Genomic DNA, 144,179 nt, shown 5'->3' on the forward strand with positions numbered 1-144,179 from the left:
CATTGTGTGCCTCCGTATTTCTTCTTTTATTACTAATAGATCCGGCTGTTTGGAAAGACCGGCAAGAAGAGCTGCACTGATAAATGGATGTTTCCTGGACAATGATACTGTGAACAGTCTATATCAGGGGTTCCCAAACCTTAATGAGTCATGGCGCCAAGAGAATCACAATTTTGTTCACAGCAACCCGAGGCCAAAAGTGAACCGATTACCCTGGGGGAGATGTTTCAAGAAATGAAAAGACACTTCTCTTAAAAGAAGAGAAGACTGTGTAGGGCATCTGTGCCTGGAGCAGCAGAAACTTACCAGGCCTAGCATGCAGCATGTCACTCTATGCCACAGGCAGCTAGGAGCTTTTGAGGGGAGGAACGCTGGGTTTGTAATTCTAATTTTGATTGGCTGTTGCAGGTTGAGGCGTGTTGCCAACCTGCATCTAGCTGACAATCTGGAAAGTTCTTTCTCTTTCCAGTTTGATTCGTTGCCCGCCCTAAGTGGGTTGGGTTGTTATATTTGTTGTGTCGGCTTTCTTGGTGGCCGGTTCAGAACGGTTTATTTGGTTAATTTTCATGAATGGTATTGTTGAGGGACAGTTTAGTCACATTTAGGCATGGATATCAGATTGAGAATATGGGCATCACCGGTCCAGGTGGGCCCATATGCCAATTTGTGAAGAACTGTTGTCTCATTTTGATTGGTTATGGGGCAGGTGGCCCATTTTCTATTCCCGCAGGGTTGGAGTGATCAGCTCTGCCCTTGTGAGTTGTATCATGGTTAGGGATAGTGGCAGGAGGTCGATCCCTGACCATGGGGGGCAGTTGGCCCAGTAGTAGAATGTGGTCTTGATTGCATTTTTCAGGTTGGTCAAGGATAGTGGCAGAAGGCCGATCCTTGGTCCTCAAGGCAGGTGGCCCTTGGATATTTTTTGTTTCATATATTTTATTTTTACATTTTTCATATACTTTATTTTTCATATTTTGTTACTTGCAATTTTTAACCGTTCTTTTCCTCACCACCTTAGTGTTGACAGTGTTGGGGTAAGTATTCTACCTTCCCCCCTACCATAACCCTCCATTACTGCATCCTAACCCTAACCTTCCCCCTTAGTGCCTAAAGCTACCCCCTCTTCTTTCCACAGCCTACCCTAACAGACACACCCCGCAGCCAAATCCTAACCTCTCCTGGCAGTACTTACCTTTGGGAACCCGGCTGTCGGTATCCCGGCGTCGGGATGCTAACCTGGTCGGGATTCCAGCATCAGTGTTCTGATGGCTGTCGGGATTCCAGCGTCGGTATTTCAGCTGCCGGTATCACGACAGCCAGGATCCAGAACATATATACCGTTTTATGGAAATAGAATGTGCGGCGACCGCAGGTTGCCACCGAGCCCGCAATGGGCTTCTTGTGCTCGAACACCCCACCGGCATTCCGGTGGCGGGATCCCAGCAGAGGTATTCTGACTGGCGGTCTCCTGAGCACCGGTCACGGATACCCAACCCCATGGAAGGATAATTCTATACTTATGTAGAAGTCCAAGCAGATTGTAGAATGTGCTATAATATCGCCGCTGGGAGTCACCAGAAATATCAGCCATTAGTGTTATGTACTGGGCTAGTTTCTATCTATGTTACTGTCAGAGCTGCACATTGTCTGCTTCTGTTGCAGATAAAAGATGTTCCATAGATAATGTTATTACAAAGTAGAAATGTGTTGTAAAACCGTAACATAGATAGATGGTGGGAGTGTTATCAGATCCGAGAGAGAGATAAAGGTGGGAAGATACCGATAGCAACCAGTCACCTTCTGTCAACTTTCTAGCAAAGCCTGTAAAATGACAGTTAAGCTCATTGGTTGCTATGGGCAACTTCACTTTATCTCTCACCAGGATTTGATAAATCTCCTCCTTAGGGGCTCATTTATCTGTTACGAGGGCCACCAGGTGGTACAAGGTGGCGCTCACATGATTGCATTTGCCCAGCAGTCTTTTAGCTTCACCTTTAGCAGCTGCTTTTCCAGGGAAAATTAGGTCCTCCCCGTACTCATATGCCCACAGGACTTATGTATGGACAAGGCGACTATAGGAAGCTGGCCAAGAGTAAAATACAAGTGCAGAGAGAAGCTCACTGGATACAAACTTGATTTAGATGACCAATTCACAAGCTGAGATTTGTAACAGAATGTATGTGAATGCAACAATGCACAGGATGGTATTAGCAACTAAACACAAACTGTATGTGAATGCAACAATGCAGAGGGTGGTATAAGCAACTAAGCATAAGCAATTAATAACTTAACTTTGAGTCCCTTAAAGAACTTGGCAGAGCAAAGCAAGGTACAGTTAACAAGATAACTTAACTGCAGGAGTCCCCTGGATTTCAAGCAAGGCAAAGCAAGGTAAGGCTGGAACTGCAGCTGTCTGAATGGACTTCCAGACTAGGTCTCACATACACAGTCAGGAGCTCAGGTGACACAGGTAATGTACTCAGGATTCTGGCAGGACAGGGTACACAGGATTCATACAGGACTGGGTATCACAAGTAATATAATAGCACTAACTGCATAGGTTCTAGATACCACCATAGGTCAGGGACCAGAACCAGGTACACACAGGAAAAAGACCCTATCACCGGCGTCAGGTAAAGGGCAAGCTGGGTAATAAAGGGAGAAACGCCCAATCAGAACAGCCAGAAAAACCAAGCCTCCTGATGAGGAGATACAATGCAGCTGGACAGCTAGACACACAGAGGCAACCTACTAATTATACAGCATCTGAGGCTGAACACAGGGATACATGCAGGAATCTAGATGCTTGAGTGCAGTACCCCCCCCCCCCCATCCCCCTCACCTTGATGAGGGGTTAAGAAACCCCTAACTCCAGTGTTAAAAGGAGACTCTTTAAAACCTTTTCAGGAACAGAGCATGGAGTTGTTTATCAGGGACCCAAGTTCTCTCTTCACGACCATAACCTTTCCAATGAACAAGAAAAAGTACTTGGTTTTTAACTTGTTTAAAAACTAAGATCTTGTCTACCACAAACTCTTTGTGACCTTGAATGATAACTGGGGCTGGTCTCCTAGACCGAACACCCTTCAGACGGACCACAGGATTCAAAAGAGAGCAATGGAAAGTATTGTTGATCTTAAGCGAATTAGGCAACTGAAGACGAAAAGCAACAGGGTTAACTTGTTTGACAATTCGTAATTGCCCAATTATCTAACATGTGAGACTGCACAGGCCACACATACAGGAAACAGGCTGCAGTTACACAGACCCGCCAAAGGCGGCCCGCAAATGTGCCCCAAACAAGTACATGAGAAAACCTGGGATGATAACAGAACACAACAAACTCACAACATAAGAACGTAAACAGAATTCAAGCTGCATTCGCAGCTTGTAACAGTGCCCCCCCTCCTTAAATGTGGCCACTGGACACCACAAGACAAACAGAAACATTTTCAGACTAAGACAAGGACAAGGGTGAACGTTTATTTATCTTCTTTTATTTTCCCTGTGGGCATATGGAAACGCTAGGAAGGGTCAGAATCTCCTGCTTGGAGAAAACCTCTGAAAACATGGGACCTGCGATGAATGGTATTACATTATTCTCAGCATCATCACTAAAGTCGGAGTCTGGGTTCAATCCCAAGATTGGTTTTCTATCCTTGGGGGCTGAAATTTCAGAATAAATACTGCAGGCAGAAGGAAAGAAAGCATATCCTGCTGTCAAGGCTATGGCCTGAGGATTTCGGGCTCATTCTGCAGACAGCAAAAGGTTCTCGGCATGTGAAACAGGTAACTTAGAGGAATCCGGAGGGTGTTCTCTGGGACCAAATTCCTTGAAGACTGCATCAGAAAATGCTGGAAAATCCTGAAGTATGGGATTTTCTGCCTTAATGAGTCTACAAGCCCATTTCAAAGGCTTCCCCTTAAAGAAGTAGTTAAGATATAATACAATGTTAGCTGAAGTAATCCCTAGGGAAGGTCTTAATTCCATAATGGTGACAAAGTGATTCACTAGAGCAACAAATTGGGTAAAGTCCCCATCAAAAATTATCAATGTAGATCCATCATCTGCGGAATCCGAGACAAAATCCAATAACGGATCTTCACAAGTAGATGGACTTAAACCCTCCTGTGGAACAGCAGAAAATATAATTCACAGCAGAGGCCATACCACATACAACCTCTTCTGAGTAATCCAACACCCCTCCTGGGGCTATGCTCTTCAAAACCCCTCCTGGGGCTATGGTCTTCGAGACCTCTCCTGGGGATATGGCCTTCGAGACTCCTCCTGGGGATATGGCCTTCGAGACCCCTCATGGGGTTATGGTCTTCGGGACCTTTGCTGAGGCTGTGACCTTCGGAACCTCCGCTAAAGCTGTAGCCTTTGGAACCTCCGGTGAGGCTGTGCTTCTTGAGTCCCCTCCTGGTAAAGCGTCTTCTGGGTCCCCTTCCAGGGCTATGCCTCTCAAGTCCCCTCTTGAAGTGGCTTCTAGAACCCCTCCTGGAATTGGGCCTCTTGAGTGCCTTCCTGGGAATGGAGGTTCAAAGACCCCTTCTGGGGTTGCGCCTCTTGAGTCCCCTCCTGGGAATTTGGCATTAGCGACCCATCGTGGGCTTGGCAGCTCAAGCACCCCTCCTGGGGCTTACAGCTCAGGCACCCCTCCTGGGGTTTTGACACTCGAGAGTCCTAAGTCTTTGGCTATGGCGACCTCTCCTGGCTTTTGGCTATGGCGACCTCTCCTGGTTCTTTGGCTATGGCGACCTGTCCTGGGTCTATGGCTATGATGACCTCTCCTGGGTCTATGGCTATGGCGACCTCTCCGTAATCTAGAACATGAGACTTTCCTCCTGGGGTCGGCATCAGAGACTTCACCTCTGGGGTCGACATATTGGACGCGGCTACTTGACTCTGAACATTGGACGTGGCTCCCGGACTCTAAACATTGGACACTGCTCTTGGACTCTGAACATCGGATTTTGCTTTTGGAATCAAAACATCGAACACCACTATTAAGACTTGACCATCAAATTACAGCAAACAGAAATGAGAAAGCGTTATTCACTTTGGTATTAAAATTATTTTCTTTAATGATATAAAAATACAATGCTATAAATACAAACATATACCGGCCAGTATAACAATTATAAAACAATTGATGACATGATTCCTAAATCATCACACAATACTATATTTCTATTAATCACCCTTAATTAATAACCTATCACTGCTTGTACTGGATGTATTTTCATATGTATTGGTATTGTGCTTTTATCACGATATGCATAAACTAGTCTGCACCTCTAATCAGATAATTAAAAATATATAAGACAATCCAGATAGATTTCACAATGGTTTAATCAATAATTAGTAGGTTAGGCATGCATGCATTCCATTAAAAGACTGAAGAATGGGTTAGTATGTTTCCAGTTCCAACTGCACAATGGGTTAGTTTGTACCCAGTAAGTCCCTTATGCATACATTTGTTGATTAGAGGCAGTGTGCAAAAAAAGAGAGAGATTTCTTCTTTTCATACAGAACCAAAACCTCCAACCACTTTCCTTTTTGTGGGAGGTATAAATCAGAGTTAGTCGACAATGTTAGATCCAGTCCAGAAAGAACTACATTAGGCAAATACTCTCTATTAAGCCACAACCTTTAGCCAGCCACTTCTCACACAGTTAGTTTGGTTAATTAGGTGAGGCACATATAATCAGGTGAATTGTTATAATGTGATGCATTTCCACAAGGACTAGAGCGCGTTTAGCAGAAGCACTCACTAGCAGCTTTATCCTTGATGGCTGTTACAAGAACCAGCCTGATAAATAAAAACATTGCTTCCCCTGTGCACTGGGGTAAGGAGAAAGCAGTTCACCAGCCGGTAATGAGGGTTTGAGAGCCACACGAATGATTGTAGCAGATGATGGAGAGTACTCTCCTGACTCACAACTCCTCTGGTATGCCCACAAACGCGTTTCTCCGCCTCAGGGTCTGTTTCAGCGGCTTCATCAGTGTGTGACCATCAAATGTTTTTTTATTCAGAGGCTGAAACATCGAATTCTGCTTTGGAATCAAAACATCGAATACCCCTCCTGGGACTTGAACATCAAATGTTTTTTTTTCCAGAGGCTGAAACATCGGATTCTACTTTTGGAATAAAAACACTGAATACCCCTCCTGGGATTTGAACATCAAATGTTTTTTTTTGAGGCTGAAACATCGGATTCTGCTCTTTCTGTGTAAAGAGAGGTAACCATCCTTTTCTGATTCCCAAACCTAGAATATGCATTCTAGTGACAGTACCCAAATTCTGAATTGGAATTCTTTTCAGAGCAGGTTCTATGACAAGTTCCTCTGCCACAGTGGAGTCAGGAACAGAATTAGACACTTGATTTGACATGACATGATACATGACAGGAGGCAGAGACTTGTCACCCCTTCTGCAGTATTTATTCTTCTTATTTGTTATGTTTTATTATATCCCTGTCACTGAATTGTTTTTTTTATTTTCTAGGAAAAATACAAGAATGTTTAATATGTATAATTAGGATAGGAGTCTTTATAAGCCATAAATTGGAAGGGAATAACAGAACTTTAACCATAAACGCATCACCGGAAGTACAAAAGAAATCATGAATGCGTTCCAGGATGCGTTCTATGACCGAACTATAATCACTTAATTTATAAGTTGGACTGGTGGGACAATGTATAAAGGACAGACCAGGCATTATGAACTAGAAGTTGTTTTAAAACACTATGGATATTACATGCAGATTGCAGCCGCGGCCAGGAGCGGAAACACGTGTGATCAGAAGTCCGCGAGTGCGTTCCAGGATGCATTCCACGACGGAGGCACGCCGGTTCTTTATGTCTACAAGCGGGACCCCTGTACCTATACAGACCGGAGTAATGACGGTCTGCACATGCTTGACAAGAAAAAGGTCCTCTTTTGGGTTCATACAATATTGTGTATAAGATTCAGAAAAGCCGCAACCGGAAGTCGCGGAATGACAACTTCCGGTAAAGAATAAAAATCTCGGGACTGTGAACGCTTATACATTACAATTTGCTGGAAAACACTTTATTGTTTAGTACTTTATACTTATCAGAATGTATTAATTATTCCAATGTGTTCATTTTATGTGAAATTCTTTTTAATTTCTTGTGACCCTTGACCCGGAAATAATCACAAGAGGGAGCATATAAGGAAGTATACCACACTCCACCCTCACTGCCTGAGGAAGGGATTGCCCCGAAACGCGTTGCAGCAGGAGAGTGGAGTGTCTGTCGCTTGCTTGGGGAAAAGGTGAACCAGACGGGAGTGTGACGTGGACGAGGGAACAAGGTTCCGGAGCCCGGTATCCCACATTTACATCTGAAGTGCCCGTTTTGCACTACTTTCTGGTAATCCTCCACCCATATAAAACCCTGTATTGGGTTATTTTTTAAAGAAATACTACATTGATTGCATGTATGTTCTTCATACTATTTTAGAAATTTGAATTGATGTTATATGAGATATTATTAGAACCTTTTAAATATTAAAATATTAAACATCCCTATACAAATATACTACACTATATGCCATTTCTTGTTTCCTTTGCATATGGAACCTGCTTGAAAACTGTGCGCATTTGTGAAGTATTAAGGGAAGTATCCAGTATTCCCACGTAAAGGGAATTTTATTTGTTTATCACTATTGGAATCAGCTAGAGAATAATACTATTCTCACATTTAGAGTATTGCTCATTAGCGCACCCTATTGTACCTACTTTTGCATGTTCACATTGTCACCCATTCTAAGCTTATGCAATCCACAGTCCTGAATGAAGTGGCCGGAGCCACCACAATATAGGCATAAATTGAAGTTTCTGCAACGCTAATGCTCCTCATCTGAGAACTGGGGCCGTGGGAAACTTCCATACCTTTTCTCCCCCACCAAATAAGAGGATTCTCTCGTTACTATATTTTGAGCAAGAGTCTCTTTATAGTTAGATGAAGTCTCAATAAACTCAGACAGGATGAGAAACATTTTGGTCAGAAGGTTTTTCAGTTGTTTTAAAGACTGATGCAAAACTTCCAGCCGTTCTGGTTTCAAAGCACAGAAAGCAGAGTTCAGAGCTGACAGCAGCGGTGCAAGTGGGCGGGTACGGGTAGGTACGGCGTACCCTTAAGAATTTAGCCCTGTGTACGCCGTACCCACCGCCGCCGGGCTACCGCTCCCTCCCTCCCACCACTGATGCGAGGGGAGGAGAGCACAGCGTGCGCCTCTCTTGCCCCTCAGTGTCTACCTTCATTTCAGCGCCGGCCCGTGAGCCAATCTGAGCTCGCGGACTGGCAGCCAAGGCTCCTGATTGGCTACCGGACCGCCAGTATCTATTGGCTCACGGATCAGTGCCTAATTGAAGGTAGACACCGTGACCCGCACCGCCGCCGGAGACTGAGTGGCAAGAGAGGCGCACGCTGCGCTCTCCTCCCATCACACACAGGAACAGGTAGCAGCAGTGCGGTAAACAGGAGGAAGGAGTGGGTCATGTGTACCTGGCACTGGGGGCATATCTGGCACTGCGGGGACATGTATATCTGGCACTGCGGGGACATGTGTACCTGGCACTGGGGGCATATCTGGCACTGCGGGGACATGTGTACCTGGCACTGGGGGCATATCTGGCACTGCGGGGACATGTGTATCTGGCACTGGGGGCATATCTGGCACTGCGGGGACATGTGTACCTGGCACTGGGGGCATATCTGGCACTGCGGGGACATGTGTATCTGGCACTGGGGGCATATCTGGCACTGCGGGGACATGTGTATCTGGCACTGGGGACTTCTCTGTATCTGGCACTGGGGTCATATCTGGCACTGGGAGCATATCTGGCACTGTGGGGGCATTTCTGTATCTGGCACTGGGGTGTCAAAGTCAGAAAAATATCACGCTACACACTGCCATATATGCACCTCATGCGAGTGCCTGCTGCGAGTGCATGAGCTCTCCCGTGCGTGCGCATACTCGCTGTTGCGTGCACTCGCAGGCGCACGGTATGCGCATTTATGGTAAAGTTTATGTGCGTCTAGCGGGCGACTCAACCGTTACATATTTTAACCATATAATGTATTTTGTAGATTATGGTCCCTTTGATAGAATCTGAAAGTTTAGTTAATGTAGCATGTTCATAGACAAAGAGATCCCTCTTTGTTTGATACGAAGGGTCAGACAGGGGTTATACAGTGGTGTTTAGTATCCATCGGAAGAGTATTTAATTAGCAATATTCCGGTGTTGGTTTGAAGCAGATTAATCGCTCGTGCGAATAGTTATGGACATAAGAAGTTTATGGACATTTGCTATTATTTGCACTTTATTATCCATGCGGCGGGAAACCTAGGCCCTCATTCCGAGTTGTTCGCTCGGAAGTGAATTTTAGCAGCTTTGCACACGCTAAGCCGCCGCCTACTGGGAGTGAATCTTAGCATCTTAAAATTGCGAACGATGTATTCGCAATATTGCGATTACACACCTCGTAGCAGTTTCTGAGTAGCTTCAGACTTACTCGGCATCTGCGATCAGTTCAGTGCTTGTCGTTCCTGGTTTGACGTCACAAACACACCCAGCGTTCGCCCAGACACTCCTCCGTTTCTCCGGCCACTCCTGCGTTTTTTCCGGAAACGGTAGCGTTTTTTCCCACACGCCCATAAAACGGGCTGTTTCCGCCCAGTAACACCCATTTCCTGTCAATCACATTACGATCGCCAGAACGATGAAAAAGCCGTGAGTAAAATTCCTAACTGCATAGCAAATTTACTTGGCGCAGTCGCAGTGCGAACATTGCGCATGCGCATTAAGCGGAAAATCGCTGCGATGCGAAGATTTTTACCGAGCGAACAACTCGGAATGACCCCCCTAGTTTCCCACCCACCTGAGCAGTTGGAAATAGTCACAGCCCACCTGTATGAATCAACCTATGACCTTTTGTTATAATGCGAAGACGAATTCCTGTGTCCAATGAACAATAAGAATATAGGGACCATTGTACTGTATTATGTGTAGGGTATAAAAGGACAAGCCGATCTGGGCCAGCTCTCTATTCTCTTCAACGGTTCTCACCACTGATAATCGGGAGCTGGATATCCAGAGGCGCATGCGATTGTTTCCCTTGAGCGTAAGTTTCTCCGCAACCATATTGCCTTTATTGTTATTGTGAGCCATATCTCTCTCTCTCTCTCTCTTCTCCTCTTTCTCTCTCTTTCTCTTAAGTGTTATTGTACTGCTATTGTATTTCATGTGTAGTTTTCTGGTTAGGTAGTCAATGTTATTTTGGTAGTGTATGACTTGTATTGCATTATTCTTTTGCAAATAGAATGTTCATATAAGGTGTTAGAACCTAATACCGGCATCTGTGTATTTATTATATTTCTAAGTATTCTCAGAGCGTCGGAGACGCTCGTATAGCTTTCAAGTTAATAAGGTTACACTGTGTTACATTTACACCCTATCACTGCACCAAGGTTTATTGCATAAATACATTGTTTATGGTATAGTTATAAAGGTTTAACATTGTGAGCATCAGCGCCGCTTGTGATCTCCTCGTGGTCCCAAGCGTCCGCTACGCTAGTAGCATATCATTACGTTAGTCGGCAGCCTATAGCGTGCCTGCCTGTGATCTCTTGGCCGTGAGCGAACGTGACGCTCGAGCGTCTCGACTACGGCTAAGCGATTGTTACGCAACGTGCGTACCCTTACGGTATACCATACGCCAATAGCGTACTGTGTTCTTTCACCTTTTAGAGGGTATTAAGTAAGATAAATATTAGGCTTTATCAATTGGCGGCTCGTCCGTCCTTCACATATCTGCACTAGGTAATTTCAGCAGACATTATCCATCAGCAAAGGGCGGGAGGTAATATTCCTCGTCGTGCTGACCGGATAAGCGTCTGCTTCGCTTAGTAAAGGGTGCTGAAGGAATCCGGAACCGGAGGTAAGAACAACACACTAGTGTCTTTTAAAACTGTATTTCTGTCTTGCGTACGCACGCACGCATATATCTGCATTTCTTTTCATTCGTGTATTTTCACATATCACTCTCCTGTTTGCCATTTCACAATTGATAACGTGCTAAGAAAGATTTGTTGCTATTAGTAGTTAAAGAGTAAAAGTAATACATTTAAGGGGTAATCTGTAAAGCACGCACACAGCTTTGCCTAAGATACAAGGAAAGACCTGGGTGGTGCTCGGTAGATGATTGAAGACCATCTACATTGATAAACGTGTTAATTGTATTTCTGTGGACATATCTGGCTGGCATACACGTGTTTCTAACAAAAGGGTTAGACTAGTGTACGCAACGTAAAGGCCGACGCACGCAGCGTATATTACGCAACGGAGGGTCTGGGTACGCCCACGTAACTCAAATCACACTATAGTATTATTTTAACAGGCGAAAAGGTGGCAACGCGATAAATAGCGCAAGTCAATTTTAGTGTCCGAAATTTAAACTAATAGATCCTTCTCTAAATTTACGACTCATCTGGTCTAAAGGAAAGAAATTTCTGCGCAGAAATAGAAACAAAAGTAAAGTGTACATGTGGTGAGTGAGTGTTTGTATATATATGTTTTTTACAATTTTTGGGTTGAACCACAAGAAGTCGAGTTCTCGTGAGGTACATACATGTAAGTGACGTGCATGGTGGCTGGGGAGGCATCCCTTGTTAAACATAAATTTGAGCATTAGAGTATAGCAGACCAGGAGGTCTACTGTAGCACAGACCAGGAGGTCCAGAACAGACCAGGAGGTCCAGGTACAGCAGACTAAGAAGTCCGCTATAGAGAAAAGAGCACAACCCAGGGGGTTGGTGCAGTACCCATATAGGCCATTAAAGCTCTGGCTGAAGGAATTCACAGCTGCAATTTTTGATTCCACTGGTCGCTCCGCACATAAGATTAGTTGCTTATGTGCCGAACGATTGTACCGCACGTAATTGTGTGCATTAGTTAGTAATTTGACCCAGTACCATTTGCGTACGCTAGAGGGGTCATAAACGCTATTTGTACACTCTAACGTGATTTGTGTAATTTTTTTTATTTTAAGGGAGGTTCGCTGGTCACTCGGGAACTATCCAACAACCGATACTTGCTGGGGACTGGTAGGTCCAACACGCCCCAGTAAGTAAAGGTTCATAGGGGCCCTAGGTTGGGTACAACAGCTCTGGATACAGTGATTGCAGTACTGGCCAATGTGGGCGAGGAGTGAGTGGAGTACTCGGTAAACTTCGCCGCCGGCCTGCCCCGGACATCTTGGTTTTTGTAAGGGTTCGCTGAAGACCCTGATTTAAAGGTCAGAGGTAGTGAAAGCAACACCTGCAAGTTATGGGGGCCAGTTGTTCAGGTAGGGGGCGATCAACCTCGGTTCGGGTTGACTCAGCACACACACAGGTTTCATGTGATGAATGGGAAAGAATGACTGTACATGACGGGGAGAAGTTCCCAAGAGTAGGCAGCTTTAGCCCAGATGTGTTACAAAACCTAAGGAGAAGGATAAGTCTCATTAAATCAGCAAAGAGACGGATCAAACATTATGACTATTTAAAATTGTGGCAACAGGAAAGTGAAATGCAAAGAAGTTTAACTGACATATCTGACTCTCATCTTGGGAGGAGAGACATGGCAATGGAGAGGATTATGGTTGCGGAGAAAGGCACAATGTTGTACGATAAAAATGCACTTAGTAACTGTATTAAGAATGAAAGTATAAAATGTAATAATGTTTATGAAAATGAAAGTGTAAAAATTACAAATGTTAACCCGTGCAAGTCGCACCCCATGTCAAACTTCCCTCAGGACTACAAGCAAGAAAGCGAGCCCAGCACGATGTCGGCACCTTTACCAGCAGCCATCACACAAGACATCCAGGTGGACACGACCAAATCGGTAAAGGCAATAATCAAACCCCCTAACGGAGGGTCAGGTGAGGTCGTGTCCACAGGTACGTACAATGTTTTATGTCACGCACAAACAAATGTACCCCATATTGTAAGACCAACACAAGGTGATGTAATTGAATTTAGTCCTGTCAGGGTGATCACAGTCCCCAATGGGAAGACTGACGATCAGGAAATCATTCCCGTCGGGGACAGTGCAATGCGCTGTCTCTGGTCCCGGACCGAATTGAGATCAATTATGTCTGAATTTCCTGATCCTAGGAAAAATCTAGTCGCATGTCAAAGGTTCATTAAAGAGCTAGGAAACGCCACAGAACCCACCAACAAAGATTGGCGGACAGTGCTGAGGGCATGTTTGCCCTCCAGTGTTGACCCTGCGAAATGTATTACTGATTGTCAATTAGACACAGAAGTACCTCAAACGGAGGAACACAATCAGGAATGTATTAAGCAGATTAACCGACAGTTGGAAGTATATTTCCCTGCCGTTGTCAAGTGGAATAAAATTTTCTCCATAAGACAAAGCGAAGGGGAAAGTATTTCTAATTATTTCAATCGAGCACTGCAAGTAATGGCTAGAAACACTGGGATCACAGACATCAAAACTAATGCACAGCATAGAGAAATAGCGGTTAAGGTATTAATGAATGGTTTAAAGGAGGTTTTGAGAACAAGGGTACAGACCACCAACCCAAACTGGAGAAATATCTCGGTGGCCGCATTAAGAGAGGCCGCTATTGATCATGATCAGAATATCACCAGATACAGGGAGTCACAAAGTGATAAGTTAATGGCCGCAAGTATACAGGCCCTAACCACAAGACCACTCCAGCATAAGCCCCACACCGCTGCGAGAAATTCAAATGTGGAAGTCTGTTACAATTGTCATAAAAAGGGACACTTTGCAAGAGATTGTAGATCAAGAGAAATACAAAAGTCATATCAACCCCCTAGACAACAACATAACCATGATATCCAAGGAATCAGGGAAGTACAGGGAAAGCGGTTGATGGTGATGAGCATCCAAGCGTTTGAGGAGGCATCAAATCAACCAAAACTTCAGGTCACTGACACTTGGAAGAAGCCCAGGGTTTGTTATCTTTGTAAAAGAGAAGGGCATTATGCCAGTAACTGTAACAGCCCACATAAAGCCAGACCCCCTAGACCACGACATGAAAAACAAAATCGTAATCAGGTACCACATATGTAAAATTTTGAGTTACACCTATAAGTTGCAATCAGGAAAGGTGATCATTAAGACTGATGGTAAGCCTGAGGTTATAGTTAATAAAGTGGGAGGTCATTCCCTGAAGACACAGGAATGACCGGGTGAAACGTTGTAAATGTATCTGTGAAATGTTTTTTTTTTTCTCTCCCCATCTCTGACGATTATTGGTAGGACTCAAACATTGCATATCTACTTGGTCTTTGCAGAAGTCTACCAAACCCCAGCATGACCTACCCACATCAATGTATCCTGGCCAGATACAAAGGGTGAAGTATGGAGGTGCTGGTGGGAGGGACTGCGCAAGGAATCCATTTGGACATGTAGATAGGACAGCCTGATGATGATCTGACAATGTTTTAAAATGTTTGAAAAATGTTTTTTTTCCCTGTTGTTGTTCATTGATGTTTACAATTCCAATTTGAGAATAGTCCTCAAGCGCTACCAACAACCAAACAATCACATTAAAGAAATTGTGTATATATATATATGTGTGTGAGTCTCTCTCAGTCCTCAGGATATTAGGTATAATCCGCCTTGCGGTTCGCACCTCTGGACTGACCTCCTCACAGCGGGGGATGTTCCTTAAAAGGTTTCTTTCTCCACACTTCTTAACACCTCAAGCTTCCTGGGTCTCACCCCTTTTGCATAAAGAGACGCTCACCTTATATATACGCCCTATGTGCCTTGAAAGGTTTCTTTTACTTCACTTCCTCTTTCACATCACCCTCCTTATACATATCACATCAGAGGCTGCTCCCGTCCCATATATAATATGCTCACCTTCAGGCAAGGCCCTATATGCCTTGAAAGGTTTCTTTTCCTCCGTCTGTCCTCTGTGGTTGTCTTTCCACACCTCAAAAGAACCCGTATGCAGTATATCCAATTGTTTAAAAAAGCAAAGTCCAAAGTTGCATAAAAATTATTCAAAAAAAAATTTATTTTCAACAGACCATTCCATAAAACATTAAAATATATCCCCAAATATTAGTGGCCACAGGGTAATCCCACAGTATGCCTCTCGGAACCCGTCAGGGAGTGATATCTTACCCTGAAAAAACGGATTTTGTGGATTCCTCCTGAGAGGGAAAAAACCTTCTATATAAGAAAAAAGTGGGAAACCTTACCACTTGGGGTAGGCACAATCTTTTTAACCCCAAGTGGTAAGGTTTCCCACTTTTTTCTTATATAGAAGGTTTTTTCCCTCTCAGGAGGAATCCACAAAATCCGTTTTTTCAGGGTAAGATATCACTCCCTGACGGGTTCCGAGAGGCATACTGTGGGATTACCCTGTGGCCACTAATATTTGGGGATATATTTTAATGTTTTATGGAATGGTCTGTTGAAAATAAAAATTTTTTTGAATAATTTTTATGCAACTTTGGACTTTGCTTTTTTAAACAATTGGATATACTGCATACGGGTTCTTTTGAGGTGTGGAAAGACAACCACAGAGGACAGACGGAGGAAAAGAAACCTTTCAAGGCATATAGGGCCTTGCCTGAAGGTGAGCATATTATATATGGGACGGGAGCAGCCTCTGATGTGATATGTATAAGGAGGGTGATGTGAAAGAGGAAGTGAAGTAAAAGAAACCTTTCAAGGCACATAGGGCGTATATATAAGGTGAGCGTCTCTTTATGCAAAAGGGGTGAGACCCAGGAAGCTTGAGGTGTTAAGAAGTGTGGAGAAAGAAACCTTTTAAGGAACATCCCCCGCTGTGAGGAGGTCAGTCCAGAGGTGCGAACCGCAAGGCGGATTATACCTAATATCCTGAGGACTGAGAGAGACTCACACACATATATATATATACACAATTTCTTTAATGTGATTGTTTGGTTGTTGGTAGCGCTTGAGGACTATTCTCAAATTGGAATTGTAAATGTATAACTGGATGTGGTGTTTCCCAGAGTTTTAGTACCAAGCAGCTCCATAGGCGCAAGTTATACCTCTCCTTTTTTGTTTATTTGGTTGTTCATTGATGGTTTATGTAATATATATGTATATGAATTGTTCTCTCTCTCTTTTGTTTTTTTTCTTGTTTTCTCTCTTCTCACTCATGTTTTCATGTTTTTAAAGATGGTATGTCACACATCAGTTAGACAAATGGTAATGCAAGATTTTTGCTCCGTACAGAGAGATCGCTGGTTTGGAAGGAATATTGCATCACCGGAATGTTCGTTTGGAAGACTGAGAGACAGCACCTTTGAGATGACAGCAGAACAAGAAGAACAACAAGACTAGAGAACTAAATATCGTAACAAGTTTCTCTCCCCCTCAAACTGTTTTCCTGTACCCCCATTACAAATTTCTCCTTTCTCCTCCTGTAAGATGGACTCGCCTCGAGAGACTGTGAGCCGTGTTTTCATGTTGACCCTGATGTTGACCAGAGCAGTCTGTTTCGGTGAGAGTACCAGTGAGGTCGAGAAAGGATCCAGAATGGATTTCTGATGACAGAGATGGAGGCGTAGATTTCCAATAGCAACACAATCACCAAGCAAAGGCGAGTACCGGAAACGATCTAGCAGCCATGTTATTTGTAAACATTTTGAAGGATTGTTAGCTGAGAAAAGAACTGTATCTGTAGACACTGTGATAGTTGAGGATGGGTGTATCAAGAAATGCCAATCTAGTTTTAATATCCACATGGACCGGCATCCATTGAGTGACTATCACACCTTAGTGGGTAAAGTGTTAAATCAGACAGATTGTTGGGTATGCTCTCAAGTACCTCAAGGCCATAGCAAATCAGGATTAGTGCCCTTCCCTTTAACTATAGGGGAGGTACTTGAGCTAAGTGGTGGGAGGCCGGTGGACAGGAGGTTTAATATCTCCAGTCCTCCTAGTTTGAAGCTCCACCAATATCATGTGGATAGATCCCTAGTATGTTTTAACATTTCCAATCCCCGAAAGCCGGGAAATTGGGAAGTGTCATGGAATAACCAAACCATGACCTTTTCATACAGAGCCGATAGAATGCCAACAGATACAGAACTTATACGCCACATAGCCGGTAGTGGAAAATATTTCCGATATAGGTATACCCTAGGAAGTAGGACCATGAGAGTTGGAGAGGTATCACCAGGATACTGTGCACATATCATACAAACTGATACGTGTATTAAACAGATGGGAGAATTAGGGTTAGGAGAGTTCACATGGAAAATGTGTAATATGGTTATGTCCTACTCCGTCCCATATGTTCTCCCCGATGATGCATATTTCATATGCGGGAGGAAGGCGTATAAGTGGCTTGCCCCAAACTCAGAAGGGTTGTGTTATATTGGAAAGGTACTGCCTGAGGTAATGACTGTATCACATACTAAAATGAAGGATATTCACCGCAGTGCCCAAGCTCCTTATACTCACACTCATTACGAGCACATCGTTTAACGGCACCTGATAGAGAGAACAGAGCATCCGGCCTCTGACCTGATCAGTGAATCCACCGGGATTCAATTCCTAATCGCGTTAGATATCACTCGTACCGCCAGAGGAGTGATAAATTATAAATATATATCTGCGCTTGCAAATTTATTAGACAATATCACTGAAATGTATGATGACACATTCAGGTATACTGGAAGGGAGCTCCAAGCTTATAAAACAGAACTGGTTCAGCATAGGATGATTCTCAATTATCTCACAGCTGTGACGGGTGGGTATTGTGTCACCCTAGCAACTCAGTATGGAATAAAGTGCTGCACGTATATCACAAACAGCACCGAGGACCCGGTCGAGGTCATAGACCAAAAGATGGACGACATTCTCCAATTAAAATGGGAGTTCCGAAGGAAACACAATCTCACCCTGGCCACTGTGGGTAATGAGCTGACCAGTTGGGTGTCATGGTTGAACCCGCGAAATTGGTTCTCTGGTTTAGGAGAATGGACCCAAGGTATTATCATGGATGTAGGAAAATTCCTTTTGTGTGTTCTGGGTGTCATCATATTGGTCGGTCTGATATTTAGATGCGTTCGGGTTTTAACAAAGTGTAAACGTAGCGCCCGAGTGATGAGTTTAAGGAGTGAAGATACTGTAATAACAACGACTGATGTGATTTATGACCCAACGATAGAGACAATGTTGTGATGAAAATGTGATTCCACGGTCCGTTTCTTTCACCTGTTTCTCGGTTTTCTCCAAGGTAAAAAGACCCGCTTAGAAGAGGAATTTGACGACCTTGTATGCAGACAACAGATGGACTAAAGAAGAAGTTTGACAATCTTTTACACAGACAACTGATGGACTATGCCATAGACCCCCATATCCCTAGTACTTTTAATTTTACGCTAGCCCAACACTTTTTGTAAGTCTATGGACATTGATAAAGCTTTGCTTACGTTTATTAGCAAAAGCACAAAGAGACTACAGTCAACATGTACATCAAGACAAGACAAGACAAGACAAGACCTCAATCGGCAAATGTATATTAAACTCACATAGTTTATCAATGCATTTACCATAAGTGTTCTTTATCTTCATCTCTACAACCTTCAGGTAATGACACACATAGTCGATAGGGAATACAGGCACAGATATCAGCACTCACATATTCCCCCCCATTCATGTATCATCAACTAAAATGTGCTCCCCCATTTTGTTGCAACTAAAAGCCGAAAAGAGCTCGGTAAAGTTTGACAGCCCATCCACAGACCCGTACCACGGGATAAGAAGGAATTCAAATGTATACTTCGCCATACCTCGAAGCTTGATTTAAGACACGTACGGCACGATGATACATGACCCCCCAAACATGGATTCATACACACATGCTTCTGCTATCTCATTAGGTCATACCCGTTTCCTACCTTCTCCTCTCCTCCCCTACCCAACCATAGAAATATTTACACATGACATATATATTTTTCTCTTTTTGAAATGTTTTAGAAAGTGGCAGTTATTGGTGACTGCCAAAGGGTGGACTGTCAAAGTCAGAAAAATATCACGCTACACACTGCCATATATGCACCTCATGCGAGTGCCTGCTGCGAGTGCATGAGCTCTCCCGTGCGTGCGCATACTCGCTGTTGCGTGCACTCGCAGGCGCACGGTATGCGCATTTACGGTAAAGTTTATGTGCGTCTAGCGGGCGACTCAACCGTTACATATTTTAACCATATAATGTATTTTGTAGATTATGGTCCCTTTGATAGAATCTGAAAGTTTAGTTAATGTAGCATGTTCATAGACAAAGAGATCCCTCTTTGTTTGATACGAAGGGTCAGACAGGGGTTATACAGTGGTGTTTAGTATCCATCGGAAGAGTATTTAATTAGCAATATTCCGGTGTTGGTTTGAAGCAGATTAATCGCTCATGCGAATAGTTATGGACATAAGAAGTTTATGGACATTTGCTATTATTTGCACTTTATTATCCATGCGGCGGGAAACCTAGTTTCCCACCCACCTGAGCAGTTGGAAATAGTCACAGCCCACCTGTATGAATCAACCTATGACCTTTTGTTATAATGCGAAGACGAATTCCTGTGTCCAATGAACAATAAGAATATAGGGACCATTGTACTGTATTATGTGTAGGGTATAAAAGGACAAGCCGATCTGGGCCAGCTCTCTATTCTCTTCAACGGTTCTCACCACTGATAATCGGGAGCTGGATATCCAGAGGCGCATGCGATTGTTTCCCTTGAGCGTAAGTTTCTCCGCAACCATATTGCCTTTATTGTTATTGTGAGCCATATCTCTCTCTCTCTCTTCTCCTCTTTCTCTCTCTTTCTCTTAAGTGTTATTGTACTGCTATTGTATTTCATGTGTAGTTTTCTGGTTAGGTAGTCAATGTTATTTTGGTAGTGTATGACTTGTATTGTATTATTCTTTTGCAAATAGAACGTTCATATAAGGTGTTAGAACCTAATACCGGCATCTGTGTATTTATTATATTTCTAAGTATTCTCAGAGCGTCGGAGACGCTATTTACACCCTATCACTGCACCAAGGTTTATTGCATAAATACATTGTTTATGGTATAGTTATAAAGGTTTAACATTGTGAGCATCAGCGCCGCTTGTGATCTCCTCGTGGTCCCAAGCGTCCGCTACGCTAGTAGCATATCATTACGTTAGTCGGCAGCCTATAGCGTGCCTGCCTGTGATCTCTTGGCCGTGAGCGAACGTGACGCTCGAGCGTCTCGACTACGGCTAAGCGATTGTTACGCAACGTGCGTACCCTTACGGTATACCATACGCCAATAGCGTACTGTGTTCTTTCACCTTTTAGAGGGTATTAAGTTAAGTAAGATAAATATTAGGCTTTATCAGGGGGCATATCTGGCCCTGGGGGCATTTCTGTATCTGGCACTGGGGGCATATCTGGCACTGCGGGGACATGTGTATCTGGCACTGGGGGCATTTCTGTATCTACCACTGGGGGCATCTCTGTATCTGGCACTGGGGGCATATCTGGCACTGTGTGCATGTCTGGCACTGTGGGGGCATTTCTGTATCTGGAACTGTGGGCATATTAGGCACTGGGGGCATATCTGGCACTGTGGGGCATTTCTCTATCTGGCATTGGGGACATATCTGGCACTGGGGACATATCAGGCACTGTGGGGGCATTTCTGTATCTGGCACTGGGGGGGCAATGTATATCTGACAGTGAGGGCATTTATGTATCTGGCACTGTGAGGCAATGAATATCTGGCACTCTGGGGGCATTTGTGTATCTGGCACTGTTGGGCAATGTGTATCTGGCACTGTGAGGCAATGTGTATCTGGCACTGTGAGGCAATGTATATCTGGCACTGTGGGGCAATGTGTATCTGGCACAGTGAGGCAATGTATATCTGGCACTGTGGGGCAATGTGTATCTGGCACAGTGAGGCAATGTATATCTGGCACTGTGAGGCAATGTGTATCTGGCACAGTGAGGCAATGTATATCTGGCACTGTGGGGCAATGTGTATCTGGCACTGTGGGGCAGTGTATATCTGGCACTGTGAGGCAATGTGTATCTGGCACTGTAGGGCAATGTGTATCTGGCACTGTGGAGCAATGTATATCTGGCACTGTGGGGCAAAGTGTATCTGGCACTCTGGGGTCATATGTGTATCTGACCCTCCTCCCATATGTGTATCACGCCCCCATTTTCTTTGGCCACGCCCCATGTGGCATTTGGCCACACCCATTTTTTGTGCGCGTGCCTTCGACGTTTGCACACAGTGCCTATAAGACATTTTTTCTACTTGAACCACTCGCTAACAGAGAATCTTACAGGGCTTGCATAATCAGGCACAGAAAGATATCAGACTGGACAGACTAAAGGCAGAGAAAGCTGGATTCTCCCAAATTACTACTTCGTTTTTTTATTCTTTTTATTTTTTTTATTTTGTTTTTGGGCGGGTGTAAAATACTTTTACTCACATACAAGGCCATTAACCAGGGCCAGACCAAGGCAAAATTTGCAGGTAAGCAAATATATACTTTGGTGCCCCGGCACGCGCCTGAAAAAATTAAGGGGCCATGGTCTCATGGGAAAAGCCCAGTGTAGTGTCCCTTACACATTATGCCCACCGTAGTAGTGCCCCGTAACATTATGCCCAAGGTAGTAGTGCCCCTTACACAATATGCCCATCATTGTAGTGGCCCATACACATTAATTTGTTTCTAAAATATTACCTAAATGCCCCTGTGCAGCTCCTCAACAAGCCGGCAGTAGTTTTGGCGCCGCCACACCATACCTGGCTGGGCACCGCACCGCACTACAGTAGAGTGAAGTATCTCAAAATAAACTAGCATTCCAACAGCCCTTGCTGTCCTGCAGCAATGGCTTCTGGGAGCGGTAGTTTATTTTGCTTTTGCAGTACTGTGAATAAACGGAAAAGAAACTACCACTCCCAGCAGCCCTTGCAGCAAGGGCTTCTGGGAGCAGTAGTTTATTTTGCTTTTGCAGTACTGTGAATAAATGGAAAAGAAAATACCACTCCCAGCAGCCCTTGCAGCAAGGGCTTCTGGGAGCAGTAGTTTATTTTGCTTTTGCAGTACTGTGAATAAATGGAAAAGAAACTACCACTTGCTGCAAGGGTTTCTGGGAGTGGTAGTTTCTTTTCTGTTTTTCACAGTACTGTAGTGGAATTCGCTACCGGACACGGCGCAGCTGTGCCAACACCGCTGCCTGCTTGGTGAGTCTCCCGGCATAATAGAGGCAGGTTTAACACATGTTGTTGGCGCAGCTAAGTCAGGGTGCCCTCATCTATGCTGAGTCCTACACAGCTGCGTACCCAGCGTATGTGTAAAACCGGCCCTGCCATTAACCAAACTGCACCAATGTACATCTCTTCTCTTATCTCAAAATATCTCCCAACCTGTCCTCTCCGCTCCGCACAAGATTTCCATCTCTTATCTGTTTTGTTCATACGTTTGTAAATCCAGTCATCAGGACACAGAGACATGTGAGTTCACTGCTGTGCTGCTTTATTCCATCACCAACTCCAGGCACACTGCACACTGGACCACCCACTTCCCAGCATCCCCCTGGTCCCAGGGACCATCACTGAAGATTCAGGATTACACAGATTAGTAAGGGAGTGTCTACAAATATTAAGCATTCTAATACACTAACATCACATCCTCTTTTCTTTAAAGATAAGCCCTGTACGCTTCAATGCAACAATTAACAACGTCATATTAAGAACATCGTCTAACACGTTTCAATGAGTCTCTCAGGTCTGCGTATTTCCCTTTTGGGTCTTTCATACACAGTCTGTTTCATCGACCATGCTGGACCTTTCTAGAATCGTGGTTTGTTCACCATTATGAGGATCATCATACATGTCAGATGAAGGGTATTCTTCAGTCATGTTGTCTTCATTATGGTTAGGTTGAGATCTTAAATCCACCCAATTTCTTCTTACTTCCGTTCCACACTCTGTACGTATAGTATAAGATCTTGGTGCTACTTGTGCTTGCACAATACCTTTCTGCACCCAAATACCTTTCTCGTCATCTCTGAGACGGACTTGGTCACCCGATTTTAGATCAGATAAGCTTTTTGCTCGCCTGTCATGGAACAGATTCTGTTTCGCCTGTTGACGTTCCTTAGTCAGTCTGACCAACGCTGAGTTATGTGTATTAAGCAGTTCATCATGTATCGGGAGATTTGCTCTAATCCTCCTTCCCATCAGCATTTGTGCAGGAGAAAGTCCATTCTGTAAAGGTGTACTGCGGTAGATTAAAAGACTTTTGTAGAAATCTTCTTTACCTTCTTGAGCTTTTTTCATGAGACTCTTTACAGTTTTTACTGAACTTTCCACCAACCCATTTGAGCGTGGATAGTGGGGACTTGACGTAGTATGGACAAATTCCCACTCATCAGCAAATTGTCTAAATTCAGCACTGGAAAACTAAGGACCACTTCCATAGTAACACCATGCCTTGCAAAGATTGACTTCATGCAATTGATTACGGCTTTACTAGTAGTTGTATGTAGTATCTTCACCTCAGGGTAGTTAGAGTAATAATCTTCACGCTCTCTACGCTTACATTTTTCTTCTCCTAAGTGGCCTTCATGTATCTTGCACAGCATAGTTTTTCTTAGTCGTGCAGGTATTACAAACCTATTGCCTTTGTAAATAATACCATCGACAACTGTAAGGTCACTGCGGTACATCCAATAATCATGGATAGAGAGTGGGCACGCATGTTTTTCTGCTGGCCAACCTTTCAAAATGATATCTTGCAACACTTTCATTGTGTCATCTGTCTCAGTTTCTTTCCTAATCTGTTCTTGTCTTGCAAGAGACACTGGTAGAGAAGCTACGATCAAATTAACATAGGCTTCTATCTCTTCATCCATCAGACTTTTGGAACCTTCACTTTTGTCCACAGCACAAGAAAGTGTATCAGCAATGTACATGTATTTGCCGGGACAGTACAGCAAGTGTACATCATATTTCTGTAGTCTGATAAGCATTCGTTGAATTCTCATGGGACAGTCATGTAATGATTTAGTCATGATAGCTATCAATGGCTTGTGGTCAGTTTCCACTGTAAATGTTTGACCATACACAAACTGATGAAATCGCTCACATGCATATGTGATCGCTAGAAGTTCTTTTTCTTTCTGAGCATACCTTGTTTCAGCACTTGTCAGTGCTCTTGATGCATAGATTACTGGTTGCCATGTATCCTCATGTATTTGTAACAGCACTGTGCCTAGGCCAAGGTTTGAAGCATCTGCTGAAATTCTTATTCTTTTCGCAGGATCAAAGAATTTTAGCACTGGTTGCTCTGTAATGATCTGTTTCAAGTTTTGCCAACTTTCTTCTTGTTCATGTGACCACATCCACTCGTTATCTTTGTCCAACAACCATCTAAGAGAGGCTGTTCGTTCAGAGAGTTGAGAAATAAACTTTCCTAAGTAAGTAATCATTCCTAGGAATCTTCTGACGTCGTCTTTGTTGTTAGGACGTTCCATGTTCACTATGGCTGAAATTTTCCTTGGTTCTGGTTTTACACATTGATCCGAGACCACGTCGCCCATAAAAGTAAGTGTATTCACGCCAAATTCACATTTGTCCTTGTTTAGCTTTAGATTCACTTTCTTGACAAGTTCCATTACTTGTCTCAATCTAGAATCATGTTCTTCCTTTGTAGATCCCCAGACAATAATGTCATCCATCATTGTTTCAACACCTGGAATATGTTCAAAGATCATGTGTAGCTTTTTGTGATATACTTCTGGAGCAGACAATATTCCATATGGTAGTCGAAGAAATCTGTATCGACCTACTGGTGTATTAAATGTACAATGCTTTGAGCTGGCCTCATCTAGCTTCATTTGCCAGAATCCTGAAGATGCGTCCAATTTACTGAACCATTTTGCTCCCGCAAATTGCGACATGATTTCATCTCTGGTTGGTAGTTTGAAATGTTCTTGTTTAATAGCTTTGTTTAAATCTCTGGGGTCTAGACATATTCTGAGTTGTCCATTTTTCTTTTCAACAATTACTAAGGAGCTTACCCATTCAGTAGGCTCATCAACTTTCTGTATCACACCCAAGGCTTCCATGCGATTTAACTCTTGTTTCAGTTTTTCTCTCAGCGCAAACGGCACTTGCGTGTCTATATTTATGCTCTCCAGGCAAACAACCTAGACCTTCAAACAAGTCTCTGTATTCTGTAAACATCGATTTGCAGTCATCTTCTACTTGTGATGTCACAATAAAAACTTTCTTTAGCAAGCTTAGTTTCTCACAGGAACTTAATCCTAGAATCGGTTGCACATTTTTATCCATAATCAGTAGAGATGTTTTAAACTGTTGTCCCTTATATTTCAGTGTCACTAAGCATGTACCTTTCACAGGAATTTCCTCCCCAGTGTACCCTGTAACTTTCACTTTGGCTGGATGAATTTTAGGTTTTACTCTAAAAGTCTTATAGTCTTGAAATGATATTAAATTCACCTGCGCACCAGTATCAAGCTTAAAGGGAATGACAATCTCATTCACAGTTAAAGGGACAATCCATTCTTTCTTATCTGCACTGCAAAATTCAATGCAATCCACAAAGAATTCATCTGTTTAACAGCATGCACTTTGGTTGTTTTACTTTTAATTTTACAGCATTTGGCAAAGTGATTAAGTCTACCACATTTCATGCAGGTTTTACCATAAGCAGGGCACATTTTAGGATTGTGAGCATTTCCACATCTACTACACATTTCCTTATTAGACTGTGGCTTAGACTGCTTCATTCTTGAGAATGGAGGTTTGCATGGCTCTGTTTTATGCACTACTTGCACATCAGCTTCCTTGTGTAACTTTTTGGCTTGAAATCTAGTTATTTCTGCTGATCTACACATAGTCACTGACTTTTCTAGTGTTAGGTCTTGCTCTCTCAGCAATCTCTCTCTGAGTCCATTATCAGGTATTCCACAGACAATACGATCTCTAATCAGTGAATCCTTTAAATCACCAAACTCACAGGTTTTACTGAGTGATTGCAGCTCTGTAACATACTGATCAAATCCATCTACAGACTTCTGATCACATGTGAAAAACTTATATCTTTCATATGTCACATTTTTCCTTGGCACAAAGTAATCTTCAAACTTTTGAATTATAGAAGATAGCACTATATTCTGCCCCTCATCAAACTGAAAACTATTATAAATGTCCAGCACATCCTCTCCTATCACATGGAGGAAAATGGATGCCTTCGTTTTGTCAGCCTCTGAATCAGCTCCACATGCAGCAAGATAAAATAAGATTTTACTCACCGGTAAATCTATTTCTCGTAGTCCGTAGTGGATGCTGGGAACTCCGAAAGGACCATGGGGATAGCGGCTCTGCAGGAGACTGGGCACAACTAAAGAAAGCTTTAGGTCACCTGGTGTGCACTGGCTCCTCCCACTATGACCCTCCTCCAAGCCTCAGTTAGGACACTGTGCCCGGACGATCTGACATAATAAGGAAGGATTTTGAATCCCGGGTAAGACTCATACCAGCCACACCAATCACACCGTATAACTCGTGATACTATACCCAGTTAACAGTATGAAATACAACTGAGCCTCTCAACAGATGGCTCAACAATAACCCTTTAGTTAACAATAACTATGTACAAGTATTGCAGACAATCCGCACTTGGGATGGGCGCCCAGCATCCACTACGGACTACGAGAAATAGATTTACCGGTGAGTAAAATCTTATTTTCTCTGACGTCCTAGTGGATGCTGGGAACTCCGAAAGGACCATGGGGATTATACCAAAGCTCCCAAACGGGCGGGAGAGTGCAGATGACTCTGCAGCACCGAATGAGAGAACTCCAGGTCCTCCTCAGCCAGGGTATCAATTTTGTAGAATTTTGCAAACGTGTTTGCCCTGACCAAGTTGCAGCTCGGCAAAGTTGGAAAGCCGAGACCCCTCGGGCAGCTGCCCAAGATGAGCCCACCTTCCTTGTGGAATGGGCTTTTACAGATTTTGGCTGCGGTAGTCCAGCCGCAGAATGCGCCAGCTAAATTGTGCTACAAATCCAGCGAGCAATAGTCTGCTTAGAAGCAGGAGCACCCAGTTTGTTGGGTGCATACAGGATAAACAGCGAGTCAGTTCTCCTGACTCTAGCCGTCCTGGAAACATAATTTTTCAAGGCCCTGACTACATCCAGTAACTTGGAATCCTCCAAGTCCCTAGTAGCCGCAGGCACTACAATAGGTTGGTTCAAGTGAAAAGCTGATACCACCTTAGGGAGAAACTGGGGACGAGTCCTCAATTCTGCCCTATCCATATGGAAAATCAGATAAGGACTTTTATATGACAAAGCCGCCAATTCTGATACACGCCTGGCCGAAGCCAAGGCCAATAACATGACCACTTTCCGCGTGAGATATTTTAGATCCACGGTTTCTAGTGGCTCACACCAATGTGATTTTAAGAAACTCAACACCACGTTGAGAACCCAAGGTGCCACTGGAGGCACAACCGGGGGCTGAATATGCAGCACTCCTTTTACAATGTCTGAACTTCAGGTACTGAAGCTAGTTCTTTTTGGAAGAAAATCGACAGAGCCGAGATCTGTATCTTAATGGAGCCTAATTTTAGGCCCATAGACACTCCTGCTTGTAGGAAATGCAGAAATCGACCTAGTTGAAATTCCTCTGTTGGGGCCTTTTTTGGCCTCACACCAAGCAACATATTTCCGCCATATGCGGTGATAATGTTTTGCAGTTACATCTTTCCTGAAACAGCGTAGGAATGACTTCCTCCGGAATGCCCTTTTCCTTTAGGATCCGGCGTTCAACCGCCATGCCGTCAAAACGTAGCCGCGGTAAGTCTTGGAACAGACAGGGCCCCTGCTGCCGCAGGTCCTGTCTGAGCGGCAGAGGCCATGGGTCCTCTGATATAATTTCTTGAAGTTCTGGGTACCAAGCTCTTCTTGGCCAATCCGGAACCACGAGTATCGTTCTTACTCCTCGCCTTCCTATTATTCTCAGTACCTTTGGTATGAGAGGCAGAGGGGGGAACACATAAACCGACTGGTACACCCACGGTGTTACCAGAGCGTCCACAGCTATCGCCTGAGGGTCCCTTGACCTGGCGCAATATCTTTTATAGCTTTTTGTTGAGGTGGGACGCCATCATGTCCACCTGTGGCCTTTCCCAATGGTGTACAATCCTTTGGAAGACTTCTGGATGAAATCCCCACTCTCCCGGGTGGAGGTCGTGTCTGCTGAGAAGATCTGCTTCCCATTCGTCCACTCCGGGAATGAACACTGCTGACAGTGCTAACACATGATTTTCCGCCCATCGGAGAATCCTTGTGGCTTCTGCCATCGCCATCCTGCTTCTTGTGCCGCCCTGTTGGTTTACATGGGCGACTGCCGTGATGTTGTCTGATTGGATCAGTACCGGCTGGTTTTGAAGCAGAGGCCTTGCCTGACTCAGGGCATTGTAAATGGCCCTCAGTTCCAGAATATTTATGTGTAGGGAAGTCACCTGACTTGACCAAAGTCCCTGGAAGTTTCTTCCCTGTGTGACTGCCCCCCAGCCTCAAAGGCTGGCATCCATGGTCCTGTATGCCGAACCTGCGGCCCTCTTGAAGATGGGCACTCTGCAGCCACCACAGTAGAGATACCCTGGTCCTTGAAGACAGGGTTATCAGCCGATGCATCTGAAGATGTGATCCGGACCACTTGTCCAACAGGTCCCACTGAAAAGTTCTTGCATGGAACCTGCCGAATGGGATTGCTTCGTAGGAAGCTACCATTTTTCCCAGGACTCGCGTGCAATGATGCACCGATACCTGTTTTGGCTTCAGGAGGTCTCTGACTAGAGATGACAGCTCCTTGGCTTTCTCCTCCGGGAGAAGCACTTATTTCTGGTCTGTGTCCAGAACCATCCCCAGGAACAGTAGACGTGTCGTAGGAACCAGCTGTGACTTTGGACTGTTTAGAATCCAACCGTGCTGTTGTAGCACTTTCCAAAATAGTGCTACCCCGACTAGCAACTGCTCCTTGGACCTCGCCCTTATAAAGAGATTGTCCAAGTACGGGATAATTAAAACTCCCTTTTTTCGAAGGAGTATCATCATTTCGGCCATTACCTTGGTAAACACCCTCGGTGCCATGTACAGTCCAAACGGCAGTGTCTGGACTTGGTAATGGTAATCCTGTACCACAAATCTGAGGTACTCCTGGCGAGGATGGTAAATGGGGACATGCAGGTAAGCATCCTTGATGTCCCGGGATCCCATGTAATCCCCCTCGTCCAGGCTTGCAATAACCGCCCTGAGCGATTCCATCTTGAACTTGAATTTTTTTATGTATGTGTTCAAGGATTTTAAATATAAAATGGGTCACACCGAACCATGCGGTTTCGGTACCCCAAACCGTGTGGAATAGTAACCCCGTCCTTGTTGAAGTAGGGGCACCTTGAGTATTACCTGCTGGGAATACAGCTTATTAATTGCCTCTAGCGCAGCCTCCCTGCCTGAGGGAGTTGTCGGCAAGGCATATTTGAGGAAACGGCGGGGGGAGACATCTCGAATTCCAGCTTGTACCCCTGAAATACTACTTGAATGAAACAGGGATCCACCTGTGAGCGAGCCCACTGATCGCTGAAAATTTTGAGACGGCCCCCCACCGTACCTGGCTACACCTGTGGAGCCCCCGCGTCATGCTGTGGACTCAGAGGAAGCGAGAGAAGAATTTTGATTCTGGGAACAGGCTGACTGGTGCAGCTTTTTCCCTCTTCCCATGTCTCTGTACAGAAAGGAAGCACCTTTGACCCGCTTGCTTTTCTGAAGCCGAAAGGACTGTACCTGATAATACAGTGCTTTCTTAGTCTGTGAGAAAACCTGAGGTAAAAATATTTCTTCCCAGCTGTTGCTGTGGATACGAGGTCCCAGAGACCATCCCCAAATAATTCCTCACCCTTATAAGGCAGAATCTCTATGCGCCTTTTAAAGTCAGCATCACCTGTCCAGTGACAGGTCTCTAATACCCTCCTGACAGAATGGACATTACATTCATTGACGTCTTTAATATGTTCTCATGTTTGACAGGGTCACCGACCACGCTGCAGCAGCACGATCTGCAGGTCTCAGTCTAGTACCTGAGTGTGTAAATACAGACTTCAGGATAGCCTCCTGCTTTTTATCAACAGGTACCTTCAAAGTGGCCGTTCCTAAAACGGCAGTGCCACCTTTTTTGACAACCGTGTGAGCGCCTTATCCACCCTAGGGGATATCTCCCAGCGTAACTTATCCTCTGGCGGGAAAGGGTACGCCATCAGTAACTTTTTAGAAATTACCAGCTTCTTATCGGGGGGAACCCACGCTTTTCACACACTTCATTCATTCATCTGATGGGGGAACAAAACACTGCCTGCTTTTTCTCCCCAACATAAAAACCCATTTTTAGAGGGTTAATGTCAGAAATGTGTAACACATTTTTTATTGCCGGGATCAAGTCACGGATGTTCCTAGTGGATTGTGTATATGTCTCAACCTTGTCGACACTGGAGTCAGACTCCGTGTCGACATCTGTGTCTGCCATCTGAGTGAGCGGGCGTTTTTGAGCCCCTGATGGCCTTTGAGACGCCTGGGCAGGCGCGGACTGAGAAGCCGGCTGTCCCACAGCTGTTACGTCATCCACCCTTTTATGTAAGGAGTTGACACTGTCGGTTAATACCTTTCACCTAACCATCCACTCTGGTGTCGGCCCCACAGGGGGCGACATCACATTTATCGGCATCTGCTCCGTCACCATATAAGCCTCCTCATTAAACATGTCGACACAGCCGTACCGACACACCGCACACACACAGGGAATGCTCTGACAGAGGACAGGACCCCACAAAGCCCTTTGGGGAGACAGAGAGAGAGTATGCCAGCACACACCAGAGCGCTATATAATGTGGGGATTAACACTATAACTGAGTGAAATTTCCCCAATAGCTGCTTGTATATATAATATTGCGCCTAAATTTAGTGCCCCCCCTCTCTTTTTAACCCTTTGAGCCTGAAAACTACAGGGGAGAGCCTGGGGAGCTTTCTTCCAGCTGCACTGTGAAGAGAAAATGGCGCCAGTGTGTCTGAGGGAGATAGCTCCGCCCCTTTTTCGCTGACTTTTCTCCCGCTTTTTTCTGGATTCTGGCAGGGGTATTTACCACATATATAGCCTCTGGGGCTATATATTGTGGTATTTTTGCCAGCCAAGGTGTTTTTATTGCTGCTCAGGGCGCCCCCCCCCCCAAGCGCCCTGCACCCTCAGTGACCGGAGTGTGAAGTGTGTATGAGGAGCAATGGCGCACAGCTGCAGTGCTGTGCGCTACCTTGGTGAAGACTGATGTCTTCTGCCGCCGATTTTCCGGACCTCTTCTTGCTTCTGGCTCTGTAAGGGGGACGGCGGCGCGGCTCCGGGACCGAACACCAAGGCTGGGCCTGCGGTCGATCCCTCTGGAGCTAATGGTGTCCAGTAGCCTAAGAAGCCCAAGCTGGCTGCAAGCAGGCAGGTTCGCTTCTTCTCCCCTTAGTCCCTCGCTGCAGTGAGCCTGTTGCCAGCAGGTCTCACTGAAAATAAAAAACCTAATTCTATACTTTCTTTCTAGAAGCTCAGGAGAGCCCCTAGTGTGCATCCAACCTCGGCCGGGCACAAAATCTAACTGAGGCTTGGAGGAGGGTCATAGTGGGAGGAGCCAGTGCACACCAGGTGACCTAAAGCTTTCTTTAGTTGTGCCCAGTCTCCTGCGGAGCCGCTATCCCCATGGTCCTTTCGGAGTTCCCAGCATCCACTAGGACGTCAGAGAAATATTAAACCTTTGCTTAAATCTTTTCCAGTTTTCAGACAAGTTACCAGACATCAGCATGCCGGTTGTCTTAGCCAGTTTATCCATGGTTACTCACTGTTTGAAGATAGCAGCACACGGCAGGCTTTGCAGGCACAGAGTATCACAGCCACAGACTTCTGCAAGATTATTTCACACTCTGAGAGCACTAGCAGTCCAAGTTAAACTTCTTCTGACACCATGTTTTGTTCATACGTTTGTAAATCCAGTCATCAGGACACAGAGACATGTGAGTTCTCTGATGTGCTGTTTATTCCATCACCAACTCCAGGCACACTGCACACTGGACCACCCACTTCCCAGCATCCCCCTGGTCCCAGGGACCATCACTGAAGATTCAGGCTTACACAGATTAGTAAGGGAGTGTCTACAAATATTAAGCATTCTAATACACTAACATCACATTATCCACACTCATTACTCGCTCCCATGCACGATTGCAGGACTTTGCAATCTGGAGGACAACTATGCAATAGATAGCACCTATCCTTGTGTATCAATGCTTACAGTGTTTCCCTATATAGTGTAAGCTTGCGAGCAGGGCCCTCCTACCTCTATGACTGTTTGTTATTACCCAGTTTTGTTTTATCATTGTTGTATCCAATTGTAAAGCGCAACGGAATTTGCTGCGCTATATAAGAAACTGTTAATAAATAAAATAAATAATAATTCTGGATATTTATACATCAGGCAGCATCACATCACCTATGGAAACCAATGTGGAATGTGGCTGTGGGCGTGAATGGGGAAATCGCTGCAGGTTTTGGTGATATCTGCTGTGGTCCAGAGCCGGATTAAGACCATGGGGGGCACGGGGCACTTAAGACAGTGGGGCCTCTAATAAAGAGAAGGCAGATGAATTTTTTTTTATATTTATATATATATATACACACACACACACACACACACATATAGCTACTATATATATATATATATATATATATATATATATATAAAAAAAAAAACTCTTTCTGCCTGATTGAAAATAGAGTAATGGGGTAGAGATCACTTTCAATAATTAGGGTCGGCTGCCTTATTACACTAGGTTCCCAGTTATGGGAACCAAAAAACAAATATGTAGTATTAGTGTAATTGGCGCCTGGGGGTTGTTATAACACCCCTATTTTTGTGACAGAATGACCTAATGTCAAATAAAATCTTGTTTAGGAAGACAAACAATATGTTCCAATACGCAAAATTTATTAAAATTTATAAAAGATCATCTGATACTGTATTGATATAACTGTTCATAAAACATTTCAGCCACCACTAACATCCAGTGGTGGTCCACATAAGAGCAGATGTACAAATATTTATTTTGCAAACTCCTCCTTCAAGGACTGTAAGTTGGAGGTCAGATCACAACAAATTCGATAACCCAATGCATTTCGTCTCTCACAGAGACTTCATCAGGGGTACATCTTATTCGAGTAATTAGCCTCAAACAATCAATGGATTCATTTGCTCTGGGATAGTAACATCGGTAAAAAGTGGATCATCCACTATGAGTACATAGCCAATAATGCCTGGCCAATCAGGAGGGATAAAAGTGTGGAAATGATGGAATCAAAAACCCACTGGAGATTCATATAATTCACAACCAATAGTGTGCTGTGCTGTGTGTCCCAGTATCACATGTGTCCCATGAGCTGTGTGTATCATATCACATGTGTGTCCCATGTGATACTGGGGCACACAGCACAGCACACTATTGGTTGTGAATTACTCGAATAAGATGTACCCCTGATGAAGTCTCTGTGAGAGACGAAACGCGCTGGGTTATCGAATTTGTGTGTGTATATATATATATATATATATATATATATATATATATACAGACAGGCAGCTTAGTAAAATTTGCCTCCCCTGCACTCCCGACCCCACTGCAGCGGCGGCCGCGCAGGAAAGACAGCTGAGCTGAGCGACGGCACAGCTGTCCAATAATGTATGAATGAAGCAGCCTGCGTGCCCAGCCAATGACTGAGCGACAGGCTGCTTCATTCATACATTATTGGACAGCTGAGCCGTCGCTCAGCTCAGCTGTCTTGTCTGTGCGGCCTCCGCTGCAGTGGGGACGGGAGCCAGGGAGTGCAGCACCGCAGATCGGATCGTAAGAGAGATCCGATCTGTGGTGTGGCAGGGGAACCTTTTGGAAAGGGTGGCCTGGGGTACGTACCCCCCCCCCCCCCCCTTTAATCCGGCTTTGCTGTGGTCCCTCCTACATACATTCAGGGGATGCTTAATAAAATGTGTGTTTTCAGGAAAAAAGCCATAAATATAATTTGATAAATGGCCCTATAGTGCGGTAAGCCTACTTTAAGGTGAGGTGCTACTCTGTCCCCCACGCGGAATTCCGGCAGACGTGATTTTCAGGGGTCAGTTCTGAAGTCAGAAATTTGGCATTGTGCTGATAGGCATGCTGGGACTTGTAGTTCCAGGATGGCTGGAGAGCCTCCAGCTACAGTGATAGCAGTTAGCGTATGCTAGAGACGGTGCCTGTAATGTCTCAGGCTGAGCAATGATCATTGTTCCTCTTTCTCTAGTAAACAGCAGCTTCACATTTTCCACTGGCAGAGACAGTCAGAGACAGCAGGCAGAGATATGTATTTTCCAGCGCTGAGCGGTCTCGCAGAGAGTGTCACTTCTCAGCTGAGTGCACTCACAGGCGGGAAGAAAGTCAGCACATTCTACATATGACGTGTGACACACTTATATATATGAGGGGAGATGACAGCGCCTGTGACACAGACATGTGTGTGAGACATCTCTGCCTCTTACTGCTCCCCACCTTAGGCACAGGTAAGAGAAGAGGGTGCCCCGGGCTGACAGTGTGCACAGTAGAGTGTGTACCAGGCTGACAGTGTGCACAGTGATGTGTGTACCATGCTTACAGTGTGTACAGTATAGTGTGTACCGGGCTGACAGTGTGCACAGTGATGTGTGTACCGGACAGTGCTCACAGTGTGCACAGTGATGTGTGTCTCGGGATGACAGTGTGCACAGTGATGTGTGTCCAGTGCTGACCGTGTGCACAGTATAGGGTTTCCCGGGCTGACCGTGTGCACAGTATAGTGTGTCCAGTGCTGACAGTGTGCACAGTATAGTGTGTCCAGTGCTGACAGTGTGCACAGTATAGTGTGTCCAGTGCTGACCGTGTGCACAGTAGAGTGTGTCCAGTGCTGACAGTGTGCACAGTATAGTGTGTCCAGTGCTGACAGTGTGCACAGTATAGTGTGTCCAGTGCTGACCGTGTGCACAGTATAGTGTGTCCAGTGCTGACTGTGTGCACAGTATAGTGTGTCCAGTGCTGACAGTGTGCACAGTATAGTGTGTCCAGTGCTGACCGTGTGCACAGTATAGTGTGTCCAGTGCTGACCGTGTGCACAGTATAGTGTGTCCAGTGCTTACAGTGTGCACAGTATAGTTTGTCCAGTGCTGACAGTGTGTACAGTATAGTGTGCCCAGTGCTGACTGTGTGCACAGTATAGTGTGTCCAGTGCTGACAGTGTGCACAGTATAGTGTGTCCAGTGCTGACCGTGTGCACAGTATAGTGTGTCCAGTGCTGACCGTGTGCACAGTATAGTGTGTCCAGTGCTGACAGTGTGCACAGTATAGTTTGTCCAGTGCTGACAGTGTGTACAGTATAGTGTGTCCAGTGCTGACCGTGTGCACAGTATAGTGTGTCCAGTGCTGACCGTGTGCACAGTATAGTGTGTCCAGTGCTGACAGTGTGCACAGTATAGTGTGTCCAGTGCTGACAGTGTGCACAGTATAGTTTGTCCAGTGCTGACCGTGTGTACATTATAGTGTGTCCAGTGCTGACAGTGTGTACAGTATAGTTTGTCCAGTGCTGACAGTGTGTACAGTATAGTGTGTCCAGTGCTGACAGTGTGCACAGTATAGTGTGTCCAGTGCTGACCGTGTGCACAGTATAGTGTGTCCAGTGCTGACAGTGTGCACAGTATAGTGTGTCCAGTGCTGACAGTGTGCACAGTATAGTTTGTCCAGTGCTGACCGTGTGTACATTATAGTGTGTCCAGTGCTGACAGTGTGTACAGTATAGTGTGTCCAGTGCTGACAGTGTGCACAGTATAGTGAGTCCAGTGCTGACAGTGTGTACAGTATAGTGTGTCCAGTGCTGACAGTTTGCCATACTTGCCGACTTTCTGGCTGCTCTCTGACCGTGTGCACAGTATAGTGTGTCCAGTGCTGACTGTGTGCACAGTATAGTGTGTCCAGTGCTGACAGTGTGCACAGTATAGTGTGTCCAGTGCTGACAGTGTGTACAGTATAGTGTGTCCAGTGCTGACCGTGTGCACAGTATAGTGTGTCCAGTGCTGACCGTGTGCACAGTATAGTGTGTCCAGTGCTGACAGTGTGCACAGTATAGTGTGTCCAGTGCTGACAGTGTGCACAGTATAGTTTGTCCAGTGCTGACCGTGTGTACATTATAGTGTGTCCAGTGCTGACAGTGTGTACAGTATAGTTTGTCCAGTGCTGACAGTGTGTACAGTATAGTGTGTCCAGTGCTGACAGTGTGCACAGTATAGTGTGTCCAGTGCTGACCGTGTGCACAGTATAGTGTGTCCAGTGCTGACAGTGTGCACAGTATAGTGTGTCCAGTGCTGACAGTGTGCACAGTATAGTTTGTCCAGTGCTGACCGTGTGTACATTATAGTGTGTCCAGTGCTGACAGTGTGTACAGTATAGTGTGTCCAGTGCTGACAGTGTGCACAGTATAGTGTGTCCAGTGCTGACAGTGTGTACAGTATAGTGTGTCCAGTGCTGACAGTTTGCCATACTTGCCGACTTTCTGGCTGCTCTCTGACCGTGTGCACAGTATAGTGTGTCCAGTGCTGACTGTGTGCACAGTATAGTGTGTCCAGTGCTGACAGTGTGCACAGTATAGTGTGTCCAGTGCTGACCGTGTGCACAGTATAGTGTGTCCAGTGCTGACCGTGTGCACAGTATAGTGTGTCCAGTGCTTACAGTGTGCACAGTATAGTTTGTCCAGTGCTGACAGTGTGTACAGTATAGTGTGTCCAGTGCTGACCATGTGCACAGTATAGTATGTCCAGTGCTGACCGTGTGCACAGTATAGTGTGTCCAGTGCTGACAGTGTGCACAGTATAGTGTTTCCAGTGCTGACAGTGTGCACAGTATAGTTTGTCCAGTGCTGACCGTGTGTACTTTATAGTGTGTCCAGTGCTGACAGTGTGTACAGTATAGTGTGTCCAGTGCTGACAGTGTGCACAGTATAGTGTGTCCAGTGCTGACAGTGTGTACAGTATAGTGTGTCCAGTGCTGACCGTGTGCACAGTATAGTGTGTCCAGTGCTGACCGTGTGCACAGTATAGTGTGTCCAGTGCTGACAGTGTGCATAGTATAGTGTGTCCAGTGCTGACAGTGTGCACAGTATAGTTTGTCCAGTGCTGACCGTGTGTACTTTATAGTGTGTCCAGTGCTGACAGTGTGTACAGTATAGTGTGTCCAGTGCTGACAGTGTGCACAGTATAGTGTGTCCAGTGCTGACAGTGTGTACAGTATAGTGTGTCCAGTGCTGACAGTCTGCCATACTTGCCGACTTTCTGGCTGCTCTCTCCGGGAGAGAGCAGCCAGGTCGGCTCAAGAGGGGGGCGGGCAGTGATGGGGCGTGCAGAGGGGGGCGGGCCAGAGGCGCGACGGGGCGTGGCAGAGGGGGGACGGGGGCGTGGTTGCGGGATCGCGTCATGTAAGCCACGCCCCCGCTGTGTAATGCCGCTATTACCGGCATTATACAGCAGGGGGCGTGACTATGATGACGCGATTCAACAAGAATCGCGTCATCGCCTGCCCGGACCGCCCACTTTACTCGCTAAGTGGGCGGCCGGGCAGTGGGGAACCCCTGAAATCGGGAGACTTGCCTGTTCTTCCGGGGGGCCGGGAGGGTCACCCGATTTTCGGGAGCCTCCCGGCCATTCCGGGAGAGTAGGCAAGTCTGCAGTGTGCATAGTATAGTTTGTCCAGTGCTGACAGTGTGTACAGTACAGTGTGTCCAGTGCTGACAGTGTGCACAGTATAGTGTGTCCAGTGCTGACAGTGTGCATAGTATAGTTTGTCCAGTGCTGACAGTGTGTACAGTATAGTGTGTCCAGTGCTGACAGTGTGTACAGTATAGTGTGTCCAGTGCTGACAGTGTGTACAGTATAGTGTGTCCAGTGCTGACAGTGTGCACAGTATAGTGGGTCCCGGTCTGACAGTGTGCACAGTATAGTGTGTCCCGGTCTGACAGTGTGCACAGTATAGTGTGTCCCGGTCTGACAGTGTGCACAGTATAGTGTGTCCCGGTCTGACAGTGTGCACAGTATAGTGTGTCCCGGTCTGACAGTGTGCACAGTATAGTGTGTCCAGTGCTGACTGTGTGCACAGTATAGTGTGTCCAGTGCTGACAGTGTGTACAGTATAGTGTGTCCAGTACTGACAGTGTGCATGGTGTGCCTAATTCAGTAGGGATCGCTCATGTGATCGTTACTGCAAATATTTGACTATTCTCTCTCTCTCTCTATATATATATACAGGTTGAGTATCCCTTATCCAAAATGCTTGGGACCAGAGGTATTTTGGATATCGGATTTTTCCGTATTTTGGAATAATTGCATACCATAATGAGATATCATGGTGATGGGACCCAAGTATAAGCACAGAATGCATTTATGTTTCATATACACCTTATACACACAGCCTGAAGGTAATTTTAGCCAATATTTTTTATAACTTTGTGCATTAAACAAAGTGTGTCTACTTTCACACAATTCATTTATGTTTCATATACACCTTATACACACAGCCTGAAGGTCATTTAATACAATATTTTTAATAACTTTGTGTATTATACAAAGTTTGTGTACATTGAACCATCAAAAAACAAAGGTTTCACTATCTCAGTCTCACTCAAAAAAGTCCGTATTTCGGAATATTCCGTATTTCGGAATATTTGGATATGGGATACTCAACCTGTATATATATAGATCTATATATATATTCCTTGCTGCCTATGAGCCCTACTTCCCTACTAGTGCTCTGTAATATTATATCATTAGAATCACTGTATATTAGATATCTGTGTGTTAGGAGGAGGAACATATACAGGTATTAGCTATTCAGTATTGTTATGTTCTAATAATGAAGGTGCTATATGTAACTAGGCTACAGTATATATTATATGCTATTCACTTTCACTCACCTAGATCTTTATATTAGTGCATTGTTAATTATCACATACAATCCAATAATATATAATATCTTGTCATACCTAGTATTAATCACCTGAATACATGTAATGACAGATTTGCGTCTAAGTATATTGTACAGCCGCTGCTGTATGATACGATGTCCCCCGTTATAAGAACGTTATTGTCACCTAGCGTCACAGTAGCGTCTGATGGCCTCTGTGGGGGTAATTCCCTTACCTGAGTATGCTGGCTGCACGATGTGCACATATACTGTGTGTCTGTGTGTGAGTTATACCATCTCTCTGTATAAGGAATACACTGTGTGTCTGTGTGTGAGTTATACCATCTCTCTGTATAAGGAATACACTGTGTGTCTGTGTGTGAGTTATACCATCTCTCTGTATAAGGAATACACTGTGTGTCTGTGTGTGAGTTATACCATCTCTCTGTATAAGGAATACACTGTGTGTCTGTGTGTGTGCGTTATACCATCTCTCTGTATAAGGAATACACTGTGTGTCTGTGTGTGTGTGTGTGAGTTATACCATCTCTCTGTATAAGGAATACACTATGTGTCTGTGTGTGAGTTATACCATCTCTCTGTATAAGGAATACACTGTGTGTCTGTGTGTGTGCGTTATACCATCTCTCTGTATAAGGAATACACTGTGTGTCTGTGTGTGAGTTATACCATCTCTCTGTATAAGGAATACACTGTGTGTCTGTGTGTGAGTTATACCATCTCTCTGTATAAGGAATACACTGTATGTCTGTGTGTGTGCGTTATACCATCTCTCTGTATAAGGAATACACTGTGTGTCTGTGTGTGTGAGTTATACCATCTCTCTGTATAAGGAATACACTGTGTGTCTGTGTGTGAGTAATACCATCTCTCTGTATAAGGAATACACTGTGTGTCTGTGTGTGTGTGTGCGTTATACCATCTCTCTGTATAAGGAATACACTGTGTGTCTGTGTGTGTGCGTTATACCATCTCTCTGTATAAGGAATACACTGTGTGTCTGTGTGTGAGTTATACCATCTCTCTGTATAAGGAATACACTGTGTGTCTGTGTGTGAGTTATACCATCTCTCTGTATAAGGAATACACTGTGTGTCTGTGTGTGTGCGTTATACCATCTCTCTGTATAAGGAATACACTGTGTGTCTGTGTGTGTGCGTTATACCATCTCTCTGTATAAGGAACACACTGTGTGTCTGTGTGTGAGTTATACCATCTCTCTGTATAAGGAATACACTGTGTGTCTGTGTGTGTGCGTTATACCATCTCTCTGTATAAGGAATACACTGTGTCTGTGTGCGTGCGTTATACCATCTCTCTGTATAAGGAATACACTGTGTGTCTGTGTGTGTGAGTTATACCATCTCTCTGTATAAGGAATACACTGTGTGTGAGTTATACCATCTCTCTGTATAAGGAATACACTGTGTGTCTGTGTGTGAGTTATACCATCTCTCTGTATAAGGAATACACTGTGTGTCTGTGTGTGTGCGTTATACCATCTCTCTGTATAAGGAATACACTGTGTGTCTGTGTGTGTGCGTTATACCATCTCTCTGTATAAGGAATACACTGTGTGTCTGTGTGTGTGCGTTATACCATCTCTCTGTATAAGGAATACACTGTGTGTCTGTGTGTGTGCGTTATACCATCTCTCTGTATAAGGAATACACTGTGTGTCTGTGTGTGTGCGTTATACCATCTCTCTGTATAAGGAATACACTGTGTGTCTGTGTGTGTGAGTTATACCATCTCTCTGTATAAGGAATACACTGTGTGTCTGTGTGTGAGTTATACCATCTCTCTGTATAAGGAATACACTGTGTGTCTGTGTGTGAGTTATACCATCTCTCTGTATAAGGAATACACTGTGTGTCTGTGTGAGTTATACCATCTCTCTGTATAAGGAATACACTGTGTGTCTGTGTGTGTGCATTATACCATCTCTCTGTATAAGGAATACACTGTGTGTCTGTGTGTGTGCATTATACCATCTCTCTGTATAAGGAATACACTGTGTGTCTGTGTGTGCATTATACCATCTCTCTGTATAAGGAATACACTGTGTGTCTGTGTGTGTGCGTTATACCATCTCTCTGTATAAGGAACACACTGTGTGTCTGTGTGTGAGTTATACCATCTCTCTGTATAAGGAACACACTGTGTGTCTGTGTGTGTGCATTATACCATCTCTCTGTATAAGGAATACACTGTGTGTCTGTGTGTGTGAGTTATACCATCTCTCTGTATAAGGAATACACTGTGTGTCTGTGTGTGTGCGTTATACCATCTCTCTGTATAAGGAATACACTGTGTGTCTGTGTGTGCATTATACCATCTCTCTGTATAAGGAACACACTGTGTGTCTGTGTGTGTGCGTTATACCATCTCTCTGTATAAGGAATACACTGTGTGTCTGTGTGTGTGCGTTATACCATCTCTCTGTATAAGGAATACACTGTGTGTCTGTGTGTGTGCGTTATACCATCTCTCTGTATAAGGAATACACTGTGTGTCTGTGTGTGTGAGTTATACCATCTCTCTGTATAAGGAATACACTGTGTGTCTGTGTGTGAGTTATACCATCTCTCTGTATAAGGAATACACTGTGTGTCTGTGTGTGAGTTATACCATCTCTCTGTATAAGGAACACACTGTGTGTCTGTGTGTGTGCATTATACCATCTCTCTGTATAAGGAATACACTGTGTGTCTGTGTGTGTGCGTTATACCATCTCTCTGTATAAGGAATACACTGTGTGTCTGTGTGTGTGAGTCATACCATCTCTCTGTATAAGGAATACACTGTGTGTCTGTGTGTGCGTTATACCATCTCTCTGTATAAGGAATACACTGTGTGTCTGTGTGTGTGAGTTATACCATCTCTCTGTATAAGGAATACACTGTGTGTCTGTGTGTGTGTTATACCATCTCTCTGTATAAGGAATACACTGTGTGTCTGTGTGTGCATTATACCATCTCTCTGTATAAGGAATACACTGTGTGTCTGTGTGTGTGCGTTATACCATCTCTCTGTATAAGGAATACACTGTGTGTCTGTGTGTGAGTTATACCATCTCTCTGTATAAGGAATACACTGTCTGTCTGTGTGTGTGTGTAAGTTATACCATCTCTCTGTATAAGGAATACACTGTGTGTCTGTGTGTGTGCGTTATACCATCTCTCTGTATAAGGAATACACTGTGTGTCTGTGTGTGAGTTATACCATCTCTCTGTATAAGGAATACACTGTGTGTCTGTGTGTGTGCGTTATACCATCTCTCTGTATAAGGAATACACTGTGTGTCTGTGTGTGAGTTATACCATCTCTCTGTATAAGGAATACACTGTGTGTCTGTGTGTGTGCGTTATACCATCTCTCTGTATAAGGAATACACTGTGTGTCTGTGTGTGTGCGTTATACCATCTCTCTGTATAAGGAATACACTGTGTGTCTGTGTGTGTGCGTTATACCATCTCTCTGTATAAGGAATACACTGTGTGTCTGTGTGTGAGTTATACCATCTCTCTGTATAAGGAATACACTGTGTGTCTGTGTGTGTGAGTTATACCATCTCTCTGTATAAGGAATACACTGTGTGTCTGTGTGTGTGAGTTATACCATCTCTCTGTATAAGGAATACACTGTGTGTCTGTGTGTGTGCGTTATACCATCTCTCTGTATAAGGAATACACTGTGTGTCTGTGTGTGTGAGTTATACCATCTCTCTGTATAAGGAATACACTGTGTGTCTGTGTGTGAGTTATACCATCTCTCTGTATAAGGAATACACTGTGTGTCTGTGTGTGAGTTATACCATCTCTCTGTATAAGGAATACACTGTGTGTCTGTGTGTGTGCGTTATACCATCTCTCTGTATAAGGAATACACTGTGTGTCTGTGTGTGAGTTATACCATCTCTCTGTATAAGGAATACACTGTGTGTCTGTGTGTGTGCGTTATACCATCTCTCTGTATAAGGAATACACTGTGTGTCTGTGTGTGTGCGTTATACCATCTCTCTGTATAAGGAATACACTGTGTGTCTGTGTGTGTGCGTTATACCATCTCTCTGTATAAGGAATACACTGTGTGTCTGTGTGTGAGTTATACCATCTCTCTGTATAAGGAATACACTGTGTGTCTGTGTGTGTGAGTTATACCATCTCTCTGTATAAGGAATACACTGTGTGTCTGTGTGTGTGCGTTATACCATCTCTCTGTATAAGGAATACACTGTGTGTCTGTGTGTGTGAGTTATACCATCTCTCTGTATAAGGAATACACTGTGTGTCTGTGTGTGAGTTATACCATCTCTCTGTATAAGGAATACACTGTGTGTCTGTGTGTGAGTTATACCATCTCTCTGTATAAGGAATACACTGTGTGTCTGTGTGTGTGCGTTATACCATCTATCTGTATAAGGAATACACTGTGTGTCTGTGTGTGAGTTATACCATCTCTCTGTATAAGGAATACACTGTGTGTCTGTGTGTGTGAGTTATACCATCTCTCTGTATAAGGAATACACTGTGTGTCTGTGTGTGTGCGTTATACCATCTCTCTGTATAAGGAATACACTGTGTGTCTGTGTGTGCATTATACCATCTCTCTGTATAAGGAACACACTGTGTGTCTGTGTGTGTGCGTTATACCATCTCTCTGTATAAGGAATACACTGTGTGTCTGTGTGTGTGCGTTATACCATCTCTCTGTATAAGGAATACACTGTGTGTCTGTGTGTGTGCGTTATACCATCTCTCTGTATAAGGAATACACTGTGTGTCTGTGTGTGTGAGTTATACCATCTCTCTGTATAAGGAATACACTGTGTGTCTGTGTGTGAGTTATACCATCTCTCTGTATAAGGAATACACTGTGTGTCTGTGTGTGAGTTATACCATCTCTCTGTATAAGGAACACACTGTGTGTCTGTGTGTGTGCATTATACCATCTCTCTGTATAAGGAATACACTGTGTGTCTGTGTGTGTGCGTTATACCATCTCTCTGTATAAGGAATACACTGTGTGTCTGTGTGTGTGAGTCATACCATCTCTCTGTATAAGGAATACACTGTGTGTCTGTGTGTGCGTTATACCATCTCTCTGTATAAGGAATACACTGTGTGTCTGTGTGTGTGAGTTATACCATCTCTCTGTATAAGGAATACACTGTGTGTCTGTGTGTGTGTTATACCATCTCTCTGTATAAGGAATACACTGTGTGTCTGTGTGTGCATTATACCATCTCTCTGTATAAGGAATACACTGTGTGTCTGTGTGTGTGCGTTATACCATCTCTCTGTATAAGGAATACACTGTGTGTCTGTGTGTGAGTTATACCATCTCTCTGTATAAGGAATACACTGTCTGTCTGTGTGTGTAAGTTATACCATCTCTCTGTATAAGGAATACACTGTGTGTCTGTGTGTGTGCGTTATACCATCTCTCTGTATAAGGAATACACTGTGTGTCTGTGTGTGAGTTATACCATCTCTCTGTATAAGGAATACACTGTGTGTCTGTGTGTGTGCGTTATACCATCTCTCTGTATAAGGAATACACTGTGTGTCTGTGTGTGAGTTATACCATCTCTCTGTATAAGGAATACACTGTGTGTCTGTGTGTGTGCGTTATACCATCTCTCTGTATAAGGAATACACTGTGTGTCTGTGTGTGTGCGTTATACCATCTCTCTGTATAAGGAATACACTGTGTGTCTGTGTGTGTGCGTTATACCATCTCTCTGTATAAGGAATACACTGTGTGTCTGTGTGTGAGTTATACCATCTCTCTGTATAAGGAATACACTGTGTGTCTGTGTGTGTGAGTTATACCATCTCTCTGTATAAGGAATACACTGTGTGTCTGTGTGTGTGAGTTATACCATCTCTCTGTATAAGGAATACACTGTGTGTCTGTGTGTGTGCGTTATACCATCTCTCTATATAAGGAATACACTGTGTGTCTGTGTGTGTGAGTTATACCATCTCTCTGTATAAGGAATACACTGTGTGTCTGTGTGTGAGTTATACCATCTCTCTGTATAAGGAATACACTGTGTGTCTGTGTGTGAGTTATACCATCTCTCTGTATAAGGAATACACTGTGTGTCTGTGTGTGTGCGTTATACCATCTCTCTGTATAAGGAATACACTGTGTGTCTGTGTGTGAGTTATACCATCTCTCTGTATAAGGAATACACTGTGTGTCTGTGTGTGTGCGTTATACCATCTCTCTGTATAAGGAATACACTGTGTGTCTGTGTGTGTGCGTTATACCATCTCTCTGTATAAGGAATACACTGTGTGTCTGTGTGTGTGCGTTATACCATCTCTCTGTATAAGGAATACACTGTGTGTCTGTGTGTGAGTTATACCATCTCTCTGTATAAGGAATACACTGTGTGTCTGTGTGTGTGAGTTATACCATCTCTCTGTATAAGGAATACACTGTGTGTCTGTGTGTGTGCGTTATACCATCTCTCTGTATAAGGAATACACTGTGTGTCTGTGTGTGTGAGTTATACCATCTCTCTGTATAAGGAATACACTGTGTGTCTGTGTGTGAGTTATACCATCTCTCTGTATAAGGAATACACTGTGTGTCTGTGTGTGAGTTATACCATCTCTCTGTATAAGGAATACACTGTGTGTCTGTGTGTGTGCGTTATACCATCTATCTGTATAAGGAATACACTGTGTGTCTGTGTGTGAGTTATACCATCTCTCTGTATAAGGAATACACTGTGTGTCTGTGTGTGTGCGTTATACCATCTCTCTGTATAAGGAATACACTGTGTGTCTGTGTGTGTGCGTTATACCATCTCTCTGTATAAGGAATACACTGTGTGTCTGTGTGTGTGTGTTATACCATCTCTCTGTATAAGGAATACACTGTGTGTCTGTGTGTGTGAGTTATACCATCTCTCTGTATAAGGAATACACTGTGTGTCTGTGTGTGTGCGTTATACCATCTCTCTGTATAAGGAATACACTGTGTGTCTGTGTGTGAGTTATACCATCTCTCTGTATAAGGAATACACTGTGTGTCTGTGTGTGTGAGTTATACCATCTCTCTGTATAAGGAATACACTGTGTGTCTGTGTGTGCGTTATACCATCTCTCTGTATAAGGAATACACTGTGTGTCTGTGTGTGAGTTATACCATCTCTCTGTATAAGGAATACACTGTGTGTCTGTGTGTGTGCGTTATACCATCTCTCTGTATAAGGAATACACTGTGTGTCTGTGTGTGTGAGTTATACCATCTCTCTGTATAAGGAATACACTGTGTGTCTGTGTGTGTGCGTTATACCATCTCTCTGTATAAGGAATACACTGTGTGTCTGTGTGTGTGCGTTATACCATCTCTCTGTATAAGGAATACACTGTGTGTCTGTGTGTGTGCGTTATACCATCTCTCTGTATAAGGAATACACTGTGTGTCTGTGTGTGAGTTATACCATCTCTCTGTATAAGGAATACACTGTGTGTCTGTCTGTGTGAGTTATACCATCTCTCTGTATAAGGAATACACTGTGTGTCTGTGTGTGTGCGTTATACCATCTCTCTGTATAAGGAATACACTGTGTGTCTGTGTGTGTGAGTTATACCATCTATCTGTATAAGGAATACACTGTGTGTCTGTGTGTGAGTTATACCATCTCTCTGTATAAGGAATACACTGTGTGTCTGTGTGTGAGTTATACCATCTCTCTGTATAAGGAATACACTGTGTGTCTGTGTGTGTGCGTTATACCATCTCTCTGTATAAGGAATACACTGTGTGTCTGTGTGTGAGTTATACCATCTCTCTGTATAAGGAATACACTGTGTGTCTGTGTGTGTGCGTTATACCATCTCTCTGTATAAGGAATACACTGTGTGTCTGTGTGTGTGCGTTATACCATCTCTCTGTATAAGGAATACACTGTGTGTCTGTGTGTGTGCGTTATACCATCTCTCTGTATAAGGAATACACTGTGTGTCTGTGTGTGTGAGTTATACCATCTCTCTGTATAAGGAATACACTGTGTGTCTGTGTGTGTGCGTTATACCATCTCTCTGTATAAAGAATACACTGTGTGTCTGTGTGTGAGTTATACCATCTCTCTGTATAAGGAATACACTGTGTGTCTGTGTGTGTGAGTTATACCATCTCTCTGTATAAGGAATACACTGTGTGTCTGTGTGTGCATTATACCATCTCTCTGTATAAGGAATACACTGTGTGTCTGTGTGTGAGTTATACCATCTCTCTGTATAAGGAATACACTGTGTGTCTGTGTGTGTGCGTTATACCATCTCTCTGTATAAGGAATACACTGTGTGTCTGTGTGTGTGAGTTATACCATCTCTCTGTATAAGGAATACACTGTGTGTCTGTGTGTGTGCGTTATACCATCTCTCTGTATAAGGAACACACTGTGTGTCTGTGTGTGTGCGTTATACCATCTCTCTGTATAAGGAATACACTGTGTGTCTGTGTGTGAGTTATACCATCTCTCTGTATAAGGAACACACTGTGTGTCTGTGTGTGTGCATTATACCATCTCTCTGTATAAGGAACACACTGTGTGTCTGTGTGTGTGAGTTATACCATCTCTCTGTATAAGGAATACACTGTGTGTCTGTGTGTGTGAGTTATACCATCTCTCTGTATAAGGAATACACTGTGTGTCTGTGTGTGTGAGTTATACCATCTCTCTGTATAAGGAATACACTGTGTGTCTGTGTGTGTGCGTTATACCATCTCTCTGTATAAGGAATACACTGTGTGTCTGTGTGTGTGCGTTATACCATCTCTCTGTATAAGGAATACACTGTGTGTCTGTGTGTGTGCGTTATACCATCTCTCTGTATAAGGAATACACTGTGTGTCTGTGTGTGAGTTATACCATCTCTCTGTATAAGGAATACACTGTGTGTCTGTGTGTGTGAGTTATACCATCTCTCTGTATAAGGAATACACTGTGTGTCTGTGTGTGTGCGTTATACCATCTCTCTGTATAAGGAATACACTGTGTGTCTGTGTGTGTGAGTTATACCATCTCTCTGTATAAGGAATACACTGTGTGTCTGTGTGTGAGTTATACCATCTCTCTGTATAAGGAATACACTGTGTGTCTGTGTGTGAGTTATACCATCTCTCTGTATAAGGAATACACTGTGTGTCTGTGTGTGTGCGTTATACCATCTCTCTGTATAAGGAATACACTGTGTGTCTGTGTGTGAGTTATACCATCTCTCTGTATAAGGAATACACTGTATGTCTGTGTGTGTGCGTTATACCATCTCTCTGTATAAGGAATACACTGTGTGTCTGTGTGTGTGCGTTATACCATCTCTCTGTATAAGGAATACACTGTGTGTCTGTGTGTGTGAGTTATACCATCTCTCTGTATAAGGAATACACTGTGTGTCTGTGTGTGTGCGTTATACCATCTCTCTGTATAAGGAATACACTGTGTGTCTGTGTGTGAGTTATACCATCTCTCTGTATAAGGAATACACTGTGTGTCTGTGTGTGTGAGTTATACCATCTCTCTGTATAAGGAATACACTGTGTGTCTGTGTGTGCATTATACCATCTCTCTGTATAAGGAATACACTGTGTGTCTGTGTGTGAGTTATACCATCTCTCTGTATAAGGAATACACTGTGTGTCTGTGTGTGTGCGTTATACCATCTCTCTGTATAAGGAATACACTGTGTGTCTGTGTGTGTGCGTTATACCATCTCTCTGTATAAGGAATACACTGTGTGTCTGTGTGTGTGCGTTATACCATCTCTCTGTATAAGGAATACACTGTGTGTCTGTGTGTGTGCGTTATACCATCTCTCTGTATAAGGAATACACTGTGTGTCTGTGTGTGTGCATTATACCATCTCTCTGTATAAGGAATACACTGTGTGTCTGTGTGTGCGTTATACCATCTCTCTGTATAAGGAATACACTGTGTGTCTGTGTGTGTGAGTTATACCATCTCTCTGTATAAGGAACACACTGTGTGTCTGTGTGTGAGTTATACCATCTCTCTGTATAAGGAATACACTGTGTGTCTGTGTGTGTGAGTTATACCATCTCTCTGTATAAGGAATACACTGTGTGTCTGTGTGTGTGAGTTATACCATCTCTCTGTATAAGGAATACACTGTGTGTCTGTGTGTGTGCGTTATACCATCTCTCTGTATAAGGAATACACTGTGTGTCTGTGTGTGTGCATTATACCATCTCTCTGTATAAGGAATACACTGTGTGTCTGTGTGTGCGTTATACCATCTCTCTGTATAAGGAATACACTGTGTGTCTGTGTGTGTGAGTTATACCATCTCTCTGTATAAGGAACACACTGTGTGTCTGTGTGTGAGTTATACCATCTCTCTGTATAAGGAATACACTGTGTGTCTGTGTGTGTGAGTTATACCATCTCTCTGTATAAGGAATACACTGTGTGTCTGTGTGTGAGTTATACCATCTCTCTGTATAAGGAACACACTGTGTGTCTGTGTGTGTGCATTATACCATCTCTCTGTATAAGGAACACACTGTGTGTCTGTGTGTGTGAGTTATACCATCTCTCTGTATAAGGAATACACTGTGTGTCTGTGTGTGTGAGTTATACCATCTCTCTGTATAAGGAATACACTGTGTGTCTGTGTGTGTGAGTTATACCATCTCTCTGTATAAGGAATACACTGTGTGTCTGTGTGTGTGCGTTATACCATCTCTCTGTATAAGGAATACACTGTGTGTCTGTGTGTGTGCGTTATACCATCTCTCTGTATAAGGAATACACTGTGTGTCTGTGTGTGTGCGTTATACCATCTCTCTGTATAAGGAATACACTGTGTGTCTGTGTGTGAGTTATACCATCTCTCTGTATAAGGAATACACTGTGTGTCTGTGTGTGTGAGTTATACCATCTCTCTGTATAAGGAATACACTGTGTGTCTGTGTGTGTGCGTTATACCATCTCTCTGTATAAGGAATACACTGTGTGTCTGTGTGTGTGAGTTATACCATCTCTCTGTATAAGGAATACACTGTGTGTCTGTGTGTGAGTTATACCATCTCTCTGTATAAGGAATACACTGTGTGTCTGTGTGTGAGTTATACCATCTCTCTGTATAAGGAATACACTGTGTGTCTGTGTGTGTGCGTTATACCATCTCTCTGTATAAGGAATACACTGTGTGTCTGTGTGTGAGTTATACCATCTCTCTGTATAAGGAATACACTGTGTGTCTGTGTGTGTGCGTTATACCATCTCTCTGTATAAGGAATACACTGTGTGTCTGTGTGTGTGCGTTATACCATCTCTCTGTATAAGGAATACACTGTGTGTCTGTGTGTGTGCGTTATACCATCTCTCTGTATAAGGAATACACTGTGTGTCTGTGTGTGTGAGTTATACCATCTCTCTGTATAAGGAATACACTGTGTGTCTGTGTGTGTGCGTTATACCATCTCTCTGTATAAGGAATACACTGTGTGTCTGTGTGTGAGTTATACCATCTCTCTGTATAAGGAATACACTGTGTGTCTGTGTGTGTGAGTTATACCATCTCTCTGTATAAGGAATACACTGTGTGTCTGTGTGTGCATTATACCATCTCTCTGTATAAGGAATACACTGTGTGTCTGTGTGTGAGTTATACCATCTCTCTGTATAAGGAATACACTGTGTGTCTGTGTGTGTGCGTTATACCATCTCTCTGTATAAGGAATACACTGTGTGTCTGTGTGTGTGCGTTATACCATCTCTCTGTATAAGGAATACACTGTGTGTCTGTGTGTGTGCGTTATACCATCTCTCTGTATAAGGAATACACTGTGTGTCTGTGTGTGTGCGTTATACCATCTCTCTGTATAAGGAATACACTGTGTGTCTGTGTGTGTGCATTATACCATCTCTCTGTATAAGGAATACACTGTGTGTCTGTGTGTGCGTTATACCATCTCTCTGTATAAGGAATACACTGTGTGTCTGTGTGTGTGAGTTATACCATCTCTCTGTATAAGGAACACACTGTGTGTCTGTGTGTGAGTTATACCATCTCTCTGTATAAGGAATACACTGTGTGTCTGTGTGTGTGAGTTATACCATCTCTCTGTATAAGGAATACACTGTGTGTCTGTGTGTGTGAGTTATACCATCTCTCTGTATAAGGAATACACTGTGTGTCTGTGTGTGTGCGTTATACCATCTCTCTGTATAAGGAATACACTGTGTGTCTGTGTGTGTGCATTATACCATCTCTCTGTATAAGGAATACACTGTGTGTCTGTGTGTGCGTTATACCATCTCTCTGTATAAGGAATACACTGTGTGTCTGTGTGTGTGAGTTATACCATCTCTCTGTATAAGGAACACACTGTGTGTCTGTGTGTGAGTTATACCATCTCTCTGTATAAGGAATACACTGTGTGTCTGTGTGTGTGAGTTATACCATCTCTCTGTATAAGGAATACACTGTGTGTCTGTGTGTGTGTGAGTTATACCATCTCTCTGTATAAGGAATACACTGTGTGTCTCTTTCTGTCTCCCATGTGATCATTATTTCTCCTGCAGTCTGTGCTGTGAGTGTTACCGGATTGGTGGGGAGCCAGGTAACACTTCCATGTAACATGACCAAGGATTCGCTGGAAGCTGGGCATCGGTCTAAATACCCGGCAACGTCTGTGCGCTGGCAGAAGAAGGACGGGTAAATACTCTTACTGACACAGTATATCTCATACATGTATGCGCTGAATCTGGCTATTTTTATAGTTTGCCTTTAGTCTATTAGTCTATATAGTGTTTTGGGGGTCTATTTACTAAGGCTTGGATGGAGATAGAGTGGACGGAGATAAAGTACCAGCCAATCAGCTCCTAAATGCCATGCCACAGGCTGTGTTTGCAAAATAACAGTTATAAGCTGACTGGCTGGTACTTTATCTCCATCCACTTTATCTCCATCCAAGGCTTAGTAAATAGACCCCATAGTCCTGTATTGTCTCTCCTATTTTAATCTATTTCTTGCATTATTTATTTTTTCCTGATTGATTTATTACACTTGTTTATACTGTGTTCCTACATTCTTATACCACGTGCAGCTCTCTGTCCTCACTCCATTCCTAGCTGTCCATCCTCACTCCACCTTCAGCCGTCCTATCCTTGCTACACCTCCAATTGTCTGTTCTCACTCCTCCTCCAGCTCTCCATCCTCACTCTACTTCCAGATGCCCATTCTCCCTTCATCCCTAGCTGTCCATCCTTGCTATACCTCCAATTGTCTATCATCACTCCACCTCCATCTGTCCATCTTCACTCCACCTTATTCTCTCTCCACACCTTGCGGTCCATCACTTCTCCACCTCCAGCTTTCCATCGTCACTCCACCTCCAGCTGCCCATCCTCACTCTACCTTCAGCTGCCCATCCTCACTCCACTTCCAAGTGTTCATCCTCACTCCACCTCTAAATGTCCATTCTATCTCCACATATACTGTAGCTGCCCATCTTTCCTCCACCTCCAGCTGCCCATCCTCACTCTATCTTCAGCTGTCCATCCTCACTTCACCTCCAACTGTTCATCCTCACTCCACCTCTAGTTGTCAATACTCTCTACACATATAGCTTTCCATCCTCACTCCATCTCCAGTTGTCATCTTCATTCCACCTTCAGCTGTACATCCTTACTCTACATCCAGCTGTCTATCCTCACTCCAACTTCAGCTATCCATCCTCACTCCAACTTCAGCTATCCATCCTCATTCCAACTTCAGCTATATATCCTCACTCCATCTCTAGCTGTCCATTCTGGCTCCAACTTCAGTTGGCCATCCTTACTCCATCTGTAGCTGTCCATCCATACTCCACCTATAGCTGTCCATCCTCACTCCACCTCCAGCTATCCATCTCTTGCTTTTTGCTCTACATCACTGACTCACAATTTTGAATCTACCTCTAGCAATCCATAGCCTACTGTTCTCTGTCTCCCTACTCTGCCTCCCCCCCCCCCACACTCTGCCCCCTGCTTTCTTTCCTCCCCACTGTACCTCCTGCTGTTTGTCCTCCTCACTCTGTCTTCCCTACCCTACCTCCTTCTTCCCTTACTCTGCCTCCTGCTCTCTGTCCTCCCCACTCAGCCTCTTCCTCTGTCTTCCCCACCCTACTCACTTCTCTCCCCACTATGCCTTTGGCTCTGTCCTCCCCACTCTGCCTCTACCTCTCTCTCTTCCCCACATTACCTCCTTCTTCATCCACTCTGCCTCCTGCTCTATGTCCTCCCCACTCTGCCTTCTGCTCTCCGTCTTCCTCACCCTACCTCCTTCTCCCCCAACTCTGCCCCCTGCTCTCTGTCCTCCCCACTCTGCCTCCTGCTTCCTGTCCTCCCCACTCTGCCTCCCGCTCTCCTGCTCTGTCTTCCCCTCCCTACCTTCTTCTTCCCCAACTCTGCTCCTGCTTTCTGTCCTCCCCAATCTGCCTCATGCTTTCTGTCCTCCCCACTCTGCCCCATGCTTTCTGTCCTCCCCATTCTGTTTCCTGCTCTCCGTCTTCCCCACGCTATTTCCTTCTCTCCTCACTGCCTCCTGCTAGTTGTCCTCCCCAATCTGCCTCCTGCTCTCCGTCTTCCCCACCCTACCTCCTTCTCTCCTCATTGCCTCCTGCTCTCTGTCCTCCCCACTCTGCCTCCTGCTTTCTGTCCTCCCCACTATGCATCCCGCTCTCCTGCTCTCTGTCTTCCACAACCTACCTCCTTCTTCCCCAACTCTGCTCCTGCTTTCTGTCCTCCCCAATCTGCCTCATGCTTTCTGTCCTCCCCACTCTGCCTCATGCTTTCTGTCCTCCCCATTCTGTTTCCTGCTCTCCGTCTTCCCCACGCTATTTCCTTCTCTCCTCACTGCCTCCTGCTAGTTGTCCTCCCCAATCTGCCTCCTGCTCTCTGTCTTCCCCACCCTACCTCCTTCTCTCCTCATTGCCTCCTGCTCTCTGTCCTCCCCACTCTGCCTCCTGCTTTCTGTCCTCCCCACTATGCATCCCGCTCTCCTGCTCTCTGTCTTCCACAACCTACCTCCTTCTTCCCCAACTCTGCTCCTGCTTTCTGTCCTCCCCAATCTGCCTCATGCTTTCTGTCCTCCCCACTCTGCCTCATGCTTTCTGTCCTCCCCATTCTGTTTCCTGCTCTCCGTCTTCCCCACGCTATTTCCTTCTCTCCTCACTGCCTCCTGCTAGTTGTCCTCCCCAATCTGCCCCCTGCTCTCCGTCTTCCCCACCCTACCTCCTTCTCTCCTCATTGCCTCCTGCTCTCTGTCCTCCCCACTCTGCCTCATGCTTTCTGTCCTCCCCATTCTGTTTCCTGCTCTCCGTCTTCCCCACGCTATTTCCTTCTCTCCTCACTGCCTCCTGCTAGTTGTCCTCCCCAATCTGCCCCCTGCTCTCCGTCTTCCCCACCCTACCTCCTTCTCTCCTCATTGCCTCCTGCTCTCTGTCCTCCCCACTCTGCCTCCTGCTTTCTGTCCTCCCCACTATGCATCCCGCTCTCCTGCTCTCTGTCTTCCACAACCTACCTCCTTCTTCCCCAACTCTGCTCCTGCTTTCTGTCCTCCCCAATCTGCCTCCTGCTCTCCATCTTCCCCGCCCTACCTCCTTCTCTCCTCACAGCCTCCTGCTCTCTGCCCTCCTCACTCTGTCTCCTGCTCTCTGTCCTCCCCACTCTGCCTCCTGCTCTCTGTCTTCCCCACTCTACCTCCTTCTCTCCTCACTGCCTCATGCTCTCCATCCTCCCACTCTGCCTCCTGCTCTCTGTCCTCAGTTTTCCGGTTGCTCAGTCTCTGTATTAGGTCATCTTGTATTGTTTCTATCCTGCATTTGTTTCCCTCACCCATCCAAATAATATGTCTCTTAACTTCTCTTCCTATCCTCATATATATATCACTCAATAATGACTTTTGCCATCTACTCTTACTCCCATTATGTCTCTTACTCTCTCTCATCACGGGTCTGTCCTATCTCAGGAAACAGAGGACGGTGGTCTCAGTGCTTTCGAGCGGACTTACTTTCACAGCCCAATCAATGATTTCACGTGTGGTCATCCAGCAGTCTGAGATGGATCAGGGAGTTTTTTCATTGCACCTGAAAGATGTACAGGAAGAGGATGCTGGCATATACCACGGGAAGGCACAATATGGGGACAGCAAACAGAACTGCTTAGTAATACTGCATACAATAAAACGTATGTATCTCTACTACCTATCTAAGATATAGATGTCTGTAATAAAGGATAAAGTATAATGCTATGAATAGATATTATATTATGGGAATCAGTATGATATGCTGGCTAACGGGATCCCGGCGGTCATAATATTCATGTCAGGATCCCGATGAAGCAAAGACCAACAGGGGTGAGTGAGGGGTGTTTCCCCTCTCCCTATGGTGGTCGGTTGGTTTGTTGACGCGAATGTCCATCAAATGAACATTTAAATGTTTATCATACAGTAGCCATGGTAGGACTGACATGGATCAGATGGCTGGTGGATGTGAATGATGACCCTCCCCCAACAGCCAACCCTAACCTCCCTGGGATACTTACATTCGGGATCCCACCTGTCAGCATTCTGGCGTTGGTATTTAGACAGGTGCTGGTATTCCAGCGCTGGCATTGTGACTGTCGGGATTCAAAGCGCCGGGATCCCAACTACATCCCTACTGATCACATGGTTAGTGGAACTCTATACTGATCACATGGTCACTTGGGTTGGGTATCTGTACTGATCACATGGTCAGTGGGACTCTATACTGATCACATGGTCAGTTGAGTTGGGTATCTGTACTGGTCACATGGTCAGTGAGACTCTATACTGATCACATGGACAGTTGGGTATCTGTACTGGTCACATGGGGAGTTGGACTCTATACTGATCACATGGACAGTTGGGTATCTGTACTGGTCACATGGTCAGTGGGACTCTATACTGATCACATGGTCAGTTGGGTTGGGTATCCGTACTGATCACATGGTCAGTTGGTTTGGGTATCTGTACTTTTCACATGGTCACTGGGACTCTATACTGATCACATGGTCAGTTGGGTTGGATATCTATACTGGTCACATGGTCAGTGGGACTCTATATTGATCACATGGTTAGTTGGATTTGGTATCTGAGCTGGTCACATGGTCAGTGGGACTCTATACTGATCACATGGTCAGTTGGGTATCTGTACTGATCACATGGCCAGTGGGACTCTATACTGATCATATGGTCAGCTGGGTTGGGTATCTGTACTGGTCACATGGTCAGTGGGACTCTATACTGATCACATGGTCAGATGGGTATCTGTACTGGTCACATGGTCAGTGGGACTTTATACTGATCACATGGCCAGTTGGGTTGGGTATCTGTACTGGTCACATGGCCAGTGGGACTCTATACTGATCACATGGTCAGCTGGGTTGGGTATCTGTACTGGTCACATGGTCATTTGGACTCTATACTGATCACATGGTCAGTTGGGTATCTGTACTGATCACATGGTCAGTGGGACTCTATACTGATCATATGGTCAGTTGGGTTTTGTATCTGTACTGATCACATGGTCAGTGGGACTCTATACTGATCACATGGTCAGCTGGGTTGGGTATCTGTACTGGTCACATGGTCATTTGGACTCTATACTGATCACATGGTCAGTTGGGTATCTGTACTGATCACATGGCCAGTGGGACTCTATACTGATCACATGGTCAGCTGGGTTGGGTATCTGTACTGGTCACATGGTCAGTGGGACTCTATACTGATCACATGGTCAGATGGGTATCTGTACTGGTCACATGGTCAGTGGGACTCTACTGATCACATGGCCAGTTGGGTTGGGTATCTGTACTGGTCACATGGCCAGTGGGACTCTATACTGATCACATGGTCAGCTGGGTTGGGTATCTGTACTGGTCACATGGTCATTTGGACTCTATACTGATCACATGGTCAGTTGGGTATCTGTACTGATCACATGGTCAGTGGGACTCTATACTGATCATATGGTCAGTTGGGGTTTGTATCTGTACTGATCACATGGTCAGTGGGACTCTATACTGATCACATGGTCAGCTGGGTTGGGTATCTGTACTGGTCACATGGTCATTTGGACTCTATACTGATCACATGGTCAGTTGGGTATCTGTACTGATCACATGGTCAGTGGGACTCTATACTGATCATATGGTCAGTTGGGTTTTGTATCTGTACTGATCACATGGTCAGTGGGACTCTGTACTGATCACATGGTCAGTTGGGTTGGGTATCTGTACTGGTCACATGATCAGTGGGACTCTATACTGATCACATGGTCAGTTGGGTTTCTGTACTGATCACATGGTCAGTTGGGTATCTGTACTGGTCACATGGTCAGTGGGACTCTATACTGATCACATATTCAGTTGAGTTGGGTATCTGTACTGGTCACATGGTCAGTGGGACGCTATACTGATCACATATTCAGTTGAGTTGGGTATCTGTACTGGTCACATGGTCAGTGGGACTCTATACTGATCACATGGTCAGTTGGGTATCTGTACTGGTCACATGGTCAATGGGACTCTATACTGATCACATGGTCAGTTGGATTGGGTATCTGTACTGGTCACATAATCAGTGGGACTCTATACTGATCACATGGCCAGTTGGGTTGGGTATCTGTACTGATCACATGATCAGTGGGAATCTATACTGATCACATGGTCAGTTGGATTGGGTATCTGTACTGGTCGTATGATCAGTGGGACTCTATACTGATCACATGATCAGTTGGGTTTGGTATCTGTGCTGATCACATGGTCAGTGGGACTCTATACTGATCACATGGTCAGTTGGGTTGGGTACTAATTGTGCAGCCAGTTGGGTATCTCTGCTGATCACATGGCCAATTCCTGTCCAAGCTCATCAGCAATTCCACCTGCTGCATTCAATAATGTGAACATATATGTACAATGACACCATATTACTCTGCCAGCTTCAGCCTGATAACAGCTACCGTAGGATGTATCCAGTCATCGGCAGGGTTAGTGCATGGGCAGACTGCAAGAGTGTAAGAAATCCGGGGAATATGAGTGCAGTGGAAATGGTGAATCACCCTACCTAGCTATAAACCCCCCCCCCCCCCCCCCTCTCTCACTGGTGTCCTCACTGTACATCGCTATGGAATATGTTGGAAATGAATGATAATAGCAGCAGCACCACCTGCGATGTGGGTATGAACACAGCATGCTGGCAGAGAGATTGCCTCAGATGTTATGCAAAATATTCTTCCACCCCGACTACACACATCCTGTTATTATCAAGCGTCTACTGGGGTCTCCGGTGACTCACAGACAGGGGTGGTGGTGGGGATTTAGGAAATGAGCTGATGCAATAAAACCGAGAAAGTGAAAGAGCACGGGGGTCCCATATTTATGTATCAGACTTTCCCTTACTATAAAGATTCGCTGAAAGACAGAACAGAAGGTGAGGGAACAGAAAGAGGACTAAAGGGGCTGCCGGAAAGTCTAGAGAGAAAGAGAGTGGGAGAAATGTAAAGCGAGGGATGGTTACAGCAGAACGCAAGGAGGGCAGAAGGCGGCAGACACCGCCTCACCTCGTAATACTTATTTTATGAAAGGGACTTTAGTGCTTTATTTACAAAAGGCCCCCATTTATCAAGCCTTGGAGAGTGATAAGTAGCACGGTGATAAGATACCAACCAATCAACTCCTAACTGCCATGTCGCAGGCTGCGTTTGAAAAATGACAGTGAGGAGCTGGTTGGCTGGTACTTTATCTCTGTCCACTTTATCTCTCTCCAAGGCTTTAGTACATAGACCCCAAAATGTTATAAATACATGTACACTGGCTGCAAATAATATATTCAGAGGAAGCAGTTGGCCACAGAAAACATTTGACGGCTTCATAACTATCCCATAGATAAAGAGAGGGACAGCCCTGATCTAAGTGGCATAACTCGTTTAACAATGGGACACCCAGCTGGCGGCACAATGCCACAGTGGCCAGTAATGCTGCCTTACGGCATTGTGGCACTGGGCTTGATACATTCTACCAGAGTTTTCCTCCGGATAATGCCATATCCTACTATATCCACAGGACATACGGCTGGCTAAGTGGCTTCTGACTAAAAGTGTCCTGGTGCGTGTGCTTATGTGTGCCTGCAGTAGGGAAATTAGATTGCAAGCTCCACGAGTTCCACGTTCTTGCCTTAATAAACATATTTGATTGGTCAGCACTGTTTAATATGATGACAGGTTAAAAAAAAAAGATAATAAAACTTGATGGGAATTGTATTAAGCTTGTCCCGGGCTCACAGAGTTTTGTATACAGCCCTAATGGGCTGCAAAGAAAAATCAGTGAGTCTGGAGCTACTGTAAGTGCAGTACAGGCCGTAGGCGTACTTACTGGCACCCACTCGTAGCACGTGTTTAATGGAATCAACACTTTTTCAGTCAAATCATAAATGGGGGAAAATATACACATGCCCTATGAGAAAAATATTGCGGAGAGCCACTGGATAGGGCAAATTACCCACGATTAAATCTTTATTATGCTTATACCACTTTCTCTTTCAGTCACACAGTCTCCCCGTGGCCTTCTTCCTGAGAGGACTTCCGTCAACTTGACATGTTCTTCTGTTGTTGATCCGGAACAAACCTCTCCCTCTGTCCGCTGGTTTCACCGAGGGGTCCTCGTCCAGCCATCCAGCAGAGTTTCACTGTCCGGGTTCGGTCTGTACATCCTCAGCCTCACTCAGGATGACCAGGGAGAATGGAGCTGCGAGGAGGACGGGGTTAGATCCAGTCTGATGCTCAGGGTTCTAGGTGAGTCAACCTCTACAAACAATCACAAACATTCCACCTGGGCAGGCTTTCTTTCAGGCTGGGGTGCGGAGGAACACAGTTCCGGCAATTCCACATAAAAAGTGTTTTCTAATGGCTACCAATCATATTCCAGCTGTCATCTCTCTACTGCATTCTAGAAAATGATAACCGGAATCTGATTGGTTGCAATTTGCAGTTCCTCCATTTGCCTGTATTAGAAGCGTTAGTAAATCTACCCCATAGTCTTTACTGTAGGTATGGATGATCGTGGAGCCCATGTGGTTCTTTTGGATCAAAATTGTTAACTGAGAATAATATGGTGCAATTATTGTGGTGGGACGGTCAATTTAAACAAAAAAACTAAATTAAATACAGTAGCTCTTTAGTAAACGCGCTGAAATCCTGCCGGTCCCGTCAGGGGCGCTTTAAGAGAGGTGGAGGCCCGTGTTCAGCCTCCTCCATTCGGGCCCCCTCTTCGGGCACTAGAGGACTCAGACTCTACTGCACATGCGCAGATCTCTGAGAAAATGGTGCGGTGGCCATTTTCCCTGAGATGTCTCTACTGCGCATGCGCAGAACTCTGAAAATGGCCGGTGAGCCATTTTCACTGTGTTTTAACAGCGCTGCGGATGTCGGCGCTGGACTCCGGAGGGGTGAGTATTTTAAAAATGGGTGCAGCGTGTGCGGTGGGGACCACTCTGGACTCAGAGACCCGTGTGCACGGCACACACTACACCCATTATATAAACGCCAGTGGGTCCCGTGATCTCTGAACCTATCACGTAGCCCCCTAGGTGTGAGAATCTAAAGAATGTTGACTTGGAGGGAATTCAATTGTCCATGTCAATTTTTATGTGGTAAAAACAGGACTTTACTGTCATTTTTTGGGGGGGCTATCCAATTAGAGGTCATTTTCACAGCACGTAAAGTTACCAGTTTTCGAGTGAAAACACATAGGATCTGGGATAAGCTCCCAGACCTGTATGTTTTCACAGTCACGACCGCGAAAAAAGGTCACTTATTGGGAATTATTTTTCTCCTGCCTCCGGCCAGGTGAAAGTATATCCTCGACAGTGCCAGTTATCAGGCACAATTGAATAACCCCGGGGGATCCTATTGTAGTAATCGGATTGAGAAGTGATAAATGCAATGCAAACACACAAGCATATAGGGTGTACTGTATGAAACATAAGCAACGTATGTAAAGGTCATGAAATGACATACATAATAGCCTGCTATAGTATACATGGAAATTGGGAGCATGCAAACATGACTGAACACATGCTGAAGTGTGAAGTAATAGAACTAGTATCTAGTGCAGATTGCAGACATAAATAAGTCCTATAACTAAACCAGAAAACCACAAAATGAGGAACCAGGTGTTTCTTGTATATGTCCAATTCAAATCAGCTGCCGCTCTCTCAGAAGATATGCGACGCGGAATCCGCAAAGTGAAGTAAAAACTTAAAAGAGCTCAAAAGAGTGAGCGCAAGTGGTGGTAATATCACATAAATATTTAATTAATGAATTAGAATAAAACAAAATTAAAATTAACTGAACATACACATAGACAGTCAGTAGACACATGCGCACATGGGAGGCAATCAATTTGCCGACTGTCGGGAACCCGGCGGTCAGGCTATAGATGCCGGAATCCGGTCACCTGGTGAAATGCTAACTACTACTACTTTTAGAGCATTGATATTCTACACACGATTCTCAGTAAATTTCTGTGTTGGATTGTTTTCTGTTGATAGTACTTGTGAGTTGGTTTGATTGGTTATTTCTAATACAGTACTAATTTGTAAAAAAAATTAAACAGAAATAACTGCCGTGTGTTTGTGCCGCTGCTCTGTTGCTTAGTTTAGCCAGCCAGGCTTTGGCCTACATTGGTGAACAATACTGTGAGGTGTGAGGTGGTCAAAATTGACTGGAAATAAATGTTATTGAGGTTAATTATACTGTACGAACAAAGGGGGTCATTCTGACCCGTTCGCACGCAGCGGTTTATTGCTGTGCTGTGAACGGGTGCGGAATGCGCATACGTGGCGGGCGCAGTGCACTTGTGCGACGTTGCCCGGCGACGGGGGTCGCCAGGTTACGTCGTGTCTTGAGAATGAAGCGGTCGCAGAATGGACGGCACAGAAGATTGACAGGAAGGAGGCGTGACAGGGCGGATCCGGACCGTTTGGAGCCGTTTTTGGGGAGGGGTGAGTGTAACGCAGGCGTGTCCAGCAGAACGGAGGGCGGAGGAGTGACGTCAAAGCCGGGCCCATCATCGCTGAATCTATCACACAGGGCTGGTCTACTTCTGCTTGACATTTTTTTAGCTTAGCAGGGCTGCACAAGCGATCGCATCCTGCTAAGCTAAAATACACTCCCCCATAGGCGTGTGCTAGTTGATCGCAGCAGCAGCAAAAAGTTGCTGGCTGTGATCAACTCGGAATGACCACCAAAAACAGGCCCAAATTTTGTGATTTTGGCTGATTTTATGATAAAAAAAAAAATACAGATCCAAAACTAAAACTAAAATACACAAGGGCGGTTTTGGCAAAACCAAATACAGATCCAAAAAAATGAAGGAGATACAGATCCAAAACCAAAAACATGGGGATCAGCGCACATCTCTAATAAAAAAAATAGGGGTGTACACCGGGCTATTTTTTGGGATTTGTGTTTTGGGTTTGGATCTGGATCTCCTTCATGTTTTGGATCTGGATTGGTTTTGCCAAAACCACCCTTGCGGGTTTTGGTTTTGGGTCTGTATTTTATTTCTTAAAAAAAAAAACATCAAAACAGCTAAAATAACAGAATTTGGGGGTGTTTTTGTTCCTACAGTATTGGTAACCTCAATAACAATAATTTCCACTAATTTCCAGTCTATTCTAAACACGTCACAGATCACAATATTGTTTTTAGTCCAACAGGTTGCACCGAGGTAGCTGGATGACTAAGCTAAGTGACAGTAGTGGGCGGCACAAACACGTGGCCCATCTAGGAGTGGAACTGAAGGCAGACAGGATGGCAGTTTTATAAACTATGCCCAAACAATGCTCCAAAGAGCACATAATGCAAAGAAAAGAGGTGCAAGATGGAATTGTCATTGGACCCTCCCACCCAGCCTTATGTTGTATATTAAACAGGACATGCACAGTTTAACAAACCAATAATTTCAGCGATAGGGTCTGTCACTTGTGGCTGAAATTATTAGTTTGGACCCACACAAAACAAGCTGGCACTGGGCAGTGCACAAACTGGCTTTAGTACTTTAAATAGGCATGTTGTCATCAGCATCCGATTCCGCACCCCTATCAGTGTGTACATCCTCTTCTTCACAGACTATAAATTCGTACCAGCTGGAATCCACCATCACAGGTCCCTCTGTACTTTTTGGAGGTAATTGCTGGTAAAGGTCTTCCTCGTGGAATTTGTAATTCATTTTGATGTACAACATCTTTTCCACATTTTTGGGAAGTAATCTCCTACGCCGATCACTGACAAGGTTCCCGGCTGCTGTAAAAACTCTTTCTGAGTACACACTAGAGGAAGGGCAACTTAAGTAATACAAAGCCAGTTTGTACAAGGGCTTCCAAATTGCCTCTTAGTACTAGTGACGCACCAATATAAATATATTTTTTGCTTTGGATCACACACAGATATATAGCAGTAGTGTACAGCAGCCGCAGTACTAGTACTCAGAGTGACGCACCAATAGAAATCTATTTTTTGCTTTGGATCACACACAGAGGATATATAGCAGTAGTGTACGGCAGCCGCAGTACTAGTAGTCAGAGTGACCCACTAATAGAAATATATTTTTTGCTTTGAATCACACACAGAGAATATATAGCAGTAGTGTATGGCAGTACACAGCCCCTTATAGACAGAGAACACCTGGTCCTATACACAGCCACAACATGCTACTATGCAGCAGTGGTGCAAGTAGAAATATTTTCTTAGTGGTACTGAGTGTGGCCAAAAAATGGGTGTGGTCACGTGTCATGAGGGGGCATGACCACATGACACTAGGGGGAATGGCCACATTACACTATGGGTGTGGGTACACAGCATAGGGGGTCATTACGAGTTGTTCGCTCGTTAGGTTTTTTTGCAACGGAGCGATTTGTCGCAAACTGCGCATGCGCAATGTTCGCAATGCGCCTGCGCCAAGTAAATTAGCACAAAAGTTTGGTATTTTACTCACGGCCTAACGAAGATTTTTAATCGTTCTGGTGATCGTAGTGTGATTGACAGGAAGTGGGTGTTTCTGGGCGGAAACTGTCCGTTTTATGGGAGTGTGCGGAAAAATGCAGGCATTTCAGGGAAAAACGGGGGAGTGGCTGGAAAAACGGGGGAGTGTCTGGGCGAACGCTGGGTGTGTTTGTGACGTCAAACCCGGAATGAAACTGACTGAACTGATCGCAGTGTAGGAGTAAGTCTCGAGTTACTCAGAAATTACTAAGAAATTTCTATTCGCAATTGTGCTAATCTTTCGTTCGCAATTCTGCTAAGCTAAGATACACTCCCAGAGGGCGGCGGCTTAGCGTGTGCAATGCTGCTAAAAGCAGCTAGCGAGCAAACAACTCGGAATGAAGGCCCTAGTCTCTTTTGTTTGCACTCTGGAGGCAAGGCTAGAAATATGCAATACTGCCTCCAGTATAATAAAAATATATAGTAATAACCCCAATTTAATAAAAATACATAGTAATGCCCCCATTATAACAGGAATATACACTGTAGTAGTGCTAATTCCAATTGCCTTGGATGTTGCAAAAGGACACAATTTTGCCCCCACTCACCAACTGTCCGAATCGAAAGAAGCCCCCGTCTAACCAACAACTCAAAGCACTGATGTCCAACTCAGGAGGAAAATGAATATTAGACAGGAAAGATAGATACAGGGAGGTCTTAGCGAGATGGAGGGATTCTTTCGAAGGGACCTTCAGCAGGACAACGTAGGTCCAATGGTAGGATGGGAAGAGCTGTGAGGGTTGGGAAGCTGGAAATGAGGACAGACAGTCCCTGCTTTTCAATCTGCACCCATTGCTTCAACATGTCAGCTCTCGACCATTTCAATTGGGAAGCATGCCAGGCAAAGGAAAAAGGGGTTTTAAGTCCTGCCAACATTTGCGACAGTGCTGTAATACTTACCAATTTGGTATAATTGAAGTTAGAAAGGTCACATACTGTAATAGCCTAAACTCTTCCAGTAGGTTAGGTAGGGAAGTGACCTGAGAAGTAATAGTGGCTAATAAATCATCGACGAAAAGGGCTAATTTATATTCCTTATCTTGTAGAAAATAGCCAGAGATATTAGGGTTTAGTCTAATAGACCGAGCCAGGGCCTCAATACAAAGAATAAAGATTAAGGGTGACAACAGGCAGAACTGACGAGTGCCTTTACTAATAGTGAACGAGCTGGAGAGGGAGCCTTTAACTCTATTCTTGGCTGATGGGGAATGATAGAGGGAGAGGATACGTTGGAAGAAGACAGGACCCAGCCCAAATGTCGCAGCACACCGGCCATGAACCTCTAGTCAATCCGATCCAACGCCTTCTCGGCATCCGTGGACAATAGAATCGCTGGGATCCTTGTTGCAGAAATATAGGTGGTCATTCCGAGTTGATCGCAGCCAGCAACTTTTTGCTGCTGCAATCAACTAGTCCACGCCTATGGGGGAGTGTATTGTAGCATAGCAGGGCTGCGATCCCTTGTGCAGTCCTGCTGAGCTAAAAAAATTTCACACAAAACTAGACCAGCCCTGGACATACTTACCCTGTGCGATGGATCCAGCGATGATGCGGCCGGCTTTGACGTCACTCCTCCGCCCTATGTTCTCCTAGTCACGCCTGCGTTTTACTCACCACTTCCCGGTCTGGATCCGTCCATCCTTCACGCCTCCTTCCTGTCAATCTTGACAGGAAGGATCACGCCTCCTTCCTGTCAATCTTCTTAGCGGTCGCCGCTGCGACCGCTTCCTTTGGTAGCCGCAACGTAACCAGGCAACAGCAACGTCGCGCACTCGCACTGCGCCCGCCACGCATGCGCATTCCACACCCGTTCGCACCGTTCCACACCCGTTCGCATTCCACACCCGTTCGCACCGTTCGAACGGGTCAGAATGACCCCCATAGTGTATAAGGGCCAGAATCTTAGAAGTATTGTCACGAGCCTCACCACCCGGGACAAATCCAACATGATCACTACTGTATGTATGATCGATTGGAGAAAACCTTTCAATCTATTCACCAGCAGTTTTGCAAACAGTTTGTTGTCCACATCAAGAAGGGACATGGGCTGGTAGCTGGGACACAGGAAGAGGTCCTTGCTCTATTTAGGGATTACTGTAATGTGGGCCCTGAGTGACTGAAGGGAGAAAGGGGACTTGTCGGAGACCGTGTTAAAGGCCTCTAGAAGTAACAGAAGCAATTGATCTTTAAAGGCTTTGTAGTATTTGATGGTACTACCATCTGGGCCAGGATTCTTCCCAGAAGGGGTGGATTTGATAGCCTCCTCCAATTCAAACATAGTAAAAGGTCTCTCTAACACCTCACAATCAAGCTCACCCTTTTCCACTATCTAGCACGGTTCGCAGCCGGGAGCCTGGCATGGCTGCGACCCGTGCTAGAGCCCCCTTCTACACTGCGCTCACCAACCCGGCATATTGGAAAACAGGAGTTTTCCCAGATCTTATGTGTTTTCAGACGAAAATCAAAAGATTTCTGGTTAAAAAGAAAGGGAATTAATTAGATAGGTAGGAAAAACAATAATGTAAAACAATTGTGAAAACCCCCCGTTTTTCACGTCCAAAAATTTTGGGGGCTGATTGGATACCCCCCCCCCCCCCCCTTAAATCTAAAATATTCTTTTTCTGATTATAATCAATATTCAGAGACAGCTGGTCATTTACCAAAAACAATCAAAATCCATAAAATATCAGTTGCAGAAGTTGTCATTGATTATTGATTGGGGCCGATCAGAGAGTGTCAGCCTGTCCTTCCTCATCTTCCTCCAGGCTCCAGTGTTTTTCTTTGATGTATGACCTTTCCATCGTACCAACTTTTCCCCCATAAGGAAATATTTACCAATATTATGACTCTTGAACCATCAAATATAGGGCTCTATTTACTAAGCCTTGGATGGAGATAAAGTGCACGGAGATAAAGTACCAGCCAATCAGCTCCTAACTGTCATGTCACAGGCTGTGTTTGAACAATGACAGTTAGGAGCTGGTTGGTTGGTTGGGACTTTAACTCCAGCCACCCTATCTCCATCCAAGGCTTAGTAAATAGACCCCATAATTTCTTACCGCCACATATTACACCAATGAGAAATTATAAAAATGTGGCAAATACCAAATATCACGTACGGGGCACACAGATGTTCTCATGGGGGTCTCCAACAAAATTCTATTGATAAATATGCCCCATATGGTTCAATCGTGTTTCCCTTAGATATCATCACCCACAACCACACAACCATGATTAGTAACAGTCCTGTTTGTTGCTATGTGTTACCACCAGGAATCTCAGGTCCGTCCTCGCTCTCTGTTTACACCGCCTCTGGCTCCTCTGCGGAGCTCCCATGTAACGTCAATGAGATGCCTATGGAGTGGCCCCTGAGAGTGCGCTGGAGCAGAGCTACAGGCCCCATCGGTGAAGACAAACAAATGCTTCTCCTGAACCATGTGAGAGCTGAGGACGCTGGAACTTACAGATGTGATGTCACTTTTAGAAGCCAACAGCTGACCAGACATATCAACCTAAGGGTCATCCAAGGTCAGTGGGTTCATTTATAATTTAAGAGCATACTCTACAGATAATGGGACATAAATATACTGTAACCAGTGGTGGCTGCTGCCCCTGGGCAGTACCACTGACCTACCAGCTGCCGAAGCACGGGAGACCGCACTCTGCTTGTCTATCATCTTTATACGCACCCCCCCAGACTTCTGTAAGCCAATGGGAGTGTAGGTGTAGGATGAGTGACTGACATGTTTTCAGGTGTGAAGGGGCTCATAGACATATGTTCTGGTGTACAGTGCCTCGCTAATACGAGGCACTGTACACCAGACCGTGTAGAGTGACTTACAAGCAGATGTTTTGGTGGGGGGGCTCACTGACACATATCCATGTTATGGTGTAGAATGACTCGCTGACACACATCCATGTTCTGGTGTGTAGAGACTAGCTGACACATGTCCATGTTCTGGTGTGGAGTGACCATCTGACACACGTCCATGTTCTGGTGTGTAGAGACTAGCTGACACATGTCCATGTTCTGGTGTGGAGTGACCAGCTGACACACGTCCATGTTCTGGTGTGGAGTGACTAGCTGACACATGTCCATGTTCTGGTGTGGAGTGACCATCTGACACACGTCCATGTTCTGGTGTGTAGAGGCTAGCTGACACATGTCCATGTTCTGGTGTGGAGTGACCATCTGACACACGTCCATGTTCTGGTGTGGAGTGACTAGCTGACAAACGTCCATGTTCTGGTGTGGAGTGACTAGCTGACACAAGTCCATGTTCTGGTGTGGAGTGACTAGCTGACACACGTCCATGTTCTGGTGTGGAGTGACCAGCTGACACATGTCCATGTTCTGGTGTGTAGAGACTAGCTGACACATGTCCATGTTCTGGTGTGGAGTGACCATCTGACACACGTCCATGTTCTGGTGTGGAGTGACTAGCTGACACAAGTCCATGTTCTGGTGTGGAGTGACCAGATGGCACATGTCCATGTTCTGGTGTGGAGTGACCAGCTGACACACGTCCATGTTCTGGTGTGGAGTGACTAGCTGACACACGTCCATGTTCTGGTGTGGAGTGACTAGCTGACACACGTCCATGTTCTGGTGTGGAGTGACTAGCTGACACAAGTCCATGTTCTGGTGTGGAGTGACTAGCTGACACACGTCCATGTTCTGGTGTGGAGTGACCAGCTGACACATGTCCATGTTCTGGTGTGTAGAGACTAGCTGACACATGTCCATGTTCTGGTGTGGAGTGACCATCTGACACACGTCCATGTTCTGGTGTGGAGTGACTAGCTGACACATGCCCATGTTCTGGTGTGGAGTGACTAGCTGACACAAGTCCATGTTCTGGTGTGGAGTGACTAGCTGACACACGTCCATGTTCTGGTGTGGAGTGACCAGCTGACACATGTCCATGTTCTGGTGTGTAGAGACTAGCTGACACATGTCCATGTTCTGGTGTGGAGTGACCAGCTGACACATGTCCATGTTCTGGTGTGTAGAGACTAGCTGACACATGTCCATGTTCTGGTGTGGAGTGACCATCTGACACACGTCCATGTTCTGGTGTGGAGTGACTAGCTGACACATGCCCATGTTCTGGTGTGGAGTGACCAGCTGACACATGTCCATGTTCTGGTGTGGAGTGACCATCTGACACATGTCCATGTTCTGGTGTGTAGAGACTAGCTGACACATGTCCATGTTCTGGTGTGGAGTGACCATCTGACACACGTCCATGTTCTGGTGTGGAGTGACTAGCTGACACAAGTCCATGTTCTGGTGTGGAGTGACTAGCTGACACACGTCCATGTTCTGGTGTGGAGTGACCAGCTGACATATGTCCATGTTCTGGTGTGTAGAGACTAGCTGACACATGTCCATGTTCTGGTGTGGAGTGACCATCTGACACACGTCCATGTTCTGGTGTGGAGTGACTAGCTGACACACGTCCATGTTCTGGTGTGGAGTAACCATCTGACACACGTCCATGTTCTGGTGTGGAGTGACTAGCTGACACACGTCCATGTTCTGGTGTGGAGTGACCATCTGACACACGTCCATGTTCTGGTGTGGAGTGACTAGCTGACACATGTCCATGTTCTGGTGTGGAGTGACCATCTGACACACGTCCATGTTCTGGTGTGGAGTGACTCACAGACCTGTTTGGTGTTAAGTGACTTTTAGGGGTCTATTTACTAAGCCTTGGATGGAGATAAAGTAGCTGGAAATAAAGTACCAGCCAATCACCTCCTAACTGCTATGCCACAGGCTGTGTTTGAAAAATGACAGTTAGGAGCTGATTGGCTGGTACTTTATCTCCAGCTACTTTATCTGCATTCAAGGCTTAGTAAATAGACCCCTGGTATCATATGTTCATGTACTGCTGTGTCATGACTCTCTGACACATATTCTGGTGAGCAGTAACTTGTTCACACGAGTGCTGGTGGAGCAACTCCTTTACATGTTCTAGTGTGGACTAAGTGACACATGTTCTAGTGTGGAGTAACTTAAATATATGTGTTCTGGTGTGGGGTAACTCCCTGACACGTGTTCTGGTGTAAAGTACTCTCTTGACACATGTTCTACTGTCGAGTGACTCCCTGACATTTGTTCTGGTGTGAAGTGACTCCCTGACACGTGTTCTGGTGTGGAGTAACTCCCTGACGTGTTCTGGTGTGGAATGAATCCGACACATATTCTGGTATAGAGAAACTCGCTGATATGTGGTCTGGAGTGGAGTGACTCCCTGACACTTGTTCTGGTGTGGAGTGACTCCCTGACACGTCTTCTAGTGTGGAGTGGCTCCCTGACATGTGTTCTAGTTTGGAGTGGCTCCCTGACATGTGTTCTGGTGTGAAGTGATTACCTGACACTTGTTCTGGTGTGGAGTGACTTCTTGACACGTATTCTAGTGTGGAGTGGCTCCCTGACATGTGTTCTGGTGTGGAGTGATTACCTGACACGTGTTCTGGTGTGGTGTGATTACCTGACACGTGTTCTGGTGTGGTGTGACTCCCTGACAAATGTTCTGGTGTGGTGTGACTCCCTGACAAGTGTCCTGGTGTGGAGTGACTCCCTGACATGTGTTCTAGTTTGGAGTGACTCCCTGACACGTGTTCTGGTGTGGAGTGATTCCCTGACACGTGTTCTGGTGTGTAGTGACTCCCTGACACACCGGTTACAATGTTGTTTGATATACTGACACAAAGAATAAGCTTTGCTGTATATCACTGTCATTTTGTAGCCCTGTGACATTACTTTATATCGGATGGATTGATTTACTAACGCGTCCAATAGTGGAGGAGGTTATTAGTGAATGCCCTGCTGTGTGATTTTAGTAATTCGTGGATAGTTAGTAGTTTCATTATGTACACAACTTGAGTTTTAGTTTGCCAAGTTACTGTATTTGATAGGTCGGCAATGTCTAGAAAAAGATGAGTTTTCCTAATTAAAGACCCATGTATTTCTCATCCTGATTTTTCAGAAACTCCAGCTCCTAGCCTCTTTTATATATATATATATATATATATATATATATATATTCCATAGACAAAAAACCTTACGGTTTCACATGTCCCATTAAGGCTTCTTAGACATGATCGAAATTTCAGAAACCTGTTGTAACTCTTCCACTCAAACTCCAAAAAGCAATGAAATTCTGATCATTAAGGCTGACGCCTTAATGGACGTGTTCCTTGCGCAATACGGATATGGTATGCCATCACAGCCTGTGGGTAAGTGCAGATTCAGCACTCTCACAGAGTGAGATTGCTGTCACTCACACAATGGTGGAGCTGCTAATTCACAGATTTGTGTGCTCATTGGAATACACACATGCAGTCTATGCAACTGAAGGTCTGAGCAGTTTTGTGGTGCTCCCATCCCACACAGTGCCCACAACCATCCCATTCGGTCACCACAACAATCCCACCTTGTTACAACATCCTTCTAACTCCATACATCCATCTCACTTAGTATACACATTTAGCTCCCTCAAACATCTTGGTTATTGCTAAAACTATAATACCCTATCTACGGTCTATGCATCTACACTTACTTCCCCTATACACCCCCATGCTGCCCTGTCTTCCCCAATCCCTACTGCTGTGTTCTCCCATCTTTGCTAGTCTGTACTAACTTATCTGTACCATCTGTCTTTCCCCACCTGTGCCTTGTCTGTACCACCGTTTCCTTCTCTCTGTGCTGCTCAGTGTTCAACGTCACTCTGCCTCCTTCAGTACATGGCACACTATCTTCTCTCCCATCTGCACCAGTTTTCTACCCATCCATGCCAGTGTTTTTAACCCATCTGCACCATTTCCCCCATCTGCACCGCTCTGTCTCCCTTCCCATACTTGCTGCTTAATCTACCCCCTATCCACACCACTCTTACCCCATTCATGTATCTGACATCCTGAAGGTAAATTTCGTGGATCCTGCGCTCTTGGCAGGGGGATAACCGCTACAGCCCACCCCCCAGTGGTCCGGAAATGCCTCCGTTGTGCAGACCATGCCCTGCCAATGGCATGCTAACGCTGTTTGCACGCCCCCCTCCTTCCCCGCAACCACCTCTGCCTATCAATCAGGCAGGGTGATCGCAGCCAGTGAGATGCTGATAGCATCTCACTGGGCTCCTGGGGTACGCACGCGCAGTGCGGCCATTGCACGTGCGCACCTCACAAACTAATTCAGACTGCGATTGCTGCTGCTGCGGTCTGAATTATCCCCTGTGTTTCTTTGTCCCCCCCATCAGTGCTGCTTAGTGTTCCCTCTATCCACACACTTCTGTTCCCCTATACACACCGCTCTCCTCCCTCCAATCAACAACACTCTTACCTCATCTGAGCAGCTTTGTCTTCCGCTCAGACCTTCAGTTGCATAGACTGCATGTGTGTATTCCAATGAGCACACAAATCTGTGAATTAGCAGCTCCACCATTGTGTGAGTGACAGCAATGTCACTCTGTGAGAGTGCTGAATCTGCACTTACCCACAGGCTGTGATGGCATACCATATCCGTATTGCGCAAGGAACACGTCCATTAAGGCGTCAGCCTTAATGATCAGAATTTCATTGCTTTTTGGAGTTTGAGTGGAAGAGTTACAACAGGTTTCTGAAATTTCAATCATGTCTAAGAAGCCTTAATGGGACATGTGAAACCGTAAGGTTTTTTGTCTATGGAATTTCATCGCTTTTTTTTAATTTATTTATTTTTATTCAGAAATGTAAAATTTCACTGTAAGAATAAACATTTGATTTTTTAAATGTTTAATGAAAATGTTCGTATAACATCACTGTTCTGTGCAAAATAATTTTATTAACCAAACCGAATTGTTTAAGGTCCGTACACACTTAACGATTTAATGAGCGACGTCGCTCATTTTCCCCCTCCTTGAGCGACGTCGCTCATTTTATCGTTAAGTGTGTATGCAGCCAGCGACAAACGATGCGCGGCCCAACGGGTCGGCAACAATCGTCGCTGTCGGTAGGGCTTGCATGAAGGATGTGGACTGTCGTCCACGACCTTCATGCAGGGCTGGCGGGGGCGTGACGTCACTGAGCGATATGAGCGGTCATATCGCTCAGTGTGTACAGTCGGCCGCCGGCCGGCCCGGGAGGGGAAACATCGTTTAATGTGTGGTCAAAATATTTTGCTGCCTTTGCAGCTGATGCAGGGAGGGGGGTAGGCGGCAGCAGCCTGTGACTGAGGCTGGAGGTAGGCGTCAAATGCATTGCTTGTACCTGTGAGTGCGTGGTGTCAGGTGCTGCGCGTGTATATGTGTGTGTGTGTCAGGTGCTGCCTGTGTATCAGCTCCTGTGTGTGTGTATGTGTGTGTCAGGTGCTGCGTGTATATATGAGTGTGTCTGATGGTGCGTGTGTATGCGTCAGCTGCCGCACGTGTGTGTGTGTCAGGTGTTGCGGGTGTATATGTGTGTGAGTATCAGGTGCTCCGCGTGTGTACAAGTGTATGTCTGGTGCTGTGCATGAATACTTATGTCTGTGTCAGGTGCTGCGCGTGTACATGAGTGTGCGTCAGGTGCTCACGTGTACATGAGTGTGCATTAGGTGCTGCACGTGTACATTAGTGTGCGTCGGGTGCTGCGTGTGTACATGAGTGTGCATTAGGTGCTGCGCATGTACATGAGTGTGCGTCAGGTGCTGCGTGTGTACATGAGTGTGCGTCAGGTGCTGCACGTGTACATGTGTGTGCGTCAGGTGCTACACGTGTCTATGTGTGTGTGAGTAAGGTGCTGCATGTGTATGTGTGTGTCTGATGGTGTGCGTGTATATGTATGTGTCAGGTGCTGCGTGTATATGTATGTGTCAGGTGCTGCGTGTATATGCATGTGTCAGGTGCTGCATGTTTATTTTATTGTGTCTGATGCTACGTGTGTGTGTGTCAGGTGCCGCACGTGTATGTGTGTGTGTGTCAGGTGCTGCGCGTGTATGTGTATGTCAAGTGCCGTTCCCCTTCTTCCCATCCCAGCTCTCTCTGTAGAATACAGCTCTGCACCCAGAGAGAGGGAAAGACCAGGGGGCTGATCACTGCACTGCTCACTTTTTGGTCATGAGTTCGGCCTCCTGTTTCTTCCAGTGCTGTGTTCCTGCAGCCCAGCCCTCCCTGTTGTGCCAGAGAATCAACCCTTCCTTCCCCTGCCAGAGAGAGAGAGAGCCCGAGGCAGAGACACTCTTCCCGTAGCTGGCCTACCCCCAGTACTTCAGCACTGGCCATGCGGCAGTCAACAAAGGAGACCAGCAGGGGATTCTGGCAGCAACAGCTGTGGCCGCAGCTGGATCGGGGAGGCCTGCAGTGTCTGAGGTGGGCAGCACTTCCTCCGCCGCTGTCACCTTCCCCTGCCGGAGAGAAAACCAGAGACATACCCTTCCCGCAGCTGGGCTACCCCTAGTACCTCAGCGCTGGCCAGGCGGAAGTCTATGGAGGGGACCGGCAGGGGTTTCAGGCCGCAGCAGCAGCGGCCGCAGCCAGATCAGGGAGGCCTGCAGGGTCAGAGCTGGGCAGCACTTCCACCAACACTGTCACCTCTGTGCTGGGCATGTACACAAGTCCGTACGGACGGAGGTGTCCACAACAGGCAGCAGTATAATCAGTCAGACAAACTCATTACACGCTGCCCACTGCTGCGCCGCATGCCCTCGATGGAGGAAGCCTAGATGCGGTCCCCAGCGGCAGCGAGGGAGAAGGGTGATCACATCACCCTTCAACCCGGCACCTCACAATCAGCTGGGGATCTGCAGTAGCTTCATCTCTCTCTTCCTCTCCCTCTCTGACAGCACAGCAGCCCCTCTGGGTCCCATGTAGCTCTGCCCCCCTGCTCACAGTTCACTCAGCCTCTCCTGATTAAAAAGAAAATAAGAGCCTGACCTGCTGCTCAGATGCGAGGAGGGGACGGGCGGTAGGTCCTCTGTGAGTACACTACACAGTCAAAATTAACTCTGACTCCTCACAACAGTGTGGACTGCGGGCGACTTCAGACGCCAATTTGGGTGTGCTTGCCGCACTACCTGCCCATCAAGCCCAACGTGGTGCCATGGTGCCAGCCCCGCCCACTATACGGATTCCATTTTGTATTAGGAACCCTATAACAGCATTCCGACATCCCTCCCTATGACGCTGCCATCCATACACTGCCGCTCTCATACATCCGCACACTGCCGCTCTCACACAACTGTACACTGCTGCTCTCCTACATCCATACACTGCCGCTCTCATACATCCGTACAACCCCGCTCTCACACAACTGTACACTGCCGCTCTCATACATCCATACACTGCCGCTCTCATACATCCGCACACTGCCGCTCTCATACATCCGTACAACCCCGCTCTCACACAACTGTACACTGCTGCTCTCATACATCCATACACTGCCGCTCTCATACATCCGTACAACCCCGCTCTCACACAACTGTACACTGCCGCTCTCATACATCCATACACTGCCGCTCTCATACATCCGCACACTGCCGCTCTCATACATCCGTACAACCCCGCTCTCACACAACTGTACACTGCTGCTCTCATACATCCATACACTGCCGCTCTCATACATCCGTACAACCCCGCTCTCATACGTCCGCACACTGCCGCTCTCATACATCCGCACACTGCCGCTCTCATACATCCACACACTGCCACTCTTACATCCACACACCACCGCACTCATACATCCACACACCAACGCAGTTATACAGCCGTACACTGCCGCTCTCATACATCCACACACTGCCGCTCTCACACATCCGCACACTGCCACTCTCATACATCCGCACACTGCCGCACTCATACATCCGCACACTGCCGCACTCATACATCCGCACACTGCCACTCTCATACATCCGCACACTGCCACTCTCATACATCCGCACACTGCCGCACTCATACATCCGCACACTGCCACTCTCATACATCCGCACACTGCCACTCTCATACATCCGCACACTGCCACTCTCATACATCCGCACACTGCCGCACTCATACATCCGCACACTGCCACTCTCATACATCCGCACACTGCCACTCTCATACATCCGCACACTGCCACTCTCATACATCCGCACACTGCCGCACTCATACATCCGCACACTGCCACTCTCATACATCCGCACACTGCCACTCTCATACGTCCGCACACTGCCGCTCTCATACATCCGCACACTGCCGCTCTCATACATCCACACACTGCCACTCTTACATCCACACACCACCGCAGTTATACAGCCGTACACTGCCGCTCTCATACATCCACACACTACCACTCTCATACATCCGCACACTGCCGCTCTCATACATCCACACACTACCACTCTCATACATCCGCACACTGCCGCACTCATACATCCGCACACTGCCGCACTCATACATCCGCACACTGCCACTCTCATACATCCACACACTGCCACTCTTACATCCACACACCACCGCAGTTATACAGCCGTACACTGCCGCTCTCATACATCCACACACTACCACTCTCATACATCCGCACACTGCCACTCTCATACATCCGCACACTGCCACTCTCATACATCCGCACACTGCCGCACTCATACATCCGCACACTGCCGCTCTCATACATCCGCACACTGCCGCTCTCATACATCCGCACACTGCCGCACTCATACATCCGCACACTGCCGCTCTCATACATCCACACACTGCCACTCTTACATCCACACACCACCGCACTCATACATCCACACACCAACGCAGTTATACAGCCGTACACTGCCGCTCTCATACATCCACACACTGCCACTCTCATACATCCGCACACTGCCACTCTCATACATCCGCACACTGCCGCTCTCATACATCCACACACTACCACTCTCATACATCCGCACACTGCCGCACTCATACATCCGCACACTGCCGCACTCATACATCCGCACACTGCCGCACTCATACATCCGCACACTGCCGCACTCATACATCCGCACACTGCCACTCTCATACATCCGCACACTGCCGCACTCATACATCCGCACACTGCCGCACTCATACATCCGCACACTGCCGCACTCATACATCCGCACACTGCCACTCTCATACATCCGCACACTGCCGCACTCATACATCCGCACACTGCCGCACTCATACATCCGCACACTGCCACTCTCATACATCCGCACACTGCCGCACTCATACATCCGCACACTGCCGCACTCATACATCCGCACACTACCACTCTCATACAGCCGCACACTGCCGCACTCATACATCCGCACACTGCCGCACTCATACATCCGCACACTGCCACTCTCATACATCCGCACACTGCCGCACTCATACATCCGCACACTGCCGCACTCATACATCCGCACACTGCCGCACTCATACATCCGCACACTGCCACTCTCATACATCCGCACACTGCCGCACTCATACATCCGCACACTGCCGCACTCATACATCCGCACACTGCCGCACTCATACATCCGCACACTGCCACTCTCATACATCCGCACACTGCCGCACTCATACATCCGCACACTGCCACTCTTACATCCACACACCACCGCACTCATACATCCACACACCAACGCAGTTATACAGCCGTACACTGCCGCTCTCATACATCCACACACTGCCACTCTCATACATCCGCACACTGCCGCACTCATACATCCGCACACTGCCACTCTCATACATCCGCACACTGCCACTCTCATACATCCGCACACTGCCGCACTCATACATCCGCACACTGCCGCACTCATACATCCACACACCAACGCAGTTATACAGCCGTACACTGCCGCTCTCATACATCCGCACACTGCCACTCTCATACATCCGCACACTGCCACTCTCATACATCCGCACACTGCCGCACTCATACATCCGCACACTGCCACTCTTACATCCACACACCACCGCACTCATACATCCACACACCAACGCAGTTATACAGCCGTACACTGCCGCTCTCATACATCCGCACACTGCCACTCTCATACATCCGCACACTGCCGCACTCATACAGCCACACACTGCCACTCTTACATCCACACACCACCGCACTCATACATCCACACACCAACGCAGTTATACAGCCGTACACTGCCGCACTCATACATCCGCACACTGCCGCACTCATACATCCGCACACTGCCACTCTCATACATCCGCACACTGCCACTCTCATACATCCGCACACTGCCACTCTCATACATCCGCACACTGCCGCACTCATACATCCGCACACTGCCGCACTCATACATCTGCACACTGCCGCACTCATACATCCGTACACTGCCACTCTCATACATCCGCACACTGCCACTCTCATACATCCGCACACTGCCGCACTCATACATCCGCACACTGCCGCACTCATACATCCGCACACTGCCGCACTCATACATCCGCACACTGCCGCACTCATACAGCCACACACTGCCACTCTTACATCCACACACCACCGCACTCATACATCCACACACCAACGCAGTTATACAGCCGTACACTGCCACTCTCATACATCCGCACACTGCCACTCTCATACATCCGCACACTGCCGCTCTCATACATCCGCACACTGCCGCTCTCATACATCCACACACTGCCGCTCTCATACATCCGCACACTGCCGCACTCATACAGCCACACACTGCCACTCTTACATCCACACACCACCGCACTCATACATCCACACACCAACGCAGTTATACAGCCGTACACTGCCGCTCTCATACATCCACACACTGCCACTCTCATACATCCGCACACTGCCGCTCTCATACATCCACACACTGCCGCACTCATACATCCGCACACTGCCACTCTCATACATCCGCACACTGCCGCACTCATACATCCGCACACTGCCGCACTCTTACAGACGCACACTGCCGCACTCTTACAGACGCACACTGCCGCACTCTTACAGACGCACACTGCCGCACTCTTACAGACGCACACTGCCGCACTCTTACAGACGCACACCGCCACACTCTTACAGATGCACACCGCCGCACTCTTACAGACGCACACTGCCGCAATCTTACAGACGTACACTGCCGCTCTCATACATCCACACACCGCCGCACGCATACAGCCGCACACCATCGCACTCATACAGCCGCACACCGACGCAGTTATACAGCCGTACATTGCCACTCTCATACATCCACACACTGCCGCTCTCATACATCCACACACTGCCGCTCTCATACATCCGCACACTGCCGCTCTCATACATCCACACACTACCACTCTCATACATCCGCACACTGCCGCACTCATACATCCGCACACTGCCGCACTCATACATCCGCACACTGCCGCACTCATACATCCGCACACTGCCACTCTCATACATCCGCACACTGCCACTCTCATACATCCGCACACTGCCGCACTCATACATCCGCACACTGCCGCACTCATACATCCGCACACTGCCGCACTCATACATCCGCACACTGCCACTCTCATACATCCGCACACTGCCGCACTCATACATCCGCACACTGCCGCACTCATACATCCGCACACTGCCGCACTCATACATCCGCACACTGCCGCACTCATACATCCGCACACTGCCACTCTCATACATCCGCACACTGCCGCACTCATACATCCGCACACTGCCGCACTCATACATCCGCACACTGCCGCACTCATACATCCGCACACTGCCGCACTCATACAGCCGCACACTGCCGCACTCATACAGCCGCACACTGCCGCACTCATACAGCCGCACACTGCCGCACTCATACAGCCGCACACTGCCGCACTCATACAGCCGCACACTGCCGCACTCATACAGCCGCACACTGCCGCACTCATACAGCCGCACACTGCCGCACTCATACAGCCGCACACTGCCGCACTCATACAGCCGCACACTGCCCCACTCATAAAGCCGCACACTGCCGCACTCATAAAGCCGCACACTGCCGCACTCATACAGACGCACACATACAGCCGTACAAACCCGCACTCATACAGCCGCACACTGCTGCTCTCATACAGCCGCACACCGACGCAGTTATACAGCCATACACTGCCGCTCTCATACATCCGCACACCGCCGCACTCTTACAGACGCACACTGCCGCACTCTTACAGATGCACACTGCCGCACTCTTACAGACGCACACTGCCGCACTCTTACAGACGCACACTGCCGCACTCTTACAGACGCACACTGCCGCACTCTTACAGACGCACACTGCCGCACTCTTACAGACGCACACCGCCACACTCTTACAGATGCACACCGCCGCACTCTTACAGACGCACACTGCCGCAATCTTACAGACGTACACTGCCGCTCTCATACATCCACACACCGCCGCACGCATACAGCCGCACACCATCGCACTCATACAGCCGCACACCGACGCAGTTATACAGCCGTACATTGCCGCTCTCATACATCCACACATTGGCGCTCTCATACATCCGCACACTGTCGCTCTCATACATCCGCACACTGCCGCTTTCATACATCCGCACACTGCCGCTCTCATACATCCGCACACTGCCGCTCTCATACATCCGCACACTGCCGCTCTCATACATCCGCACACTGCCGCTCTCATACATCCGCACACTGCCGCTCTCATACAACCGCACACTGCCGCTCTCATACAACCGCACACTGCCGCTCTCATACAACCGCACACTGCCGCTCTCATACAACCGCACACTGCCGCTCTCATACATCCAACCACTTCCGCTCACATCTATACATACATAGCCTCCATACATCTACACATCCAATCCCCGCGCAAGGGAACACTGAAATCACTATCACTTTTCCCCGGGGTGTGACCACAGCCAGCCACTACTCCGGCTACCTTCTTGAGACACCAAAATGCATCTTACCTATCATCAGGGTGCTGCTGCTGCTGGGGACGGGTTGCTGCCTCAGTCTCCTGGTTGGTGCAGTGATTGGAGGGGGTACTGCTTCCCTGTGCTGCCACTGTCTCCCGGATCATCGTGCCGCTGGCTGATTTGCAGCTTGATGCTACTGCTGCCGAGAGTAACAGCTTCCTGACTGTTGTTGCTGGTGGCTGCCTACTGCTCATTGCCGCCGGAACACTGACCGGCTCGGCAGTGATGGTGGGGTGCCTGCTCCCTTCCGTCGAGCATGTCACAGAGTAAAAAAATAAATAATAAATAGAGAGCATACCAGGGTGAGAGTCTGTATGAATCACAGTGATTACACGGGGCACAGCATAAGGACACCTTGCTGTGAGGGGCTCTGCCCACACAGATTGCTGCACCCTCTCTGATGTCAGCCGCTGCCCTCTCGTTCTCTGGGCGGCCAGTTCCAGTGTGGGGTAGGAGAGGAAGAGAACACACAGGAGAGCAGCCCTGATATATAACAGAGGTGGAAGTTCTATAGGCAGCAGAGACGGAGACCAGCCAGCCAGTCTCCCAGTGCCCTGATCACTACACGCCGCCAGCACAGCATTACAGGAGGGTCCTATAGTGCTGCCCTGAGCTAACAGGTGTGTGTACCAAGTGTACCCCGTACAGTGTGCTGCGCCCTGGTGTCTCTGAGAGGGGTGAGGTCACCGTGCCGCTTTAGTATATGGCTTTTCCTTAGTACTGTACGTTACAGCCCTGCACTAGTAGTGGCAACTCTGCCCTATGTGAACCTGTGAGGTTATTTTCCTATTTACAGAATAACCGGGGAGAAGGCGGCCATATTGCGGCTCTCAAGTGAAGGCACTCTAGTACCCCCCCTGCTGCGGGCACTGCGCAGGCGCAACAAATTGAAATGCCCTATCTCTATAATGGGGCATATTTCTCTTCATTAAAAAAAAACCTGTAACTTTCTGAAAAACCACAACCCCAAAAGGCACTTCACTGGGACATGCTCTATCTAATAAAACAAACCCCAAGTCTTATTTTTATATATATATATACACACACACACACACACTCATGTATATACATGCATATACATGTATACACAAATACACGTATGTACATGTTTATGTATGTATAATACACTGATAGAGTACATTATATTTATGAATTAATTGCTTCCCGATTCTGCAGCAGCATCATCAGCACCACCAGTGTTACTCACAGTCACTTCACACTGACTGCTGCACAACACATCACTTAATTTCCGGGCCGCCCGCCACCTGGTGAAAAGACATGGGAGATGAAGGACCAGCAGTGCCACGTTGAGCGGAAGTATTGTGAATTAGTTACCCACACACTCCTTGTGACACCTGCTCCCCGTCTGCCCTCTCACCCGCCGCCTGCCATCCGGAACCCGCACTGACAAGTAAGTCTCAGCAGAATGTGTCTGCCGGCGGCTCCCAGTCCCCCCTAGAGGAACACTGCCAGTGGTGTGGTGGCCACGGAACACTAGGACTGAGAGACCGCAGCGGGAGGAAAGCACAGGTGGGCGGGAGGAGAGCATGGGCGGACATCACCACGTCACATTGCAAGGTGACGCCAGTCCTCCCAGTGAGGCCGCCGATGAATGCACTCAGCATAGTATTAGCAGCAGGCAGAGGGGGGGCGGGCGCAGCGGTGGTGGGAGGTACGGAAATGAGCTGCAGGCTAGGCTCCACCGATCACACACTCAGCGATCACTGTGCTACAGCAAGCGTGGCGTGCAGCGGTGCTGGACATTAGGGAGTGCCTGTGCGCACCAGGCACCCCCTGTACGCATGCCTATGCACTACCACCCACCATATGCCACACTACATCACTATGCTATAGCCCTCTCATATGCTGCACTTCATAATTACACTATACCCCCCATACAACATACTACATCACCACACTACACTACACTACTCACAATAAAATTAAAACATCCCAGTTCCTCATTCTTAATGAGCTCACGTGAGTTCTCTCCCCAACGGAGCTCCAGACCAAGTAACAATGAAGACACCAGCAGCGTGTAGGGGGCAGGCCTGGTCCACTTGTCAGGAGAGAGCAGGCACTGGAGGGTAAGAAGGGGGCGGGGCCTAGTCCTACAGATGGGAGAGAGCACAGACAGGAGAGAGCAAGGTACAGGGGTAGAAGGGGACGGCTGATGTGAAGAAGGGGACGGGGCCTATTCTTACAGGCTTTCAAAATTCGACTTTTTAAAATTCGACATTTGACAAATTCGACTTTTCTGCAATGGTACAAATGCGGCAATTCGACAAAAGTATATTCCATTGAAGTTTGTAAATTCAACAACAGTGCTTTTAAACAGTAAATTCGTCATTTTCAATCCGTCACACTTAGCTGGCGGAATCTACTAAAAAATGTAAAAACATGTTTTTTTTGCTGTTTTTTTTTTTTTTCTGGTAATAGCATATCTATTTATATTAGAAGGGATTAGGTCAGGCATTCCAAACCGCGGCCCTCAAGGCACACTAAAGGGCCCTACTCATTTGGCGATGTGCCGACGAGCAACCCGGCGGCGGGGGGGCAGTGATGGGGGGAGTGAAGTTTCTTCACTCCCCCCGTCACCCGGCTCCATTGAAGTGCAGGCAAATATGGACGAGATCGTCCATATTGGCCTGCATGCACAGCCGACAGGAGACCAGCGATGAACGAGCGCGGGGACGCGCATCGTTCATCGCTGTAGTCTCCACACTGAAAGATATGAACGAGTTCTCGTTCATTTATGAACGAGATCGTTCATATCTTTCAAAATATCGCCAAGTGTGTAGGGCCTATAACAGTGCAGGTTTTAGTGATATCCAGGTTCCAGCACAGGTGACTTAATTAGTAGCTCAGTTATTTTGATTTAACCATCTGTGCTGAAGCCTGGATATCACTAAAACCTGCAGTGTTGGTGTGCCTTGAGGACCGCGGTTGGGAATGCCTGGATTAGGTACTTGGTTTGTCTTTTTTGGAGGCACAAGTATTATTTATATATTTTTGAAAAGATTATTTATTTATTTTTAAAAGGAATGTGAAAAACCCGGAAAAAAAATGGCGTGGTGTCCCCCCTCCAAAGCATAACCAGCCTCGGGCTCTTCGAGCCAGTCCTGGTTCTAAAAATTCGGGGGAAAAACGGACAGGGGATCCCCCGTATTTTTAAAACCAGCACCGGGCTCTGCGCCTGGTGCTGGTGCAAAAAATACGGGGGACAAAAAGAGTAGGGGTCCCCCGTATTTTTTACACCAGCATCGGGCTCCACTAGCTGGACAGATAATGCCACAGCCGGGGGTCACTTTTATACAGTGCCCTGCGGCCGTGGCATTAAATATCCAACTAGTCACCCCTGGCCGGGGTACCCTGGGGGAGTGGGGACCCCTTCAATCAAGGGGTCCCCCCCCCAGCCACCCAAGGGCCAGGGGTGAAGCCCGAGGCTGTCCCCCCCATCCAAGGGCTGCGGATGGGAGGCTGATAGCCTTGAGAAAATTGAAAGAATATTGTTTTTTCCAGTAGTACTACAAGTCCCAGCAAGCCTCCCCCGCAAGTTGGTACTTGGAGAACCACAAGTACCAGCATGCGGGAGAAAAACGGGCCCGCTGGTACCTGTAGTTCTACTGGAAAAAAAATACCCAAATAAAAACAGGACACAGACACCGTGAAAGTATAACTTTATTTCACACCTGCCGACACACACATACTTACCTATGTTGACACGAAGCAGTCGGTCCTCTTCTCCAAGTAGAATCCACGGGTACCTGAAAATAAAAGATAATTATACTCACCTGATCCAGGTTCCAGATTAAATCCTCGTACTTGGCAAAACAACAAACCGAACACCCGGACCAGACGGACTGAAAGGGGTCCCATGTTTACACATGGGACCCCTTTCCACGAATGCAGACATCCGAATCTCGCGAGAATCCGACAGCGGGATGATGACGTTCGGCCGCGCTCGGGTTAGCCGAGCAAGGCGGGGAGGTTCAAACCTGCCTCGGACCCGTGTAAAATGGGTGAAGTTCGGGGGGTTCGGATTCCGACGAACCGAACCCACTCAACACTAGTATGTACGTGTGTGTCAATGCCGTGCGTGCACGTACGTGTGTGTCAGGTGTCGTGCGTGTACGTGTGTGTGTGTCAGGTGGCGTGTGTGTGTGTGCCAGGAGCCGCGCGTGTACATGCGTGTGTGTCAGGAGCCGGTCGTATACGTACATACGTGTAGGTGTCAGGTGCCGCGCGTATACGTACATATGTGTGTGTGTGTGTCAGGAGCCGCGCGTGTACGTACATGTGTGTGTGTCAGGAGCCACGCGCGTGTGTGTGTGTCAGGAGCCACGCGTGTGCATACGTATGTGTGTGTCAGGTTCCACACGTGTACGTACGTACGTACGTACGTGTCAGGTGCCGCGCGTGTACGTGTGTGTGTGTGTGTGTGTGTGTGTCAAGTGCCGCGCGTGTACGTGTGTGTGTGTGTGTGTGTCAAGTGCCGCGTGTGTACGTACGTATGTGTGTGCCTGGAGCCGCGTGTGTACATACATGTGTGTGTGTGTATGTTAGGTGCTGTAAGTGTATGTGTGTGTCTCAGGTGCTGCACGTGTATATGTGTGTATCTCAGGTGCTGCACGTGTATATGTGTGTATCTCAGGTGCTGCATTTGTATGCGTCAGCTGCCACGTGGGTGTCAGTTGTTGAGCGTGTATGTGTTTGTGTCAGGTGTCGCATCTGTATGTGTGTGACTGTCAGGTGCTGCGCGCGTATGTGTGTCAGGTGCTGCATGTATATATGTGTGTGTTAGGTGCTGTTCATGTATGTGGGAGTGGCAGGTGCTGCATGTGTATATATGTGTGAGTGTCAGGTGCTGCATGTGTATACGAGTGTGTGTGAGGTGCTGCGAGTGTATGTGTGTGTTAGGTGCTCTGAGTGTATATGATTGTGTGTCAGGTGCTGTGCGTGTGTGCGTTAAATGCTACATGTATATATGTGTGACAGGTGCTGCCTTTGTGTGTGTGTGTCAGGTGCTTTGCTGCATGTCTGTATGTGTGTGGGTGTGTCAGGTGCTGCATATCTGTGTGTGTGGGTGAGTCAGGTGCTGCATGTCTGTATCTGTGTGGGTGTGTCAGGTGCTGCATATCTGTGTGTGTGGGTGTGTCAGGTGCTGCATGTCTGTATGTGTGTGGGTGTGTCAGGTGCTGCATATCTGTGTGTGTGGGTGTGTCAGGTGCTGCATGTCTGTATGTGTGTGGGTGTGTCAGGTGCTGCATATCTGTGTGTGTGGGTGTGTCAGGTGCTGCATATCTGTGTGTGTGGGTGTGTCAGGTGCTGCATGTCTGTGTGTGTGGGTGCGTGTGTGTGTCTGTCAGGTGCTGCATGTGTGTGTCAGGTGCTGCATGTCTGCGTCTGTGTGTCAGGCGCTGCATGTCTGTGTCAGGTGCTGCATGTCTGTGTGTCAGGTGCTGCGTATGTGTGTGTGTGTGTGTGTGTGTCAGGTGCTGTGTGTGTGTGTCAGGTGCTGCATGTGTGTGTCAGGTGCTGCCTGCGTGTGTCAGGTGCTGCGTGTCTGCGTGTGTGTGTGTCAGGTGCTGCGTGTCTGCATGTGTGTGTGTGTGTGTGTGTCAGGTGCTGCGTGTGTGTGTGTGTCAGGTGCTGCCTGTCTGCGTGTGTGTGTGTCAGGTGCTGCGTGTCTGCGTGTGTGTCAGGTGCTGCGTGTCAGGTGCTGCGTGTGTGTGTGTGTGTGTGTCAGGTGCTGCGTGTCTGCATGTGTGTCAGGTGCTGCGTGTGAGTATGTCAGGTGCTGTGTGTGAGTGCGTGTCAGGTGCGTGAGTGTGTGTGTCAGGTGCGTGTGAGTGTCAGGTGCTGCGTGTGCGTGTGTCAGGTGCTGCGTGTGCGTGGGTGTCAGGTGCTGCGTGTGCGTGTGTGTCAGGTGCTGAGTGTGCGTTTGTGTCAGGTGCTGAGTGTGCGTTTGTGTCAGGTGCTGAGTGTGCGTGTGTGTCAGGTGGTGAGTGTGCATGTGTGTCAGGTGCTGCCTGTGCGTGTGTGTCAGGTGCTGCCTGTGCGTGTGTGTCAGGTGCTGCGTGTGTGTGTGTCAGGTGCTGCATGTATGCGTGTGTGTCAGGTGCTGCGTGTGAGTATGTCAGGTGCTGCATGTGAGTGCGTGTGTCAGGTGCGAGTGTGTGTGTCAGATGCATGTGAGTGTCAGGTGCTGCGTGTGCGTGTGTCAGGTGCTGCGTGTGCGTGGGTGTCAGGTGCTGCGTGTGCATGTGTGTCAGGTGCTGCGTGTGCGTGTGTGTCAGGTGCTGAGTGTGCGTGTGTGTCAGGTGCTGAGTGTGCGTGTGTGTCAGGTGCTGCCTGTGCGTGAGTGTCAGGTGCTGCCTGTGCGTGTGTGTCAGGCGCTGCGTGTGCGTGTGTCAGGCGCTGCGTGTGTCAGGCGCTGCGTGTCTGTGTGTGTCAGGCGCTGCGTGTCTGTGTGTGTCAGGCGCTGCGTGTCTGTGTGTGTCAGGCGCTGCGTGTCTGTGTGTGTCAGGCGCTGCGTGTCTGTGTGTGTCAGGCGCTGCGTGTCTGTGTGTGTCAGGCGCTGCGTGTCTGTGTGTGTCAGGCGCTGCGTGTCTGTGTGTGTCAGACGCTGCGTGTCTGTGTGTGTCAGGCGCTGCGTGTCTGTGTGTGTCAGGTGGTGCGTGTGAGTGTGTGCATGTGTGTCAGGTCTGTGTGAGTGTCAGGTGCTGCGTCTGTGTGTGTGTGTCAGGTGCTGCGTGTGTGCGTGTGTCAGGCGCTGCATGTCTGTGTGTGTCAGGCACTGCGTGTCTGGGGGGGGGTGGCCGGACACACAGCAGGGAGGGGGGGGGGGCGGACACACAGCAGGGAGGGAAGGGGGGGGGGGCGGCCGGACACACAGCAGGGAGGGAAGGGGGGGGTGGCGGCCGGACACACAGCTGGGAGGGAAGGGGGGGTGGCGGCCGGACACACAGCTGGGAGGGAGGGGGGGGGGCGGCCGGACACACAGCTGGGAGGAGGAGGGTTGCTGGACACACAACAGGGAGGAGGGAGGAGGGAGGGGGAGGGGGGGGGGTGGCCGGACACACAGCAGGGAGGAGGAGGGGGGTTGGCCGGACACACAGCAGGGAGGGGAATTTGGAGTCTGGCTATAGGTGCACATTACGTGGGGGGGGGGAGGGGTTGGTGAGCTGGAGGCTAAGTAAAACAGCTCACACGACATGAGAGTTGGAGTGCCAGCAGGTCACACTAGTGGACACAACACATAACAGGGGGAGGTGCTGGGAAGAGGTACAGAACAGGGAATTGAGCAGTGCTGCTAAGTGGCAAGTAATTGCCAAAGTCAGCCTTGTGCTGGGCACATCCAGACGTTGATCACATGCCACTGTTTTCTTACCCAGACACCTCTGCCGCTGTGTGCTAGATGAGATCTGTGAGTGCGCCTCCCCCCTCTCTTCTCCACGCCACTGTGACTGGCCTGGCAGAGCTGTCTTCATTGAAGCAGCGGGGGAAGGGGGTGGTAGAATGCAGGTGTCCGGGTCTTCTCCCCCTATAAGGTGCTGTTTCCAAGGTCCGCTGGATGGGGAGTGGCCAAAGTGTTTCATCAGCCCCTCTACACCGCCGCAGCTCCCGGCCTCCCCGAGTACACCTTCCTCCTCGGCTCCTCCTCCCTTTCCTAAGAAAGTAATGAAGAAGGGGGCGGGGCCTATTCCTGCAGACGGAGAGAGACACGGGGGGGGGGGGGGGGGTTTGGAGCATGGAGAGGCAGAGAATTCGGAGAGCAGAGAGGTGGGTTGGAGGGGGGATCGGAGTGCTCTTGCTGCGTGTGAACCTGTAGAGGAGGAGGAGGATGGGGACCCAGAGTCTGGCTGCAGTGCGAGGCTGCGTCTATGATGACTGGGTAAATACTGCACAGTGCTAAGCACTTTTGAACTTCCCGCCCCTGGCTGACTGTGCTGTGATCACGTGGTGTAGGAGCCGGCCCTGCCACCGCTCCTACACCATGGAACAATAAAACTAACGTGAGCCGTGCCAGGGCCTATTATTGTCACACTATGCCCCCAGTAACCCCAAAACACCCCCTTACCCCACTGTATCACCCAAGTGTAGGCCGTTCCCCTCCAGTTTACCAACAGAAACCGGAGGCGAGGAAAAAGTCGTCCATGTTAGTACACCCAAGTGAAGCTGCCACTGTACACCCCCTGCTGGCGGCCACTGCGCAGCCGCAACAAATTGAAAAGCCCTATCTTTATAATGGGGCATATTTTACTTAATTAAAAAAAAACTATAACTTTCTGAAAAACCACAACCCCAAAAGGCACTACACAGGGACATACTCTATCTAATAAAACAAACCCCAAGTCTTAATTCGTCCCCTATCCTGAGTTATGCCTTCCCAAAAATCTCCTCATTCACTCTATAGGAAAACCATGTCAAAAAGCCACAGAGGGAGTGGCAGAAAAAAACTGACAGTTGGAACTTTAGGTTACTCCCAATTCCTCATTTTTTATAATTTTACCCTGAAATTTGGCATGCAGCACCGGGTGACGATTCTACGCATCCATGCCAAATTTCAGCTCAGTACGTCTAATCACTTTTGAGGTGTAGCCCCTCAAACACCATGCCCCCATCTCAGAAGTTCCCTATGGGAGAATTCCGTTTGTTCGATTCAGCCTTAATATAAGGGCACGACCGTGCCCTTATAATATATATATATATATATATATATATATATAATATCTCCACATCCTTCTCTTTTGTCTTCAGTGTTTCCTCCAGGCCCTACATTTGCCAAAGAGGGTTCCTCCCACCAGTTGCTGTGTAACGTCAGTGGATTACCTGGGGAAGAGCGTTTTGAATGGACAGGACCATCTGATCCTACAGGACAACATAAAGTGCTGAGTGGAGCAGTACTGGACCTGCCCATTGTGCATGCAAAGGACTCTGGGACCTGGATCTGCTCAGTTTATGGGAAGGATGGGACTCTGGGAAAAGTTGAACACTGGATCTATGTTCATGGTAACTAATCAGACAAATAGGCATGATAACCAATTGGACAAAAGTTACAGCTCAATTTAGTAGATTATAAAGAAATCATATAGTCCAAATAAATAGACAATTATTCCTGGGTATGATTTCCTGCCCCTTTCTTGTTACTTCCACCTCTCCACCCTCTTCCTATCCCTTACTTAGCACATCCACCTTCCACCCTCTTCCTGTACCTTACTTGGTACCTCCACCTCTCCACCTTCTTTCTGTACCTTACTTGGAACCTCCACCTCTCCACTCTCTTTCTGCCCCTTACTTGGTACTCCCACCTTTCAACCCTCTTCCTGTCCCTTACTTAGCACCTAAACCACTCTGCCTTCTTCCTTCACCTTCCTTGATACCTCCAACATTCCCCCCTCTTCCTGCTCCTTACTTGGTACCTCCAACTCTCCACCCTCTTCCTGCTCGTCACTTGGTACTTCCACCTCTCCACTCTCTTCATGCCCCAGCTTGCCTTTGTATACTTGAATTTCTCTTTATCGAGGAGATGTACTAAGCCTTGGAAAGTGATAAAGTGGGAGAGTGATAATGTACCAGCCAATCAGCTCCTAACTGTTCTGTTACAGGCTGTGTTTGAAAAAAATGACAGGCGCTGATTGGTTGGCAGTTTATCTCTCTCCACCTTATCTCTCTCCAAGGCTCCAGTACATCTGCCCCAAAGTCTCATATCTGTTTCCCCTTTTTCCACCCTGTTATCTTCGCCAAACTGCTCCTCTCTCCACTATCAATTCATCTTCTACTGAATCATCTCTCCATCACATTATCTTCCTCTATGTCCTCCTCTCCCCACCATTATTTCATCCTCTACTGACTCATCTCTCCATCACATTATCTTCCTCTATGTCCTCCTCTCCCCACCATTATTTCATCCTCTACTGACTCATCTCTCCATCACATTATCTTCCTCTATGTCCTCCTCTCCCCACCATAATTTCATCCTCTACTGACTCATCTCTCCATCACATTATCTTCCTCTATGTCCTCCTCTCCCCACCATTATTTCATCCTCTACTGACTCATCTCTCCATCACATTATCTTCCTCTATGTCCTCCTCTCCCCACCATTATTTCATCCTCTACTGACTCATCTCTCCATCACATTATCTTCCTCTATGTCCTCCTCTCCCCACCATAATTTCATCCTCTACTGACTCATCTCTCCATCACATTATCTTCCTCTATGTCCTCCTCTCCCCACCATTATTTCATCCTCTACTGACTCATCTCTCCATCACATTATCTTCCTCTATGTCCTCCTCTCCCCACCATTATTTCATCCTCTACTGACTCATCTCTCCATCACATTATCTTCCTCTATGTCCTCCTCTCCCCACCATTATTTCATCCTCTACTGACTCATTTTTCCACCATATTATCTATTTCTGTCTCCTCCTTCCCCCACCATCATTTCACCCTCTACCGACTCATCTCTCCACTAGATTATCTACGTTTCTCCTTCTCTCCCCACCATCATTTAATTCTCTACTGACTGTAACAAGTCGGACTTCCAAAACCCATTTCACGCACTATGGCCCTCATTCCGAGTTGTTCGCTCGCTAGCTGCTTTTAGCAGCATTGCACACCGCCTACTGGGAGTGAATCTTAGCTTTGCAGAATTGCGAACGAAAGATTAGCAGAATAGCGAATAGAAATTTCTTAGCAGTTTCTGAGTAGCCCCAGACTTACTCTTACATTGCGATCAGTTCAGTCAGTTTCGTTCCTGGTTTGACGTCACACACACACCCAGTGTGCGCCCAGACACTCCTCCGTTTCTCCAGACACTCCCGCGTTTTTCCCTGAAACGTCAGCGTTTTTCCGCACACTCCCATAAAACGGCCAGTTTCCGCCCAGAAACACCCACTTCCTGTCAATCACACTACGATCATCAGAACGATGAAAAAACTTTGTTAGGCCGTGAGTAAAATACCAAACTTTTGTGCAAATTTACGTGGCGCAGGCGCACTGCGAACATTGCGCATGCACTATTTGCGACTAATCGCTCCGATGCGAAGAAAAATAACGAGCGAACAACTCGGAATGAGGGCCTATGTGTTTCATCACTCACCTGTCCCACAGGTCAGGTTTTCTTGTTGTACTTTGTACGGTGGAGCTGGGGTATGGGCGCTGCCATTTTGGATTTTGTCAGCTGACTGCATCCCCTTCAATCGGAATGCTTCCTTACCTAAGCTGACTCTGGCAGACAATCTGTGACATGCTGCTCCTATTTAAACCCTTCCTTTCCACCAGCACATTGACAGATCATTAAGTCATATTGCTGAATTCCTAGCTCCTGGTTGCAGCAAGTCTACAGTCTTCACATGTGAGTGCTGAGTGTCAGTAATGCCGGGATTCCTAGCGTCTAGTCTGGTCTCCAGCATCCCTGGTTCTAGTCCGAACTCCAGAATCATCACTGGTTCCATACCAGTTTATAGCCTGCCACTGCCCCAGAGGCATCATTCATGTATGTAACAATACTCATATTAGCTTTCATCAATATAGCCCAGTGCTCCCAGTCCCTGTGTCCACAAACAAATTCAGATTCTTACGCACCCGGATGGTACAGATCCTAACACTGACTTATCTCTCCACCATATTATGTTCCCCTAACTCCTCCTCTCCCCACCATCATTTTATCTTCAACTGACTCATCTCTCTACCATATTATCTCCCTCTATCTCCTTCTCCTCTCCCCACATAATTTTATAATCTCTCTGCACCATTTTATCATCTTCCATCTGCTTCTTCCTTTATCATCTATTTTCCTCTGATTTTTTTATACCTTCTCCTCTTTCCACCATAATTTTTTATTGTCCTATCATCACTTTATTGTTTTTATCAACTTCCACTAACTGTTGCACCTTTTTCTTCCCAGCTCCTCACACTGCAGGTGTCACATCGTTCTCATCATGGCGTTACATCCTCCCGCTGTCCCTCTTGCTGGTTTTCGGCCTAATTGCCATTGCTGTTGTATCTTTCCGAAACCGACAGGTACGTTTTTCATCTAACTCCATCCTTTGGTGTCCCTCTGTGTTTGCTTATGGTGGTAGTTTTTCCATTCATAGCTGCTGTTAATTCTGCTGGTGTACCCTAGTACTAATATAGAGAGCAAGTGGAAGAGATAAGCGTACATATAGAAGTATACAGGTGAAGTCTCTCATAGTCACAATTCCGAAATACGGAATATTAAAAAATAGAGAATCTTGTATCTCGACAGAGGTGCTGAAACCTTTGTGTTCTGATGGTTCAATATACACAAACTTTGGTTAATGCACAAAATTATTAAAAATATTGTATAAAATGACCTTCAGGCTGTGTGTTTATAAGGTGTATGACCCATAAATGGATTATGTGTTTAGACTTGGGTCCCATCCCCAAGATATCACAATATGGTATGCAAATATTCCAAACTACGGAACATCCGATATCCAAAATACTTCTGGGATATGGGAGACTCAACCTGTATATGCATCTTACTCCAACCAAGACAATGGGCCGATGAGACACCTCCTCCCTTTCATCTTTTCCTGAAAAGCTCTGTATGGAAATTTACAGCAGTCAATTTAAATGATAAAAGTTACAGAGTTGTTTCCTATTCCCTCTGTCTCACCGTGTCAGTCTGACTCTAGCTTTTATATGGATGACTGTCCCTTGCCTGTCTATGTCTAAAGGGGGGTACTCACGGGAGAGATGTGTGCTGAGTGATCTTAACACAGACCGCTCAGCACACATCTCTCTCCCCACTCAACACAGTGTGATGTGCTGAGCGAGGGGGAAAGCCGACGGGGGGCCGCTCACTTCACACAACGGTGAAGTGAGTGACCCGCTAGATTGAGCCTGCATGCAGGCTCAATCTAGCACCAGCGATAGCGCTGCGCGCTGCTGCGCAACGCTATCGCTGGGGGGCATACACACGGCAGATCCGTGCTTAAAATCTAAGCAATCTAGCAAGATTGCTTCGAGTTTAAGCACGGATCTCTCCGTGTGTACCCCCCTTAACTTTCTTTTATCACCAATCTGCCGTCTTTTATTTATGTCTCTTTGCTCCCCATATGTCTCACTTCCTCCACTCACTTTCTCCGTTTAATTTCTGTCTCCTCTTCCTCTTCTTGTACAGTATGTCTCTCAGACGCGTACAGTCTGCTTGTGGTTTATTCTATCTGGGGTTAATTCTGAGTTGGGAACAAAACCAAAAAATGAAGTAACTTGCACCTGGACAAAGCATGTTGCACTGCAGGGGGGGAATCCATTGTATTCTTTTGTTTTGCATGCATGGTAAGTAGCAGCTGCTTTTTGATGTAGCTCACATATGCTGGACAGCATTGTGCTTACACTGCAATTTAGAATTGAGTTTGGACCCTCCCACATCTAGGTCTCTCTGCACATGTTACATCTGCCCCCCTGCAGTGCAGCATGGTTTTGCCCAGGTGCACAGTTACTTGTGTTTGTTTTGCTTTGCCCTTACCTCAGAATCAGACCCTCTATGTACATCTCACTCTAATTTCCCTCTTTTGCATAGTTGTGCACCAGTCTTTACCATAAACCTCTTCTCCACTCACGATGTCTATTCCTATATGTATGACTGTCCTGCTTCTGTCAGACTCTTCCTCCGCCTGTCACACGTATTCTCTTCCTTTTACCTATCAGTTTCTGTTTCCTCTATATGTGCCTGTGCCTCTCTTCCTCTGTCAGTCTCTGCCTCTATATGTGCCTGTGCCTCTCTTCCTCTGTCAGTCTCTGCCTCTATATGTACCTGTGCCTCTCTTCCTCTGTCAGTCTCTGCCTCTATATGTGCCTGTGCCTCTCTTCCTCTGTCAGTCTCTGCCTCTATATGTGCCTGTGCCTCTCTTCCTCTGTCAGTCTCTGCCTCTATATGTGCCTGTGCATCTCTTCCTCTGTCAGTCTCTGCCTCTATATGTGCCTGTGCCTCTCTTCCTCTGTCAGTTTCTATTTCCTCTATATGTGCCTGTGCATCTCTTCCTCTGTCAGTCTCTGCCTCTATATGTGCCTGTGCCTCTCTTCCTCTGTCAGTTTCTATTTCCTCTATATGTGCCTGTGCCTCTCTTCCTCTGTCAGTCTCTGCCTCTATATGTGCCTGTGCATCTCTTCCTCTGTCAGTCTCTGCCTCTATATGTGCCTGTGCATCTCTTCCTCTGTCAGTCTGTGCCTCTATATGTGCCTGTGCCTCTCTTCCTCTGTCAGTCTCTGCCTCTATATGTGCCTGTGCCTCTCTTCCTCTGTCAGTCTCTGCCTCTATATGTGCCTGTGCCTCTCTTCCTCTGTCAGTCTCTGCCTCTATATGTGCCTGTGCCTCTCTTCCTCTGTCAGTCTCTGCCTCTCTATGTGCCTGTGCCTCTCTTCCTCTGTCAGTCTCTGCCTCTATATGTGCCTGTGCCTCTCTTCCTCTGTCAGTCTCTGCCTCTATATGTGCCTGTGCATCTCTTCCTCTGTCAGTCTCTGCCTCTATATGTGCCTGTGCCTCTCTTCCTCTGTCAGTTTCTATTTCCTCTATATGTGCCTGTGCCTCTCTTCCTCTGTCAGTCTCTGCCTCTATATGTGCCTGTGCCTCTCTTCCTCTGTCAGTTTCTATTTCCTCTATATGTGCCTGTGCCTCTCTTCCTCTGTCAGTCTCTGCCTCTATATGTGCCTGTGCATCTCTTCCTCTGTCAGTCTCTGCCTCTATATGTGCCTGTGCCTCTCTTCCTCTGTCAGTTTCTATTTCCTCTATATGTGCCTGTGCCTCTCTTCCTCTGTCAGTCTCTGCCTCTATATGTGCCTGTGCATCTCTTCCTCTGTCAGTCTCTGCCTCTATATGTGCCTGTGCATCTCTTCCTCTGTCAGTCTCTGCCTCTATATGTGCCTGTGCCTCTCTTCCTCTGTCAGTCTCTGCCTCTATATGTGCCTGTGCCTCTCTTCCTCTGTCAGTCTCTGCCTCTATATGTGCCTGTGCATCTCTTCCTCTGTCAGTTTCTATTTCCTCTATATGTGCCTGTGCCTCTCTTCCTCTGTCAGTCTCTGCCTCTATATGTGCCTGTGCCTCTCTTCCTCTGTCAGTCTCTGCCTCTATATGTGCCTGTGCCTCTCTTCCTGTGTCAGTCTCTGCCTCTATATGTGCCTGTGCCTCTCTTCCTCTGTCAGTCTCTGCATCTATATGTGCCTGTGCCTCTCTTCCTCTGTCAGTCTCTGCCTCTATATGTGCCTGTGCCTCTCTTCCTCTGTCAGTTTCTATTTCCTCTATATGTGCCTGTGCCTCTCTTCCTCTGTCAGTCTCTGCCTCTATATGTGCCTGTGCCTCTCTTCCTCTGTCAGTCTCTGCCTCTATATGTGCCTGTGCCTATCTTCCTGTGTCAGTCTCTGCCTCTATATGTGCCTGTGCCTCTCTTCCTCTGTCAGTCTCTGCCTCTATATGTACCTGTGCCTCTCTTCCTCTGTCAGTCTCTGCCTCTATATGTACCTGTGCCTCTCTTCCTCTGTCAGTCTCTGCCTCTATATGTACCTGTGCCTCTCTTCCTCTGTCAGTCTCTGCCTCTATATGTACCTGTGCCTCTCTTCCTCTGTCAGTCTCTGCCTCTATATGTACCTGTGCCTCTCTTCCTCTGTCAGTCTCTGCCTCTATATGTGCCTGTGCCTCTCTTCCTCTGTCAGTCTCTGCCTCTATATGTGCCTGTGCCTCTCTTCCTCTGTCAGTCTCTGCCTCTATATGTGCCTGTGCCTCTCTTCCTCTGTCAGTCTCTGCCTCTATATGTACCTGTGCCTCTCTTCCTCTGTCAGTCTCTGCCTCTATATGTACCTGTGCCTCTCTTCCTCTGTCAGTCTCTGCCTCTATATGTACCTGTGCCTCTCTTCCTCTGTCAGTCTCTGCCTCTATATGTGCCTGTGCCTCTCTTCCTCTGTCAGTCTCTGCCTCTATATGTGCCTGTGCCTCTCTTCCTCTGTCAGTCTCTGCCTCTATATGTGCCTGTGCCTCTCTTCCTCTGTCAGTCTCTGCCTCTATATGTGCCTGTGCCTCTCTTCCTCTGTCAGTCTCTGCCTCTATATGTGCCTGTGCCTCTCTTCCTCTGCCAGTCTCTGCCTCTATATGTGCCTGTGCCTCTCTTCCTCTGCCAGTCTCTGCCTCTTCCTCGCTTACTGTCTCTTGTTTTACCTGTTTCTGTCTTTTTCTGTATCTCTCTCTCCCTCAATCTCTCCCTCTCTCTAACCTATATCTTGATCTCTTCTGCTGGCTGTCTCTTTCTCCTACTCCCTGTCTATTTCCCAGCTTGTTGCTGTTTCTCTGTCTTGACTCTTAAATGACACCTGTCTCTTTCTCTCTGTCTCCTCCTCTGCTTGTGCACTTATTTCTGTCTCTTCTTCTCAGTGTTTTCTTCTCTCTCTCCTTAACTCCCTTTTTCTTGTTTTCACTTGTGATCCTGTCTCTTTCCCTTTGCTGCCTTCACTGTCTCTTTCCCTCATCTGCTCGCGTCTCTTTCTCTGATGTTCTCTCTAATGTAACGCTTTGTCTCTGTGACTTCACCTGAGCGTCTCTTCCTGCACCTGTCTCTCTGTCAGTCGCTCCACTTCTCTCACCACATATCTTCCTGTCTCATTCCTCTTATCTCACTCCACTCTCTTTTATTTCAGAGGCGTCTGTCTCACCTGGCCGCTCTGACATCCATGGGGAGTCCCCCAGCCTCTCACCCAAAGAAGATCTCGGTGTGAATGATGACCTGGATAACAACGCAGTGGCCACTCTGATGTCATCGCCGTGCTGTATATCACTCCGCGCCATGGATGACTGCCGCCACCTTGCCACAGCCTAACCCTAACCGTGTCCCTCCCCTATGCAGCCTATTCAAACCGTCCCCTTCAGCAGACTAACCCTAAACCCCACCCCCCACCCTAACCCTCCCCTTCCATAGGCCAACCCTAACCGCCCCCACCAGCAGCCTAACCCTGTACGTACCACTTGAAGGTGTCGGCATTTTCACCTGCTGGGTCCCACCGACGGTATTTTGACAGTCGGGATTGGGACCGCAGGGGATGCCGACTACATCCTGATTATATCCTTATGCGTTACATATTTACTGAGCTGCAGGTTCTTTGACTTTCTGGATGATTTCCTGATAAAATAGTCCGCACCTGTAAATGTTGATCAATTGTATCATAACTACTGTTTATATATATATATATATATATATATATAAGTTTAATAAGATAATTTAACTTGTAACTTTGCAGAGAAATGTAAAATAATTTATTATATAAAGGTACAATTTCTGAGATTGTCTGGGCTGCGTGTACTGACCCCACCCCCTCCTTACCCTCCACCCCCTCCTCACCTCCTTCTCACCCCCCGCCCCCTCCACAATCTCCACCCCTTCCTCTTCTCCCACTCCCTCCTCACCTCCCACCCCCTCCTCTTCTCCCACCCCCTCCACACTCCCCACTCCCTCCCCCCTCAATCTACACCCCCTCCTCAATTTCCACCCCCTTCTCACCCCCACCCCCTCCTCACCCTCCTCAATCTCCACCCCCTCCTCACCCCCCACCCCCTCCTCAATCTCCGCCCCCTCCTCACCCCACACCCCCTCCTCAATCTCCTCCTGTGTGTTACTATGTGCTATATTCTCTTTTGCATTGACTGTTGATATTTGTTACATACAAAATGACGGCACCGTAGATTTCGGTTACAGGATCTTTATTGGACACGGCTTTTAATCAATTACTCACACAGCTTATCTGGACATTTTCTGGATTATACTGACTGGCTGGAATTTATTTTTGTTTTGTGGCTCTTCTGGCATATTCTTTGGAGATGTATCTCATGTTCCGTGGGCTATTTGTAACCTTGTGATTTGGGTATTCAGTGGGGCAGATGTACTAAGCCTGGAGAAGGGTTAAAGAAGTGATAAGTGCAAGTGATACTGATAACGCACCAGCCAATCAGCTCCTAACTGTCATTTTTCAAACCTGTAATGATTGGCTGGTGCATTATCACCTTGCACTTATCACTGCTTTATCACTTCTCCAGGATTAATAAATCTGCACCAATGTCCAGAATGTATGTATACACTTCTATCCCTGTTGAAAATCAATAAATATATTTGACACAAAAAAAGTCTAATTATATTTTTGTGGCAAATAACGAGCAAACATTACTTGTTTTATTTCTGATTCAGTGGCAAAGTCTTTTTTTTTTTTTTAATAGACTTAATTAAGACCTAATATTATTATTATTCTCTTTTCCAAAGCATATACAAATTACACAGCGCTATACTACAACGACATGAAACCAAAAACATTGGGCTTCCTGTTTATTTTGCAAGTTAATGACTTTTTCATTCTAATGTGACTATAGGTACAGTACGTCCTAATACGTACGCGTCACACTGACCCAATGCAAGAGCACCCGTTTTCATTATCATGTTATCCCATGCTGGGCGCAAGAGATAGGACTAAATAGGTGCCCGTCAGCTTATGCACAACTCAGGACATGGTGTAACTCTCGCTATACGCCCGCAAGGCAGATCTCTTTTATGCTTACACCCACTTCCCACCCAGGTGGAGATATATCAAGCCTTGCAGATATATTGGGGGAAATGTACTAAGCCTGAAAAGTGATAAATATCACTGTGATAAAGCACCAGCCAATCGGCTCCTAACTGTCATGTCACAGGCTGTGTTTGAAAAATGACAGTTAGGAGCCGATTGGCTGGTGCTTTATCACAGTGATATTTATCACTTTTCAGGCTTAGTACATCTGGCCCATTAAGTGGAGATGTTTCCCAAAGAATCTAGGGTCCGATTCAGAGATAGATACAGCCGTGCATCTGTACGCAGCGGCCGCAAGATGATTGACAGTGTCAGGTGTTTGGAGGGCGGCGACTTGGAGTTTCGTAGGCGGGGCGTGTCAAACGGGGCCGGCCGGGATCATTTTCGGGGGTGGCTGTGTGACCTCACACTCAGCCGCTCTGAATAAAAAAATGGCAGCAGACCGCCTGATAGCTCAGCCAGGCTGCACTGTTAGGGGTCAACCTTAATGTGATGCGTTCGCAATTACATTGAGGACATAGCGTGAGCCGGGGCCACACACATGCTATGTGGTCTTGTCTTGTGCTGGCCGGCCCCCAGCATGTGAGGAGATGGACGCAGAACTTGCTGCGTATGCAGCGATCTGCGTCAATCTCTGAATAGCCCCCCTAATCAGCATCTAACTGTCAATTATCTACTGTAGCACAGTCTTTGACATGACAGCTAGAAGCTGCTTTAGGCAATTAACCGCTCCATCTTCTCCCCTCCCATGGCTTAATACATAACTCAAACTAACCAAAACAGCAAAAAAAGATAGAAAAAAGATAAATAATAAAATAAACATCTGTGGAAAAAATGGGATGCGGTCAATTTACCTACAATCAAAATCCTGACGGTCAAAATACCGACATGGTCAAAATACTGTTATTTAAAATACCGACAAGGTCAAAATACCGACATTTAAAATGTCGACAGGTCGAAAAGTCGACATGAGTTTTTCATGTTTTTTTCCATTGACCCGGAGGGGGAATATAATAGTGTGCCGAGCGCAGCCAAGCACCGTGCCCGAAGCATGGCGAGCGCAGATAGCCGTGCGAGGGGACGCAGTACACTTATACGTTGCTCATGTCGACCTATGTCGACACACACAAATGAAAAACTTGTGTCAACTTTTTGAACAGTCAACATTTTAAATGTCTGTATTTTGACCTTGCCGGTATTTTAAATGTCGGTATTTTGACCTTGTTGGGATTGTAACCTTGTTAGTATTTTGACCATTGGTCAATTGTTGCCGGTATTTTGACCATAGGTATTTCATACTAAACCCCCCCAAAAAAATACGGTTCAGAAAAGGAGTTACAGAAACCTGGGAGTTCACGCAATTAAATTAGTAGTACATGTTGATCCTAAAATCAATCCCCAAAAATGCCATAGTGTATTGATCCATTAAGGCCACAAAGTCTCCGTTTGTGAATCCATTGAGCTCCTTACGTAGGAGCATCTGGTACGGTCAGCCCCTCTCCTTGGCAGGCGGGTGGGGTCCAGTCGATTACAATACATTTGCTTAATTTTTTTCTAAACAATTAGAATTTTATTGGTAATATATCCAGAAAGAAGAATTCAGTACAATAATCTCACGTAGAATAACAAAATACACATATTTTCGCTGAATTGTAAAAAATTGTGAAAAAGCAAATTTTGTCTAAAATATCTACGGATTAGTGACAATATCGAACCAGAATCATTGAATAGACATTTAGGAATGACCACGGGCCTCACAACCCAAGACATTACCACTTCCAGTAGACTTTTGAGTTCTGATATCATATATCCATGTGAGACTTATTGAAATATTAAGTGCAAAGGAGTAGAATATCACAGGATAAGAAGAAATGCCTTAAACATACGACTGGACAAATGGCACCATTGCGAATAACCAACGTGGACTCATTGACAGGCAGAGACGGTCACGGGGCGGGTTGGCGGTGTTGCGGCAACATTTTCAGAACGCAGTCTGGACAACGCAGGCGTGTCTGGACCAGGTGCGGGACGGGCCTGAGCATGGCGGATAGGCTTCGTAGGCAGAGAGCTACTCGGCAGGTGCGAAAGCATCACCACTGTGCGACGCTTTAACACGTCTGCGGGGAGGGGGGGGCCTGGCCCCGCAGTTCGACGGGATTTTAGTGCAATATATAAGCCAAAGGGTACATGGGGGCATTATACACAAGTGCAGCAGTATAAACTTCTGAAAATTTGGTGAGTTATGACCTGAGAAGTGCGGAAAAGGTAAGCAGGTGAGGCACTGCCTCCCCTGCCGTAGACTTTTTACTCCAGAGTTTTGGTTATAAAAATGATTAGAATAATGCAAAGAAGATATTTCAAACATATTCTTTGTATTTTTCATATACTTTATACAGCTAAAACTCTGGTACAAACGTTAGTATGACAGGAAAGGCTCTGCCTCATCTGCCTCACCCCACCACACGTCACTGAGGTGTAATGCAAGCGTGATATCAGCCAGCCACAGAACCTGTGTAATTCATGACTGCCCCGGTGTAAAGGGATAGTATGGTAAGTCCACCTTACACCGTTTGTGTGCACACCCCCTGGACACTAACAAACGTGGGGAAGTCTCCTTGGACTCCCAGGAGAGCAAGTCATACTGGCAACTTTTACTATTGATAAATTGCCACTGGGCAGTGAGAATATAGGATCATCATATCTCCTGCTGCGGATGGAAAAGCAATAACCGAAACCTCGAGCGTTGTGAAGAAATAATAAAAGTAAGGAAAGCGGAGCGCTGACTGACTTAAAATAAAACTTGCTCTTCCCACAATGAGTACCTACAGCAGACAGCGGGTAATACAATAATAAGAACCTTTATTTACATATATAAAAATATCCCTAATATCTCCTATATTATAGCCCAGACCCAGAGTGAATGTGTATATAACGCTGGGCGGGGCTAGGAGCTCTCATTGGGTTAGCAGCAGGTCTATCACACCCAGTCCACAGCTGATTGGGCGAGAAACACCCTCCCACACAGGTTACGGGGGTCATTCCGAGTTGTTCGCTCGCTAGCAGTTTTTAGCAGCCTTGCAAACGCTATGCCGCCGCCCACTGGGGAGTGTATTTTAGCTTAGCAGAAGTGTGAACGCTTGTGCAGCCGAGCTCTGCAAAAACAGTTTGTGCAGTTTCTGAGTAGCTCTGAACCTACTCAGCGCTTGCGATCACTTCAGCCTATTCATGTCCGGATTTGACATCATACACCCGCCCAGCCACGCCTGCGTTTTTTCAGACACGCCTGCATTTTTGCAAACACTCCCTGAAAACGGTCAGTTGACACCCAGAAACGCCCCCTTCCTGTCAATTTTCTTGCGGCCGTCAGTGCGAAAAAAAACATCGCTAGAACCTGAGCACAGGCACAAAGAGCTTTGTACCCGTACGTCGCGCGTGCGCATTGCGGGCCATACGTATGCGCATAAATGCAGTTTTTTCACCTGATCACTGCGCTGCGAAAATCTGCAGCGAGCGATCAACTCGGAATGACCCCCTACATCCAATGGGAGGCTCTGCCCTTTGGCTGTTGTGTGTTCCCAGAGCAGGATTAACAATGGGGCTGATGGAGCTGCAGCTCCAGGCCCACACCCCAAAATAGGCCCACTGCATCTGCAGCAACATACCTCCAACAATCTACACATAAAAATCGCTACAAATTCGAAAAGGCCGTTCTCCAAATTTGGAGCTTTTTACAGGCCTTGGTGAGAATTTTGGAGATAACTTTGGGTGATATTGGAGAGTTGCATAGATATTGGAGAAAACGTTTCGTATATAAATATAGTGGAAGTATACAAAAATAAATGTTACGTTAAGTTTTGTTTCATTTTAAAAAATACAATTTTATGTTTTATTATTGTTCATTATATGCTCAGGACCTCTAAAGGTCTTTAGGCCTAATTCAGACCTGATCGCTCGCTAGGGTTTTTTTTGTTGCAGTTCTGCGTTTGCATAGTCGCCGCCCATAGGGGAGTGTATTTTAGCTGTGCAAGTGTGCGATCGTATGTGTAGCTGAGCTGTACAAACTGATTTTGTGCAGTCTCTGCGCAGCCCAGGACTTACTCAGCCGCTGCGATCACATCAGCCTGTCCGGGAACGGAATTGATGTCAGGAACCCTCCTGGACACGCCTGCGCTTTTCCAAACACTCCCAGAAAATGGTCAGTTGCCACCCACAAACAACTTCTTCCTGTCAATCTCCATGCGAACGCCCGTGCGAAAGGATCCTTCGCACAAACCCATCGCTGAGCGGCGATCCGCTTTGTACCCATGTGACGCACCTGCGCATTGCGGTGCATATGCATGCGCAGTTTAGACCTGATTGCCGCTGTACGAAAATGCAGTTTAGCGATCGGGTCTGAATTAGCCCTTTATCCGGCCCTGCATATAATACCGAGAGGGATGCAGTCAAGATCCCGCCGGATGGGATCCCGATTTTTGGAATACCGACACCGGGATCCCGACTGGCACAATCCCGACATATTCTCCCTCTGTGGGAGAATAAATTGTGCCGGTCGGGATCCCGGTGTCGGTATTCCGACCGCTGGGATCTCGTACTGATCCCTACCGAGACCATCAGTGACCCTTATGTAACACAAATAATATGAATTTCCTACACACTGCACTGTGTCAGAAACACTGTCACCCTTGGGGGTCTATTTATTAAAATTATTTTTACTAAAATAATGTGAAAAAAGGGAGTTTTCTGTTCTCACACCCTTTTCACATTATTTTAGTATCACCTGAATGTATTAAATGGCATTTGGAGCAGTTTCCATGAAAAACTGCTCCAAACTCTTTAATTCACTTTTTTTTAGTAACCCACATCGCATTCGCCATACTTATAATGGGAAATATGATGTGGGCAAATTTACTAAAAAAAAATGTGAAAAAATACAGCAGTGTGCCCTGTGATAATCTCGCCAGCTCAGGCTGGCGAGTTCACAGGGCAGCATTGCGATCTGCACCCTATTGCCCAGCTTTCTCTACGCCTGGCAGAGAGAGCTGAGCGGGGACCCGGCAGAGTGATCAGCTATGTCCGATGGACCCACAAGCAGATCACAGTGTAAATATAAATAAATTAATAAATAAATAAAAAAAATACTCACCTGTCCAGGGAGCCGGTGTCCGCTGCTCCGGTGAGCGCTGCCGGGCGCCGCGTCCCTTATGTGCTGTAATGTGACCCCGGTGCAGTAAAGTGATGCTGCAAAACGGCAGCGCACTATACAGCACCGGGGGTCACAGTGCAGGAGAAAGACCGGCGCCTGGCAGCCTCCTGAAGCAGCGCGGACCGGCTCCCTGGACAGGTGACTATAATATCCTGCTTGGTGGGGTCCGCAGCGTGTTGGGGTAGTCGCAACGGGGGGGTCGACCAGGTGGCATCGGTAGCGGCAATGTCGGCGGTGGAGGCGCATGCACAGCAGAACATCGGGGTATTTTTTACAAAAAATACCCCGATGATGCTGCGGAGTATCATCTCATCACAGGAAAGCTTGACCGCAAGCTCTGTCCCTGCACACGATAATTGATATATCCCTGCGATGTAGTCAATTATCGCAGTGCGAGTTGGGGCGATTTTATCACCTGTTATACGCATCCTGGATGCGGATGTGAGGTGATAAAATCGCCCCAACTCGCACTGCAATAAATGATTACATCGCAGGGATATATCAATTATCGCATGCAAGGTCAAGCTCTGTCCCTGCAACGATACTCCGCAGCATCATCGGGGTATTTTTCGTAAAAAATACCCCGATGTCCCGCTGCACATGCACCGCCCACGCCAATATCGCTGCTACTGCCGTCGCCCGGTCGGCCCCCCCTGTCGCGACTACCCCCGCGCACCGCTGCCCCCCCCCAGACGATCAATATACTCACCAGTCCAGGGAGCCAGTCCACGCTGTTCCTGCTGGGCTGCCCGGCGCCGGATCCCGTACGCTGCGGTGACCCCCGGTGCTGTAAAGTGCATTGCCGCTTTGCAGCTTCACTTTACTGCACCGGGGTCACTTTGCAGCATATGGGGGACCTGGCGCATGGCGCACGGTAGTGCTCACCGGAGCAGCGGACATCGGCTCCCTGGACAGGTGAGTATGTTTTTGTTTTGTTTTTTACTTTTTATTTTTATCTGTACACTGTGATAAGCTTGTGGGTCCATTGGACACACAGAGCTGTTCACTCTGCCGGGTCCCCGCTCAGCTCTCTCTGCCAGGGGCAAATGCCACATTATTGCAGTGCTGCCCTGTGATCTCGCCAGCCTGAGCTGGCGAGATTATCACAGGGCGCACTGCAGTATTTTTTCACATTTTTTATTTACTAAATTCAGCCACATCACATTTCCTATTATAAGTATGGGGAATGCGATGTGGGTTACTAAAAAAAGTGAATGAAAGGGTTTGGAGCAGTTTTTCATGAAAACTGCTCCAAATGCCCTTTAATACATTCAGGTGATACTAAAATAATGTGAAAAGGGTGTTTTCACACCCTTTTCACAATATTTTAGTAAAAATTATTTTAATAAATAGACCCCTAATATACAAAAAAGGGAAAAAGGGATTGGTCTTGTAGTGGCGCACTAATACATAATAATCATACACATATAAAATATAACTTTTATTCTCATTATCCTAAAAGGCCTATCCATGTGAAATATTTAAAAAACTAAAGACAAAAGTGTAACATGTATTGTTAAAACCACACCCTGGGGATAATTCCAAGTTGATTGCAGCAGGAAATTTTTTAGCAGTTGGGCAAAACCATCTGCACTGCAGGGGGGGCAGATATAACATGTGCAGAGAGAGTTAGATTTGGGTGGGTTATTTTGTTTCTGTGCAGGGTAAATACTGGCTGCTTTATTTTTACACTGCAATTTAGATTGCAGTTTGAACACACCACACCCAAATCTAACTCTCCCTGCACATGTTACATCTGCTTCCCCTGCAGTGCACATGGTTTTGCCCAACTGCTAAAAAATTTCCTGCTGCGATCAACTTCGAATTACCCCCACTGTACTTCACATGAGTTAGCAATGTACTTGTAGTAAATCTCATCTTTTAGTGCTATGACCTGTAATAGATGTGTTGTGTGTCTCCAGGTTATATGTTAATCACAATAAAGTTTTGTATATTTATGTGTCTGCGGGCTTCTTTGCTGTAATATGTGGTATTACGTCTGAATCATACATAGAAATTCGTGTCTTGGTTCCAAGCTTTTATACTGAACAGCTGCCCCTAGTGTGGGTGCTGTTGTCTGTGTCTGATGTCTCCTGGTTATTTACAGGCTGCCGGCTAGTGTCTCCTTCTCTCCAGCATCCACTTCATCCAATAGGCGTAACCGTTATATTGCTTTCCTTCTATTGTTCCTTTGAGCGGTATTGATCTTTTAATGGCCAGTATTCCACTCTAATACTGCATCCAGATTCGTCTATAGGATATAACCTGCTGCTGGCAGTTCCCGCTGCTCTATTGTTTATACAACAGTATAATATTATCCTTAGACCAGAGGTTCCAAAACTGTGTGCCGTGGCTCCCTGGGGTGCCTCAGGACACTTGCAGGGGTGCCCTGGGTTGGTGGTCCAGGACCAATTCAAATTATTCATGGGCAAAACCAGTGCTGGTGGCTGCCAGTCATACAATATGTGGCCAAACAGAAACAAATCTTGTCCCTCATCACACAACTGACCCTAAGGATGACATATAAACGTGATCTACTTAATGTAATATTTCTTTCTAAATTTCTCAATAAGAAATTTTTGGCCTAGGGGTGCCGTGAAAAAAATTCTGATGTTCTAGGGCGCCGTGATTCAAAAAAGTTTGGAAACCGCTGCCTTGTTGAGTTGTACAGTTGGGTTTATTTATTATAGTCGACGCCACTTAGGTCGACGCCTGAAATTACATGGAAAAAGGTTGACATGAGTTTTTTATGGTTTTTGGTCTCGTTTTCTCCGTAATGTGACCAGGAACCCCAGTAAGTGCACCGTGTCCCCTCTCATGGCTCGCTTTGCTCACCATGCTTCGGGCAAGGTTAACCGTTCCCAATTGTAGCCCACGTGGATCGTAAAGTATGAAAAAGTAAAAAAAATAAAAAAAGGGAAAAACTCATGTCGACCTTTTGTCCATGTTGACCTATTTCAGGTGTCGACCTAAGATGTGTTGACTTTATTGGTGTCGACCTAGAGTCCGGATACCGTGGAAAGACTGCTGGTGGCCGTGGTCACTGCTCTATATGTAATGCAGCAGCACGGGACTCCCACTAGAACACCACTGTTGGCTAGCATTTTTGTGATAATAAAAACGTGTTTTATGGTAAGAACTTACCTTTGTTAAAACTCTTTCTGCGAGGTACACTGGGCTCCACAAGGATAGACATTGGGGGGTGTAGAGTAGGATCTTGATCCGAGGCACCAACAGGCTCAAAAGCTTTGACTGTTCCCAAGATGCATAGCGCCGCCTCCTCTATAACCCCGCCTCCCTGAACAGGAGCTCAGTTTTTAGTTAACCAGCCCAATGCAGTAGCAGGAAAAGAGACGACAACGGTTAGTAGCCACATACACCACATTTTCACGACAGGAGACGTGTCAGCGGCTAATGCCATACCAACTCAAAGAAGCTAAGTGCGTCAGGGTGGGCGCCTTGTGGAGCCCAGTGTACCGCGCAGAAAGAGTTTTAACAAAAGTAAGTTCTTACCATAAAACTCGTTTTCTGCTGCGAGGTACACTGGGCTCCACAAGGATAGACATAGGGGATGTGGTAAAGCAGTTCCTTATGGGAGGAGACGCACTGCAGCGGGCACAAGAACCCGGCGTCCAAAAGAAGCATCCTGGGAAGTGGCAGTATCGAAGGCATAGAACCTAATAAACGTTTGCACTGATGACCACGTAGCCGCCTTGCACATTTGTTCAAGGGTCGCACCACCGCAGGCCGCCCAAGAAGGTCCAACAGACCGAGTAGAATGGGCCATAATGTGAGCAGGAGCGGACAGACCAGCCCTCACATAAGCATTCTAATCCATCTGGCCAAAGTCTGCTTGTGAGCAGGCCAGCCCCGTTTGTGAAACCGAAACAGAATAAAGAGAGAATCAGATTTCCTAACAGAAGCAGTTCTCTTCACATAGATACGGAGAGCCCGTACCACATCCAAAGACCACTCTTTGGGAGACAGGACAGGAAAGACAAAGGCCGGTACCACAATCTCCTGATTAAGGTGGAACGAAGAAACCACCTTAGGTAAATTACCGGGACGAGTCCTAAAAACCGCCCGGTCACGGTGAAATAACAGATATGGGGAACTACAAGACAAGGCACCCAAATTCGACACTCTTCTAGCTGAAGCAACAGCCAGCAGAAACACCACCTTAAGGGAAAGCCACTTAAGATCAGCTGAACCAAGAGGTTCAAACGGAGACTCATGTAACGCCTCCAAAACCACCGACAAGTCCCAAGAAGCCACAGGCGGACATAGGGAGGTTGGATACGCAACACACCCTGAGTAAAGGTATTGTTATGCACACCAGTGCCTGCAGGAATGTACTGGTGTCTGAACTGTTATGCACACCAGTGCCTGCAGGAATGTACTGGTGTCTGAACTGTTATGCACACCAGTGCCTGCAGGAATGTACCGGTGTCTGAACGGATAGGGATGCAAAACAAATGAACTCACAGACAGACTGGGGAATATGACATTACGTACACAGTAGGTGATAGGGTAACAAAATAAACACAAAGTGAACAGAGAAGCCCAGAGGCTAAGAAACTGGGTGTCTCCCTAGTATTAGGAATGCTCAGATGGAAAAAGCAAGATGTTGTGTTTTAATACGTAGAGAACCCGAAATGCTGTTGCTAAGGGCAACAGCAAAACCCTAAAGGGTTACCAACGGGTGTGGCAGTAAACTCCTTGGTCAGAGATGGAATGATAGCCACAAGGAGAGTCTCCACAATCCTAATCCTCACTTGCAGTGCACAGGTTCAGCTTACTGCCACTAAACTGACACCTGAACACCTTGCACAGTGAGAAAGGATTTAGGCAGGCAAGTCTGAGAATACAGCCGCAAACTTGCTAAGTTCACAGAGTAGCAAAAGAACCCCAGCAAGTTAAACGACTGACTCCAGTCTTACTGCTAGGTCTGGATTGGCAGAGTGTAGTACCAAATCCCCAGGCCTATTTGCAGTAAGCACAACAAATACAAAGCTACACAGTACTGGCTAACTTTCAGGAACTAACTAACCAACAAAGATTCAGCAGCATCTGCTTAACCTGAGAAGAGGGTTTATAAAGCAGGTGCTGTCCACACCCCACTCAGACCTCACAGACTGTGAGCACAAAAACCAGCACCGGATCCCCTGCCGTGCACAGAGCCTGTAACCACTGCACAGCAAAAGACCCGAACCGGAGTATCAGCTGCGCTCAGGTTACTCCGCTAGCACTTGTCTCCCGGTTGCCATGACGACGTGGCAGCACAGGACAGGAGACCCTAACAGGTATGCACATCAGGTAAGGTCGCAATCTTTCTCTGAAACCACACAGACAAGGCAGAAATATGAACCTTGAGGGAGGCCAGACGCAGGCCTAAGTCCAAGCCCTGCTGAAGAAAGGCCAACAATTTGGCTGTACTAAACTTGGAAGCGTCATAATTGTTAGATGCGCACCAAACAAAATAAGAATGCCAGACCCTATAGTAAATCCGAGTAGATGCCGGTTTTCGGGCACGCAACATAGTTTGAATGACCGCCTCAGAAAACCCTTTAGCCCTCAAGACGGAAGCTTCAAGAGCCATGCCGTCAAAGACAGCCGGGCTAGGTCCTGGTAGACACAGGGGCCCTGAACGAGGAGGTCTGGGCGATGTGGAAGTAGAATTGGACGCTCTGACGATAGGCCCTGCAGGTTTGAGAACCAGTGCCGTCTGGGCCACGCTGGAGCTATGAGAAGCAGAATTCCTCTTTCTTTCTTGAACTTCCGAATTACCCTGGGCAGGAGTGACATCGGAGGGAACACGTACGGCAGCCGAAACCTCCACGGCACCGCCAGCGCATCCATGAATGCTGCTTGAGGATCCCTTGTCTTTGCTCCGAAAACCGGAATCTTGTGATTGTGTCAAGACGCCATCAGATCTACGTCTGGAAGGCCCCTCTTTTCCACTAGGAGTTGAAACACTTCTGGATGAAGGCCCCACTCTCCGGCGTGTACGTCCTGACGACTGAGACAGTTCGCATCCCAATTCAGGACCCCCGGAATGAATATTGCCGATATGGCCGGTAGATGGCGTTCCGCCCATTGTAGAATCCGTGAGACTTCCTTCATTGCCAAACGGCTTCGAGTGCCGCCTTGATCATTTATATAAGCCACTGTGGTGGCGTTGTCCGACTGTATTTGAACAGGACGGTTTTGAATTAAATGCTGGGCCAGGTTCAACGAATTGAAGATCACCCGCAATTCTAGAATGTTGATCGAGAGGAGAGATTCCTCCTTGGTCCACCGACCCTGAAAGGAGTGCTGCTCCAGCACCGCGCCCCAACCTCTTAGACTGGCATCTGTCGTCAACAGGACCCAGTCGGATATCCATAAGGGACGGCCCCTGCGCAGTCGTTAGTCCTGGAGCCACCAGTGCAGCGACAGACGGACCTCCGGAGTCAATGTCATGTGAGACCTGATTTGGTGAGGCAGGCCTAGAATCAACCTCTGGAGTGGGCGAGAATGGAATTGAGCATACTCCATCATGTCGAATGCTGACACCATGAGGCCCAGCACCTGCATTGCCGAACGTATCGACACTTGCGGACGAGAAAGGAAGCAACGAATCCTGTCCTGAAGCTTCAGGACTTTCTCCTGAGACAAGAACAACCGCTGGTTGTGAGTGTCCAATAGCGCTCCCAGGTGCACCATGCTCTGTGCAGGGACCAGGGAGGATTTCTTCCAGTTGATGAGCCACCCGTGGGCTTGTAGAAACGGACAGTCATATCCAGATGACGTAGGAGAAGTTCTGGGGAATTTGCCAGGATCAACAAGTCGTCCAGATACAGCAGGATCCTGACCCCTTGACGGCGGAGTACCACCGTCACCACCACCATAACTTTGGTAAAGACTCGCAGAGCCGTAGTTAAACCAAAAGATAAGGCCCGAAACTGGTAATGGAGGTTGCCAATCACAAACCTCAGGTATTGCTGATGTGACACTGCTATAGGAATATGCAGGTAAGCATCCTGTATGTCCAGGGAGACCATATAATCCCCAGGTTCCAAGGCCAGGACTATAAAGTGAAGGGTTTCCATACGGAACTTGGAAACTATCACAAACCTGTTCAATGCCTTGAGATTGAGAATGGGCTGAGAGGACCCATTCGGTTTCGGGACTAGAAACAGCGGAGAATAGTACCCCCGGCCCCCCTGAGCAAGAGGCACCTGTACTACCACTCCTGTATCCAAGAGGGTCTGTACCACCGAATGTACAGTTTTTGCCTTTGTCTGGTTCAAAGGGACATCTGTCAAGCAAAATCGATGAGGGGGACGGTTTTTGAAGGCTATGGAATAACCTCGAGTGACGACTTCCCATACCCAGGCATCTAAAGTGGTCTTCAACCATTTCTGGGCATACCCTAGAAGCCGGCCCCCCACCCTGGGATCCCCCAGGGGGAGGCCCGCCCCGTCATGCAGCAGGCTTATCTGTCTTGGAAGCTGGCTGACGGGCAGCCCAGGCTCTTTTGGGCTTCGGCTTAACAGGTTTGGAAGTGCGGGCCTGCTTGTGGTACGCCTGACCTTTTGCTTTACCTGAAGGACGAAAGGGGCGAAAGGAAGTACCTTTAGCCTTCGACACACAAGGAGCGGTACTTGGCAGACAGGCAGTTTTGGCAGTAGCCAAGTCAGCCACTATCTTGTTTAAGTCCTCCCCAAACAGAATATCTCCCTTAAAAGGGAGTACCTCCAGGGTTTTTCTAGAGTCCAGGTCCACAGACCAGGATCTCAGCCACAATATCCGTCGAGCCAGGACTGACGTAGTGGAGGCCTTGGCTGCTAGAATACCGGCATCAGAAGCTGCCTCTTTAATATAGTGAGAAGCTGTGACAATATATGACAAGCACTGTCTAGCATGGTCAGAAGAGATTTCAGCTTCCAACTCTAGAGCCCATGCTTCAAAAGCTTCTGCAGCCCATGTTGCTGCAATAGTAGGCCTTTGTGCAGCACCCGTGAGGGTGTAAATCACTTTCAGACAACCCTCCACATGTTTATCCGTAGAGACGTGACGGTAGTGCCAGGTAGAGCTGAGGAAACCACCATCCTTGCCACATGCGAGTCTACTGGAGGAAGCATTTCCCAATTCTTAGACAGCTCTGGCGCGAGGGGATAGCGAGCCAGCATCTTCTTTTGAGGCACAAACTTCTTTCCCGGGTTTCCCCAGGGTTCCTGACGTATATCCACTAGGTGGTCAGAGTGAGGTAAAACTTGTTTAACCACCTTCTGACGCTTGAACCTATCTGGTTTCTTAGGAGGGACGGATGGCTCGGGATCATCCGTAATCTGCAGAATCAACTTAATAGCCTCCTAAAGATCAGGAACATCCACATGTGAACTACCCTCCCCATCAGCAGTATCTGTGTCAGAACCTGTGGGGTCAGTGTAAGTGCCATCTTCATCAGACGAGGTGTCAGTGACAGCAGTGGATTGTGAGGATGTAAGAGCTCGCTTAGAGGACCCCTTGGTCTTAGGCGAGCGAGGGTCAGACTTTTTAGTAGTCAAAGACTGGTTCAACTTCTTCAATTGAGCAGACAAATGATCCGCCCACGGCGGGTTAGCCGCGGGGACCACATACGGTTGAACCGGCATAGGAGGTCCCATAGGGGGTGTTAGTTTAGTAACTAGCGTATTTAGAAGCGTGGAGAAAGTAGCCCACGGTGGGTCATTATGTACCCCCGTTGACACAGTCCCACTGGGGGGCAAGGAGCCCCCAGAACCAGAGCCCGCAGCTGCTATAGTCTCCTCATAGGGATCTGTGGCTTCAGCAGCACCGGCAGTGTGTTCAGCCCCAGAACCGTTACCCTCAGAAACAGTCATGATATAACTTACAATATCAGGTAACACAGTACAATTGTCAGCAGCACAATACCTCTAGCCCAAACCCCTGCGCAGTGTAGTCAGCACAAGCAGAGATAAAGGAGAGATATGGTGACTAAAATCACAGAGAAAAATACGTATTAGAATATATCTTGTGAATATCCTATATTATTATAAAACCTGACGCACCAAGCCCCCTCAGGTTATAGGATATAGGGATAGCAAGTGGAGTGAGGGACACAAAATGGAAATCACTCAGCAAGCTAATGCACACACATATAGTCACAGTTATACAATGCAGAGGTTATTATTACCAACAATAATACTGCACTGGACCAGCATATATATATATATATATATATATATATATATAGCTCTGAGCTCTGTAAACAATAGATATAACACTGCACAGTAAGAACTGGATGTATATCACAGGGTACTTGTACCAGAGAACCCTGACTAAATGCACTCTTTCTTAACTAACACTGTCTAATTGACATGTAGAATACTTAAGTGTCATGTAAAGTCACAACGCTAACAACCAGGTGTCAGATCCGGGTGTTTTTGTGAATCCGTTAACCCGGGACCAACCACAGATGTAGGTGCTGGGGTATGAAGAAAGCAGGGAGGACGAAGAAAGTTCCGTTTCATATATTTATTAGAATAACAATTCAGTAAGGAGTTAAATGACTAGTTGTTAATCATCATTATATACTGAAATATTGCAGGAATAATATGCAAGAGAAAACTCAAAAATAAATAAAAGAAATGTTCATGGACACATATGCAAAAAGAAGAATAAATGTTGAATTGTCCAAATAAAAACAAGCTTTGATGCTGAACTGCAGAATGTGTTTAACTGGTTAATGCAGACATGAAGGAATAACTGTAAGGATTTGCAATGGAGTTTTGAGAGTTAACTGAGAGACTGTGACAAATTATCCTTGTTATGACAACATAGCAAATATAAAGTACTGAATTGGGTTACTTGCGGGTTCCGGAGATCACTGTGAAACTGTAGTAGACGACAAGGTGATGAATGGGTTAAATGCAGAGTTGAACAAACGAACAGCTGAGGGAAATGGAATCCTCCAAACTTTGTATGATAGACAGACAAGGTAACCTCATGCAAGACTCTGGGAATTCAACTGTTTCCAGTAGGTGTGCAATTAACTGATAGCACAGCGGAGAGCCGGTGGATCTTTTAGCAGTGAAGGCTGCAGACGGACCTCTGGGAACGGAGGCGATATCTGGACCACGGGAATCACACAGGAATGCACGGAGAGAGCTCAGAGCTAGAGCACAGCGTTGATACAACAAAGCACTGGCCCAGAGTAACATGATCCCAGCCTACTTAAAGGCAGCACACGCACGGGATTGGCTTACACCTGCCCACAGGTGTTTTCACAAGTGCTCTGTATTACCTATTTGGTCTCCAACATGGCCATCTCCTATACAGCAGACACACCGCAGTGCCTTAGGCCATTTGGTCCCCGCACTCCTAGTTCCCAGACTCTGCATTACCTGTGCCACTGATCACGCCGCGTCCCCACACGGGCGCACAGCACCGCGAGCAACCGCACTGGCAACGGACGAACCCCAGAACCCGCAGAGGTGAGAGACCGGTTCGTGACAGTACCCCCTCTTCTAAGGGTGGTCTCCGAACACCTTTGAACCTTATCAGGATTTTTGGAGAAGTATTTCTGTACCAGTCTTGGAGCATGAACATCTTCAGAGAAAACCCAGGATCTCTCCTCCGGACCGTAACCCTTCCAGTCGACCAGAAACTGTAAACGTCCATATCGGGAATGTGAGTCCACAATCTCTTTAACTTCAAATTCCTCATTCTGCAAAGAGTGAACTTTAGGAGATTTGGACTGGGTAGTACGGAACTTGTTGAGAATCAAAGGCTTCAGTAAAGATGTATGAAAGGCGTTAGGAATTCTCAAAGATGGTGGCAACTTGACTTTGTATGACACAGGGTTGAGTACTTTTACAATGGGAAATGGACCAATAAACTTGGGATCAAATTTCTTAGGAGGAACTTTGAACCTGAGATTGCGCGTAGAAATCCAAACTTGGTCTCCCACCTTGTAATTCGGTACAGCTTTACGTTTTCTATCTGCAAAAGATTTATAACGAGCGGGTGTTTTGACCAACGACTTACGCACACAACTCCAGATTCTAGATAGACGTTGAAGCTCTTGATCTGCTGCTGGAACCTCTAGGGCTGGCAATGGATGGAACTCCGGCACACGAGGATGAAAGCCGAAGTTAATATAAAAGGGCGTCGATTCTGAAGACGAATGGAAGAGATTATTATGAGCAAATTCTGCCAATGGAAGGTAGTCAACCCAGTCATCCTGTGAGGATGATATATATAGCCGGAGAAATGTTTCAAGGTCTTGGTTTACTCTCTCAGTTTGTCCATCTGTCTGAGGATGATATGCAGAAGAAAAGTTCAACTTGACATTTAAAGATGAACAAAGCGACCTCCAAAACTTGGCCACAAACTGTGTTCCCCGATCAGAGAAGATCTCTCGAGGAAGGCCATGCAACTTGAAGATTTCAGAGATGAACAATTTGGCTAGTAAATGGGCTGATGGTAATCCAGTTAATGGAATGAAATGTGCCATTTTCGAAAATCGATCCACTATCACCCAAATGGTATTTCGCCCTTTTGATGGAGGTAAATCGGTCACGAAATCCATTGAGATATGAGTCCATGGTTGCTTGGGTATGGATAATGGATGTAATAAACCTGGTGGAGAACGTCTTGGACTCTTATGTTGGGCACATTTAGGACATGCTGCTATAAACTCTTGGACATCGGCTTTGAGACGTGGCCACCAATAAGACTGTCGAATAAATTTAAAAGTCTTTAGAACCCCAGGATGACCCATGAAGGAGGAGGAGTGAGCCCAGGTAAGCAGCCGTTTTCGAAGATTTGTGGCGACAAAGGTCTTGCCAGGCAGAGGAACTGGAGAGGTTCGAGTCATTAAAAAGGACGTAGGATTCACAATGCTTGATTCGTGGTAGCATCATTTGATTCAGAAGAAGCAAAGGACCGAGAAAGGGCATCTGCCTTTTTGTTCTGAGACCCTGGACGATAGGTGAGCTTGAAATTAAATCGTGTGAAGAAAAGCGCCCATCGTGCTTGTCGTGGATTCAAGCACTGAGCTGACTGCAGATACAGAAGATTCTTATGATCAGTATAAACTGTAATGCGATGTTGTGCTCCTTCTAGAAGGTATCTCCACTCCTCAAATGCCAACTTGATGGCAAGTAATTCTTGCTCGCCGATTGCATAATTACGCTCGGCCGGGAGGAACTTTCAGGAGAAATATCCGCAGGAATGGACTTTTTTATCTTCAAAGACTTGTGACAACACAGCTCCTACTGCTTCTGTAGATGCATCCACCTCTAGTAGAAAGGGACGATTCAAATCAGGCTGTCGAAGAATGGGGGCTGACACAAAGGCTTGCTTTAAATCAGAGAAGGCTTTGATTGCTTCAGAAGACCAGTTCGTAGGATTTGCTCCCTTGCGTGTTAAGGCTGTGATGGGAGCAGCTAACGTAGAATAATTCTTAATGAATCTCCTATAGAAATTAGCAAAGCCAAGAAATCGCTGAATCCCCTTGAGAGTTGTAGGAGTGGACCAATCTCGGATAGCTTGCGTCTCTGAGATGGATAGCGGATAAATTTGTCCCCTAGGAGGGGTTTTGCCCGGAACCAGGACGACTGGGCAGTCCCATTCGCGATGAGGAGGTAGAGAGTCTGCTGCTTGTTTACTGGAAACATCCGCAAAGGATTGATACACCGGAGGTAGATCGGGAAGGCTAATTGACTGGAGAGGTACAATTGAAGCTACACAGTCCTTGGTACAAGATTTACCCCACGAAAGGACTTCCATGGTTTGCCAATTAAGTTGAGGATTATGTTTCTGCAGCCAAGGTAAACCAAGTATCACATCTTGAGAGGCTTTGGGAATCACGTAGAAGGAGAGGTATTCGGAATGGAGCACACCAACTTTCATCTTGAGACATACGGTGCGATGAGTAATTATACCATCTGGAATTCGACTGCCATCCACTGCTGTAACAGCAACTGCTGCTTCCAGAGGCATGGTTTGAACTTTAGACCGTAAGACAAAGGCTGAGGAGATGAAGTTCTCGGCTGCCAGGGAATCTAGGAGAGCTGAAACTTTCACTGTAGAACTTGGAACTTCTAATTTAATAGACAAGGTTGGCTCTTTTCCAGAACGTGATTCTAAAGTAACTCCTAGCTTAACCTCTCTTGAATAAGCTAGGAGGCGAGAGTTTCCCGGTCGGAGTTTGCAGAATTTAACTAAGTGTTCGGAGGACCCACAGTACATGCAGAGGTTACCCTGTCGACGACGAAGTCGTTCCTCCTCTGTGAGGCGAGAGCGCCCAATCTGCATAGGTTCTTCAGTCATTACCGGAGACTGTGATGAAGAATCTTGTCGAGGTCTAGGATGATCACGTGGACTGGATCGCTCTGCCCTGGATTTCTCTAAACATCGCTCCCTGTAGCGTAGGTCAAGTTTGTTACAGAGAGAAATCAATTCATCCAGTTTAGTTGGCACATCCCGGATAGTTAAATCATCCTTGATTCTCTCTGAAAGTCCATTCCAAAACGCGGCGATCAGGGCCTCCTCATTCCAGTTTAACTCTGAAGACAACGTGCGAAACTGAATAATATATTGACTGACAGGACGTAAACCTTGACGTAGACGGAGAATCTCCAAAGATGCTGAGGTGGTCCTGCCTGGTTCGTCAAAGATTCTCCGGAAGGATGATACGAACTCTTTGTAATTAGAGAGGATAGGATCACCTCTCTCCCATAATGGTGATGCCCACTCCAGAGCCTGACCGGAGAGGAGGGCAATAATATATGCAACCTTAGAACGAGCTGATGGGAAACTAGCGGACAACAGTTCGAACTGGATCTCGCATTGATTCAGGAATCCTCTGCAAAGTTTTGGAGTTCCGTCAAACTTACTCGGAGAGGGTAACTGCAAGCGGGACGTAGGCAGCGTCACAGGAGAAGCTGTAGTGGTAACTGGGACAACCGGAGTTGGAATCTGGACTTGAGACGTTTTAATAGCCGTATGAAGAGTCTCTAAACGGTCTGCCATAGTTTGCATAAACTGCACTATTTGTGTCTGTATAGACTCCTGGTTTTCCAGACGGGAAAGGATATCTGACGTAGCACCGCCTCCTGCGAATTGGTCACTTGACGGATCCATGTGGCCAGTGCTCACTGTCAGATCCGGGTGTTTTTGTGAATCCGTTAACCCGGGACCAACCACAGATGTAGGTGCTGGGGTATGAAGAAAGCAGGGAGGACGAAGAAAGTTCCGTTTCATATATTTATTAGAATAACAATTCAGTAAGGAGTTAAATGACTAGTTGTTAATCATCATTATATACTGAAATATTGCAGGAATAATATGCAAGAGAAAACTCAAAAATAAATAAAAGAAATGTTCATGGACACATATGCAAAAACAAGCTGAAGAATAAATGTTGAATTGTCCAAATATAAACAAGCTTGATGCTGAACTGCAGAATGTGTTTAACTGGTTAATGCAGACATGAAGAAATAACTGTAAGGATTTGCAATGGAGTTTTGAGAGTTAACTGAGAGACTGTGACGAATTATCCTTGTTATGACAACATAGCAAATATAAATTACTGAATTGGGTTACTTGCGGGTTCCGGAGATCACTGTGAAACTGTAGTAGACGACAAGGTGATGAATGGGTTAAATGCAGAGTTGAACAAACGAACAGCTGAGGGAAATGGAATCCTCCAAACTTTGTATGATAGACAGACAAGTTAACCTCATGCAAGACTCTGGGAATTCAACTGTTTCCAGTAGGTGTGCAATTAACTGATAGCACAGCGGAGAGCCGGTGGATCTTTTAGCAGTGAAGGCTGCAGACGGGCCTCTGGGAACGGAGGCGATATCTGGACCACGGGAATCACACAGGAATGCACGGAGAGAGCTCAGAGCTAGAGCACAGCGTTGATACAACAAAGCACTGGCCCAGAGTAACATGATCCCAGCCTACTTAAAGGCAGCACAAGCACGGGATTGGCTTACACCTGCCCACAGGTGTTTTCACAAGTGCTCTGTATTACCTATTTGGTCTCCAACATGGCCACCTCCTATACAGCAGACACACCGCAGTGCCTTAGGCCATTTGGTCCCCGCACTCCTAGTTCCCAGACTCTGCATTACCTGTGCCACTGATCACGCCGCATCCCCACACGGGCGCACAGCACCGCGAGCAACCGCACTGGCAACGGACGAACCCCAGAACCCGCAGAGGTGAGAGACCGGTTCGTGACACCAGGCGGCTTTACACAGGAGGATTTGCCCAAGCAGTCCCAGGAACAGTGAGCTGAGAGAAATGGCGCCCAGACACTGACAGGGAGTGAGGGAGAGACAGATATGCAGCTGCAGGGCGGGAACATTTACTGGAAATGGCGCCCTGGGGCTGGGGGAGGGACTCCAGGTCCAAGCCTTATCCCCTCTGCTGGGAAAACCACCTGGTACTGCGGGCTACACACAAAAAGGTTTTAAGAGAAAACTTGACCTGCACCCATGCCCTGGTGACCCACTCACCACCTCCCGAAGCGCGGCCACGCGATCCCGGAGAGCCCCAGTCGTGTGTGCCTGACCAGAAGAAAACCGGAGCCTCCTGCTGTAGTTACCCGTCCCAGGGCCGGCTCTACCATTAGGCCGCTTTAGGCGGCTGCCTAGGGGCGCCGGACACTGGAGGGCACCACTGAGTTCATCTAGCAAAAAACTAACGGATGTCTCTGTATGAGGGTCAGTAATGAACTTACAGATGGGGTATGGAAGACAATAAGGAGCTTACAAATATATGTATGTCTGTGCGTATATATGTATACACATACAATTAATGGGATGCAGTTGGCATCCTGGCGGATAAATTTCAGGAATACTGGTGCCAGAATCCCGACACCTGTTAGAATACTGATGCCAGAATCCCGACAGCTGGCATCCTAAATGTTAGTATGCCGGGGAGGGTTATGGTTAGACTCGTGGGAGGGTAGGGCTAGGGTAAGGTTACTTAATTTTATTCAAAATGTTGATTTTATGGTGGATGGGATGCCACTGTCTGTATTCTGACTGGCGGCATCCCGTACCCAACCCCATTAAATATCCCCATAAGATCCCACATACAGTATTATACAGTATATTAAGAATAGACGGCACTCAATGACTTGTAAAGTGAAAGTATATTGTGAACAAAGTCCCAAAATGTTGTGACTTTGTTTACAATATACCTTATCACTTTAAAAGACCTTGAGTGTTGTCTCTTTTCTTTGCGTATATATATATATATATATATATATATATATATATATATAAAAATAGATAAAGCGAATTGAATCGCACACACCTTCTAAATCATTTGCTGGGTGCACGGTGAAACAATCAGTACAAGGTAATCCGTGGGTTTTTTTTCCACATGAACCAGCACACCAAAAAGTAGCAGAAATTTCAATTAATTTAATCCATGTTAATTCTCCAAAAGTGCAATGTGCAATGTGCAAACATAGGCATGGATAATAAAAGTAATACTTAGCAGCTCAATGCATCAATGGAGCTGCCATTCACTTTGATGCATTGAACTGCTAAGTATTACTTTTATTATCCATGCCTATGTTTGCAAATTGCACATTGCACTTTTGGAGAATTAACATGGATTAAATGAATTGAAATTTCTGCTACTTTTTGGTGTGCTGGTTCATGTGGGAAAAAACCCACGGATTACTATATATATATATATATATATATATATATATATATAATGATGCAATTCACCCCAGCCCACCGGGAGGTAATGGCGATAGCGGGGGTTCTGCAGATTAGGAGGCGCTAACCTGAAGCTTTGCCTAGGGTGCAGAGAGACCTTGCACCGGCCCTGCCGACAACCAGGGTGCGGGAGTGTCCAGCGCCGCTGGGGAGAGCCGGAGCTGCAGCAGTGAATGTCTCCTGACATTTACCACCGCTGCTGCCCTTGAAGTCTTCACTTTTCCTCATAAAAAAAGCTCTTCTTAGGGCTGCCTGGAGCAGCCCCTCTGTTATGTGCCTGCTATCTGCTGCACCAACTACAACACTGAGCTCCTGTGCAGGGAGGCGGGGTTATAGAGGAGGCGGCGCTATGCATCTTGGGAACAGTCAAAGTTTTTGAGCCTGTTGGTGCCTCGGATCAAGATCCTACTCTACACCCCCCAATGTCTATCCTTGTGGAGCCCAGTGTACCCCGCAGCAGAAAAACATAATACTAGTGCAGTGGTAATTCCATTTGCCCTTTTCCCAGTAACTATAGTACATTTTTTGTAACTAAGAGGTCTATTTATCACCATCTGATGATGCGAATGACAGATGATAAACTCAACCAAACTCGCACAGCGATAATTGAGTACATTGCAGGGATGTACCAATTATCACATGCAGGGACAGAGCTTGTGGACAAGTTCTGTCCCTGTGATGCCTCTTCGTAGCATCATAGGGTTATTTTTCGTAAAAAACACCCCGATGGCCTGCTGCAAATGCACACCTCCCCTCCCACCGGATTCATACTTACCAGTCCCAGGAGCCGGTGTCCGCTGCTCCGGTGAGCGCTGCCGGGCGCCGGGTCCTTGTCCTGCGCTGTGACCCACGGTGCTGTAAAGTGAGCTGCTGTTTTCCAACGTCACTTTACTGCACTGGGGTCACAGCGCAGCATATGGGTGACCTGGCACCCGGCAGCACTCACCGGAGCAGCAGGCACTGGCTCCTGGAACTGGTTCGTTTGGCTTTTTTTTTCTTTTTTTGTACACTCTGATCAGCTTGTGTGTCCATCAGACAGACACCCAGAGCTGATCACTGGAGCCAAGTCCCAGCACAGCTTTCTCTGCCAGGGGGCAGATCGCAGTGTTGCCCTGTGATCTCGCCAGCCTGAGCTGGCGTTATTATCACAGGGCACACTGCAGTATTTTTTTTTATTTTTTTTTGTAAATTCAGCCACATCGCATTTCCCATTATAAGTATGGGGAATGTGATGTGGGTTACTAAAAAAAATGGCAATTAAAGGATTTGGAGCAGTTTTTCATGAAAACTGCCCCAAATGCCCTTTAATACGTTCAGGTGATACTAAAATTATGTGAAAAGGGTGTGAAAACAGAGAACGCTCTTTTTCACATTATTTTAGTAAAAATAATATTAGGCCCCAAGTACACTTAGTAATATTAGCAGCGGTGCAAGTAGAAATATTTTCTTAGTGGTTCTGAGTGTGCTGAAAAATGGGCGTGGTCTGGTCACGTGTCATGGGGGGGGCCTGACCGCATGACACTAGAGGGAGTGGCTACATTACATTAGGGGTGTGGCCACACAGCATAGTCCCTTTTCTTTGCACTCTGGAGGCAAGGCTAGAAATATATATTACTGTCTCCAGTATAATAGAAATATATAGTAATGTCCCCATAATAATATAAATATATAGTAGTGTCCACATTATATTAGAAAGTAATGACCCCACACAGTGAAGCCAGAGACATGCCCAGCAGCCCGGCCTGTGAAGAACAAAAGCCGCTCAGTGCTGATGCGTCATTCGGGGTGAGTGAAGGGAGACAGCTGGACACTGCGGGATAAGGCCCCAGCCCAGTCCCCAGTCTCCTCTCTTCATGCCAGCTGCGGCCGCCAGGAGAGGAAGCGTGATGTGATCTCATGACATCACCGTCGCGCTCCCTGTTGCCCTGACAAAGTGGGAGGCGCCGTCATGCTGCCAAACAACATGGTCTTGTTGCTTTGCAGCGCATTATAATTGCAGGTCACAGTTCCCGATTGTAGTCCACGTGGATCGTTAAGTATGAAAAGGTTCAAAAGAAAGAAAAAAAACGTGAAAAACTCATGACGACCTTTTGACCTGTCGATCTAGAACATGTCGACCTAGAGACCCTGTCGTCCTGGAAACCCTGTCGACCTAGTTACTGTCGACCAATAGTGGTCGACCTAGATAGTGTCAACCTAGTTACTGTCGACCTACAGACCGGATCCCCAACGCGGAAAGGGGTCCCTGGAGAAGGAAAAGCACCACTGCACGGCTGGACAGATACCTTACCTAAAGCGGAGGACCAGGGGAGCCGTTGTTCCCTGCACTCGCCAGGATAAGGGGAGCCTCCCACCTTTATAAGTTAAACAATGGGGAAGGGGATAACAACAGGGGATCCTACCCCTGAAACTTTAGCACAATGCAAAGCACTGGGCACAAGGGGAAGCCTACCCTATTATTAACTATACACTGGGGCAGCAAGGAAAAAACACGGGGGAGCCTACCCCCTACTTTACTCAGGCAGAGTATTGCAGCGGAAGGGACTAAAAGGGCAGAGTTGGCAGCGGAAGGGGGTAAAAGGGCAGAGTTGGCAGGGGAAGGGGGTAAAAGGGCAGAGTAGGCAGCGGAAGGGGGTAAAAGGGCAGAGTTGGCAGGGGAAGGGGCTAAAAGGGCAGAGTTGGCAGCGGAAGGGCTTAAACAGTGTCTCACTCTAAGCTGGGGCTCTTCCGCCACCTCGGACCGGCTCTCGGGTCTTCAGCGCTGCCCAGGATGCAGAACACTGCACCGGGCTTCGCACTTTATCCCAGGTCTCGCCGTCCAAGGGCCGCTTCTGTGCTCCGCGCCCAGGTGCGCCAGCCGGGGTAATCTTTGAGTCCTCTGCTGGGGTCTCCCTCTCCGCTCTGGGCTCCTGTCAACGCTGTCCTGCGCACAGCAGCTGGGAGTCCTTCCAGGGTCCTTCTCCGGGTAGGCGGAGTGTCCTCCGCGGTGCCTGTGATTCCCGTCACCGGCCAGTGCTGCTCCTCCAGTTTTCTTGTCAGGATGGGGTTCTTCCATAAAGTCTATTGTGCAGCTGCTGTCCCTCCGCCGACATCCCTTTCATGAGCGGTGGCTCTCCCAGGCGCTCCGTTTAATTAGTCAGTTCTGCGGGGTAGCTATCCTTTTCAAAGGGGTCTTCTCTGTGGTCGTTAGTCCTCTTGCGTCTTGACTTTGCAGGCTCAGCTCGTCCGGCTCTCGATCTTGCGACCCTACTTCTTTTGTGGATGCTGCGATCACTGGTCCTCAGCACTGCAGGCGTGTCTTCCTCACCAGGCCCCACAGTAATAAAAAAAATGGTCAGCTGCACGATAGATCGGCGGCCAGGGAGGTTTCCAGGTACTTGGAAACCCCCCTGCGTACGCGTATGAAGGTGGGCCCCTCTCAGCTCTGGGACCCAGAGCAGCTGCATTGCCAGCACCTATGGTAGCTACACCCTGTATATAACACATGTAACTGTGACAGGGAAGGTGGCCCCTCTCAGCTCTGGGCCCCATAGCAGCTGCACTCCCTGCACCTATGGTAGCTACACCCCTGTATATAACACATGTAAATGTGACAGGGAAGGTGGCCCCTCTCAGCTCTGGCCCCATAGCAGCTGCACTGCCTGCACCTATGGTAGCTACGCCCTGTATATAACACATGTAACTGTGACAGAGAAGGTGGCCCCTCTCAGCTCTGGGCCCCATAGCAGCTGCACTGCCTGCACCTATGGTAGCTACATCCTTGTATATAACACATGTTACTGTGACAGGGAAGGTGGCACCTCTAAGTTCTGGGCCCCATAGCAGCTGCACTCCCTGCACCTATGGTAGCTACGTCCCTGTATATAACACATATAACTGTGACAGGGAAGGTGGGCCCCTCTCAGCTCTGGGACCCAGAGCAGCTGCACTGCCTGCACCTATGGTAGCTACACCCTGTATATAACACATGTAACTGTGACAGGGAAGGTGGCCCCTCTCAGCTCTGGGCCCCATAGCAGCTGCACTCCCTGCACCTATGGTAGCTACACCCCTGTATATAACACATGTAAATGTGACAGGGAAGGTGGCCCCTCTCAGCTCTGGCCCCATAGCAGCTGCACTGCCTGCACCTATGGTAGCTACGCCCTGTATATAACACATGTAACTGTGACAGGGAAGGTGGCCCCTCTCACCTCTGGGCCCCATAGCAGCTGCACTGCCTGCACCTATGGTAGCTACACCCTTGTATATAACACATGTTACTGTGACAGGGAAGGTGGCACCTCTCAGTTCTGGGCCCCATAGCAGCTGCACTCCCTGCACCTATGGTAGCTACACCCTGTATATAACACATGTAACTGTGACAGGGAAGGTGGCCCCTCTCAGCTCTGGGACCCATAGCAGCTGCACTCCCTGCACCTATGGTAGCTACACCCCATACTTGCCTACCTGACCCTCTCCATGAGGGAGAAAATACTCTGTTCCTGGACTTTCCTGGTAATGTATGATTGCCATCACCTGTGGTGAGCTAGGTAATTGATAAGAGGTGTTTCACCACAGGTGATGGCAATCATACATTACCAGGAAAGTCCAGGAACAGAGCATTTTTTCCCTCATGGAGAGGGTCAGGTAGGCAAGTATGCTACACCCCTGTATATAACACATGTAAATGTGACAGGGAAGGTGGCCCCTCTCAGCTCTGGGCCCCATAGCAGCTGCACTGCCTGCACCTATGGTAGCTACACCCTGTATATAACACATATAACTGTGACAGGGAAGGTGGCCCCTCTCAGCTCTGGGCCCCATAGCAGCTGCACTGCCAGCACATATGGTAGCTACACCCTTGTATATAACACATGTAACTGTGACAGGGAAGGTGGCCCCTCTCAGCTCTGAGCCCCATAGCAGCTGCAGTCCCTGCACCTATGGTAGCTACACCCCTGTATATAACACATGTAACAGTGACAGGGAAGGTGGCACCTCTCACCTCTGGGCCCCATAGCAGCTGCACTCCCTGCACCTATGGTAGCTACGTCCCTGTATATAACACATATAACTGTGACAGGGAAGGTGGCACCTCTCAGCTCTGGGCCCCATAGCAGCTGCACTCCCTGCACCTATGGTAGCTATGTCCCTGTATTTAACACATGTAACTGTGACAGGGAAGGTGGCCCCTCTCAGCTCTGGGCCCCATAGTAGCTGCACTCCCTGCACCTATGGTAGCTACACACATGTAACTGTGACAGGGAAGGTGGCCCCTCTCAGTTCTGGGCCCCATAGCAGCTGCACTCCCTGCACCTATGGTAGCTACACCCTTGTATATAACACATATAACTGTGACAGGGAAGGTGGCCCCTCTCATCTCTGGGCTCCAAAGCAGCTGCACTCCCTGCACCTATGGTAGCTACACCCTGTATATAACACATGTAACTGTGACAGGGAAGGTGGCCCCTCTCAGCTCTGGGCCCCATAGCAGCTGCACTCCCTGTACCTATGGTAGCTACACCCTGTATATAACACATGTAACTGTGACAGGGAAGGTGGCACCTCTCAGCTCTGGGCCCCATAACAGCTGCACTCCCTGCACCTATGGTAAATACGCCCTGTATATAACACATGTAACTGTGACAGGGAAGGTGGCACCTCTCAGCTCTGGGCCCCATAGCAGCTGCACTCCCTGCACCTATGGTAGCTACACCCTGTATATAACACATGTAACTGTGACAGGGAAGGTGGCACCTCTCAGCTCTGGGCCCCATAACAGCTGCACTCCCTGCACCTATGGTAAATACGCCCTGTATATAACACATGTAACTGTGACAGGGAAGGTGGCACCTCTCAGCTCTGGGCCCCATAGCAGCTGCACTCCCTGCACCTATGGTAGCTACACCCTGTATATAACACATGTAACTGTGACAGGGAAGGTGGCCCCTCTCAGCTCTGGGCCCCATAGCAGCTGCACTCCCTGTACCTATGGTAGCTACAGCCTTGCCCGGCATGTCAAGATGACTAGTAAAAGCATGTTAGAACATAAGCAAATATCGAACTCTATGGAGTAGAGATAATATATCTTTAGATTGTAAGCTTGCGAGCAGGGCCCTCCTACCTCTCTGTCTCTCTGTTTTTACCCAGTTTTGTTCTACTAATGTTGTTCTAATTGTAAAGCACAATGGAATATTCTGCGCTATATAAGAAACTGTTAATAATTAAATAATAAGGCAGAACATATATGCAGCAAAATATTCAAAATCTGACATATTAAAGCGATCCAGGTCAGGGCTTGGAACAATTAACTGGAGTCAATTAAGTGTCAGTAAAAATTAAATCGCATAGAGAAATTTGCAAAGTTCATATATTCTTGTGGTACTCCTGTCGTGCAAATAATGAGTAAAGAAAAATATGCAGTAGTTCATATAGGCCTAACCATGATAAGTAAGAGCCCTTATACACCCTACTGCAAAGCACCCGACACAGGAACATGGGCAAAATGACTAATACAGAGAACAGTCAAGCATCAGTCTCATAACGAGATGGGCTTAATCCAAGGTGGTTCCAGTGTCCAGTGTAGAGGTAGACAGTGTCTAGATAGTCAATAGGTTGACACCATATAGGGGTATATTCAAAAAGTGTCGGATCCATTCCGACATGCATTTGTCAGAATGGATCCAACAAGGGCTATTCAATGAGTGGCCAAATCCGACTGTCGGATTTGTCCGTTCCCGGTGTCCTGTCATGCTGCTGCTGTCAGCGGCTGCCGGGTGCGCTGACAGTGGCAGTGGAGGGAGCTGGCGGTGGTGAGACATGTCTGCGGTGACGGGAGGTGATGTCTGCGGCGGTGGGGGGAGGCGCTGCCGGAAGTGAGGAGCCTGGCCGGGGGAACGCCCTGCTCAATCCGACTTTTTTTAAAGGAAAGGGGGCCAATACCTATTGGATTTGGTCCCGTTTCCGACAGAAGCACGCGGATGGGCGCCTATTCCGCCGATTCACGTGTCGGAAAAAAACAGCCCAGATTGAATAGCGCGGAACCCTTTCCGGCAGAAATCTGTCGGAAGCTGCCGTCTTTCCGACAAGACGGCAGCTTCCGACAGCTATTGAATACGGCCCATAGTCCACAAACGGTCGACAGTGTCAAAAGGTCTACATTAAAAAAGTTGACACACATGGTCGACACATGTTTTTTTAGGGTTGTTTCATGTTTTTCAACCTTTGCTGCATTTACTATCCATGCCACAAACTATTACCTGTAGTAACCTTCTGGCCAGCGGAGCGGAGCAAGCCAACGAGCCAGAAATTTCAACAAATTTGGGTAAAAATAGTTTTAGAGCCCAAAATAACATTTGTGTCGCCTCTTTGACCCTGTCGGCCTTTTGACCATATCGACCTTTTGACTGTCGACCTTTTGACCCCATTGACCTTTTGGCTGTGGACCTTATGGTGTAGTAGACCTAACGACTGTCTATCTTTTAATGTCTATCTTCTGTACCACACCCATGCAAGAGTCAGGAGGCATGTAAGCTTTCCAAGTCTAGAGATGAAGTATATTTATCCATTTTCAAATATGAGTCCTGTAAAAAGACTTGCACATGTAGTATAGATATATAGAACTTCCGCCAATTAGTGGAGGCCAGCTAGGAGAAGAAAAAAATAGGATACAGAAATGGTAAGACATACTGTAGATGCAATATATATATAGAAGAACATCTTTAAAGAACCTCTGTTGTTTCACAGATATATCTGTCAATATCCTCAGATGTCATGAAATCTTGGAGGGAGCCCCCCTCAAAAAGGCGTAGTCTGGCTGGGTAGAGAAGTGCAAACCTATGGCCATCTATAATTAATTGACTGCACGCCGTCGAGAACTCTTACCGATCCCTGGTGACTGCGGACGAAATAACCCTGAAAAGATGAGGTTGATTACTTTCCCACTGAAGTGTTTTCAGTTTACGGAAGGCTACCCATACAATCTCCTTATGAAGGTAGTTAAGGCGCCTAAAGATGGTAATCTGAGGAAGGCATTTACATCTGATTTTGCTGGCCCTAGTCGCCGACTACCTGGCTGCCCTCTCCAGGAGAAAGCAGCCAGGTTGTCTCAGCTGCAGGGCGGTACGAGGGTGTGAGATCCACATGGGGAGGGGTGATAATTAAAGAGTTGGTAGGGGGGGGGGGGGGTGTTGGCTTCGACTGCATCACCGTAGCCACGACGCTGCTATAGAAAGTCGGGAGGCGTGTCTGTGAATGCCACCAGGACCGCCCACTGGGCAGGGGTGCAGCTCAAATTGGGATACTTACCTGTTCTTCAGGGGGGTCGGGACAGACACTCGATTTTCAGGAGCCTACCGGCTGTTCCAGGAGAGTAGGTAAGTATATTTTGGAACACGGGCGCTATAGTATCTTTAATGGCTCTGACCATGTCCTGATAAGCCATAGGAGTTAAAGGATGTGAAAAGGGTCCTCTGGGCCGGGTGTAGCTGATTCATCTTGCAGTGCACCCATTTCAGACACTGGGGAAGAGCGTGCGGCTCCATCTTGCAATGTCCTTTCTGCTGCACAGAGCTACGGCTCTGACTTTTCCACGTCATGGGAGAGAAATATTTCTCCATGCAGCGGTTACCGTGACTCCATGCCTCCTCAAATGTGACCCTGTCTCTTGAACCACACAGTGGCCGCAGTAGTGCCCCCGAAGCTGTCTCATGTTGTTTCATTTTGATCTTCCAATATGTGGGTGGTAAAAATATTCAGCAACACACATGCATCTATAACTGTACACACCATACAATTGATATATGGTAGCATCCTTTCTTCTGGGTTGATAACCATGAGGAAGTACTCTGAAAGGAAAACACAAATCAGAATCCATGTATAGATCCTTCAGGTTCAGGCTCCGTTTGTAACTTATCTGGAGTCTTTTGCCAATTTCTCTTACGTCCTAGAGGATGCTAGGGTCCATATTAGTACCATGGGGTATAGACGAGTCCATCAGGAGCCATTGGCACTTTAAGAGTTTGAGAGTGTGGGCTGGCTCCTCCCTGTATGCCCCTCCTACCAGACTCAGTTTAGAAAATGTGCCCGGAGGAGCCGGTCACAGCTAGGGGAGCTCTACAGAGCTTCTTTAGAAAAGTTTATTTTAGAGTTTGTTATTTTACAGGAAGGCTGCTGGCAACAGCCTCCCTGCATCGAGGGACTGAGGGGGAGCAGTGTTGCAAGGACTGAGCATGCAACTTAGGTATTGCAGTCCTCTATGGCAGTATGGTCCGATACTGCTCCCTCAGGGCCCCCTGTGGTACATTCTCACAAACGTGCTCTTGCCCAAATTATGCAGGATGACACGGATACCGATTCTGACACAGCAGATGGTGATGGGGATGTGTCGAGGGGGACGGCATCACTTGCTAAGGGGGTGCAGTTGATGATTGAGGCCGTACGGGATGTGTTGCACATTTCTGACACACCTCCTGAGCAGGTTGAGGAGGCCTTTTTCACAGACAGTAAGAAAGCCCCTCTCACCTTCCCGGCATCTAAGGAATTAAATGCTATATTTGAAAAAGCCTGGGAAAACCCGGAGAAAAAATTCCAGATCCCTAAAAGGCTTCTGGTTGCTTTTCCCTTCCCGGAAGGTGATAGAAAAAAATGGGAGTCCCCGCCTATTGTTGACGCCTCTGTCTCCAGGCTGTCAAAACAGGTGGCCTTACTTGTCCCGGGATCTACCGCGTTGAAAGACTCTGCAGATTGCAAAGTGGATGCTACGCTCAAATCCATATACACGGCTTCAGGGGCTATACTGCGGCCTACTATTGCCTGTGCATGGATTTCAAAAGCTATAGCAAAGTGGTCAATCACTCTGCAGGAGAACTTGACTACTATGGATAAAGGTGATGTTGATTTATTTTTACGTAACATACAGGATTCTGCAGGGGTCCTGGCAGAATCCATGACGGATCTGGGTTCCATAGCTGCGGTGATCTCCTCCATGTCCGTCTCGGCTCGCAGGGGTCTCTGGCTGCGACAATGGTCTGCGGATGTGGAATCTAGGAAAAGTGTGGAGAGCCTACCCTATACTGGTCAGGCTCTGTTTGGGGAGGCGTTGGATGCGTGGATTGCCACGGCTACCACGGGTAAGTCTCCTTTTCTCCCCTCAGCTGCACCGGCTATGAAGAAGCCTTTCACTCCTAACACGTCACAGTCCTTTCGTCCCACTAGGCCTAGAAAGAACAAGCCCTCTCACACCTTCTTTAGAGGTGGTCGTGCCACATCCAAAAAGCCGGCTCCCGCAGATTTTCTGGACTAGAAGCCTGTTTCTGGTACCTCAAAGTCCTCAGCATGACGGTGGACCGCAAAGCCCGGAGGTAGGTCAGGTGGGAGCAAGACTCCGGCATTTCAGCCACGTCTGGGTGTCGTCTGGCCTGGACCCCTGGATACAGGATATTGTGTCCCGGGGGTACAGGCTGGAGTTTCAGACTCTCCCACCTCCCCGATTCTTAAAATCAGGCTTGCCGGCTTTGCCGGCAGACAGAGGTATTCTACTGGACGCAATCCGAAAATTTATAGTTTCCGAGGTCATTGTTCCAGTTCCACCTCATCGGTTGAACAAAGGTTACTATTCGAACCTTCTTGTGGTACTGAAGACGGATGGTTAGGTAAGTCAAATTCGTAACTTGAAATCTTTTAACCCTTATCTCAGGGACTTCAAATTCAAACTGGAGTCTCTGAGAGCAGTCATCTCAGGACTGTCAGAGGGGGAGTTCCTGGTGTCCCTGGACATCAAGGATGCGTACCTCCACATTCCCATTTGGTCACTGCATCATGCTTATCTCGGGTTTGCAGTGTTAGACGATCACTATCATTTTCAGGCACTGCCGTTCGGTCTCTCCACGGCACCGAGGGTCTTCACCAAGGTGATGGCAGAGATGATGGTTCTCCTCCGTAAGCAGGGGGTGAACGTAATTCCATATCTGGATGATCTGCTGATCAAGGCATCGTCCAGGGAGAAGTTGTTAAGATCCATTGCTCTCACAACGCATCTGCTCAAGGAGCACGCATGGATCATGATCCTTCCAAAGTCTCATCTGGAGCCGACAAGAAGGCTGTCTTTCCTGGGGATGATCCTCGACACGGAGGTGCAAAGGGTGTTTCTACCAGTGGAGAAAGCGTTGGTGATTCAAACAATGGTCCGGGATGTCTTGAAGCCTGCCCGGGTATCGGTTCATCAGTGCATCTGCCTTCTGGGGAAGATGGTTGCCTCCTACGAGGCTCTGCAGTACAGAAGGTTTCATGCTCGATCCTTTCAACTGGATATCTTGGACCAGTGGTCGGGATCTCACCTACACATGCACCAGAGGATATGTCTGTCACCGAAAGCCAGGATTTCGCTCCTCTGGTGGCTACAACTATCACACCTTCTGGAGGGCTGAAGGTTCGGAGTTCAGGACGTTACGAAGTGTAGGGCTGCAATGTCAGAAGTGTCAAGAATCCTCCTCTGGGCAGAAAGGCACACTTTAGCGATGTCAGCAATCTTCATTCCGGGAGTAGACAACTGGGAAGCGGACTTCCTCAGCAGATATGATCTCCATCCAGGAGAGTGGGGTCTCCACCCGGAGGTGTTCGAGGAGGTAACCAGTTGGTGAGGGGTTCCTCACATAGACATGATGGCCTCCCACCTCAACAAGAAGCTGCGGAGGTACTGTTCCAGGTCGAGGGACCCACAGGCAGTGACGGTGGATGCACTGGTAACACTGTGGGTGTTTACGTCAGTGTATGTGTTCCCTCCACTTCCTCTAATTCCATAAATTCTACAACTTGTAAAAAGAAAAAAAGTTCTGGCAATCCTCATTGCTCCAGACTGGCTAGGGAGGGCTTGGTACACGGATCTGCTGGATCTACTGCTGGATCCAAGGCCCCTACCTCTTCGGGAGGATCTCCTACTGCAGGGGCCATTCGCTTATCAAGACTTACCACGGCTACATTTGAAGGCATGGCGGTTGAGCACCAGATCTTAGCTTGGAAGGGTATTCCGAGCAAGGTTATTCCTACCCTGATACAGGCTAGGAAAGGGGTAACGTCTAAACATTACCATCGAATTTGGGAAAAATATGTGTCTTGGAGTGAATCCAAGAAATTTCCTGCGGTGGAGTTTCAACTTGGACGTTTTCTCCTTTTCCTGCAAGCAGGTATGGATATGGGCCTGAGATTGGGCTCCATCAAGGTCCAGATATCAGCTTTATCCATTTTCTTCCAGAAACAATTGTCTGTCCTCCCTGAGGTTCAGACCTTTTTGAAAGGGGTTCTGCACATCCAGCCTCCCTTTGTGGTGCCAATGGCACCCTGGGATCTTGATGTCGTGTTGCAGTTCCTGCAATCGGACTGGTTTGAGCCTCTACAGGAGGCTGAAATCAAGTTTCTCACGCGGAAGGCGGTAACTTTGTTGGCCTTGGCTTCTGCTCGACGTGTGTCGGAATTGGGAGCTTTGTCCTGTAAAAGTCCCTATCTGGTCTTCCATGAACATAGGGTGAAACCCAAGACTCATCAGCAGTTCATTCCTATGGTTGTGTCAGCGTTTCATATCAACCAACCAACTGTGGTGCCAGTGGCTGCTGACTCCTCAATTGCTTCAAAGGCTTTGGATGTTGTGAGGGCTTTAAAGATTTATGTGAAGAGGACGGCTCGTCACAGAAAATCGGACTCTCTGTTTGTCCTCTATGATCCCAAGAAAATTGGGTGTCCTGCTTCTTAGCAGTCGATTTCACGCTGGATCAGGTTCACCATCCAGCATGCATATTCTACGGCAGGATTGCTGTGTCCAAAATCTGTTAAGGCCCACTCTACTCGTAAGGTGGGTTCTTCCTGGGCGGCTGCCCGGGGTGTCTCGGCTGTACAGCTTTTCCGAGCAGCTACTTGGTCTGGATTGAACACGTTTGCTAAGTTTTACAAGTTCAATACTTTGGCCTCTGATGACCTCAAGTTTGGTCAAGCAGTTCTACAGGAGCCTGCGCGCTCTCCCTCCCTTTCTGGGAGCTTTGGTACATCCCCATGGTACCAATATGGACCCCAGTATCCTCTAGGACGTAAGTGAAAATAGGATTTTAATTACCTACCGGTAAATCATTTTCTCATAGTCCGTAGAGGATGCTGGGCGCCCGCCCAGCGCTTCGTTTTCCTGCATTGGTTATTTGGTTCAGTACTGCCTGGTTCCTAGGTAAGTTCTGCGTTCTTTACTGTTTCAGTACTGTTTCAGTACTGTTTCAGTTGTTGCTGAGTTTTCCGGCATGTTGGCTGGATTTGCCTTGTTGTTGTGTGAGCTGGTATGAATCTCGCCACTATCTGTGTATTTCCTTCTCTCGAAGTGCCAATGGCTCCTGGTGGACCCGTCTATACCTCATGGTACTAATATGGACCTCAGCATCCTCTGCGGACTACGAGAAAAGGATTTACCGGTAGGTAATTAAAATCCGATTTTTTTCTTGAGGACTGGGTCTGAGGTAGCAACTGGCATAGTGCTGTTTAATGGCATCATATATAATGGGACTGGCGGTGTCGTGCGTGGTAGTTTTACAACAAATAAGTCCTTTGAATCAGTTTGTCACTCCCCGCTACTAGAACTTCCTAAGTATGATCTACCATCTAGTTTCCAATACACCAGGAAGTCCTGAGTATATTGTACCATCTAGTTTCTGCTACACCAGGAATTCCTGAGTATATTCTACCATCTAGTGTTTGATACACCAGGAATTACTGAGGATATTCTACCAACTAGTGTCCGATACACCAGGATTTCCTGAGTATGTGCTACCATCTAGTGTTCAGTACACCAGGAACTCCTGAGTATATTTTACCATCTGGTGTCCGATGCACCAGGAAGTATGTTCTACCATCTAGTGTCATCAGAACTTTCTGAGTATGTTCTGCCATCTATTGTCTGATATACCAGTACTTCCTGAGTATATTCTACCATCTAGTGTCTGATACACCAAGACTTTCTGAGTATGTTCTACCATCTAGTTTCTGATACACCAGGAAGTCCTGAGTATATTCTATCATCTAGTATATGATACACCAGGAATTCCTGAGTATATTTTACCACCTAGTTTCCGAAACACCAGGAAAGCCTGAGTATATTTTACCATCTAGTTTCCAATACACCAGGAAGTCCTGAGAATGTTCTACCATCTAGTGTTCGATAAACCAGTAATACCTAAGTGTTTGCTACAATCTAATGTCTGATACACCAGGAATTACTGACTATATTTTACCATGTAGTGTCCGATGCTCCGGGAACTTCTTAGTATGTTCTACCGTCTAGTGTCTGATACACAAGGAATTCCTCCTGAGTATGTTCTACAATCTACTGTCCGATAAACCATGACTTTCTGAGTATGTTCTACCATCTAGTGTCTGATGCACCAGGACTTCTTAAGTATGACCTGCCATCTAGTGTTCAATAGGAATTCCTGAGTATGTGCTACCATCTAGTATCTGATACACCAGGAATACCTGAGTATGTTCTATCATTTAGTGTCTGATACATCAGGAATAACTGAGTATGTTCTACCATCCAGTATCTGATTTGCCAGGAACTCCTGAGTATGTTATACCAGCTAGTATCTGATTTGCCAGGAACTCCTGAGTATGTTCTACCAGCTACTGTCCGATACACCAGGAATACCTGAGTATGTTCTATCATTTAGTGTCTGATACATCAGGAATAACTGAGTATGTTCTACCATCCAGTATCTGATTTGCCAGGAACTCCTGAGTATGTTCTACCAGCTAGTATCTGATTTGCCAGGAACTCCTGAGTATGTTCTACCAGCTAGTGTCTGATACACCAGGAATACCTGAGTATGTTCTATCATTTAGTGTCTGATACATCAGGAATAACTGAGTATGTTCTACCATCCAGTATCTGATTTGCCAGGAACTCCTGAGTATGTTATACCAGCTAGTATCTGATTTGCCAGGAACTCCTGAGTATGTTCTACCAGCTAGTATCTGATTTGTGAGGAACTCCTGAGTATGCTCTACCATCTAGTGTGCAAAATAGCGGGAATTCCGAATCCTAAGTATGTTCTGCCATCAAGGGGCCTATTTAGGATTATTTGTGTAAATGGCCATAAAATTAACATTCTTATCACCATGATGCAGTGATTTGGAATGCGTTTTATTTCTCACAATTCACCAAGGAAAGTATATCCCAGAGATGAGTAAGAAGCCGACGCTACTATTTTACGTCCGGGTTCGAATTCGGCTGCACAACTAAGCTCTTCCCCGCTTGGTTAATAGCCCCAGTTATACTATGGGGACAGCTGATGCGAGAAAGCAAGAGATATTTCCAATATAATCTGCTATCTAGCTTTGGGAAATAATGGGGATATTTAATTATCCCTTTAACTTGCCGAAACAGACATATTCAATTGATAAATAGGCTCTCTGTCTCGTGTCTGGTACACCAAGAATTCCTGGGTGTGTTCTACCATTTAGTGTCTGATACAGCAGCATTTCCTTAGTATATTCTACCATCTAGTGTCTAATGCACTGAATTAAGCATTTGTCAGGACTCAGCACTTCTCACTATGACTTCTCATCTTGTGTATTTATCATGTTTTTTTCCACCACCAGATATTCTCTGTTTGACTGTAGCAGAGAAGTTAATATTCGGAAAAAAAACAGGGTTGTTTTTTTTTTATGTAAATGACCCAGCAGCGAAGTTGGGATCAGATATATTTTATTTTATTTGCATCAATAAAAAATGTGCAGATTATTCCATTGGGAGAAGAAAAAAACGATTTCATAACCGCTCTGCAAAATATTTGCTTTATTCCTTATTTGATAGAATATTTTGCGCGTTTCACCCTCTGTTCTCAAAAAAGGCCTTAGGGAAGAGTGAGCGCCTTGGAATACGGGGTTTATCTAGCTTTGTCGCACCTCCTTACCTCCAGAACCCTCCCCTATGGATCATGCAGTGGTCGCACTTCCTGTAGTTCTGCTCTTCTTTATATGTATAAAATACATCAGTACAGTGGCTCCCAAATGTTTTTGAATCACGGTGCCCCAAAGTATCAGCATTTTTTTCATGGCACCCCCAAGGCCAAAAGCGTATTTATTGAGAAATTCTAAAAAAAAAAATTAAATAAAGTAAATTATGCTTACTCGTCATCCTTGGTAACGGTTATGGGTTGGAAGACAAGGTTGCACTTCTGGTTGTCCACAGACAGTATAATGGTTAGCATTACTACCTCTTAGCACTGAGGTCATGGGTTTGATTCCCACCATGGCCCTAACAGTGTGGAGTTTGTATATTCTCCCTAGGCTTGCGTGGGTTTCCTCCGGGTACTCCGGTTTTCTCCCACAATCCAAAAATATGCTGGTAGGCTAATTGGCTCCCTATAGAATGAACCCTAATGAGTGTGCGTGTACATGTATAGGGAATAAACAGTAGATTGAAAGCTCCATTGGAGCAGGGACTGATGTGAATGGCCAAAATATTCTCTGTAAAGCGCTGTGGAATTTGTGTGCGCTATATACATAACTGGCAATAAAGAAATAATAATATTTTATGATTGGCAGACACTATCTCTGGTTTTGCTTATCACATGGACCATAAATAATTTGGTTTGGTCCTGGGCCACCAACCCGTGGCAACTTTACAAGTGCCTCGTAGCACCCCAGGTGTAGGAGACACTGCATTAGTATATTACTAATATTTTAGCTTATATTCCTGATGTTATATGGTATTAACACTAGAATGACAAAGGGTTAATAAGAACAGAAGCTTAAATTGCGCACAGAGATGTATGGAAAGTATGTGTACGGAGAAAAAGGTTTAATAAAGTAGAGAAAACTAAACAAATATAATCTGTTTCCCAAGAAACAGACTGTAATAACCTGAGTATGTTTCAGGGTTTCTTGTAAGCTGCGTGTAAAATAAGAACGTGAACTCGCATTGCCTACGCATTTACTGGAACAGCATGTTTGTGACAGAACCAGAGTTTTATGAGTAACGGAATCATCACCTTTTTCTGACTAAATATGGTTTGTGTTCTCCAGCAAAACACTCTCTATGAACCTAATAGCCCCCAGGGGTACTGATGTGGCCCCTTTCTGTGGCCCTAAGTTCTTCCACAGCTTCTGTTATGTGGCACTTACTTAGTGGTCAACATTTTGGAATAACAACCAGAGACTTTTCCACACTGCAAGATGTGGTCTTGTCGGACGTTGCAGCACTTCAAATCCCAACATGCCATTTTTATGGAATTTGTATCGCATTTATTTTTGCATATTAAATACTAGTATTCAATAAATATTAATTAATAAAGCCCAAATAAATATGGATAATGAGAAATGCATCCAACCTTGCAGAAAAAGAGGGATTTGATTGTACAGTAGAAGGATTCAGCATTGAAAAATAGGGACAATGATTGCCAATGGTAAATCACTGAAGCCTGGAAATTAGGGGCCGATGGCAAATATGCATAAACCAGCACCAGAAGCATCATGTGAGGCATGGATTAGATAAATGCACGTGCAATTACCAAGTGTCCAGGGGAGGTGCTTCCTGCGTAGAAAGAGGCTTGGCTTGTTGTATTGGAATGCGGCCACACTTAATTGGGGGGTGTGACTCAGCAGAGGAGGGGTGTGGCATTTTTACTAATTCTGCAATATTTGGAGCTATGTAATAGGACATTCTGATGGAGAATTATGGACTGGTCTCATCACCTTGGCTGCAATTCTATATATAAAGACATAGGGGGTCATTCCGAGTTGATCACACGTAGCAACTTTTTGCTGCTCGTGCGATCAACTAGACTCCGCCTATGGGGGAGTGACTTTTAGCATAGCAGGGCTGCGATCGCTTGTGCAGCCCTGCTATGCTAAAAAAGTTTTGTGCAGAACAAGACCAGCCCTGCAACTACTTACCCAGTGCGACGGATCCAGCGATGAAGGTCCCGGGAATTGACGTCAGACATCTGCCCTCCAAACGCCTGGACACGCCTGCGTTTGGATCTCCACACCCGGAAAACGGTGAGTTGACAACCCGGAATGCCTTCCTCCTGTCAATCATCTTGCGGTCGCCGCTGAGACTGATTTCTTCGTACGCGGCATCGCTGCCCGACAACGGCCGTCGCCGGGCAACGACGTGCCTGCGCAGTGCAGCTGTCGTGCATGCGCAGTTCTGACCCATTCGCACTGCTGCGATGAACCGCAGCGTGCAAACGGGTCGGAATGACCCCCATAGTAAAGACTAGTGATGAGCGGGTTCGGATCCTCGGGATCCGAACCCGACCCCCGAACTTCACCCTTTTTTGCACGGGTCCGAGCAGACTCGGATCCTCCCGCCTTGCTCGGTTAACCCGAGCGCTCCCGAACGTCATCATCCCGCGGTCGGATTCTCGCAAGATTCGTATTCTATATAAGGAGCCGAGCGACGCCGCCATTTTTCACTCGTGCATTGGAGATGATCGTGAGAGGACGTGGCTGGCATCCTCTCAGTTTCTATGTTCAGTGGGCTGCAAATATCTGTGCTCAGTTTGCTGCAAATATCTGTGCTCAGTGTGCTGCAAATATCTGTGCTCAGTGTGCTGCAAGTGCAAATATCTACGTTCTCTGCCTGAAAAACGCTCCATATCTGTGCTCAGTGTGCTGCAAAGATCTGTGCTCAGTGTGCTAATTGCTTTATTGTGGGGACTGGGGACCAGCAGTATTATATAGTAGGAGGACAGTGCAGAGTTTTGCTGACCAGTGACCACCAGTATTATACGTTCTCTGCCTGAAAAACGCTCCATATCTGTGCTGCATTGTAGTATATAGTAGGAGGACAGTGCAGAATTTTGCTGACCAGTGACCACCAGTATATATATAATATATAGCAGTACGGTACAGTAGGCCACTGCTCTACCTACCTCTGTGTCGTCAAGTATACTATCCATCCATACCTGTGGTGCATTTCAGTTTTGCACAGTTTGCTGAGCACCAGTATATAATATATAGCAGTACGGTACAGAAGGCCACTGCTCTACCTACCTCTGTGTCGTCAAGTATACTATCCATCCATACCTGTGGTGCATTTCAGTTTTGCACAGTTTGCTGAGCACCAGTATATAATATATAGCAGTACGGTACAGTAGGCCACTGCTCTACCTACCTCTGTGTCATCAAGTATACTCTCCATCCATACCTGTGGTGCATTTCAGTTTTGCAAAGTTTGCTGACCACCAGTATATAATATATAGCAGTACGGTACAGAAGGCCATTGCTCTACCTACCTCTGTGTCGTCAAGTATACTATCCATCCATACCTGTGGTGCATTTCAGTTTTGCACAGTTTGCTGCCCACCAGTATATAATATATAGCAGTACGGTACAGTAGGCCACTGCTCTACATACCTCTGTGTCGTCAAGTATACTATCCATCCATACCTGTGGTGCATTTCAGTTTTGCACAGTTTGCTGACCACCAGTATATAATATATAGCAGTACGGTACAGAAGGCCACTGCTCTACCTACCTCTGTGTCGTCAAGTATACTATCCATCCATACCTGTGGTGCATTTCAGTTTTGCACAGTTTGCTGACCACCAGTATATAATATATAGCAGTACGGTACAGAAGGCCACTGCTCTACCTACCTCTGTGTCGTCAAGTATACTATCCATCCATACCTGTGGTGCATTACAGTTTTGCACAGTTTGCTGACCACCAGTATATAATATATAGTAGTACGGTACAGTAGGCCACTGCTCTACCTACCTCTGTGTCGTCAAGTATACTATCCATCCATACCTGTGGTGCATTTCAGTTTTGCACAGTTTGCTGACCACCAGTATATTATATATAGCAGTACGGTACAGTAGGCCACTGCTCTACCTACCTCTGTGTCGTCAAGTATACTATCCATCCATACCTGTGGTGCATTTCAGTTTTGCACAGTTTGCTGACCACCAGTATATAATATATAGCAGTACGGTACAGAAGGCCACTGCTCTACCTACCTCTGTGTCGTCAAGTATACTATCCATCCATACCTGTGGTGCATTTCAGTTTTGCACAGTTTGCTGACCACCAGTATATAATATATAGCAGTACAGTACAGTAGGCCACTGCTCTACCTACCTCTGTGTCGTCAAGTATACTATCCATCCATACCTGTGGTGCATTTCAATTTTGCACAGTTTGCTGACCACCAGTATATAATATATAGCAGTACGGTACAGTAGGCCACTGCTCTACCTACCTCTGTGTCATCAAGTATACTATCCATCCATACCTGTGGTGCATTTCAGTTTTGCACAGTTTGCTGACCACCAGTATATAATATATAGCAGTACGGTACAGTAGGCCACTGCTCTACCTACCACTGTGTCGTCAAGTATACTATCCATCCATACCTGTGGTGCATTTCAGTTTTGCACAGTTTGCTGACCACCAGTATATAATATATAGCAGTACGGTACAGAAGGCCACTGCTCTACCTACCTCTGTTTCGTCAAGTATACTATCCATCCATACCTGTGGTGCATTTCAGTTTTGCACAGTTTGCTGACCACCAGTATATAATATATAGTAGTACGGTACAGTAGGCCACTGCTCTACCTACCTCTGTGTCGTCAAGTCTACTATCCATCCATACCTGTGGTGCATTTCAGTTTTGCACAGTTTGCTGACCACCAGTATATAATATATAGCAGTACGGTACAGAAGGCCACTGCTCTACCTACCTCTGTGTCATCAAGGATACTATCCATCCATACCTGTGGTGCATTTCAGTTTTGCACAGTTTGCTGACCACCAGTATATAATATATAGCAGTACGGTACAGTAGGCCACTGCTCTACCTACCTCTGTGTCGTCAAGTATACTATCCATCCATACCTGTGGTGCATTTCAGTGTTGCACAGTTTGCTGACCACCAGTATATAATATATAGCAGTACGGTACAGTAGGCCACTGCTCTACCTACCTCTGTGTCGTCAAGTATACTATCCATCCATACCTGTGGTGCATTTCAGTTTTGCACAGTTTGCTGCCCACCAGTATATAATATATAGCAGTACGGTACAGAAGGCCCCTTCTCTACCTACCTCTGTGTTGTCAAGTATACTATCCATCCATACCTGTGGTGCATTTCAGTTTTGCAAAGTTTGCTGACCACCAGTATATAATATATAGCAGTACGGTACAGTAGGCCACTGCTCTACCTACCTCTGTGTCGTCAAGTATACTATCCATCCATACCTGTGGTGCATTTCAGTTGTGCGCAGTATATATAGTAGTAGGCCATTGCTATTGATATATTACTGGCATATAATTCCACACATTAATAAATGGAAAACAAAAATGTGGAGGGTAAAATAGGGAAAGATCAAGATCCACTTCCACCTCATGCTGAAGCTGCTGCCACTAGTCATGGCCGAGACAATGAAATGTCATCAACGTCGTCTGCCAAGGCCGATGCCCAATGTCATAGTAGAGAGCATGTAAAACCCAAAAAAATAAAGCTCAGTAAAATGACCCAAAAATCTAAATCAAAATCGTCTGAGGAGAAGCGTAAACTTGCCAATGTGCCATTTACGATACGGAGTGGCAAGGAACGGCTGAGGGCCTGGCCTATGTTCATGGCTAGTGGTTCAGCTTCACATGAGGATGGAAGCACTCATCCTCCTGCTAGAAAACTTAGAAGAGTTAAGATGGCAAAAGTACAGCAAAGAACTGTGCGTTCTTCTAAATCACAAATCCTCAAGGAGACTCCAATTGTGTCGGTTGCGATGCCTGACCTTCCCAACACTGGACGGGAAGAGGTTGCGCCTTCCACCATTTGCACACCCCCTGCGAGTGCTGGAAGGAGCACCCGCAGTCCAGTTCCTGATAGTAAAATTGAAGATGTCACTGTTGAAGTACACCAGGATGAGGATATGGGTGTTGCTGGCGCTGGGGAGGAAATTGACGAGGATTCTGATGGTGAGGTGGTTTGTTTAAGTCAGGCACCCGGGGAGACACCTGTTGTCTGTGGGACGAATATGGCCATTGACATGCCTGGTCAAAATACAAAAAAAAATCAGCTCTTCAGTGTGGAATTATTTCAACAGAAATGCGGACAACTGGTGTCAAGCCGTGTGTTGCCTTTGTCAAGCTGTAATAAGTAGGGGTAAGGACGTTAACCACCTAGGAACATCCTCCCTTATACGTCACCTGGACTGCATTCATCAGAAGTCAGTGACAAGTTCAAAAACTTTGGATGACAGCGGAAGCAGTCCACTGACCAGTAAATCCCTTCCTCTTGTAACCAAGCTCCTGCAAACCACACCACCAACTCCTTCAGTGTCAATTTCCTCCTTACACAGGAAAGCCAATAGTCCTACAGGACAGGTCACTGTCAAGTCTGACGAGTCCTCTCCTGCCTGGGATTCCTCCGATGCATCCTTGAGTGTAACGCTTACTGCTGCTGGCGCTGCTGTTGTTGCTGCTGGGAGTCGATCGTCATCCCAGAGG

The 144,179-nt window shown here is 46.8% G+C and overlaps 1 protein-coding gene across 1 annotated transcript; it reads left to right on the forward strand.

Moving 5' to 3' along the window:
* The first annotated feature begins 34,573 nt into the window (after positions 1-34,573).
* LAG3 (lymphocyte activating 3) lies at positions 34,574-99,307 on the forward strand. Its single transcript, XM_063963783.1, has 8 exons — positions 34,574-34,763; positions 51,776-51,908; positions 55,203-55,420; positions 59,797-60,045; positions 67,570-67,824; positions 89,949-90,200; positions 93,103-93,218; positions 97,848-99,307. Exons 1-8 carry the CDS (start codon positions 34,658-34,660, stop codon positions 97,923-97,925), a joined length of 1,407 nt encoding a protein of 468 aa, XP_063819853.1. The 5' UTR covers positions 34,574-34,657; the 3' UTR covers positions 97,926-99,307.
* Positions 99,308-144,179: the final 44,872 nt, after the last annotated feature.

Source organism: Pseudophryne corroboree, chromosome 3, assembly GCF_028390025.1.
Source record: "Pseudophryne corroboree isolate aPseCor3 chromosome 3, aPseCor3.hap2, whole genome shotgun sequence".
In the NCBI taxonomy this organism is placed as follows: Eukaryota; Metazoa; Chordata; class Amphibia; order Anura; family Myobatrachidae; genus Pseudophryne; species Pseudophryne corroboree.

Coding starts and splice junctions, on each gene's coding strand:
- LAG3 (XM_063963783.1), top strand. CDS start 34,658: ATGACGTGTGACACACTTATATATATGAGGGGAGATGACAGCGCCTGT. Junction 60,046..67,569: donor TCTGATGCTCAGGGTTCTAG/GTGAGTCAACCT, acceptor TGTTACCACCAG/GAATCTCAGGTCCGTCCTCG. Junction 93,219..97,847: donor TATCTTTCCGAAACCGACAG/GTACGTTTTTCA, acceptor CTTTTATTTCAG/AGGCGTCTGTCTCACCTGGC.